Below are 117,461 nucleotides of genomic sequence, written 5' to 3' on the forward strand. Positions count from 1 at the left end.
GTGACAACAGCCACAAGCTGGCACTGGGCACTGCCCACATACTTGTGTGGTCACCAGTGTGATTTGTGACTTTGTGAGGATGTTTTCCAGTGGGCACTGGTGTGGAGCTGGGCCATGGCCCATGCTCCTGGTTTAACCCACCATTTTAATGTGCTGTTCCCCGAGTTTGAACTACCTGAACTCATGTGTGTGTGGGTGGTCTTGAAAACTTACCAGTCTACTTGCAAAAAAAAATAAATTAAAATTTTAATATTTTCCCATTTGTTGCCACAGTGATGCGGGAGTGTGGGACAAAAGAGAGATATTCCAGTTGCCTGGGGCCTGTGAACAAGCAGAATTGGAGACAGTTGGTGAGAATGTGCTGTTAATTGTAACCAGAAATGCAGTAGTCAGCCACCATCACTGCAAAGTGTTCTTCAAGCCCCCTTTCATGTCCTGCCATAGCAAAATGACATCCTCTAAAAGCTGAGTGACAAAGAACACTGACAGCTGGGCTTCCATTGTACCAGGCTAGACTTGGCCCATAAATTAAGCAAACTGAAATCTAGCCTTGTCCCTCAAGGTATTCGTTTTCCCAGCCTTATCGATGACCTGGCATGAGCAGATCTTAAATGAAATGTTATCTGGGGCTGCCAGGACTTGCAGGGAAGCTGGAGGGGGAAGGCAGGGGTGCTGAATCCCAGAGATAACAGGTGGAATGCAACAGTCCCTCCTTTTGTCTGCCACAACTTCTAGTTAAAGCTCTCAAATGCCTCCCAACCCTTTGCTGCCCCAGCCTGCAGACCTGGCTAGACAGAGCACCCTCTTGCCAGTCTGGACAAAGAAATCTTAGGCATTTCCCAACTTCCAGGTTCTGACATCACTGAAAAAAATACTTAAACACCTGGTAAAACCCCTTCCCCCATGCAGTTGTGCTGATAAGGAAGCTCATTGCTGCTTCCTGGGTACAGAATATGGGCTCAGAAATTAAATGCAACTGTTGGTTCTCATTCTGTACATGCACCACATTTGGCCTGAAAAGCATCTGCATCTTCTGTAAATCCCTCTCCAATTATGTGGAAGTGCTGGGTTTAATTTCAACCACGGGTGCTTCTAGCTAGCTTAAAAATAAAATAACTTAAAAATAGAACCACCCAAATCAGTCATAGCATCTTGGCCCTGTTCATGTTCCATACACATTTTAAAATTTGCTGCTATACTGATGGAAATGTGAAGCTCACTGGCAGAACTACCTGCAAGGTTTCAAGAGACTGTTGGATCCACGTGTGCCTGCTGCTTCTGAAAAATGATTTCTCCTGCTGCAACCTATAGTTTTCTATTTGCAAGAAAGCAGAGGATGATACAACTTTCAGATCAAGTCCATAAACATGAAAAAGCTAGTATGCTCAGTGCATGGCCATAAGGACGCCTGACACAGTATTTTTTCAGGCAGTATTAGTTACCTCTTGCTAGGTAAAATGGATTTTTCAAGTGAAAGGGCAGTGGGTTAAAAATGTGTCTTAATTAAATGTAGTCTTGTTGATGTCATTTTAAATACAAGCCTTGACAATACGAGGATCACAGGGTCTAGCTTATAGTCCTCAGAGATGGAAAAAATTCTTATCAGATCAAGGTCTGCAAGGGCAGAATATAGACCCTCCTAACAGAAGATTTGTTCTCATCTTTCATTGTTCTTTCTTCCATTACCTTGATCTTTGGTCTCAGTTCCTGTTAGAAATAACTGTAAACAGTGAGGATGTTCTAGGCCATTAACCAGATGTACAGTATAGCAAGATCCCTGCCACTAACAGACCATCTGAAAAAAAAAGTCAGAAGGGTAATGCCTGAGAATAATAATAATATTTTTCAGGAAAGAAGACACAGCATTTTCATTTCCTGCAGGCTCTGTCTGTCATATCTGAAGCAAATCAGTCTGCTGGAAATGTGGTTCACGACAGCCCTTTCAGAATCAGAGGCACAAGCATCCACAGCCAAGCTGGCATTTTAGTTTAACAAGTGTTCAGCTCCCCTATATTAATAATTTGGTATGCTTTCCCCATGAAGTTCTTGACAGAAAAGATACTTGAACAACAGATATCACAGAAATTGATCTTATAATGGGATATATTCATTACTTTAGTTTAGCTTTGATCTATGCAGTTTGAATCCTCAAACCTTCCAGCCCTGCACAGCTGGGTTGCTCCTGGACCTGGCTGGTACTAACTGTGCAAACTGCATCCTCAGAGCTTCCTAAAAATCCTTCCCAGAAAAGATCAGGCTGAGCCCAGGCTGATGCTGTTCAGGTAAAACTGCCAAGTGCACCTTTTAATGACTAAAGTCTTTGGCTGATCTAACTGATAAATAAACCCATACAGGTAGTTTTTTTCATTGAGGGAGAAACTTTCATAGCCCAGTAATTTTGTACAGCATGATGGGCAATATCTAAAGGTAAGAGGTGTGGAACAATCAGGTTAGAGACTTAAATTGTGTGTATTATTTATCCCTTATTTCTAGGCTTTTGCTAAAGCCTTGTTTAGTCCCATTCACAATCCCAAGTATTTAAAAGTTTAATGTAAAGCCTATTAGTGGAAAAATACTGCAGAGGAAGGAGATCTGCTTTAAATGTACTCTCAAGTACTGCTAGAAAACTTTTATGAATAACAGACTGTAGCACTTCCTATTGTTTTATATTTTGTCCTGTTTTAGAGACTTGAGAGTGATGTCATAACAGGGGGAAACTTGTCATGGGCACACATTAAAACTCAAACACAATAAGACCCTTGATTAAAGCTTTGGATGCATAAATGGGTAATTCAATAAGGGGAGAAAATGGTGAATTAAAGACATTTTTAGAGTTACTTATATGCATGTTTCAGAAATTCTACCTCTGTTCAGAAAGGCACATGCTGACTGCAATCAAATTACTATGTCCAGGTCTGCAGTTTCAATCATTCATCCCATTTATAGGGATCTTTTTGTCTTGAATTAGGCAAAATGTGAGCCCAACAGGAAATTAAGCAACCAAGCAAAATCGGAAAATTCACTGAAGTGGCTCAGTCAGTGGAATGCCACTGCTATCTTCAAACTAAAACTCCAAAGAAAAGAGGTTGAACTGCAGTCAGATTGATTTTCAAAGTGGCTAACGTGCTTTTAATTTGTACAAGGTTGGTAACCAGGAAGAAAACAGGCAGAGCCTTCTTAAATTGCTGTTGTGAAGTTTCCTGTTCATTTTTTTCACGAGGCCTTAGCCTACAGACATACATATTTATATATATTATGAGTTTTATAAGGTAACACTTGTAGAAAAAGTAGTACAGCTATCTTAATGACAAACTTTGAGATGCTCATTATAAATAAAGTATCTGCTGGCTTTAGAGCATTAATAAAGAACTGAAACAGGAAACACACACTCAAAGATTGCAATTCTTCCTCAAAAAACCTATTTGATCACAGCTCTTGGGGCAGGAGAATTCTTTTAGCTGTTTACAGTCGTCTGTCTGCATTTGGGATCTGCAGATCTGTGTGTGGAATATTTTAAGTGATTTTGGGGCGAGAAAACTACAATCTTTGGTTTACAGAAAATATTACGCCCTAGTTCTCAAAGCTATTTCTTGCTTGCAGGCTGCCCTTATTATTTATCTACCCAAAGCACCTACAAACTGTAGTGATGGTCCATGTCCCTGTTACGCTGGGCACTGCACCAACACAGAGTATGCATATGGTCCTTCACAGAATCGCAGAATGGTGGGGGTGGGAAGGGACCTCTGGAGATCATCTAGTCCAACCCCCTGCCAGAGCAGGCTCCCCTAGAGCAGATTACACAGGAACACATCCAGGCAGGTTTTGAATGCCTCCAAGGATGGAGACTCCACAGTCTCCCTGGGCAGCCTGTTCCAGTGCTCGTTACCCTCAGAGTAAAGAAGTGTTTTCCTATATTTAGATTAAATCTCCTGTGCACCAGTTTGTGACCATTACCCCTTGTTACTGGACCCCACTGAGAAGAATCTGGCCCCATCCTCCTGACATCCCCTTTAGATATTTATAATCATTAATGAGATCCCCCCTCAGCCTGCTTTTCTCTAAGCTAAACAGACCCAGCTCATGCAGCCTTTCCTCACGTGGCAGATGCTCGAGTCCCTTAATCATCCCAGTGGCCCTGTGCTGGAGTCTCTCCAGTAGTTCCTTGTCCCTCTTGAACTGGGGAGCCCAAAACTGCACACAGTGCTCCAGATGGGACCTCAACAGGGCAGAGCAGAGGAAGAGAACCTCCCCTGCCCTGCTGGCCACACTCTTCTTAGTGCTCCCCAGGATGGCATTGGCCCTCTTGGCTTCAAGGGCACATTGTTGGCTCACGGTCAACCTCTTGTCTACTATGACTCTCAAGTCTTTTTTTCCCAGAGCTGCTGTCCAGCAGGTCAGCCCCCAACTTGTACTGGTGCATGGGGTTCTTCCTCCCCAGATGGAGTACTCTACACTTGGCCTTGTTGAACTTCATCAGGTTACTCCCCACCCAGCTCTCCAGCCTGTCTAGATCATGTTGGATGGCAGCATAGCCTTATGGCATGTCAGCCAATCCACCTCATTTTGTGTCATCAGCGATTTTTCACTGCCTGTGTCTTAACAGGCAGCCTTTCTGTCAACCTCCTTTTACTCAGTGTATGGCAGAAAAGATGAATTTTATGTCCTTTACTGCTTGAATCAGGATAGGCCCTTCAGAGACCAGAATTTGATTCTCTGAAGCAAGAAAAAAATATTAAAAAATTCTTTCTGGCTTCCATATTAGCAGCGTGTCTGAGGTTTGAGCTTTCCATGAGAAAGGCAGGGTAGCTCAGCGTTCTGGGGCAGGTGAGGTACCTTTTGGAAGGAGCTATGTAAACACATGGTATTCACAGATTGCTTTGAAGCCCTAATACTGAGAAGTCCTTGCCTGAAGAATTGCCAAAGGAAGGATGAGGCAAGAGGAGAGAAGCAGGAAGTCACCAGAGCTAAGGAAATGAGTACTGCCTGGTGATCAGCTTGGTTAGCAGCATCTCCAACACCACAGGCAGGCTTTGTCAAGCTTCTCCAGTTCCCAAAGCAAAGTCAGAACTTGTGAGGGTACATGAGAAGGGATAGTGTTATAACCTCGCAGATATTAGAGGGAGTTTCTCCAAAGCCTGAAGACTGGCATGGGAGGAAGCCAAGAAATATCCATGAGTAGTTTAATAAGAAGACAGGGGTTCCATAGCAGATCTTTATCATGGAATCTGGTGGCCCTCATTGTGTTAGATAACCTGCAGTTTGAAATCACATATATTTTTAAAATTGTGATTGGAAATGTGCATTGCTGGTTACTTTGCAATGCACTGCACTTGCCATTGATTGAAACTAAACCCTGAGATGCTTTATTAGCTTCAAGAAGAAACCATGGAGCCTCTGTGGGTGCTGGGTTTGGGGCTGGAGGGTCTCACCGGGTTCCTCTTGAACGCAGTACCTGCATCATAGTCTTACTGCTCAGTTCTTTCTTTCTGGGTTTAAGGCTTTGTGCACAGCCTCCAACATACTTGTGACAATCCCAGCTCAGTATCAAAATAACAGCTAGAATTGAATCTCCTGTCTTTGGCCAATAGTTTCAGAGATGAGGGAGAAATTACTGCTCCCCCACTTTCCTTTTTCCAACACACAGCCACCAGTGCATGTCACCTGTGCCTGTCCATGCACATCTGCACAGGCTGTAACACCCTTCAAACCAGTTGGACAACTTCAGCTGAATTTGGTAAAGGTTTAGAGGCTACACAAAATTCATGGAAGTAGCCAACTGAATAGAAGACACTCTACAAGTGCTCCCACTGAAGACAAAGCCACTTTATCAGCTCCTGCAGTCTCAGACAACAGAGAACACAGGAAAAAACCCACATTTGTGAGGCTTTGCACCTACCCCAACTGCAGATAAACATCCAGTCAGGACTTGCATCTTAGAGTTGGCCTTGAAACACATCCAAAAGACACCAGGTTTCATTAAAACAGGTTTTAAAAAAATGTATTAGCTCCAGTTTTATCTCTTCCCTTTTTCAGACACATCCTAGGTATCTCATAGCTCAGAACACAGAACAGTTTAAGTGGGTGCTTTGAAGTGATGAGGAAACCCCTCTCTCTACAGGACTGATGGATGTCTCTTGCACAGGGTTGACTGGGGGTCAGAAAGACACTTCCCTCCCCGTCAGGGGAGCAGGGACATGAAGGTTCATTTGTCTTTTTTTATTCCCTTCCTCTACAGCCAATGGCCTGGTTGACCTCCTGAATCATCTGGGCCATCGTAAAAGCCTCAGGCAATGGTGATCACTCTTGTTTTCTGCTTGTGAAACACGGGTTAGCCTCCTGAGAACTTAAATGCTTTAGCTTAATTGAAACCTTTGGGTTTAATATATGAGTATCTTTGTTAAACGTAAAAGCCTGAGGTGAGCAGAGGTCACACCAGGTGATCTTATGGTGCAGTTCACTGTGTCTGGGGGGCTCAAGATGCAGAAGCTGCCTTCATTTAATAAAACCACTTTGTTTTCCAGTAAAGTTTCATGTTTGAATGATCTTTGTTTCCCAGAAACTGGTAAAAGATCTTAACACCTGGTATGATGCCACTGGCCACTGTGCATCTCCCACCAATTCTCAGCAGATTTTGAGGTAGGATAAAAGAAAATAATACCTATGAGGGCATGCACAATTCTTACACTAAGAAAGGACTTATCCAGTGTGTTTCCACTGGAAAAGTAATTTGTTTCTTGTTCCCTCAGATTTCTGGATAAACAGAGAAGTACCAGAATGGTGCTAACAACTATCTCCCTAAAATAATAATAATATTAAAAAAATCCAACCAAAATTAAACAAAACCAACCAAAACAAAAAACCTAACTCATAAAAAAAATGAGAAGCAGATGAAAAGGCTCATACAGAAATTCCATCTTAAAGATGGTGAAACATCACAAGTGTGATATGCTGTGCAGAGCATGCTTGAAGTAACAGTGTTTATTGATCGGATTGCTTTGATGGTGATCTGTCTTCCTTATGTCTTGTACTGGAAATCACTAAAGGAGTTTGCAGGAGCTCTATAAGCCTTGTCCTGGCAGAAAAAAATGGGAACATGAGAACTCAAGAACTACCAGGATGCAGGTACTTGATGCAGCTTTGCTGGCCCTGCCTTTTTTCAAGGAGAGACAAGTTGTGGAAAAATTCTGGGCAGAGCAAATGCTCACTATAAGCCATTTGGTAAGGCAGGCAAGTGCAGGGAAGGTACAGGAAGGCAATACTGCATATTGCAAAAAGAACAAGACACTTGGAAACACATGTAGGAAGGACTAGAAACTTGAGTAGGCAGAAGATGCTTTGGCTGAACTTTCAGCAATTTAGAGTTCTCATGAATGGGACTGTTCCTAGGGGACTGTAGGGAAAAGGAGAACAATGCTGTATTGGCTCAGCATTTGGAGCTTGGTTTGCCCTTTTTGAAATCCTGTGGCTAATTCATACCCTGAAAAAAATGAAGTATATCCTGGCCAGATGGCTCAATTTAAGAAGAAGCAGGCAACTGGGTAGCTGAAATAGCAGGTAATGGAGGTGAAAGGCTGGGTGTATGAAAAGTCAGCTGTGTACAGGGGGCATGAGATGGAATCACCCTTCCATGAAATTCAATAAAACCTGATCTGGTCATGATTAACTCAACATTTTCAAAGTCCTTTTAAGAGTTCACAAAGAACATAATGTCTAGCCAACTCATAGTGGCATATGAGAGACCCCTGGACTCTAATATTCCAGGATGTCAGCCCTCTGCTTGTTTCAGATTTTGATGCTGAACACTTCTTTGCTTCTCAATTCCAGCTTGTTTATTTAGCATTCTTATTGCTTTATCTCATTTATAACAAGCCCTTGAACAAAAGTAAGGAAAAGCAGCTGATACAGAAAAATCATCTGTCTGAGCAGTCTGAGCAAGGTTTACATTAAAACCACCAACTGATAGATATAATTAATGACAGAACTTCCTCTTGTGCCCAAAACCTGTATGCTCAGCTGTGAAACTGCTAACAGAGAGAAAGGAGAAGCGTGAAAAGCATCTTTGATGAAGTTCAGCCATGCTCAAACAGGCCCCCAAAACACACAGGATATCACAGGACCCTTCACTACCTAAGCAGTGTCTCCTGTACCTGTTCTGTGTCTGAGTCCCAAGTGAGCCCAGTTTCTTTCTTCAGCCCTTGTGCAGAGACTCCCTGGGCTGGGAGATGGAATCCACATTGCTCTACTGCTTCTGAGGGCAAGTGCAAAGTGACCCTGAGGGAAACAGGATCAGTGAAGGATTTTATTGGATCTGGAATCTTTCTAACAGGCCTTCATAAATTTGTCTTTTAAAACAGAGGCCCCTTTACCATTTTACATATTTTATGGGGAAACAGATGAATGAGTAATGCTACAAGAGAAATACCATTACTCGGGGTAAATTTACCCGAGACTTGCTATCCCAACTCACTTACTTGTCTTGCTTCTATAATTCATTGTAAGAGGACCCCTATATGTTGCAAATACACTAACTTGTGGCTAAATAATGTTGTGCTAAGTAAAAAGCAATCAGTATACACAGCCAAATACCCTTCAACCAATTTGAAATAGTGTTGGAAATGCTCACCTGAACCTTATGAGCAGCTGTGAATGTTGCAGAGTGTCTGAACTATTTTTGCACTTCATTTCTTTAACTACATCAAATAGCTGCTGGGCTCCTTATCTACAAACAGCATGAAAATAATAATAATAATAGTAATAAAAATAACTGAGTTGCACAGTCTCCTCTGTTTCCCTTCTTAATCTTAGGTGGTAATTTGCCTAGATTGGCAACAGCTTAGTGGTAAAACAGATGTAGTGTTGTCTCTGTTGGTTTTGCATGAGAAGCAAAGCCAGGGTGTCACTCATGCCTATCACATTCTGACTAAGAAGGGGAAAACATTCCCTTTCTTGAATAACTGGATTTAGGAGATGAGACAGGATCTAAGTGTTGAGATGGGACGGAAGAGGAACAGCTATTCCTTTAGGGAAAACAGGAGTCAGGACAGACCAGAATGAATGTATCATTGTGTATGTGAAGCCTGCTCACTGCAGTAATTCAGGTGCATAAAGTAATCCCCAGAAGGGTATCTTAGAGCAATTATGCCATGCACCAGCTCCCCTGGGTGAAAACTTTCTCCTCAGGTTCATTCTCATTGCGCCTATTTCAGCCCATACTTTATTGTAAAGGCAGCTTTGTGTCCCCTTTTAGTTGTTTAGTGGTTGTTGTTTTTTTCCTCTCTAATTTAGAAACCTGCCTACATTCATGTCTCACTGTTTTGCTGGAAACAGATGGTCCTTCCTGGAGACACACAGTTGAGTGAACAGACACCGACCACTTTAACATGTGGTAGCATGTTTGTAATTAGATATTTAAAGTGCTAGACAATGGCTATCGAACCTTGTCAAGAGGGAAAGTTAGGTCTGTGTTTACCAAGATCTGAATTATAAACTGGATCCCTGCCAGAGTTTTACTCTTGGGTATAAAATAAGGCCATGGTTAAATACTGAATGACATTGATTATAGCTGCCACCTGCCTTGTCTCAGACATGATCACTCACTCCTGTCTCCTACCCCAGCCCCTTAGTTTTCCTTGACCATTGGAGGTGATTTGCCCACGTGGTAAGTTTTGGGATACAACCAGCTGATCACAGGAGGTACCCCCTCTGCACCATCACGAGTTTAGGGCTCAGCTTCCCTCCTGTTTTTGGACTACAGACAGTTGAAGGCAGCTCCACCTCAGAAGAAGAGAATATCAGCCATTGTCACAGTGGAAAGCAAGCTGATCAAGTTGGAGAAGAGAATGGAAAGTGATAAATCAGGGCAGAAATCACAGGGGAGCATTACAGAAGAAGAGGAAGAAGATTTAGGAGTCATGTAATCCATAAGATAATTACTGCCGAGTTTTTACTCGAGTTGGAAATACCCAGCCAGTGGAAGCTGAGAGCAGAAGCACTGAGTGCTGGGGGAGCGTGGCTGCAGCTCCTTTCACAGCCTCCCCCATCGCTGCAGCCATGGCTGGAACTCAGCAGCTCCAGTCAAGAGGCAGTACAGCTTCAGAAACACAAAGTTCCCCCTGGTTTTACCTTTCCTTGCAGCAGAAGTAGTGCAGGAGGCTGGAGGAATGTATGGTGGCTTGACTGAGAGGAACATGAATGTTTCAAGCTATGAAAATGGTTGAACTTGTAGGTGAGGGAAAACCAGTTTTACATCAAAATCTCACACCTGAGCTGGTAAACTGCAGTGGAGTAGTTCCATATAATGGTTGTGAAAGACAAAAGCATATTATGACTTCATGTCTTAAAAAACTAGATTGTTAATTCTAACTCTGGATAAGGATTTAGCAATGAAATGCTTCAGGGATAACTTGTTTTCAATGAGGAATTCTGCGTACAAAACTGATTACACGATGTAGCCAAATCCCTGCCAAAGATATGGGTAGGATCATGGAAGCAGATGAACTACAAATTCCCATGCACTAGAATCCACAACAAGGCCAGGAGCAAAATGAGCACAACCAGAAAGTATTTCAAAAGCCAGGACTGAGCTCTGGGAGAAAGCTGTGCACCCTTCTCTGTGTGCCTTTAATCACTTGCAAGATCTTTCTGAAGAGAGGTGGGTGTTGCTCTTACGGAGAATTAGTACTGTAATTTAAATATTCGTTACATAATTTGTGAAGGGTACCTTGGAAAACTATTTGAAAAAACTTCAGCCTCAGGTTTATCAAAATACAATAAGCATGTAAACCTTTTCAAGAAACTGGGTGCTGTAGGGTGTGAAAGAGGAGAGGACATTGATGAACGAGCAACAAAACCCAGTAATGCTGTTTGAAGTAAAATTGGTTTTCAGTCATCCATCTCTTCAGGTTAAAATTGGAAAGCCGAGGAGATGAGCAAGCTGAAGCAAGGATGTCCCAGGAACAGAGCTTTGATTTGGACTCTGCATTGCAACATTAGATCAGATAGCTATTGCTATCTGTGTCTTGTAATTCAGCAGACTCTTACAGGACAATAAGATAAAGTCAATTGAAAACCTTCTGGGTCACAGGAAAGCTGAGGGAGCAGAATACAAACTCCATGTGCAAACACTGAAGAACAGGTTGAAAAAGGTTGAAATAGCAAATGCTTGTTAGAGGGATGAGAAGAGCTTGCTAAGTTACCATTAATAAAAAATACCTGTACCTCAGTAACATTAGGCCTGTAGGCAACAGTAAATCAGGGTTTGGTTTCTCATGATGTTAAGCATTATGCACCCACATAAAGCAGCCTCTGCCCTGACAAGTGCAAATGTAATTGTTGTCCAAACACATCCCACTTCCTCACTACGGCTGACTCATAACTCCTTTTGAAAAAGTCCCATAGGAACACTTCTTGCAGAGTAAGAAGCAGATTTTTTTATTATTATTATTTATTTATTCTAGCCTCCATTTTGAGAGACAAGAGAAGATGGCCCCAGTTCGGGTCCGCGGAGGAGATGAAGCGGAGGTGTTTGCAGCAGCAGGTCGGCCCGGGAGCTGCCGGCCGAGGGGAGCAGGGAGCAGGCAAGCAGAGGGCAGTGTAACCACGCCGTGGCACAGCCCGCGGGGGAAGCCGGCAAGAACCAGCCACGGCGAAGGGAACTCAACCAGCAGCAGCTGGTTGGGGCAAACCGTGCCAACGGCTCGGAGGGGAAGCCCGGGGCGCCAACCCTGCTCCCTCTGGGCCTGCCACAGCCCCCTGGGGGGGGGTGCCCGCAGCTCAGCCCTCCCGGGGCCAGGCTGCGCAGCCCGGGTGCGACCAGCCCGGCCAGGCCAGGCCAGGGCTCAGCTCACCCGCAGACCGGCCAGCCCCGAGCCCGGCGGGGCGCTCCCGAGGGGCCCCAGGGCACCGGCCACAGCTCCTCAGCCCCCAGTCCCCCACACCCCTCAGCCCCCCATCCCCCAGCTCCCCAAACCCCCCCAGCCTCTCAGCTCCCCAACCTCTCAGCTCCCCAGCCCCTCAGCTCCCCCAACTCCCCAACCCCCCAGCCCCTCAGCTCCCCCAGCCCCTCACAGCTGCCCCAGCCCCTCAACCCTCAGCCTCTCACCCCCCCCAGCTCCCCCAGCCCCAGCTCCCCCAGCCCCTCAACCCTCAGCCCCTCACAGCTCCCCAGCCCCTCACAGCTCCCCCAGCCCCTCACAGCTCCCCCAGCCCCTCAGCTCCCCCAGCCCCTCACAGCTCCCCCAGCCCCTCACCCCCCCCAGCCCCTCACAGCTCCCCCAGCCCCTCACCCCCCCCAGCCCCTCACCCCCCCCAGCCCCTCACAGCTCCCCCAGCCCCTCAGCTCCCCCAGCCCCTCAACCCTCAGCCCCTCACGCCCCCAGCCCCTCACAGCTCCCCAGCCCCTCACGCCCCCCCAGCTCCCTCAGCCCCTCACCCCCCCCCAGCTCCCCCAGCCCCTCCAGCCCCTCACCCCCCCCCCCAGCCCCGGAGCACACCCCCCGCCCCCCCAGGGCGCACGCGCCGCCGGGCTCAGCCCCGTTCCCCGCGCACCCGCCTCCTCCTTGCGGCTCCATCCGGGCTCCGCATGACGTCATCTCCTCTCCGGGCGAGGCCCGCGAGCTCCCCGGCTCGCCAATGAGGGAAGGGCGCCGCGCCACCGCAATGCCTGCTGGGGGCTGTAGTCCGGCGCGTCCCCCGCCCCTCCCGGCACCGCAGCGGGGCCATCCTACCAGCAACCGACCCGCCCCCCGCCCCGCCGCCCTATGGCAGCGCGGGTCAAAGTTCAGCGGGCGGGCGGTGCAGCCAATGGGAGCAGGCGGGTGCCGGGAGGGGGCGGGGCCGGCTGTGTTTTGTTCCCTGGCCGTGGGGCAGCGCGGTCCATACGCGCAGGGGAGGCGGCCCGGGCGGGCGCAGGTACCGGTGCCGCGCTGAGGTTGGGAGGGGGGGGCTGGGGGAGCAGCTGGCAGGTAACGGCCGGCAGGTAACGGACGTTGGAGCGGCTCGGAGGCAGCGCCGGGCGGAGGAGAGGCGGCCAGGCCCCGGCGCCCTGCAGGGAGCCCCGGTGGCTGTGGGGACCGGACAGCTCTCTCGGCGGGCGGGGGAGCGAGGGCCGCCCGGGGAAGGGGACCCTGCGGGGTGGAGTGTCACCCCGGAGCTGCCCTTCCCCGCGGCAGTAGCGTCCTGCTGCCCCGGAGCCGCGGGCTGCTCGTCTCCTTCGTGCGGCGTGTAGATGAGTAGGTGCAGGTTTCGTGCTTTCGGTTATTCCCGGTGCCTCGGGGCTGGGGCCCGCGCTCTGGCGGCGCAGCTGGAGGCAGAGGTCAGCTCCCCCGGGCCTCTCCGCCGTTGCACTCGATGTGTGAGCGAGGCGGCGGCTGCCCCGCAGCCTGGCACCCGCGGGGGAACCAGCAACCCACACATGCCAAAAAAAACAAAAGCCACAAAAAAAAACCCCAAAAAATTCAGACAACGAAAAACCCGAACCGTAACTTGCTGGCATCCGTCGTCGCCGATCGGGAGGGGAAGGGGTTCGGCTGCGTCTCCCGGGGCCGCCCCGGGTGCGGGCTCCGGCCTGCGGCCCCCCGGCCTGGGGAGGGTTCGGCCCCCGGGCCCCAGCGGGCCCGACCTGCCTTGGTGCCGCTGCCCGGGGGGACGCGGGTACCCGGGGTTGTGAGGCGATTGCCCCTCAAGGATAGAGTTACGTCAGGGTAGGTGCGTCTTCTTCTACAATAGCTGCTTTTCAGGGTGATTCCTGGGTGGAAACGAGGATTGTTGTCTTCCCTCGGCGATCATGAAGTTGATTTCTGGTTTATGGCATGGAAGTGTAATGACCAGGTGGGCTAAAAAGTCCGAGACTGGCGAATGAACAGGCTCTTTGTCTTATTCTGCCTTTTCGAAGGGCAGTAGCGTGGCTTTGTTCCGATTATTTGGCTTATTAAACACCATCTTGCTTCTGTGAAGGCTACAGAGCAACGTGCTCTTGAAATTTAGGGTGCTGTGTGAGGTGGTCTCTTGGGATGGAGAGGGTGGCTGAGGTAGATCATCCTCTGGTTTAGCCCTGCTTCAGTTATGGGAACTCTGCTGGTAGAGAACTGAAAGTTGAGGCGCTTTCTGTTTAGGTAAATGATGTGTGTCCATCATAGCCCTGCAGAAAACGGCCGTTACGGACATGGGGCTTTGGAGTGACTTCCAGGTTGCAGGGTTGGGACTGGCTTGTTGAGTCAGAGCAGATAAGACACTGGCTGTGAGTGTGTGTGTGGAGTTCTAGGCCTGGGGATGAGTTGAGCCAGCTGGTCAAATCTATTTTCTGGTTCACTGTGCTTACATTAAAATTAGGTCCAGAGAGCAGTTATTACAGCCTTTACTGTTACCTTGCCTCCCATTCATATGCCTGACTGCTAGAAAATATTTTTATCAAAGTGGTTTTTGGCACGAACCAGCAAGTTTGTGTATCTTGTGGCAAGCTGAAATGTTTCTGGTTGTGTTTTATTTATGAATACTCTGTTTGCTTCGAGTTGGGCTTATGAAATCTGGAGTATAATGTTTGCTGAATAGCAAAGACTTTCCTAGTGAAGCGTGTGACTTGATCTGGTTTTATTGGAAATGAAGGGTGTGTGGCCAAGCCCAAAGAGCTTGTGTCCTTACAGTTGTGATTCTAAAAATGCCTGGGAGAGTTGTCCTCTGGGACAGGAGATGAGTGTGTGTAGGGAGCTAAAACACATATTCCAAGTAGTTCTACATAAGCTGGTGGAACTCCTAACTAGAAAATGGGTCTGCTGCTAATTTATTTTTAATTTCTAGGAAATACTGTTCATATTAATGTCAGTTAATGGGGCCAGACATCCCAATTTTGTTGGTCATTAGTAAGATTCTGCTCTTCATTGTATGGCAGTACATTCTGCTTATTAGACATAAACTCAAAATACTGATCTGCATGATCATCCCCCTAATGATATCCTTTCAGGATGGTCCCTGCTGTGGTAATCTGGCTGTGTCCTAGCAGTCCTTACCTGCCAGTATGTAACCCCTGATTATTGTCTCTTAACTGGAGAATGAAAGTTGATTAAATAATTGTAGAAGGGTGTTTTAAATTTTAGTGTAGTTTAACTTCTCTGCTTCCTCTTGTAAAGCTGTTTATTCTGCAGGGTACTATGATTCAGAAGAATGAGGAGACTGAAAGAAGAAATATTTGTATTTGCAAATGTTGTGTTAAGCTTTGGAAGTTTAGTATATGGCATAAAACTGTATAAAAATATGGTGGGCAGATAAACTAAAGGCTTAGTGTTACTGAGGTGACTGCAATTTATTGCATGAGTTGCTTTATTTTAAAGTGGCATGAAGGATTTCTTTTTTCCTATAGGAATTCCTTGAGGGTCTGGTAGCCATTACTGTAGAGCTCTTTTTTTTTTTTTTAGTTCTTTCTCCTTTTCCCTTCCCTTTTCGTTCTCCCCCTTCCTCTGTTGCCTCCCCCCAATCTACATTCCTTTGTGTTAGCAGTGATGATGGCAGTTCTAGTCACCTCCTGTGGTTTGATAGATTATTCCCTTTAGAAACATGGTGTACTTAAAACTTTCCAAACATGATTCTTTCCTTGCTCCTACACTTTTCTGATGCTGATTTTGAGGTTTGTTTTAAAAAATTGTCCTTTCTGGTTCTGCTTTGAGTTCTCTTAAATAGTAGTAAGAAGTCTTGTTAAAACTTTAGTGGAAAATGTAAGTATTTATTTTGCAATTTACATTTCTTTTTGTGTGTTTTGAAGGTCATAATATAAACAGAATTTTTTCCTTTTGGCAACAGTGAATTTCCCTCTTCCCTGCAGGCCTAAAAGTTTTGTGCTTCTTTTAGCTTGCTTTAAACTTTCATTTGTATTTCTATAAAATAAACTTGCTGGACTTTTTTAGGTTACTACATTCTTAAGATCTATTATTCATCTCAGCATGATCTTGCACATAAACCTTCATAGAATGTTGTCTTGCACAATCTACATATAAGCTTAAATTTTGAGATACGTTATGGGAGAACGTGTAAGAGATTCCTGTCCATTACAAAAGTAGCTGTAACTTTTAGGCAGTGTAAGTAACATAAGCTTACTGGGGAGAGGTGTGTGAAGGGCTTTATGAGCAAAGGGTTAGTGAGCAGGAGGTAGTCCTGTTCATTGATTCTAGAAAAGAAACTCAGGGCTAGGAAAACAGTAACTTGAACTTGCTCTACTATAGTGGCTGACATTTTCTTATTGGGTAAATTGTTTTAATCTGTTGACTGTGTATACCTGAGAGGTAGCCATTTATGTTGACAGCTTGTTTTTTGTGATGTCATGAAATTTGTGTGGTTAACAGGATCTTAGCTGACAGTGAGGTATTTCAATCCAGTGATGAAAGAGTCTGTATAAAAAAAAAAACCCTGCACCTTGTTGGTTTCTCATAGCTGTAAAGACACTGCTGGGGGACCCAGACAGTCATAGTTTCAGAGAATGGTTTTCTTTAAGGGTTTTCTTTTCCCCTCAAATGGAGGCATGTAAAAAAAAGCCTATTTTGAACTCCTTTTTAGACTGTTTTACAAATTTCCTGTGATGACCCAACTGGATATTGCAGTGTTAAGTATAGAAAAGCCTGAAACCAAGGTAACTGTCAACACTCTAGTACTGCCATTTATACATTTAGTGCTGTTGTGTTTTTTCTGTTCAATCACTTTGGGATATAATGTCACTAACAAGCTGGTAAGAAACTCCTCAGCTGACATCTAATGTTCTGTAGTGGAAGAAATAACTTCTGGAAGCCCAGTTTCTGCTAATTTTTAGGTTTAGGTGAGGAAGTAGGCAGTGTTGTTACTAAATACATTATCTGGGTTATGGTTCTTGGTTTACTGACAGCAGAATTTTTTTAAGCAAGCAGTTGAATATCATGCTTTGGAAAAGATGAAATGTTTCAGCTGGGAAACTTACTGAGTTATAGAAACAAAACCAATATAATTGGTTTTTCACTGTTTGAGCTTGTTTATTTTTTAGTGAAATGCAGGCCATTGCTTATGTTTTGCTTGCTGAGTGATAACAGTAAGATCAAGGGTTCTGATTACCTAATGTTAGCATAATTACTCTCAATTTGGTTTGAGAAAATGGGTTTAAGTTCCTGTGAAAATTAAACTCCAGTGAAGTTCAGAAGAATATACTGTCAATGTTCTATCAAATTGCAGGCCTACAGCTTTGGACATATGGTGCCAGTAATAGCAATTTCAATGTGTATAGATCTTTACAGATTGAGGTACGAGTGTGAAACCAAACAATATTTTGCCTAGAGGTGTCATTAGAAGTGTCATTTCCAAAACTGATTCAGTACACTAAGGCCTACATGGCATTGTGGGAAAGGCATTTGAGATGGAAGAAAGCTGCTTCTGCAGTTGCTGAGCTTTAAAAGTGGAACCCAACTGGTACAGGAAATAGTTGAAGAAATAGCTGCAGCACCACTGTCTATACCTTTAACTTCTGTGCTTTAGACTGAGATCTGTCACGCTGGAAGATAAGACATGAATTCCTCTTTCTGAAGAATACTTGTTTCTGCTTAACACCTGCCCCCACATCCAGCCAGCCTTGACAGCTGCCTTGTTGATTTGTTAATGCACTAAAGTTTTCTGGGTTTGTGGAAGATCACTTTTATAATTTGGCAGTTTCTACACTGAAGTTAAGCTGGGCTAACTTTAAAAATGAACAAAAACCTTTACTGTCTTACTAAGACCTCATGCAACAGGGCTGTGGCTTCTCTTCTACTGTTGTCTCCCCCTGAGCCATGAATGGGAATAATAGAAACTTCTGTTGGTGTTATATTAACTTTAGATCTCTAATTTGCATCTCAAATAACACTGTGAACAGCATTAATGCCTTTGAGGGGTTTGGGAAGTTTTTTTAATTTGTAGGGTAAATGTGTTTTTTTAACCTAATTGGGCAGTTGAAGTTGTCATAGCAGACTGCTTCATTTTTACTCTGTACAATTCGTGTTGATGTCAGTGGCACAAAATATTCCTTCAGTGCTGGGCACATGTCTTATGTCTCACTTCTGTAATTGTGGCTTTACATTTTGTAGTAGTAAAGTATTCCTCCACTTCATACAGTTATTCCTGGATACTGTGTGATGTTTGTATTCTACTCTCAAAGCTTGTTTATAGGGCAAATTCTTGTTTTAAAGATACTGCTTCTTTTGACTTCCCCTGCTTTCCCAATGAAAAATGCACTTTTCTCTGGTCAAGGTTTCTGTTTGTTCTGGTTTTAGAGGAATGAAAATTTATCATATTTAAGGATACTAGTGACAAAAAGCTGAATGTCTTTTAAGATTTGAGTAATGCTGTTGCTTTATCACCTTCCACAGTCCAGAAGTAGCATGCAGAATATGAAAAAGGTTGAAGTTTGGAGCCTCAGGTGTGATGTAGGTTATGAAACAACATGAAGTTGTGGAATGTGCTCTTTAGGCTGGATGGGTCTGGATCTCCTGGGTTTTGTCTCTTGCAGTTCAGTGTTTCTTGGTCATTGTGTCACAGGTGACTTTTGTATTGTGATACGAACCAGCTTTGTGGTCATAACATAGGAGACTTCTGTTCTATGGGTGGTTTGAGGGTGTGATTTTTTTAAAGTGATGTTCTCTATTTAGATAGCTAGGATCTATTTGTATGACTATGTGTTAACCCTTAATAAACCTATTAGTTTGTGGAGTAAATATTGGCTTTAGAGGCAATTTCTGAGCGTGGGGGGGGTGTGTGTGTGTGCTTTCTAGCTACCACCCTGAAATACGGTCCCGCGGTGGCCGCTCCTCCCTTAAAGGCAGCACCGCGTGTGACCCTCGGGCTCATTCACAAACCCCTCCACATTGAGAGGGGGAGTCGCAAAAGTATCCTGACAGCTGGTAGCCCCCCAGTACTGGCTTGCGACAGACTGTATAGTTTTTATAAGCTTACAGTTAGAATTCTAATCCTAGTTTAAAGAAAAAAGAACCATTTTGCTCGATTATCCCAGTCTAATAGTAGTGGCAAATAATTTTTCTTTATGTCCTATTTGGAATGGAGTGTAGTGGTGTGTAAACATGCCTCAAGACTACTGCTGTGCTCCAGAGTGTAATTTGATGCAGTATTTAGTAAGTGAGGAGGAGAGAGAGAAGTAATGAGAAGAGCATTCAATAACTACTTATTTGAATTGGCTAAAGCATGGTATATATTTCTTCTAGTGGGAAAGGGGAGAGAAGTAGATACCTAGGACCTCATCTCTTCATATTTTGAAAGTGATGAAATGGAACAACAAAGTTGAAACTCACTGAGTTTGGGGAGTGTGGGTAACTGAGGGCTAAACTGAAGTGCTGTTGCCTGCTGGCAGGGGCTACTGAAGGTTAAGATACAGTATCAGAGTTGCTGGTTAGAGGAAGATACTGCTGATGCTGGGACATGCATAAAGCTTAGCTGACTTGCTTCTCAGGATGTGTGGTAGTCTGCTTGAGCTTGGTTATGTGTGTGCTTGCTTAACTTGCCTTCTTCCATTAGTGCCCCATCTTGACTGGGCCTGTCTCATTGTTTTTTTGGATAAGAAATTGTTGATATCCTGTAGGATGAAGATGGGCTGTTGCAGCTCTTGTTTTTTATGTTCCACAAATCAGAAGGATGGCATTTAAACAAAGCAGACATGTACCTGGATACATACTTGTAGTACCAAAAGTATTACAGGGGATGGAAAAGGTTAGTATGTTATCTCTAACTGCTGTATGCTTTGTAGGTGTCTTATTTGTGCTTGAGCTCTTAAGAGTTAATTCTTCCTCTGTTTAGTGACTTCAGATTTTTCAGTTTAAATGGGAACATGTAACTTGTCTCAGGCACAGACTCCCTCTGACTGCTTGTAAGTAGTGCTGTCTGCTTCAACTCCCCTTCTGTAAAATCCTGGGCATATTGGATTATATTCTGGGGCATTTGGTTTCCATGCTGTGTTTTCCATACTCAGGAAGTGCTAACCAAGCCTAAGGCTATAGTTGCATGTGTATGTTTGTGTGACCGTGCTTTGTGACACCACATCAATGAGAGCTATTACATCACTGTTTTAGGTTGTTAGAAGGCCAAGCACACAGGTCTGTCTGAAGCAATCGGCTGCTGATTTCTGTTGGCCAGAGGAGAAAGGTACAAGGGGATACTGTAACACTGCTGAAATTTGCATACTGCCATGGGAGATGACTGGAGTGGATTTTTTTCTGCATGAAGAATGTATGAGTCAGGCATGACTTTCTTTTGTTGTGAAGTAAAATAACCTGAACATGTAAATTCTGAAGTTGTAATTTGAAAAATCAGAAGGATAACTAAACATACACTGTAGGAGGATAAGCAAAGACATGACAGTATCTTCAAGCTGAGATAGTGATTTTAAAAAAGGTAGGGCTGAAAAAGGTGTAGCCTGGTTGTGAGTCCTCTACCCCATGCCACTATTGCACATCTAATGTGATAAAGAGGCTTGAGTAGCTCTACTTTCTCCTCTGTCCTCAGCATTACAGCTTGTTCTGAATGTTGAACTAGACATCTTCCTTACTGCGGGTCAAGCTTGTTGCCTAATTCCCTGGGTGTGAAAGGCAGCTATTCTTTCCTCTCTAGTAAGTAATCTTTTAAAAATATTTGAATTGTTCTGTCTTGTTCCTGTTTCCTTGTGTCTTGCCCTCCACCCTGCAGCCTTGTAATACTTTTGGCCTAAATAAAACTAATGTATTCAGTTCTTCCCAAGAGGTCGTGTATTTTCAGCTCTAATCGTTCTTGTCTTGGCTTAGTTCACATTCATCTTCGAGTGTGGTGCTTAAAGCCCAACTTCGTACTTCTGCTGAGGCTTTCCTGCCTTATGTGGAGTAAAAACACTGTTTCATGTGTCCTGGAGCTGATACTCTTGTTTGTGCGTCCCCATGCGTTTGACTTTCTTACAACAGCTTAACACTTGTTTCAAGGTCAGCTTGTTGATCCAACCTATCCCACAGCTTGCTTCAGAAGAACTTGCCTTCCTGCTTGCTCTGTTAATGCTGCCTGAGCGTACCTTTCAGAATTGAATTGTATCATACTCTTTTCAGAACAGTTTTCCAATTTGTCAGAGTTAAGCAGAATTTAAATGCTGTCTTGCAGTTCTTCCTGCCTTTCTCCTGCTTGTAACAAGCTTACTTTGCCAGCAACAGATGACAGGAAACAAAGAAATGGGTGAGCTGAGCTGGGTTCCTGTGGTGTGTTCTTCCATGCAGCACTCATAACTGCTCTCTGGGGATGGTTATCCACGAAGTATTGCATTCACTATACAGACTTTGCTTGCTGGCCAACAGCAGAAATCTTTAAACCTAAGTGTATGACTTCAACAGGTTCTCCCTTGTCCCTGAATGTGTTACTCTGATGTCAAAGTGAAACTGCTGGGTGCTACTCACCTCCCTGTTGCCTTTAGTGTTTTAGAGTGACACTAAAGTCATCTCTAGCTAGGGTTGTTTTAAGCTATCAGTTCTTGAGGATAAATTTCTCTTGCATTGCAAGCTAGGCATTGAAGAATAAGCCCCACTACTTGTGACTGACTTTTCTTTAGGATACTTGGATTTGTTTTTTGAACGATTTCTTTACATCTCTATGGGTGCAACTTGCTCAGAAATCTTAGTTCTTGTGGTATCTCCCCTGCCTAGCTTGTTTTGCATAATTAATCTTGTGCTTTATAGAAATGGGTTTCTCCAAGTGCTGTCTCTGTTGGGATTGTTTGACACAGTTCTGTATGTACTCTGCATTGTTTCTTCTCCAGCATCTCTCCCTGTAAACTTTCAGGCTACTTTGCATCTTCACCTTCCAGTAGTTTCCTCTTGCTCTGTCATTGCCCTGTTTATTATAGTCACTGCATACATAGCAGTTTATTTGCATCACCCAGATATATTTGAGTGTACTTAAGTTTTGATGTGATTGGCTACAAGCTGGAGTAATTTGTCTTCTAACCAGTCTTTCTCCTGTGTGCTCTAAGGAGACAGGCAGCATCTCCTGATATTGAGACTTTACAGGCCATGTGGATGTTGCAGTGTGTACTGAGAGTGCCTTAGGATGTTAATACTTTATACACAAGATGAACTATAGTTGTTCATTATTAATGTAATGAAAAAGTAAAAAGACTTTTAAACTTGTATTTGCATAGCAGCATGTCTTAAAATATGATAACTACATTTCTTCTTCTAACTTGTAGGATTTAAGTAGCTTTGTGCTCTTATCCCAAAACTTGCTAGGACTGGGAAGTATCCTCCACATTATCCTTGAAGAGGTGGTGGCTGATGTGGACTGGGAGTGTACTACCTGTTGTCTGCAGCATTTGTGCAGTCAAGTTGTACAGCTAGATGTATGCCAGTACCTGTCCTCAGGTTAGATATTGAGGGTGGGATTAACTTGCTTAGCTTCTAACACCTTCAGCTGAATTAACTGTTTCAAGCTCCTTAATAGTCAACAGAAATAGGGATTTTGTTGTTAGGATGCTTTTTTCCAGGCTGGTTTAGTTAGATACATCCTGGTGTCAGTGGTGCTGCTGGGCAAGCTTGGCTGTGGAAACTGCAGCTGAGAGGGTGATACAAGGGGAGCTGTGTTCAGAAAGGCTTTTTTGAGGTGGATAATACTTGGTTGTGGGAGATTTTTCTGTATTAAGTGTGATGCTCAAATTTTAGTAATATGATCAGTTGTGAAATACCATGTATCCTTGAGATTAAGCTTTATAGACCTGTTAAATACATGGTCTTAACGAACTTGGGAACGGGGGGACCATCCCTTCTCCTTTTCCTTTTCTCAGTTGAGCACAAGATCTGAGAGGATCAAATAAAACCAAACTGGCTTCTAATTTTTCAACTAGCTGTTGAACTCAATTGTTAAACTGAACCAAACTGAAGTAAATACTTCTTGCACCTGCAGAAAAGGCTGCAGCTGTCAAAAGCTTGTTTATCATTTCGGTACTTCTTCAGCACAGGTGCTCAGCAAGTGACTTCCTCTAACACAGTGGTTTGATGTTCCAAATCTTTGGCAGAAAAGGTGTTACTGCTTTATGTTGACTCTAGTGTGCTTAACCTTTGCATGAGTGACAATGCCAGAAACCCAGGTGTCATTACAGAGGCTGATTTAAAAGTGTTTAGATAAACCGCACTTTTTAATCAGTATTGAAGTATTGAGTTTTCAGGTGAAGAGCTTTAAGAACATGCTTGCATCTCTCTGACTTTCAGATACATCTTTACTGTTTTGTCCTATAGCTTGGTTACCAGAAACTGATCTTGTCAGAATGCATGTTTTTTTTGCAAAGATAATTGTGCAAGTGGGAGGACACAGATCTCCCTTCCAAACACTTACAGTCCTGTCCTCTCTTGAACTGTTGTCTGCAAATGTCATGTGCTTGACTTGTGCTAATCAAGTGACTTACCTGCCACCATTTAAAGCTGCTAAATTTCTGTTCTGATTAGTGTTGATTAAAACTAAAGGCTATTCCCCTTCCTCTCTTCAATTTGTATTTTTGTGCTCATGTAAAACTGAGTTATTCACTATAATAACTGAGGGGTGGTCCATAATACTTGTGTGCTGATCAGGTTTTACATTAAGGCTTCACAGCCTGTATTGGGTGAGTAAACTTCATGATTTGGTGTCCTAGTGACTTCTATGAATCCACTTTGGCAAATGAATCTTTCCACAGAACCTGCTTGTAGAATTAATGACTCATTCATTAAACATCTGTTAGTGTTGTGGTAGTGCACAATGAAAATACTAAGCTCTTTCATCAAGCAGAACCTTGTCTTTCAGTACTTAAAAACAAAACAAACTCCAACAGAAAAAAAATCACACTCTAGTTATAATGGAGTTCATATAAAACTTTTTTTTTCCCTTAAGTTTTCTTCTCTTACATGGTGCAATTTTGTTTGTCTCTTGGGGTTTCTTTTAGTTCATGCAGTTGTTACAAATGCTTTTTCTAAATAGCAACTGCAATTGTGTACCCTTGGTTTGTGTCTTGACCTCTAGCACAGTGCTTCCTGAATCCAGCTGTTCAGTGCTGCTGAAGGCTGAATGCCTGGACAAAGGAAGTGGTTATCTTGCTTTGGGAATGGTCTGCTGAGCTAGGAAGACTTAAGCTGCATAGCTCAACTGAACTAATTTCTATTAAAGTAATTTAATAAGCACAATATGGAAAAACACCAGTCTTCAAACTAGGATTCAGTTTTGGTATTTGACATAATACCTCAGATGGCATTATATTAAGGATTCTTGCTGCTTGAAGCGGTGTGGTGGTTAGGCTTTTTTTCTGAATTCTGTTGGATTTTGGAACTAGATGGGTGTTGTAAAACTATTGAGGTCTTCCAGTGTTCTGCCTCTTGAGGTGGTGTCTCCTGCCAGATGAATTCAAGTTTCTTGAGTAACAAATTACAGGTGGTCAGCCATGATTGAGAACAAGTTTGGGCCATGAAAAGGAACTTGGCTGTCTGTTACACTCAGTATGTCCTATCTGTTCCATGCACTTCATGCTCTTTTAAGATAGATAATATAGCAGAAAGCTTTAATTACTGTCTACAAGCCTGCATAGAACTGTACTCTTGCATAGCTCTTCCTGTAATTTGCCTTCTTTTTAGATGTTTGGGTTTTGTATGAAAATATATAATAAGTGTATTTATAATAAATGGCTACAATAAGGATATGTACATAGATGTGCTTATTCAGTACAGTTACACAGTGATCTTTTGGGGACTTATAATTTTGAGACAGATGGAAACTTTCCTTACCCCACTAAACTGGGTGTAGTACCTTGTGTCATGAGAGGGAATTACTACTTTTAATAAGAAAAGTTTAGGACAGTAAGGCTTGGAGAAGTGTATTTTGTTATGGTAAGCATTGAAATGTATGAATATGAATATTTGCAGAACACTGCTAAGCACTTCAGTTCTAAATTTAGCAGTATCTGCACTTCACCAGCTGTACTATTTACTGAAAAATATTTGGATTGTTATAGACTCCTTGTTTTTAATTTCCATAGTTGTATGCAAGCATATGTTAAGGAGACTTCCCTGAGTGCAGATTATATATAGCTCATTAGATCCCTGAAATGCCATGAAGTAGCATCTTAACACAAGTGTTTTTCACCTGGCCTGAGGCCTCCAACAAGAGCGTTTCACACTTGGAATCATAAAAACAAACCTACTAGTTGGGCTTTTTATTTTAAATAAGCCAACCAGATGTCTGAGACTCCTCAGAATGAACCTGAAGGCAAATAGGTGGTTTATTAGCTGTGTGTGTTTGGGGAGTAGGATGTATGGGAGAGATTTGCATAATCTCTGAGCTCCAAGCTGATAGGTTTTGGTAATGGAACACAGGTTCAGTACTGATACTATTTCAGTCTATCATGGGGGCATTTGCATGGAATGATCATCATTGTCACAGCCATAGAAGTTAAGGGTCAGTGTTTCATGCTTTTCAGGCCTGTTCCTGTGTGTTTTTAACGCATGTAGATAGATGTGCCTGTTGACTTGTCATTTGTAAGGGCAAACACTAAGAGAAAGTGATATTACTACTTTTTTTTTTTCCCCTTGGCTTTTCTTCTCTCAAGTTGCAGTGAAGTATCTCAGTAGTAAGGCCAGTTAACCTTCATCTATATATATATTTTTTTCACAAGTCTTGCAGTAAAATAAAGTCTTGTGGGTCTTGTATAATCTGGATCACCTGCTTCAGTGGGAGAGTGGTGGGATTAGGTTGGTATGTATACTACTTCAAACACTAATTCCCTGTGTAAATTATTATTTATAATGAATCTGAATTTTATATCTTACTGAAGACTTTGTGTGCTAAGTAAATACTTCAGTTGGTTTTAAATAGAACAATTATAAAAACAGTGCGTCAAGGCAGAAATAATTTGAGTAGGACCTGAGCTCCAAGCTTTCAAAAATACAGACTGGAACTTACAGTAATGCTTCTAAGTGGTGACTGCCCACCAGGTTTTGTTCTGAACTACTTGAATAGGCAATAATTCTTACTTTGAGCTAGCGTATTATTGATATAATGATGGTTAGCACATTTAGTTCATAATTATGGTAAAAGCAAAGGGCTTGGAGTTAATGTAGAAAAGTCTCAGTAGACCAGATTTCCTATTCTTCAACACTGTACCTCAGAGTATTGTGCTTTCTGCAATAATGCTGAGAAAAGGGAGGGAAGAGTCTAAATCACACACTGCAAGGAGATGACCAGTCACAGGCCGATGCTGATGGCTAATACAAATGGAACTCCAAACACAGTAGATGTAAATATCCTTCAGCAAAATTAATTGAATTCTTGCCTGTCATTTAAATAGTGGTAGATTATTTTAGGAAAGAGAATGTAAGTAACAAAAGCATCTTGGTACAGGATCATACACAAGACACCAATTATCTGTTGTCCTGACAAAGATCCTTTAAAAGATGCAGGGTGACTTGTCTGTGATGTGAGTGTTAGGTCTTACTCAAGTCTGAAAGCCAGGTTTAAACTTGAGAGACTGATAAGACTTACTGGTACAAGCTGACAGTAATAAATGTTTTAACCTCTGGCTGGATTGAGTTCTTAGCCCTAATTTTCTGTGGTGATACATTCCTGCTTTAATTGGGTATGACCTGGAAAACATTTCTGGAGTTTACTCCTCCACTGCTTCTGTTGCTTTGAGAAATGTACCTTATAAACTGTGACAAAGGCTTAACATCCCCTGTCTCCCCACTTCCTTTGCCTTTCTGAAAGAACCTTTCTTCTTGGCTTAAAAACAAACCCAAACCACCTGGTAGCAACTTGGAGAAATAAAGGGTAGTATTTATTACAGATAACAATCCATTGTGTAACAGTAAAATATTCTGTTTCTAATTCAAATTTTATGAAACAATTTTAGGTTTTTATTTTGTATGTGTTTCTCAGCCAAGCTGGATGAATTCTGCATCTGAGGAATGAGAAATCTGTACACCAAAGTATTACCTTTCAGTACACCATCTGGCTGTGAGTTTTGCAAGCTGGAAACTGCCCTCTTAAGCCAGGATATTCTCTTTAGTTTGCTTCTGGTGCCTCTGCTTGCAGGTTTCCTCCATTGCACAGGAGGTTTTGAGTAAGGTCTGTTTTCTCAATCAGAAAACTACTTGTTCCTTTTGAGTTCAAGGGGTTTTCAAAAATATAGTGACTTTAAGTAAAATGGAGTCCAAAAGCTCTATGTGGTGGTTGAGGCTTCACTCCCTTCTCATAGGAGCTCTTATATCTGAAGTGTGAGAGATGGAGTAGAAATGGGTGTGCAGGATGCAGCCTTGTTTTAGTAATGGTTTGCATTTTGTTACAGCTGTCTCAGTGACCAATTAGTGTTAGAATGATGATACTTTAGGGTCAAAAGAGCTAAATTCTGAGCTCCATAATGATTTTCTGCATTTGAGACGTGGACCTAATATTTATTGTCATCTCTCTGGGGAGGTGGGAGCAACCCAAACCCAACTTTGGAATAGTGGAATATTCACATTGCACATGAGGTATGTTCTTCAGCAGACAGTTTTGAATGTTGCATTCCTGGTGTTGCTTGTGATACCTGAGCCTGTGAAATAACTTGAGAAACTGGACTCAAGTGGCCATCCTTTAATATAAAGGATGCCCTCTAACTTATTTTTCTTGTCCCTTTTTGCAGTTTTGTGCTGGGAGTTGTGGCAACCTTAATCCAGGTTTGAATGCTTCATAATATTGAGGCTTCCTTCTAATAAAAACCAGCTTATGAAAGCACTGCATGGAGAAAGCTAAGAGATTCTGTAGCTCAAGAAATATCCCTTTAGTATTTAAAAGAAAGTCAGAATTGCAAATGCTGAAAATAACTTCTTTGGCTTCATTTTGAGTTATAGCATGTGTAGAGACTGTAGTTGAGCCCCACCTTATTTTGTGTCACATCTGAACAGAGAGGAACTACTGTTTAAACAAATTGTCTAGATGGTTGTGAAAAAGTCTACAGAATGCAAATTAGGGTTATAAACTCTACTCTTTGTTCTTTTTGGTCAGAAACTTTGTTCTAATACACTATTTTTACACTTTGTAGAGACGCTCAGAAAATAAAGGAGTGTTGTGCATTGAGAGGATCTCTGAAATATAGTATGCTGGAAATGGAGGTGTCTCCCTCTGGTACCTGTGCTCCAAAATATTGATGGATAACTACAGCTGTGGGAAACTTTCTAATTAAAGCTCTTCTTTTTTTTTTTTTAATTGATGTGGAACTTTGGAAGGTTGCAGAATAACCACTCTCCAGATTAATGCTAAAAAGGATAGAGTCCACATCATTCTCTTCAGTTGCCTGCTATCAAGAAACTTCTGGGCTAGAAGTTATTAACACTAGACATATGTTGCAAAGCATGCTTAGCCTACCTGTAAGCTTCTCAGCACTGGGGTAAATAATGTGTAGTTTTAGGAGTAGAATATTCTTTCCATTTGGAAAGTGGAATTTGCATTGCAAGAGACTAGGCATTATGTAGCTTTTTTCAGATGGCATGAAGTATTAGTTTAACAGTTTCTAAAAATCTGGTCACCCAACTTGGTCTTGCTTCAAACATAGCTAGGACCAGACAGACAATGCTCTGTTAAAACAGTTTTGTGTGATGTTTGAACTTTGAAATGCTTCTTTGACACTGCAGAAAGTGCCAGGAGGCAAAAACCCACCACATCTGAGTCTAGTAGCAAAATCATCTAGATCTGGAGTTAGTACTGCTGGGGTGATTAGCTGCTTTGGCTTGCTGGAGCAGAGATAATACTTTAAAGGACCTACTTATCCGAATTGGAATTCTGACTCTAGCTAATCCTTTTCTTCTGCTGGGAGCTGGCTAAGTATGTCTTTATGGGATTGTTGGTAATAAGGGTTCTATGTAGCTCTTAGCAAAGAGTAGGAAATAATGTGAAGGAATAGAAAAGGAATGACCTTGTGTGTTCTCACTGCGTAATTTTTGTCCCATAGGTAGAAAAAATGGAATTGCAATCATTAACAAACACCTACATTTGTGTTATGAGAAAAGAATCTAGAATTTTGTGATCTTCTGTATCAAAGATGGAACTTCCAGAGAAGAATTTAAGTGTTTCAAACAAATGTAAATTTTCCCAGTGAGATGAGCTGTTGCTGGAACATTTTGTCCTGCAGGATGCAGAGGAGGAGGAGTGGGTTGGAAATGAGTCTGACTGCTCTACTCTCTTAGAGCCAAGAAGAGATTTTTGAATTGGCTCGATGTTCTTCATCAGGAATCTTCATTTCTTTGAAAGTAGGTTTTCAAATTGGATGAGCCTCTGACATCCTTTAATTGACTGGGGGGTTGGGTAATCCATATTTTTAGTAGTCTTTCCAAAAAACACCCCACTGACATCACTGACAAGATACAGAATTCGTGACACAAGCACTTCTTTTCTTCTCTCTCTCCACCCTTAATTTTGGCAGAGATTTTACAAGTCATCATTACTTGTGGCTAAACTTCTGAAGAAATAAAGCTTCTTTAGTAATACTATAGCTAGAATAATACTCTTTACTTTTCTCAGACTTCAGAATGTGGCATAGAACAGAACTTTAAATCAGAGATAATGGTGATAACTGCTTCCATCACAGCTCATTTTCCAGCTGTGAGGAATGTTAGCTTTGGCTTACATTTGGAGTTTGGTTTATATTTTTCATTTATTTTATTACTTTTCATTAGTCTACCTTACAGCAATAAAAATATAGCTTCTCTTCCACCCACCTCCCACCTCTACCTTCCAGCTTACCTACCAGATCTTAGTAAGATAAAGTCTGTCCCAGGACAGATACTGACTGACATGTTTTGTGATGCATGTTTACCTTGGATGTCTCACCTTTCTCTTATACCTAATCAGGCTCCATGAAAGGTGGTGTGCTAAGGCAAAGATGGTTGTAATCTTGTAGGACTTCATCCAACTCGGAGCTCCAGTGTTTATTATTATCATTACCTCAAGGCTTAGAGGATCTTAGTGTTTGAACCTGCATGCCTGGCTCAGCTGCTACCTGTAGAGACTTGGTGACAGCAGAGGTGTGTATATTTGGGGTATACTTACAGGTTGGATAGCAAGCAGCACATGTACCTGCAGGGGAACTTGATTGGGTGAATAACTGAGCTGTGAGGCAGCTGAAGGAATGCCAATTCAGCAGGATCCAGTGGCCATAACAAGGATGGTCAAATGGTTCCTATTACTGAAAATCCAATTAGTCTGAAGTGCCAAGCAGTTTGAGAGGGATTTGGCCTGATAAGCATAGAGGGCATGATAAGGAGAGACTGAAAAAGAATGTTAGCTGCCTTTAACCAGCTCTGGAAAGAGAGCATGTTGGAAAAAGCACATCAAGTGAACAGCTTACCATCTCTGTGGGTACATTAAATGCCTACTGCAGTACAGGATGTTGAAACAAATATTGAATTTTGTTGAACAAACAAAATTAAAAAAAAGTGAAAATACTGTGAGGAGTTTTCTGTAATATAAGGAACTTCAGTATTAATTAGCAAAGATGAGGGAAGCAATTCCTGGTAGAACATAAATAGGTCAACTAGAGTGAACCAGACCTTGGTCACTTTGAGCTAAGGTGCTGAGGTTGCAGGGGTGATTTCAGATCACTTTGAGCTGCTAAGTTTGACTAGTTAAAGGTGTATTAATTGGAAAAGGAAAATGGGAGCAAAACATGTTTAAGCCTTGTTTTGGGAGGGAACATCTAGTTTCTAATTGTAGGAGAATCTGTCTGGCTGGGTGTGAAGAATGCTAACGTCAACTGGCTTTCTTGGGTAGCCTTGTTCTTTTTTCCTGATGCTGTAGTTGGACAAGTACCTTGATAAGCAGGGCTGGCATCCCACAGTGAGCTCATTAGCATTTGTGTACAGGTCAAGGCAAACTAGACTGGGGAACTGATCCAACTGGAAAACAACCTTTCCCAGAAACAAAAGGAAGTATTCTGTTTTTTTATCCAACTATAAAAATTCCTTGATCTAATTCTCCGGATAGTAGCAAAAACACTTGAGCTGGCATACTGCCATGGGCAGCAAATAGCCACAGAAGATGTGTTGGCAGTTGTGGTGGCAGCTGAGGTATATCCAGCTGCAACCTAGAATGGCTTTCATTGGTAGGAGTGTGCTGGTGGTAACTTCTATTTCACTTAAACATTCATTAGGTCATTAGCGAGAAGGATAAGATTTGTAGTGTAAACCAGTACTGATGTCCCCAGCATGGGCCTGGTGGCTTGCTTTGGACCAGCATCAGTTTAGCACAGCATGCTGAACTCCTCAAGTGGCTGCAGTGCACCTTCTGGCTTTGTTCCAGAGTGGATTACTGCTTTGCAAGACTGGTCCATAATGTGAGACAAAGCACATTAAGGGAGGATAAAGACGGCGTTCACTTCTAAAGCATGCTTCTGAGCTGAACTAGAACTCCTACTGGTAGGGTTTGTGCTTAGTATTGAGAAATGGACTTTGGTGATGGGAGGAGCAGTAGAAACTGGGAGCTGAACTATGAAGGCTTGTCTGGCTAACACCACTTTTTCACCTCTGCCCCATGTAGCTCTTAAATACATACTTAAAAAAAAAAATTCTCAACAGTGCATGCCTCATTTTAAAAAGTATTGTTAAGCGTGAGTTGCTAAAATGAGAAACCTCTTTTGGAATTTCCCCTTTGCTTGTGTTTTAGAATTAATTGGGTTGCACACACAGGGCCTGAATGGCTGCAACTCTTATGTATTCCTTTCAGTAACTCTTATGTATTCCTTTCAGTAACTCTTATGTATTCCTTTCAGTAACTCTTATGTATTCCTTTCAGTATCATGCAGGATTTAGGAATGTGGGTAGTTAGACAGTTCAGCTTGATTCTGAAAGTGCCACATTTCTATGATTTCATTTGCCTCCCCTTTATCCTTTCATGCATTTGAATATATTGATCCATTAACTAAAGACTAATATCCTTCTGTCTACTTTGTCCTTATTCTATCTTGTATTATGCTGACTCAAAATTTCGGTGAAACTTTTGATGATTAGAAGAACTGGGCAAGCTCTTATTACATTACAGTTAACTGATCACAGATCAAAACCTTTCTCCTGTCCTTGGTAGTTTTATTGGATTTTCCTTTTTTCCTTGAGGAAAAAAAACCACACAAATTAATATATGGCCCTTTGAAACAGAAAACTATTCAAACACCTGCTGAACTTTTCAGCTGCTTCTTAATAGGAGTAGCCTCTTAGTTGTGGAAATCTTAATCCTTAGAATCTGGAAGTCTTTGTGCTGGTTACTAAGCTCCTCAGCTTCAGTATATTTTCAGTCTGTATATGGACAATTTCTGTCCTCAGCATTTCTCTTGACTCATTCTAGATTTCTAGAGCTAGTTTAAACTTCACCAGGTTTTAAAGGGTTGTTAAAATGTTTGATCATGCTACTTTAAATACTCCTCTGTTCATACACTTGCCCTTCAACTTGTGTAGCATTTCATGAACTGCACTTTGCTTTGGCAGATTTTTGACTTTGTAAAGGGTATATGCAACTTTTACCAGTGAGCATATGAACTTGAGTGTGTGATAATTTGACTTGGTGTAGTTTCAGAGCATGATGTGGTAAACATTTCAAGTTGCTGGGTGCTTTCCTGAAAGATAGAATACATTCAGTAAAAAAAGACAAGTAAATCTCCAGGAATCTGGGTAGCATTAATTACAGTTGAGGGATGCTTGTAAGCATCATATGTTAAAACAAATAAAAGTAGATATGAAGGTGAAGCCCTAAGGAAGTTATGATTGTGAGACATCTCAGGCTAAGGAAGGCTGTTACATAGCAGACTTCTGTGAAGGTGAAATAGTGTATGGTTAGCATATGAAAATATTTGGGGATGTACTCAAAGGCAACAGGTTTAAAAGATAATCTAACATTACCACTAATACTATTAATATCTTAGTTTTAGATGGGTTTAACTTGGGTCATGGACTCAAGTGGCTTTTTTCCCTCCTGCTTCTGGTTATTTAACAGCTGATAAGTAGCAGTGTGGAAAATGGACAATATTTAAAATAACTTCCTATTTTTTTTTACTGTAAACTTTAAAACCTAGCAAATACAAGTAAACATTTGTTCATAGCAGCAGCAGTGTTCCTGCCCCAAGGCTCATGTTATTTTGTTTAAATTTGGAAAAGTGTGGATCTCTTACCTTTTTTAATTCCATAAGCAGTTGCTGAATAGGCTTGACCAACTTAAAGCATAAGCCAAGAGTGGTTGATGCCTGTCACTAATGGATCATCAGTGTGAGCTGAGGAAAGATGTTTTTGTTAACACAGGAAGGCAAAGTTATGGGGAGAGAAGTTCATTGAAGATGCTGTGAAGAAATGACAATTAATTAATGTAGACTTGGTTTTGAAACCTGGAAGTGAATTTGAGAACTGTGGTGAGCCTGAAAGACTTGATGATAGAAGAAGGAAAATGAAGAAGCTGAAGTCCTGTGGTTTTCTTCCAGTTCTTGAGAACCGGAAGAATGAGGTGGAGTTGAGGAAAGTACAGAGATTTGTTTGCTGTAGTAAAAATAACCAGCTAATAAAGACTTTTGAAATACAACAAGGAGTGACACTGCAGCAGTTCAGGGTAACTAATGCTGTGGGGAGAGAGGGGGGGAAGAAATTATGTAGAGGTTGTTTAAGGATAGAAGGAGGCAGCTGGTGAACCTAGTGCTTTTGATTTAGATGACTGCTCACAGAATAAAGACATCTCAGCATTTGTCAGTGATGCTTTTACGTGTATGGTAATCTGTCCTGCTTACAAGTTTAAGATCTGATGTTTGCTGACAGGTAGCAATTACATAACCTTTAAAAAAGAAAAGCACAGGGAATGTATTAAAAGCAGCTGAGGGTTTGGAAAATGTATATAACATTTGTGATACCTGCTGCTCTGTTCTTTTAAAGTGTTTAGCTATGAAACAGTATCGTAGAAGGTTTTAAAATGCAAATAGTGTTAAACATAGAGAACAGTATGGTACATATTTGCATGTTTCATATGCTGTTCTAATATACCTGGCTATGATTTCAGCAGTAGTTTAAAGGATGGAAAGAAAGCTTAAGTCTTTCCTTCTGCCTCGGTTAAAAATTCTAGGTAGCATCAGTTTAGTAGGAAATGGCCAAATAATATCCTGGTCTTTACTCTGTATGAGTCTTGTCTCCCTTGTTGTAATTGGTGAAGTCTCAATAGAAATATTCTTTAATAGAGACTTATCCTGCCAGGCAGGAGCACTGGTTGCAGGTTGTTCTGCTTGCACGAAGGAGTGGTCCAAACATGAGTCCTCTTATGTACAACACTTAAAATGTACAAAAGAACTGTTCTGACTTTTTCCTTTTTCTGCCCCACTTTTACAGAAAATCAGACATGATACACTGACAGCAGTTGGAAGTAAACATTGGCAATAAGATGGAAGGATAAATCTAAAGACTTAATACCAAAACAGAAATGGCTCAAGAGTATTGAAACAAGGAACCGAAGAGCTTCCAACACTTCTGTGTGAGCAGTGGAAAAGGAGCAACTACCATGGTAACACTAATAACAGAAAAGCTGCAGAACCAGAGCTTGGATGATCTGACATGTAAAACGTACAATATTAATCTGGTAAGGATCTAACAAAATCATGTGATAAATGTGAAATGCAAAAGAGGTTAAAAGTAATTCAAAACTACATAACAAATGCAAGAGTGTAGATCAGCCAGAATTCAGCTGTTTACATCAGGACTGGTTTGCAAGGTGGATGAAAGTTGTAAGGGGAAAAGGTGAAAATTCAGTGTATGAGCCTTCTTGAAATTGTTTTCTGATTTTAATGATATTTTTAACTTTACAGCTTTTTATGTAATAAGCAAAAAGCCTTCTCTCAACAAAATAGTGTTTTAATGACTGAAAAGAATTATAAAAACTTATCAGCATTCCCATTTCTATAACAAAAAACATAATTACTGGGATGTAGTGAAGATTTCTTCATACAGCCAAGTGTTTGGTATCTGGCAACAGTATTTACTTAGAAAAATCAGTGACCACTATGTAGGTAATTATCAGCACACTGATCAGTCATCAAGTAAATATACAGTTGAACTGGAAGTCAAGTGTCTGACTGCCAGGCTGTTGTTGATGCTTTATCTGTGTGTCAGATGCCTGATGCTCTGAAAAGTTGGGTAATATTTATTGGGTCATTTTCTGCTAGTTTAATGTGTGTCCATGGCGTGGTTCAGGCATGCTATTCAGACACTAAGGAATGTATTCTCTTCACATCTCACTTGTGAAGCTGTTATCTACTGCAGTGAGAGTAATGCAAAATAGTCTCCTGTCAATTTTGGGTGGCGACCTGCAAGCTGAGACAATACTTTTCATTTGTCATCTTGTTTCACTGACTTAACTTGCAGTGGCACCCTTCTGTAGGTTAAATTGAGGGTACCAATGGCAGAGAAAAAACCCCAAATTTGACTAAATGTCTATGTATTGTTCAACTCTATTTCTGTTGTTTAAAAAAAAAAAATAATGCAAGCATTGAACCTGAAGCATGATCAGTTACTTTACCAGTAAGATTCTGCCTCTCTTGTACTTTAGTGGCTGACCTGCTTTCCTATTTCACAAGCCTAAACCAGGTGAAGCATATCCTGAATGCAGTGGAGCTTGTGCACAAGCACCTGTAATTCTTAATGCGTGAAGTGCTTGACCCTTAGTCCAATACTTTGTCCAGTAAGAATGTCTACTAGTAGATCTTAATTAAATGGTTTTATTTTTTTAAACTGTAACAGGTCCATTTAGAGTTCTTCTGTTAACTTCCATGTTCTTATTGTCTTCACCTTAAATAGGTGCTGTTCGTAGAAGGCATCTATAAGGTGTTGGAATTATGTTAACCCTCTTAGAAGTGCTTACTCAGCTTGCATTTGTTTCAGCTAGCTTGATGAAGCACTTGGGAGGTGCAATTTGTGGGAGAATCTGTTGTCCTTGAACTGGTGAACTCATCACTTGTAACTGAACTCTAGACCTAGGTGTGAGCCAGTGGTGACTTGGAACCAGTAGCAGTGCTTGTCCCTAAACTTGTAGTGGCATCTTGTAATTTCTAGGTTTTGAGACACTAAAGTTTGCATGAATTTGGAAACTGAGCTCTCCTTTTACTGATAGTCACTGTAGATTTTGGACCAGAGACTTGAAAGAACAAAGATGTATTACTGGTTTTACACTGTGTGGAGTCTATACAGAGTGTTTTGGCATGCTGAAAGGTGTTGTAGGTTGTTTTTTATTCCTGTCCTTACCTGTTTCTACAATAAAGCATGAAAAAAATGGCTAGAGTGGAAAATGCCTCACCAGTAGTTTCATCCTCACCCTTCTGCTCCTTTCCTTGTTTAATCTATCAAGTAATTTGTTTTGTAAATGCTTTAGTTCTTGCAGAAGTTGGTTTCTGAGGCCAGGAACAGGTTCTGTTTGTACGCTTTAGCAGCTTCAATAAGTGTGGGAATGGCAAAGTGAAGAGTGAAAATGCAAAGCAAGTGTGAATAAGTGTGGAACTAGGTTGCTCCCTACTAAAAACAGTTCTTTGGGCAAGTGATGCCTGCTTCACTAACACGTGAACCTCAGAGAATCAAAAGTAGGCTTTTTTTGCTAGTAATGATAACAGCTAAATTTTAATAAGGAACAAAGAAACTGCTAATGGGGGTCTTGGATCAGCTGTAGAACACCTTGCCAAAAAGTCTAGATGTTCAGGTTTAGTTTCTTCTAATAGCAACAACACTTTAGAGCAGTTCTGAAATGGTTTTGCCTGGACCTTTCATTATTTCTGCTGGCACCAAGTTCCATGCAACCATGTGGTCAGGATTAAGAGTAACTTTTCTTGCCTGGGTTAATGTTAACCCTTATCAGTTTCATGATACCTTTTGCAGTGCATCTGCACAAGTGCTCGTCTGGGCACAAGTAGATAAAATAGCTGGGGAAAAGCTGTTCTATAATACAGCTCATAAATGAAGGTTATAAAAGAAAGAATAGTTCTTTTCAAAGCTGTTTGCCTTCCAGTTAGCCAAGCTGGGCATAAAGACAACACGCATAGGACATAGTACGCTTTTTGTTTGTGTAAGCTGAATGATGAACGAGTACCTTTTTCACCTGGTGCCCAAGGATGTTGTAAAATGCTGGCTGTAGCTAATTCTACTGCTCTGTTAAATGACATGCTCATTTTCCAGGCTGGTGTAGTTCATTTGGCCAGTGCATGCTCAGTTATGTTGTACAGTCTTGTGCTGCCCAAGTCTTCAGAAAAAAGCCCAAACAAATTGGTCTCTTGCTGTAGAAGCAGGAAGGTTGTCCCAAGTGGGCACAGTAGCTCACAAGGTAGAATAGCGTCCCTGGCAGGTTGGCTCTACCTTGCAACAGTGAGATGTTCTGTGAGTATATTATGATTTTCAGGAGTTGAAAAATTGATTATAATTATGATTGATTTTCAGTCTCACTTGTGTGCCTCTTCCATTTACTCAGTTCAAGACTAGGTGTCCTTAAGTGAATATTTTAATGAAAGAGCAGCTGCTAAGATAAACTGACTGAAACTTGCAATGCTGTCCTAAATGTTGTACCTCACCATTCCTTTCCTTTTAAGCATAATCCCACCAAATGCACAAAAGACATTCTACTTCTAAGCAAGCTTTTCAAAATAGATAAACTTCCTTGCATGAAGCAAACAATTCCAACCTTAGGTGAAACTTACAGGTCATTATTATATATGTCTCTATCTTAAAATGTTGCAGTTTTTCCCCTGGAAAGGTCTCAAGAGACATCAGACATTCATGGGGTCTTTTTAACATCTGTTCAAAAATTAGTAGTTGGAAGATGGACCTGCATGACCTCTTGAGTTTCCTCATCAAGAAAATTACTTTGAATAATTTGGCCTTATTCTGAGAAAGATTTCCTTCACACGACGTGTAGCAGACCTTCCTGTCAATGTTCTTAGCAATTGCAATCTCTTCTAGAGCATAAGAAGAAAAAGAGCTCTTCATTCAGGAAGCTTCAGGTTGATCATAGCGCAGAGGGAATGAATGGGGGAGGGTAGCTAACCCAGGAGAGCTGATAAACTGGTTCAGTGCCCTGTTACAGTAATATCTAGAGAGACTTCTGCCATGTGCTGTTTAGATAAAAAGATCCTCCCTCCAATAAACAATTTACAGCCTGATAGTCTACCAGATAATGTTTCCAAGTATTTTTAGTTGCAGTTATAGAAAGCCAAGTAAGTACCATAAAGTAGATTCTTTACTTATTTATCCCAGTCACCCGTTATTTCAGTGCTTTGAACTTTTACTGAAAATAGTGCAGGTTACTGTCCCGTTTCTGCCTATGATGTCTCATGTGACATTCCTAGTGAGGGTTTTCGTTTGAGTCTCCAAAAAAATTAGCACATTTTAGTACCTTAAGATTCTGTATGAAGGATCACTTAAGAGAGCAAGTTGCAGTTTTAACATGCCTGCTTTCTTGTAAAGCTGAGCACTGATTTCACTAGAAGCTGCTCAGAAGTGGCTTCACACTGGAGTTGTTCTGTGTACTACAGACAGTCTGTGTGTAGGTGATCCCACTTTTTCCATGCCCCCCTTGAAAATTGCTTTCAGTGCTTTGTAGCTGTCAGATGAAGTAGTTAAGCCACCTTAAAAAGCCTTGTCAATCGGGTAGACACTGAAGTGTAGGTAATCAAATGATTCAGGCGTTTGTGATGAGAACCTTGATGAAGTTACATTTGGCTGAAAACTGTTTGTAAAAATTAAATATGAATCTAATAATCGTCACATAGGATTGTTCTTGAGGTACTTTTCCTTTGAAGCATTGAAGGTCTCAGCCTGTGTGAATAGTCTTTTAAATCTCCCTAGTTATGTTAGGATTAAGTCATTCTTGTTGCTGTTTTCTATGTGCTTGAAGATTGTAGCTGTAAGACTTTCTGACAGAGAATTCGGTTCCAAAAATGTATTTTCCTTAGCTACTATCAGATAGTTGAGTAAGTTGGTATTGCCTTTGATTAAGTTGATATTGCTTTGGAATAAGCTGGTGTTGCCTTTCATTTGGGGAAGACTGGAGAGGGAGGAGGAATCTGCTGGAAAAATCTTACCTTTAAGTGGCTTTAATTTGTTTGTTTCCCCTTCAGGGACAGCTGAAATGTGGCTGTTCCTGTTCCCTTACTGCGTGCTTTTGTGCTCTACATGATACCCCGTTCAGAGTAAACGGTTGATGCTAGCTTTTAAAATGTGTCTACTATGTAACTGGCAACTGCAGTTATGAAAAGCTAACAAGTGACTGCTGTTTTTGCTGTCAAGTTGCAGACTTCTCATGGTTTGAATAGGGCTGATTAATTTCTAATGAAGAGTCAAACTTGGGGTTCTGCTGTTTACTTCAAGTAGCCTTCTGTAAAAGGAAGCTTAAATGCATCCTCAGGTGCAAGTGTAAAGTCTGTTTGTCTCATGCAGACATTGATAAAGTAAGATGAAAAATCTGACTGCTGTACTATCCTTTCATCTTTTCTGTTATTTCCTACCTCTATAACAATGACACCAAGGGAATATTAACCTAGCTTAGCGTTTGCATGTTATGTGTGAGGCTCAAGGGTATAAAGTTGTCATTAGCACTCTGTGTGCTGCTATATAGCAAGAAAGAAAAGCTTTGTAGCCCAAGGATGTTTGTTTTAAAATTGACTTGCTATCTGGAAAGGAAGCGTTTGTACAATGCTATCTTCTTTGGTTATACACAAAACACAGTGTTCACATGAAGTGTTGTTCTTTAAAGCAATCTTCCTCTCCATCCTGAGGTGGTGATGGGGGAATAATGACCCTTGGGCCCTGATCGAGCCTTAAGCCGTTTATTTATAACTCCTGCTTAGGAGGTTGGATAACAAGCTCTGTTTTTTGAGAAATCTAGTAGTAATATTTTCTAGGTAAAATCAGTTAAAAAACCGGAGAATGTTCTGCACAGAAACTTGTGTTTGCAGATGCTACTGATGAAGCTTAATCATAAAATTGAAAGCCCTTTACACAAACATCTTGTTTTAAGCATATCTTCTACATTCTTTGAGTAGTGAACCATCTCTATTAAACTGTGATTTCAAAAACACTGTCTGCAAAAGTGTTTTTTGGACAGGAAAGATTTTTTTAATTGCTCTTGTACTTTTAAGAAATAAGAAAATATTTTGCTACACTAATAGGAAATGTAAAATACTAGTAAAGCCTGATCGGGTAAAGTTCATCATGGTGACCCTTATGGGCTTGTATAATTAATTAAGATAAAGCTATTCCTGTCTCTTAGTTTAAGATTAAGTGTTTTGCTTTTTAGCCTTAAGATTGTAAATGGAAACCCAATTGTCAGACTGTAATTTCCTCTCCACTGAAATGAGAATTGCATCAAAGCTTTTTCATTAAGGGTGAATTATCACTCTTAATTTTGCAGTTTATTACATGGGCTAATGTTGCAACTCTTGAAACAGTTTGATACTTTGCAATGTATCAGAAAACATTACAAACAGCTAGATGCTGGAGGTTTTATTTATAAAGATCAGCTGTTCAGGAATTTCTTCAAGATACTCAGCAAAATCTGTCCTTTTAAAGACGTTGTTAAATGCACATAGAGGGAAACTGCAAACTGCAGGTTTTCAGTTTTAGGTGTGTGCTGACTCTTTCACATGGTTGAAACTTTTTTTCTGATTTCAGTACTCATCTGAGAAGCTGAATAAGAGTGGCAGCTTGTTCCCTTTCGAAATCAACGGTAAGTTCTTCAGAAACCTTAGCTGTGTTTTACTGAGGTAATTGGTATAGCGGCAGCCTTTCTTTTGTAAATAAGGTGAGGGGATGGAGCATGCTGTTGTAGAGCCTGCTGGTTTAAGCTGGTCTTTGAACAATACTGGGAATAGCTGGTTGTTAGTTTTGTACTTGTGATCTGCTTTGCATAGTAAAAGCCCTTGTAACACGTTTTTTTTTTTGTTCAATATCTGCTTTGGTGTACAGAAGCACAGCAGTGCTGTTTTTTCATGCTAAACATTTCTTCAGGTTCCTCAGCTAGCAGAAAGCTCTCACATCTTTACACACCTTCTTACATGTTTTGCCACATAAAATATCCATCATGATGCAAACCTTAAGTTCAAGTCTGGTGCCTTCATGCAAGTATAGTTTGCTTTTTCCTCCTTATTCCTATTGGAATAAGAGTAAGATGTATCTAGGAAAAATGAAAGTGCCACTTATTGGTTTGTAAACTTTGTACATTTTATTGAGGGACTTGAAATTTGGCATGTTCTGTCTTGTCTTTAGGCATGGAAGTTTTTTATTTGCTCAGTGGGATTCCCTGTAAAATGTTTATCTTGGTTTGTGTGGTTTCAAAGGGAAATGGCATTTTATCTTAAATACCATTGCCATGTAAACAATTAGAGCACATGTGCAACTCTCAAATTTTTTTTTTGGTAAAGTAAACTTAAACCAGCCTCCCAGCCTGGGAGAAAGCTTCCTAAGGTTTTATTTTAAATCAGGCCAGTCCAAGCTAGTAAATTGTCCTACAGTAGATGCTAGGAGTTTCAAACATTATCTGGATCCCATTGTGTTGGCTATTTTACTTGCATTGAATTATGGATGGTCCCTGCCTTGAAGAGCTTACATGCTTAAGGCAAAGCACAGTATGTGGTTGTACCCATCTGAAAGAATGGAGGAGGAAGGACAGAGGAATTCTAATAAAACATCTTGTTTGAATAGGCCAGCTGTCTGCACAGTTAAATGATTTTGAGACAATAGGGTGTTCTTTAAATAAGATCCAAATAAACAGGATAATCCATGACATACTTTGGGCATGGAATATGTACAACTATTTGGGTTTGCAACTTTTAAAGCTACTCAGCAAATCTTTTATCCGTTGATTAGTCTAAAACTTGTATATTCTTATAGTTGGCTGTCTAAAACAAGTATTTAATGTTTAGGCTATATCTAAGATTTTAAAATAGGTGTGAGGGGAAAACTTACTGTTTAAAATATCTTTCTTTAAAGCTGGGATAAGTGAAACTTGGCTAATTGATTTAAATTTTCTTACTGAGCATGAAGCACGGTTAACTGGCTAACGGTTTTGCTGCTTTTTAATTTGCAAATCCAAAGTCTGCTGTAGTTCTTCTTACACTTCATTGTATACTGTGGAGGAACAGCTGTAAAATGTGCAGAATGTTCTCAAAGAAGCTCTTTACAAAAGAGTGAGAGGCTTCGCTGGCAGACTGCTTTTAACCCAGCATTGCCGCTTGAGATGAGAAGTTGTGCACTATGGGTTATGTCTGTATTCACAGTAAAACTTGCAGGAGGGTCTTAAGGGATACTCACTTCATTTTATGCATTGAATTAAGACTTTTTTTCCCCCCTACACTTTGAATATGAGCAAAAAAGGAAACAATCTGCAGTCTGATTCAACTTCATATTGTTTCTAATTTAAAATAAAGCTTTTTACACCACAGAATGGGAACGTCTATCTCTCTGAAACCTTTCTTTAAGATATTCTTAAGTGAAAAGTTTAACAGCTAAATCAAGGACAGCAGTGTATGAAGAGATTATCCTGCTCTTAAATAAAAGAATATATTTATTCCCTGGTAGATTCTTACAACCAAAATGGATGAACAAGTTAGGTTGTTCACTGTTACAGGTTTTAATTGTGGTATATGCTGTGTACTGGGAAGCAGGTAAGGCAGCTGTCCCTGATGCTTGCTAAGAAACACAGTGCTGTAAGTCTTCAGTGAGCATGAAGAAGTATGAACAAGGGACAGACATACTGGAATGCCTGCACTGGCTCCTGAAATACTTTGGTCTTCACTTTTTTGGAATTTTCTACCTTTTAAAAAATGACTGTGTAACTACAGTGTGAAATTTTGATTAAGAGCTGGCTGTTTGTGGCTTATCCTTCTAAACTTGAGCTTGAGTCATGGTTTTATATTAAACTAGGTTTAAAATTAATTGTTTTTCCTTTGCATCTTTCACCTGTATCTTTCTTTTCTTTTCAGAAGAGAGTCCTTGGAAAGCTTTAAATGGGGGTTGCCCAATCCAGACTGACACAACAAGGAGTTCAGCTTACACTTTCCCACTGTGCCCGTTCAGCACCGGCACTGCTAGCAATGGCAGTCTGCAGTGGCAGCAGGAATCTTCAGGCACATCTATGGTGTCAGGATGGATAAGTGAATTAAACCTTAACGAAAACTCGGGTCAGCCCTTGGCACCACCAACGAAACGTCACTGTAGGTCCCTCTCTGAGCCTGATGAGCTGGCTCGCTGTCGGTCACCCTGGAAGCCTGGCAATTCAAAGGTTTGGACTCCTGTGTCAAAGAGACGGTGCAACAGTGGCGGTAGCGCTACCTTGCAGCGCTGCAACAGTCATGGAAGTGCGACCTTACAGAGAAGCACAAGTATCAGTCTGCCACAAAACATACTGTCCCTAAATAACGTCTTCACTATCACCAGCTTCAACACGTCACCAGTACCCAGACCTTCCTCTGCCAGCAGCGGGTTTGTGGACAGTAGTGAGGGCAGCACGAGCTCGAGTACCCGCTGGAATTCTGGAGGCCCTTGTGACTTTAACCCAAGGCGCCGCCTCTCCCTCTCCCAGGAGCACATCACCGAGACAGGAAATCTCTTGCCTTCAGCCAACAGCACTCCCACCTCCACACCCGAGCTCAGCCGGCGTCAAGGCCTGTTGAGATGCCGCTCTCAGCCTTGTGTCCTGAATGAGAAGAAAAGCCGGCTAAAGCGCAGACGGGAGGAGGATGTACGATGGAACAGGCCATCGTTAGACTTTTTTAAAATGACACGGGTGAGATTTTACTTTCCTCAATGTGGGAAGGGAGCTATTGCAGAAAGGCTATTTCTAGATAAACTGAACCAATGGGTAGTTGTTAGATTGACTTTAGTACTGGTTAATTAACTTGAGCAGTACAGCAGGCTTATGCTTGCCTGTGCTGTACACTATATTAACTTACTCTTTCCTCTCAGCCCAGTTCTTGAAGTCCAGTCCACTTGATGAGGATACAAGGAGCTTTATAAAGTACAAAAATGTGCTTGAAGCAGAGGTCAAAGAAAAGTGGCTTGTTTTTAAGATGCAAGGAAGTAGTGGGGAAGGTGGATAGACAGGGTAGCAAAAAAGTTACACAACTGAGTTCCCTGAGAACAATGTGCAGGGATTTCTGAGTCATCTTGGTGTAAATCTGTTGGGTTGAGCCTGCCCTTACAGTTTGAGTCATTCCATAAAGTTAAGTAAGAGCAGCAAAGCCCTCTATAAATGAATTAACTAAATAAACTGCTAATAAGCAGTCAAAAATTAAAAAAGTGTTTTAATACGGCAATTACAAATGCTCCAGCTCAATGGAAGGGTGTTTTACTCAAGTTATTCTGGATTCTTCTTTCTTTCTTGTATGAGAGTAAAGGTGCCAATTTAAAAACTAGAGAACTTAAGCTGTTTCCTGTACTTTGTGTGATAGAAATGCATGCACACAGCCCATTTTTCAAAGCTTCTCTGTCCACAGGGGCAGCTGCTACAGTTTAAAACTGAAGATGCTAATTTAGTTTCAATAAATGTAAAATTGACTATTACATTATGGTCACGGAACATTTTACCCTTGTGAGAATATGTCTACTGCCTTCAGTAGATACCAGGCTTGGGACGTTTGTCTGAGGAGATCTCTGAAGAGTAGTGGGGAGGAGGCAGTTTGCAGAAGTAGCAATAAAAACATAAGGAAAGGAAATAGTTCTTCACCAGTGTCCCTGCATTTGATGCAATATGCAAAAGGAAAGCTGGATAGGATGGGATGCTGGCTAAAATGTCCAGTCTGTGGTACCTGGGTATTAGTGAGCTTTACATAGAAATTTATGGGAGAAACACTTGTAAAATATGGGAACCAAGCTGTCTGCTCCGGGATATTCACTGAATTAACTGGTTTATGTCCTTGTAACTTAGCTACAAGTCTGTATGATGGCATCTGTCCTCTTAGACCTTTGTAAGACAAATTACTCACAGCTTAAAGGATTTTCTTTTTTAAAAAAAATATGGCTTTTTTGGTCAAGCTGTGAGATGGTTTACTGGGTGGTAGGCCATACAGAGTGACTTGCTTCCTGACAAGGTTGGTAACCAGCTGTATTCTAGAATGACTTGACGATGTTTTGAATTTTAGTTAAGATGCAAGTTTACTAGTTAGCAAATCGGATCTTACTTGTTTCTCTGTGTTAAACACTCCTGAGATTAGTTTGCTAATCTACTCCAGAAATATTAGTGGATTTGCCTTTCAGCTCCCCATGTAGTCTAATGCAAATTTCTTTATTTAAACAGAATGTAAAATTTAAAATCTATTCCTTTCTTGGCTATGCTTGCTGCTGGCATTCTTCAAGCTCTACAGGAGAGATGCAGTATATTGGACTGTCAAAATAGTTTCAGTTGCTCAGATGTTGTACCTTCTAAGCAATCCATATAATAGTGTATATGGAGAACACCTGATACAGCCATGTCTATAGGAAGTGCTTTTGGCTATTGAGATTTGCTGCTGAGTTTAAGAGTACATGAAACTAATATACAGTCTTGAGTACTTTTTCCTGTAAGACCTATTTTGAAACGATGTTTTCTCAATAAGCTGAGTAGTTTATGCAACAAAGTTCATTCTGCAGTGTCAAGGCCTGATTTTTTTTTTCAGCTGTTTGGCTGATCAGTAGAATCTTCCTATAAAGATATTACTGGGTATTTAATCAAAGACAGAGTACAGTTTGAAAATACATCAGCTTTCAAACATGATAAACTTTAATTATTAAAAACAAGGCAAGCACTGAAAACATCTGAAGTAAAAATTGAAAGAGGTTTCCAAGAAATGTTGGGGATTTTTAGAATGGCAACTTGCTTACCCATTGCATTGTTGGAAGTTCTGTATTTCTTCATAGCCCACTGTCTCCCCATGCCACAAATCCTGGCAAATAAATATGCTCTGAAACTTGTGGTCTTAAACATTTCTCCCTAAATTTAAACAAAATTACTGTTTTGCAATATATTATAAGCTAATACTACGGAAGACTTGTTTTGAAGTGTCATACAAGGAGATGTGGATGTGTCCTATATCTGCATACATCTCTGAAGATCAGGACTAAGATAAGGGAAGTTCAGTAAGGCCTTTTTTCTTGTATTTTGATGCCTCCTTATTGTTTCCAAAAATACTTTTTCTGTGATTTCAAATTCACTTCTAAGTCAGTTTATGAAAGAGTCTGTGTTGAAAACAAGGATTTATTTTGTTCCAAGCTTTATTGCAAATGTCTTGATGTCCTCAAATCTTCCTAAAAAGCTAAACTTACCGAATAGCTTACCAAGACCAGATCAGGCTAGGTAATTAGTCTTACTTGTGGAGAACTTAAATTATAGTTGACCCATGTTATGATAGGTCTGAAGGTGCTTCCTTTGGTGTATTGAAGCCACAGCTGCTTAAAGAGAGGAGTTTTGGGTCTGCAGCCGTTTCTGCCAATACTCTGTGGAGTCCTGAGAGGTCAGCATTGAAACACCTGCCAAAGTTGCTTAAGGCTTTGCAGCTAGGAATCCTCTCAAATCAATATTTATCAGAACTAAATTATTTATTTACTTTAACCTGAAGCAAATGCTGTTACATGTGAATGGAGTTCTCCAATACCTGTGTTTGGGTGAAGCATTAGTGGGAGAAAGGGGTGAAAGGCCATTTCAGGTTGGCTGGTATTTTTTAGGGGTTTTGGTAGTTGGGTTTTTTGCATTACTGAGTTGGGTTTTTGCCACCTTGAATTCTGGAAAATGTACTTGTAGGGACTGAAGTGGCATCAACCAATTTTGCTAAATAAAAGTGCTAGAAAATCAAAAGTCCAATCTAAAAGCAGCTTTCCCATTGTTACTGTTTTTAAGCTTAGAGTTCATAGGTGAGTAAATTCAGATTAATAATCTATCCTTACAATCTGTCCGTAGTTTTGGTACTACTTCATGGCTTGCTCCTTCCACTTTTGCCTCTTCAATATTCTAATTTGTGCCTTTATTTACAAAAGGAAAGAAATTGAGTAGCTCTTAAAATGACAAAACTCTCTATGTACCTGGATTTTCTTCCACAGACCTCTACACTTTTAGTTTACTGTACTTCCCCTCTGGTTTAGATTTTGTGCCCTCTTGGAAAAGAATATGCCATGTCTTCGATTTGGATGGAAAACACATTAATTTTCAGTAAAATGAGCAATTAGTGTATGTAGAAATAGATTGAAGTGATCAGCCAACCTGCTCTTACATAGTGCTGAATTCTGGAAGGATCTTTTTCTGGACTTGAAGCTGAAAATACAAACTTGGGAAACTTCAGGCTTTCTAGAACATGAAGACAGCTGTAAAAACGAATGGAAAAGACTGTAGGAAATGGTAACAAAATATGATAGCTGTTTGCAGCCCCATGGGACTCAAAATAACCTTTTCTGGTCAGTTATCTACACAAGAATAGCTGTATGGGTTACAGAATGGCAAAACACAGTAGTTAGTGTTTGTTCTCAATTGCCCAAATAAGAAGCTGGCTCCAGTGAGGAGTGTGGGTCCTCCCCTGCAGCAGGATCTCATCTCCCTGGTATTGCAGGATGTCTGTTCATGGCAAAGAGCCTCTTTGGACTTGTGTTCTTCAGCAGCTAGTAAGTCGTATCACAGAGGCTGCTGCAGAGTACGTAAAGGTGGCATTTAGACTGGTAACTGTGGTAGGAGGTTAGCAATGTTTCTTTACTGAAAAGAAACTGCTGAGCTTTCTTAGATGTTCTGCTTCATGAATTATGTCGGTCGATCCTGAGGTGCAACAAGTAAACATCATCCAAGAGGTTGCACATGTTTTTCAGTGTGTAAGCAAGTTTTGTTGTGACACTGAGGTTTAATTCTGTTTCAGATCAAACAACACACTGTAGTTTGAAGTATTTCTGGTGTTTAACATTCCTGTGCTGCTCCTCAGCCAGTGCTGTGGTGTGGAATTGTCAATTTTTTTTTTTTTAAATCTTGGTAACATACTTAAACCCCAAGCTTCTTTAACATGTTCTCTGAAGTGTTCTTTAATCTGTTTAAGTAGTTAAAACAAAATATCTGACTTTATCTAAGAAAGGAATAGTTTCAACTATTCAGTGCTATGGCACATCATGCATTAACATTAGACTAGGTAAGACAACTCAATGAAAAGTTTTCAGGATCTCCAAAGACTGAAGGAACTTGGGGACTGAAGTTGTGATTTCCTAGCACAGGGTGCTTCTGTGTTTTTAGAAATGCTTTAAAGTCATCTGGATTCTATACTAGTGAGTTTTCTTGGTGCTGGGAAAGATCCAAAGTACCACACCAGGTCAGGCCAAACTGTGGAGCCTGGCACCCTGCTTGATGGAGAACAGCTGCTTAGCGTGGCATGCAGGAACAATGAATGTGCAATGTAATACTTCCTGCAGCACCATGGCCTGGCTTTGGCCTGTGTGCATTTTGGGGGCTTTGAACTGTACATCAGTGGTTCAAACTCTGACAACTATTCACAGGTGTATTTTCAGTTGATAATCTATTTTTTAACCCTTTATCGTGGACCTCCATAATATTCCATAACAGATTCACTTTTGTAAGCTTGGTTCATCATCACCTTCACTAAACACCTAGGTGCTTGATTTATTTTATTCTTTTGGAGTTGAAGGTCTTGAATCGGCAAAACACTTGGACAACTTCGATCCTTAAAGTAAATTGAGCTTAAATTATCCCTGCTTTATGATTATGATTATTGACTTTAATGCTTCAGGTCAGAATAATGTAGTGGCTTTGAGTCTACACAGCAAAGAGGACTTCTCACAGAGATAGTATCTGAGTCATAAAGACTTGTCAACTCTGGCCAAAAGAGCAAGGCAAGTGTCACTATGAGGATAAGCAGAGGGACTTGGTGGTCATTTCCACTGCAGTTTAAAATTGCACTCAAGGTAGAGATGGTCAGTGAGTGTGAATGTGTTTTGCTGAAGGGTGTGATGAGGCAGGAGTTCATGAATAGCAGAACACATAGGAGTGCTGGTGCTGATCTGAGATCAGATGACTGCTATTTCTCCTGCAGAGACTTTCTTAGTGACTCCTGGTTTCCCTTGTGGAATCCCTGCATCTGTTTACTTGAATTTTACTGTGTGTCAACCAGTTTTTAGAAAACAATGTGAATAGATAGATGGGTGAGATGTGATACTAATCGTTAAGTATCTGAACCAGGGTACAAACTTGTGGTTGCAATTGGAGAACTATCAAACATACATCTTAGTTTGTTGCTCTTTGTGTTCATTGTAATAGTGAACAGGTAAATGAATTGGCCATACTGTGGCCTCACCACATTTAAGCAAAATAAACTCTGAAGTGTTCTCCTTGATTCTTTTGAATTCTTGTTGTCTAGAAGATGTCCAGATATGTCCCATTAGTTGTAGTTACAATAGATTTGTTCATGTTGATTATGCTACAGCAAAGTGGATTAACCTTCCTGAGCTGCACAAACAGTGTCACTGCTGAATAGAGCTTAAATGTGGGCATAGAAGAGATGGTATCATGCACGTGGTTAGTGTAGTCAAGTAGGTGCTCACTTGTGTTAGGTTTTCTCCAAAGCTGTTGTTTTAGCATGTGCAAGATAAAGAAGTGATATCAAGAGGCCCTTACAGTTCTAGCAGGGTAACCCATGAGTCAAGCCTGGACTGGCTAAAGTAGGTTAAGTACTGGCTCATGAAACTCATTCAGATTGTGTTCTCTAAATAGTAAGCTTGTTGCTTTAAATAGTTTGAGATGCTTATGTAAAGCTTATCTGTTAGAGCCTCCTGTCAAAATGGGAACAAACAGGTTATTTTGGGGTAGATGTATTTTCTGCTAGTGGATCCAGTTAAGTCAGCATAGGCTCTTCCCTGTCTAGGACACTACACTGTGTGGTGTAATTTGGGGAAGTTGCTTAACACAACTGCAAGTCTTAATCACTTAAGGTCTTGTGGTGCTCTTGCAAGGAGATGTAGGGTGGCATCTCTTTGTCAGAATAAAGGTCTGATAGTTTTTTCTGCCTGTGGCTGACACTTTGCAATTCAGTGATGGGTTGATGTGCACTGCTGCTTCTCAGATCAAATAGGTGATAGATTTCAGATGTCCTGTATGGAGGTATATTCTGCTTCAGAGTGCTCTCAATGCTCTTGTCTTTTGGAATGTGGTTTATGGAAAATACAATAATTTTGGGCTATATATAGTGGAGGATTGGACTGGGGTTGATTTGGATCAATAAAATGGTACTAAATATAAATACATAATGTTAATTTACTAGTAGTTTCTCTTTGTATAAGATTAAGGTTCCAAGAGAATAGCTGTGAATGAAGCAATTGAGCCAGGCACAGAATTTTGGTTCATGTTTGAAAACTTAATACCTGTTCCTAGGAGAGCCCTTAATTTCACATTTGGAAAATAATCCTGACCTTCCTCTGCTTTAAAAATGTTCTGGAGCCTTTTTTCTTTTTTCTCTTTTTGATCCCACGGTAGTAATTTCTATAAGTGATCATAAACCAAGAAAGCAAAAGATAACATGATTTAAATTTCAAAAGCCATGAAATAATTTAAGCCCTGTGGTCTTGTTTAGAGGAAGGGAGCTGGGTATCAGAATTGTCTGGCTGAGTGAATCAGTGGTTTAAATCCACTTTGTGAAATTCTAGATATAAACTTAATTTATGACTGAAAAGAAATAGTGGACCTCAAGGAAAATTCTTGTTTAGGCAAACAGTAGATGTATCCCTAGATGCAAGAGGACAAAGACTTAATTTCCAAAGTGTTGCTTTTATTTAAGGTTAACCTTATGACTGGCATGGATACAATAAGGCACTTGTAAGTTTTCTAAGCATAAGCAGAGTGAAAATAAACTATTCCTGTGCCTGCATGGTTTGAAATAGTGAAATGCAAGGCAACTTTGATCTGCTAAAGGTTGGTCAAGCTATTTATTCATTGCAAATTAGTTTAGAAGCTAGAGAATTGCTATGATCAGGAAGAAATTATCTTCAGGGAGAAATAAGTATATGGAAAACTGGGGTAGTTTCTTGATGCCTACTGTCCTGTGACACTTATGAAATGGAGAGACTTTTTCAGCAAGCTTCAGTGATAGCCAGTGACAGTCCCAGCCCCACTGTCATAGGTGAAACAGCACAGATATTCTTGAATTCTTTGCACCTGTCCCCAGATAGCAGATGTCTGGTAAATTTCCAAGTATTTTTACTTGAATTGTAGGTTAAACTGGCTTCTTCAAAGTTGAGCAGTATGCACCTACTGTGTGATTATAGCTCCTTCGTCCTCTTAATTTGAGGATATTTTTAAAATGAAAAATGATGTACAGCAGTTGGAGTTGAAGTTTGTGCTGGTGACTGTTTACGTGTGGTTTGCTATCAATTTGTAAAAACCAGTTGTGGAAATTATGGGCATGGAAGGCTATTTTAAATTGTCCTGTTTAATTCTCTGATGCAAGATTACTTTCCACAATATGTATTTTTCTATTTGGTCCACTGTAGCCTTTTGAATGTCTCCAGGGATATGGTTTTCTTAAGAGATAAAGAGCTTTTTGTGGGAAGCAAAGGCAGTTTTGCTTAAGCTATAAAACTCATTCAGACTCACTTAAGATAATGGTATGTGTTCTTTTCTACTATCATGATAACAGGTAATATTTCATGGAAATAAAACTTAAATTTAAACTTCCTGGTCCTCCATTTAATGAAAACATATGAGCTCTCTTAGGCTCTCCTTGAAAGCAACTTCTGCAGGAGTGGAAGGATGGATAGCAGGTATTAATGTGCTGTCTTAGAGACTAGGAGTCTGTGTCTGGTTATTTCTTTCTGTTTTGTGAAAATGTTAGGAATGATTGTTCTTTTTGCCTGGAATATGTTTTCATGGGTGTAAGGGAAATTACATGTGAGCAGTAGTTTTTATTATAAGAGAGAAGACAAGGACTTGTGGCTTCTTGCAGAGCTTTCTGAAGTCTTGAGTAGGACCAGCTAGTGTTCAGGTAGTTCCTAATTTCCAGTGAAACATTTTGGCTATTCCTTTCACTAATAGCTATGACTTAATAATTTAAAGCTCTTCAAAGTACTCCAGTAAAATAATCAAAATAAGTAGCTTGTAGAAAGTGATTAACCTTTTCAGTCATCTTAGGTTTTATTTACTCCTCTTTCCTAAGTGTTGCACAGATGCTGCTTCCTATGTTGTTCTTATGCAAAAACCCCCACATTGCTATTTTGAAAAGTTTAAAAAGCAAAAAACTTATTCCTTAACCTGTATTGCACCAAGAAAAAAGCCTGTATTCTTGTAGTCTGCAGTGAAGATGTATATAACTAACAAAGTGGACTTAAACTCCAAACATAATTTAATAAACCCCACCCCAGCGCAACTTTATTTCGTTATAAATCAACAATAAATCCAGAGAAGTCTTCAAATGGTGATTTCCTTTTCAAACAAGGTTCCCCGAGTGAAATGAACAGCAACTTGGTGCAGAAGCCAGTGCTGATTTATGAGTTGAGGAAAAAGTGAGCCATTCCCTTGCCTGGCTCTGTGCTTCCCTGTGGGGTGTGGCATGTTGGGTCTGTTGAACTAGGAATTTGTTCCTGTGTTTGAATCCAGGTTACTTAAATTACCTGTACTTGTTAGCAAGTATTCTAAACTTATTCATTGTGTAGCATCTAGTTCTTGTCTCTTGCTATGTCCATAATTTGAGCAGTAACTTGCTTAAATAGCAATAGTATTTTCAGGGAGGTATTAAACTGTTTTTATAGAGCATGCATTTGTGGCTTTAAGTAGTTCACTTCAAATTTAAACAGGTTTCTAGCCTTGTTAGAAGGTTTTTCCACTGGACTTAATGCTACTATCTGACAGTCAGTTGGGAGTTTGGATTTTATCACTTCAGGCATGCTTGTATGGCTCTTTTTCATTCTTCTACACCTAAAGAGTGAACTGCACATCTGTTACGTGAAAGTCATGTAGAAAGTAAATTTTTCTATTTCATTAGTGACTTTGTTAACATCAGTTAAAAGGCTTATCTAGAATTACATATTTCTTATTAAACTGATGTTTGGTTTCTAAAGGCAAGTTACCCCCATCCCTTTGCAGGTGGTTTTTTAGTATGAAGTGCTCAAAAATCTTGATTTATTTTTTTCACATCTAGGTGGCCTGTTTAATAGTCAAGCTACATAACACTTAAGTTTTAACTTCTAATAAATGTAGATGCTGTACCAGGTGGAATAAGAATTACTCTTGTACAAAGAGTCTTTAACCAAAGTGTGTAGCAGCATTGTTCAAGGACAGCCTTTGTGCTGTGACTAACTTTAAAGGGTGGGTTTTGGAGCAAATGGAAGCTTTTACTTTTGATAGGGAGGTGCAGAGCCTTACGTGTAGTTCTTTGCTGTGATTAATTCCTGTGGAAGTGAGAGTATAGGTTCCTAAGATGAAGATACTGGATTATAGCATATTTTCAGAGGGAGGTAAACATTGTCTAAGCCTTTCCAAAACTTGGCTATGGGAAAGGCAAGTTGAGTTCTAACTGAACTTGACAATGAATCTCATCAGGCTTAGGATACCAGATGATGGTATGGTGTGTAGCTACTGAACTGACTTCTCTGAGCTTTATTCAGATGCATTTAAGTAACCTGTAACTCAGCTAAAAATGTGGAATTAACTTTCCTCTTGAACAGTCTATTTGAACCTTTGTGCTTGCAATAGATGGAGTTGATTGTGCAAGCTGTAAGGGTTTCCTGGCAGAACAATGCCAACTTACAGTGCAGTTATTACAAAAAGCAAGATGTAAGAGACTTTGTTTAGCAGCAGACCGGGTCGATGAGTTTTGATCCTCTTTGCTTGATGATACATGTGTTGAATCCAACAAATTAAAATGGGAAGGATGCCCACTTTTTTCCATTCAGTATTTCTATTTTTTTCTTTGTTAAAAACTGAATTTTTTTAAAGTTAAATCTCTGATAACAATTACTGTTTGTTATATCAATTTCCTGAACTTTCTATTTCAGTTGGTTATACAGTTCAATACAGCTGAAAAAAGTGTGTGCTAAAATGTAAAATGAGATTTTGAAACTGTACTTCTCTTCAGCTTTATCCACGTAATTTTTCAATCTGGGATATAAGTGAGAATGTTGAACAGGGCAGAAGACTGAAAGTGCTTACTAGAAACTTGTATTTATTTTTTCCAAAAAGTTACATAGAGAAAAGCTGTTTAACTGTGTTTTTCCTTATTCTGAATTACAGCCTGTTTCATAACTAGTTTTTCTTATCTGCTTTATTTAGATGAAGATGTACTAACTTCATTCTTTTCACATCCAGTCTTGTGTGATTTAAAGTTTGGTTTCTCCAAACACTTGAGTTCTTGTGGTGTTATTTTATGATGTTCTTAATGTCAGTGTGGAGGGCATTGGTCATAATGTATTCTCTGAAGCTGTGTTTTCCTGTGGTCATCCAGGAGCATGTTAGTGTTGTGCACTTACTTAATCTGCTTTGAAACTATGGGTGTTTTGGCTACAGAACCACTTTTGTTTTTGTTTTTCCTCTTCCTCACTCCCCTCACCACCCCTGTGGTTTGAGTTTTGTATGAGGCAGACTCAGAGGAAGGGAAGCTGAATTCCTTTTCCTTGTTTTCCTCTTTCAAATACAATGGTGATTAGTGTCTGTATGAAACAGCATTATATTTTGGTACTAGTGTTATGTCTCAAAGCAAGTGAGTCATCTTCTAACTGCCAAGCTTCAGAATATGGCAGTCCCTAAGAACTTTCCATATGAGGAAGCAATAACAGATGGGTGGGATGGCTAATGAGTACTAGATAATTATCATCTTGCTCCTGCTAACCTTCAGTATCTGATAGGTATTTTGCCTTTTTTGAGATGTTTTAGAGAAACATTTTCTACCCAGTAAAGAACTTAATCTAATATATGAAGCCTTAAATGCCACCTTTTTGTATTGTTGTACAAAAACAATGTGAATTGCTCTCCCAGTTACTTGTTGGGTTTTTTGTTTGCTTCTTATGGGTTTATTCTAGGGCAGTGCACATTAAAGTTTAATCTCTGAAAAGTAATTTGTGAGGCAAGTTGTAGATTTTGCCTCTATTAGAGTGCATGTAACACTAACTTAATATTTGTGTTAGATGATCAAGAGAACTCTGCTTAATATCTTAAATATTATTTTAAACTTAAAGTAGTTAGGGTCACCCAATTTTTTGAGATAATTAACTTTATGCAGCTTTAGATTAATTTAAAAGTATTGCAAATAATTACTTGGGCAAGGGAGAAGTTTCCAGTTGGCAGTATTGGGCTGCTTTTGAATAGCCTGGTGTGCTTAATCATCAGAACTCATACTTTCCATTAAATGGGAGAGCTTTTTCCATAGCACTTAATGGCTATACTGAGCATGAGTGGTTGACTTGACTCCATGCTATTTCAGTGTATCTGCTGCTGCTTGTGTATAGCTCTGTGGTTGGCATAAAATTACTAAAAAGTCCTTTATAGTGTTCTGTTACTGATGAAGATGCTTCAGTGCCAAATCTGTCCATTTGGGTAACTTTTCCAAGGAACAACCATTTTGAGAAGGAAGGCCTTTCAAAATAGGTGTCTAGGTGTCATAGAGCAGGAAGGCTTTTCCTGAGAGAGATCTTAGGCACATCTGAAGCTTGTTGTGTAGGCTTAGAATTTTGGGAACAAGTGTTGATGCCAATGATAGAACCTTCAGGCAGGACCAGCAGATGCTGGTCCTGTACCTTCTGCTTCTTCCAGGCTTGTATTTGTATCCTATTTATTAATAAATGGTCCCAGTTAACTGAGGCTTCTACTGTGATGTCAGTACAAATACCTGAGGATGAATCTGCAGTTTGCCAAGCTGTTGGAGATAATGCAAGTCTTAAATCTGGTATTTTCACATCTTCCTGCCACAAGTAAGATTAATTATCTAGATAACTTCAGTTTAACAGGGGGTGGGGAGGAAAGGATTGCTGTCCATCTAGGGTTCCATTTCAGATGCTTTGGAGTTTGGATAATCCAAATCTTGTGTATTTTTCCCCTTCCTTATGAGAAAAAGCTCCTTTACCTATAGCTCTCATTACTAAAAGTCCTTAATTTAGTTAGACATAACTTTTTAGATTGAGCAATATTAAAGGGAAACTTTTTTCCAATCTTGTACCTTAAGTGATCTTGCTGTCAGGAATAGATTTCAGTTTTCTGTACTGAAGCATAGCTGATAACTGCATTCCAAAGCAGAGTTGTACAGGTCATAAAGATTGTTAAGAAGTGGCCTTGTGGTTTTTTCTCACCACAGAGTATTTTCGTGACCTAGTTATTTTTTAAAGACAGATTGTTTTTCTTACCTTGAACATTGTTGCTTGCAGGGGTTAGTCTGATGGTTTGACACATGGTTTGGAAAGTCTCTAGTCACTGCCTCTTACCATTGAATCTGGTTGCTTTTCTGCCCAGTGGTGTTCTAAAAAAAATAAATGCAGGCACTTGGACTTGAAAAACTCCTTCAGGAACAGGCCTTGAGAAAGGAAATCTATCTGTAGGCACATACGGCTTTTTCTTCTAGGATGAATTTAACATGGTACCAACAAAGTATGGAGCTGTTCTATTGTAAATCAACATTTTTGTCAAGTGGGAGTTAAGCGTCCTTACAAAATACATGTCTCTGTTTCTTGAAAGTCGGCAAGCCAGCATGATGTCTTGACTAATTCCACATGGTCTAAACTTTCCCTCCCAAGTGTTGTCAGCTTTTCCCACCCTGTTACTGGATATGTGTGTGCCTTCATGTGCTTATGTTATATAAGTAAGTTATGGACTATTACTTATTGCTTCAAGTTCTCTTTCCTTTGGAGAGAGGACAAAGAAAGGGAATATTGGAAGCAGGAGTTCTTATATTACTGTGTGAGACCAGGACATGTGCTGAATTAAGTAGTTTACACAGCTTGCCACTCTTCAGGCTCTGTTTTTTGTGTCCTTACTGTTCTGCAAGTCCCTGTTGGCTTTGCTCTGGGTGATCTGTGCTGCTCTGCCTTGCTTTGCTGCTTTCTGTTAAGGGATTTTTCAAGTTCTTTGAACTTTGAAAATCCTGTTTAGATTCCCTTGTAGAGAATAACTGTCCAGAAAACCAGCTGTACCTCCTGGTGTTGAGCATTGCTAAATCCTGCTCCACTTTCACCATGACAGTAAGAGATATCCTATACCTTCTCCCAGAAAGATCCAGTGGTATTGAGTTCTCTTTGATCCTTTTGTGTGGTGGCATGACCAACTGATGCTGATGCTACTATCTGCAGTTTCTGTGTGAACAGACTGAGCTCATCTTTGGCTACCACAGAAGTTGCCTTATTCAAGTTCCTGAAATGTTCCCTGACTAGTTAGGGTTGGGATCTAGTGACCCTGACACTTGCTGGATATCTCAACTGTGATGGTAACATGTTTAAGGGCCGGATCTGAAAGTAACAAGCATCTGTAAAGTCATGCAAGCTTCCTTAACCTCCTCACCCACGTTATTTTTTTTTAATTTTGTTGTAAATTTCTCCCTTCCTGAACACTACTCCTGTAACAACAGGGTCATCCTTCTGGTATCCAGTTTAGCCCAAATGTGATGATCTATATCATTTATTGAGACAGTGCTGATTTTTCACAATGACTATGGCTCTTCACCTTTAACATTACTGTATTAAATTGTAGTCTGGTTTTGTCTGTCTTGATGCATATTCTGAAAAAGATGAGGATCTCTGGGAAGCCAGAATGCAAGTCTCACAAGTAGGATGTACGGCACAGTCAGCAACCAGATGATGGTGGTAAAAGGATACAAGAACTTCCCAAAAGTTTTATTGCCAAACAGCATTTGCAGATTTTTTTTTTACCGCTGTCAGGAGTTTGACAATCTAGAAGTCTGTGCCCTAAAGCTACGGGTTAAAAAAAGCATACTTTTGTACTTCAGGAGGGGGTGCTGGTGTTGAAGGGGGGAAGGAAGGAATGAGTCCTCTGCAGCCCTTTTAGTTTATGCTCTAGGTCTATTAATAGCTCTCAATGCCTGTCTCTTCCAGTTATTATTTCCCCAGACTCCACTGTTTGCATAACTGATGTTATTGAGATGATCTTTGGTTTCTTATGTCTTTGAAAGCATAAATATTTCTTTAGGAATATGTTTACTGGTATGTGCTGGAACTTCTGCATTGGGAGTTCCTCATGCACCTGTGAAGTAACTTTGGTTCAGGCTCTTCTCCTGAGTGGTGGCGAAAGGAGTTGTTGCTGATACAAAGCAAAAATCAATGAACTGCCAAGCTCACTCCAACTATTAGTGTCACAGGGCTCCAAAGTAACTTGTGGGACCAGCATGATCTGTGATCTAAATAGGAAAGACTGAAAATAGTGCTACACTATATTGTTTTCAGAGCCTGACGGGTTTAGGATGCCTTGAATTTCTTTTATGTTTATTAACAAAATGACTTTTTTTCTTTGATATCTTACAGAGAAATATTACAAACAGTACTTCTTGGCTGCTTTAGCTGCAGCCATACTGAGTGGTTTTTTCCTCTTTGGTTAAGTCCTTGCCTTACAAAACAGTCTTCATATCATGCCTTCCACTGGGGATCATTTGTTCTATATCCATGCAGAGTGGGGATCAAGTCCAGTTGTGTGATTATAGTATAGCTTGCTACACATACTATAGTTTTACCGTTAAGTTACAATAGAATTAACTTGACCCTTGAATTTCATGCTTGGAAGCCATAAGACTGAAGATTAGAGAAGGAAATGAAGAGGAATGGCAGGATATTGAAATGCGTTTTCACTGAACATTTGTATATGTAATAACCTTTAATCTGTAAGAACAAACCTCAGTGGAACTGTTAGCAAACTATGAATGAAGGACAGTCATTTTGGATGTTGCTTAGGTCTCACTTCTGAATGAGTTCTTGGCAGTGCTGCACTATATCTGGGAGAACTAAGGTGTGATGTTTTAGCTGGTCCATGAGGTAGATAGCATAACAGTTGAGAGCAGGTTTGTGTGCCACACTTGAGGTAAAAATGCCAGTGCTGTTAAGTGCATAGAACTGGAAGAGCTATAGGTCTTATAAAATTATCTGATTATGAAGACTACTGGTTAGATGATGAGGAGGATATTTAAGAAGCAATTCTTCTTTGGACTTCTTTTTTACATATTTTTGTAGAGTAAGCAATTGAGGCTTGAGGCTTAAGGCTTAGTTTATTTTTTTTTTGTAAGCAGCTCAAGTTTGTTGCTGTTGGGTTTTTTCATACAGACTATATAGTGACTTCTAATGCCAAGTGCTGTGTCATAGAGTGGTTTTGAAGAACCTTTTCCTTTTGGGATAAGGCGTAACTTCCAAGACTAGTTGTGTCATGTTGCTGTTATGGGCTCCCTTGGGCTAAAATCTGGTGGTTTAGCAGCCTTGCCTATCTTGCTTATGGAAAAGTGTTTTAATCTGTTTTGATTATGTTAACAAGGGTAAGCTGAGTATGTGAAGAATTGCAATTCATTGTTGTGCTGTGAGGGGTGTGTTATGTTTTCAGCTCTAAGAGGCTGATTGTGTCAGGGCTGAGGTTTTTCTCTGGAACCAGATTCTGGTTTATGTCTGTTTCTTTGGCCAGCAGAAATGGGCATTTGCAAGAAAACTGAACTAAGACTAGTAATTCAGATAGAACTTAGAGACTTTTAAAAACTTTTTCAAGTCTCCACCCAAGAAACTTCCTGTGAGGTCAGTACACGCAGAAAGAAGATAAGGAGGTCCTAGATTTTAGGTGGATTAGTGCAGGAAACTAATCTTTTGTGGGGTTTTTGATGCTCAAAGACTTTCTGAATTCAGTGTGGTATACACACATATAGAGAAAATAGCTTCCTTCAGACTTGTACATTTGTAAGATTGCTTTAGTATGAATTCTGTGGATTTTTTGGGAAAACACAAAAAATGGTTTTCAACAAATGCAGCTGCAGTCCTCATAGGAAAGGAGGTTTTTTCTAAGATGACAAGTGTGAAGATGTGTGTGTGGGGGGGGGGAGGAAATTGTATATTTAAATAAGAATGGTTTAAGTTTGCAAAAAGCAAGGTGTATTGTTTCAGTATTCTAGAAGACTTACCTGAGAGTAGACAGCATCCAGACAGTCTTCGAAGTTTGGGGGCTTTTTTGATATGGTCAAAGGGACAGAGTGGCAAGAAGGACACCTGATGGTAAAGTGTAGTCCGTGGGATAGGATCTTGAGCATTTCTGGAGTCCCTGTGGGGATTTCTCAGTAATCAAGTGGCCAGAGGAATGTGGTTTTTTTTCAAAGCAAAGGATGAAGTAATTCTTGTAACAGAAAAAAAGTTCTTTATGGCAGAAGTCAATATGGTCATTTCCAGGCAAGTCCATATAAAAGAGAATTAAAAGTAAATAAGACTAAAGTTCTTTCAAATGTTTCAAGTTGCCTTCCATCTAGGTGTTGGAAATTGTCCATCTTTCTGTGTAAGTAGAGACCAGAAGACTTTTTTTAACATGCGTGTCTTTGTCTTGTTATGTTCTTAGTTCTTGAATATTTTTCTAATCTGATTCCTTCTTAAGTGACTAGCTGTTGTCATGGTTATAGTTTCTCTGCATTGTTCCAGGTGTTGGAGATTGCACCATAGATTTTGAGGTTGCTTTGCCATGTGAGCACATCTGCTGTGTTGTGTATCTGAGTTTCAGGAAAATACTTTGATCAGGCATCACCTGTCTATTTTAAATATGCAATTAAGTAGTTCAAGTAAATATTTGCATTGACTAGCAAACAGGCTGGTACCTTTGAGATTAGGTCTGTTGTAATATTGGAGTGATGGAGGAAAAATTGCAGCTCTTGAACAGAAGTTCTTAACTCTGAACTGCAATAGAAGGTAGTCTGAGATGAAATGCAATTTCCAGGTACAAGTCAATGGGTTAAGAAGTAGTAGGTTTATTTTGTCTTAAGCTTAATTTTGCTGAGTCAAAAGTTACATCTTTCTGACAGTGTATTGTTGATGACTTAACAGTAATAAAACTGCAAAGATATGAAAATCTTGTATTAGCCCAGACTTTTTGGTGGCTCAGGTGTTGCACCCTTCATGAGACAAAAGACTGTAGCTTTCCATTAGTTTAAGCTGCAATACTGGTATGACACACTCCATCCACCTAACAGTCTTTTTTTGTAAGAATCTGGAACTTGCAGTTATTTTTTAAAATGTAACTCATTCAGCGGCCTTTGAAATTAATGTTCCATCAGTCCGGTTGTTTGCGTAATACTACTTCTGATTTTTCTAACTGCCTTCACCTAGCTTTGAGAAAACAGTAAAACACAGTCAGATCTTAAGAAAGGAACTGTTTCTGTTTGCTTCACCAGCATACTACACAGCCAACATTTCAACATTGCAGTTCTCTGTGCTGATAACTTGAAATATTAATGTGACCAGTTTATAAGCTTCAAGCAAATGTCAAAGCACTGAAGTGCTCACAGTATGTATTGAAACTGGGAAACTGATCTAAGTGAAAACATAATTTACTGAATGTTTTGTTAAATGTAACTAAAACATTTTAGACCTAATCTTCATTTTATTTTTTTTGATGCAAAATCATCTGGGCACAATGGAGAAGGATGAAGGGGAAACAAAAGCAAAATGCCTCAAAAACTGGCATTTCTGAGAAAGGAGCAAGGATCAATTTAATTCACTTTTTGTAAATTGTAAATTCACTTTTTGACAAATTGGTCTTTCTCCTTGGACTGCAGACCATTACTTCCAGCTGCATGAAAGCCAGCAAACTCATCTGAACTGAACTTGTATTCAATTGAATTGCTCTTAAACATTGCAAGGGATACAGGACTGTTTGACAAAGGGCATCTTTAGACAGCCAAATATCTTTTTTTATGTAGTAGGAAAACATCAGGGGTTGCACAAGTTAAGCCCTGCAAGGGTACTGTCTTTCTGGGAAAGGGAAGGGTTCTGGGTTTTGCAGATTCCGGATATTCTTGAGGCTGGATGGTTGCTACTGTATGAAGCTGTTTGGTTTTTTTTTTCCCCCTCCTGCTTTCTCATATTTTGACTATCTCAGCTTTCAGTTCTGTTTTAAGCTGACCAGTATGCACTTTGACTGTTTTCTGGACTAATGCACACTGGCAGTAAGAAGCAGGAGAACTTTGTGAACTTTGCAGTATTTGAATAAGAATACTGTGGTGTGAATTGTTTAGCAGGAGTGCATTTTTTCTGAACTTCATCTAGTGCTGGACAACTCCATGTCAGCTAGTGTGTTAAAACTTGTCCTTTTAAAAAGAGAGCATTTCAATTGAAGTAGGATGTTAAAAATTAAGTGATATGAAGTAGTGTGATGATGTGTAAGTAGTATGAAAGATCTTAAATAAGATCTTAAAAGGCATATAACAGGTGCCTTGTGGCTTAACTGTCATGTCCTCTTTTACAGAGTTTCAAGGTTACATTTAACTGCTGTAGTGTGTGCTTAGAGTGGCAGAAATGGGATGTTTGAAACATAGTTAAATCTAGAGCCTCACTGGAAATTCTTCATTGCTGCACAAAAATAAAATTGGTCCAAAGGCTGAGACTCCTGATGTGATCTGAATCATTAAAACGTAAACTTAGTGTGTGGTTTTTTCTCTTCCCTCCCTTCAGCTTTTAATTAGAGTTTACTTTTGCATAGTAGCTTGCCTAAGCAGGTTTTTTTGAGAATGTTATTCACCGTACTTGTTTAAAGACTACTTACCTGAATCAAAATGTGAACTTCAAGATTTCAAAGTGATTGTATAAAGCTGTAAGTGCACAATGCATAGTGTTCACTGTGTTAAGCCTTTAAGTAAATTACTTGGATAGGGTAGCCCTTGTAACTTTCATGTGTTACTGTAGAACCAGAAATAATTTTTAAGTTGAATTTCCAAGTCTTGTTATAATTGCATGTCCCAGAGCAAGAGCCTTGCTTGGTTTAATCTTGTAAAGCTCACGTAGTTGGCACAGGAGGGTGTTTTCAGGGCATGGAAGCATGCAGTAGGGTTGGTAAATGGCTCCTAAGCTTGTTAAGTACTTTGTACTTGTGTTGTGCGCTAAATCAGGTGAATGGGAATGATTAATGGGATTTATTATGATAAAGAAATACTTAACTTTGCAGTGGAGTATATTTAACTTGTAGACTCACCTCAAATTTATAAAGAATATAGACTGTGTTGAAAAATACTATCTTCTGCTATTCATATGCTAAAACAACCAAATTCCTTCTGCTGTCCCCTCTCCTAGGGAGCGGATATACCTCCTAGAGAGTTCAAATAACCATTTAAAGAAGCAAGAATTTTCTGTCCTCTGTTACTAAGCTCAAGCTACTTTAACAGCAGAAAGGGTAGACTTGAGGGAGTTAAGTAATGATTAATGATCTTAAGTGGCTTGAGTATAATGGCAGTAACTTAGCTTCTCCATAGATGGGAATCAATTATTTCATTCTTTGTTGAGATCCAAACTATTTGATTGCTATCTTATCCCTGAAAAAAAACAGCTGTCCCAAGTTCAGGTTAGCTTATCTCTTTGCTGTGGTATTTCAGCTCAGTGGAAAGTGTCCTCCCTGGAAGAGTGGAGAGCAGAAACAATTCATTTGTTTTAGGATCAATTAACTCCTCATGCCACCAGGGTACCTGGATGTCCAGTGTAATGTTTTTGATATGTCTTGTGGTGATACAGTCTGGTTATACAATCTGATTAAACTTTAGGGTACATTTAGATCTAGTAAGAATGTCATACTCTTGACTGTTCAAGGGAGGGTGGTAAGGAAGAATCCTTATGTAAATGCATACTTGAAATACCTGAAGTATGCATCCATTTCTTAAATCTTTACAACTAAAATACTTCAAATACCACCTCTAGTTTGGGTAAAGTATAGTGCACAGTTGTTCAAATGGGCTCCAAACATTTGTAGTGGACATAAGCCAGCATGTTCTTGTGAAAATACAACAGTTGGAGAAAACTATGAGCTACTGGAAATGGTCAAGGAAGTTTGTGTATGTGTCATGTTCCTAGCAGAAGCATCTTATCAAGGGCAATACTGCTCCAAATTCGGAGGGGTTAACAGTGAACAAGTTAATGGAAGTGACCTTGTAGGCTGGTATTGATGTGTTTATTCTAACTGGCTTCAGGAGACAGTGACTTGTTTGTGGCTGTTTAGAGAGTGCATATATATATAGATAGATAAATAAATGTAAAAAGGCTTTTCTGTACCTTTTACCCTGTGCTGTGCTTTTAGAGGACTTGATACAGAAGCATGTTGCTGAATGGTGATAATCATGAGGACTTAATACTGTTCAAAATGCTAAGCAGTCATAACAAGCTTATTGAGGTTTAAAAAAATAGCTTCTATTGTATGACCTTTTTTCAAAGGTCACATTCTTACTTAAAACTACCTTGATGCTTTTGGACCCTTATTTTTAAAACCAAAGGTAGGAAGGTAAACTTAGACTTCACCTTGAGTTTATTAGCTATTTAAGTAGGTTAAATTTTAAATCTAATGGCTTCTAGTTTTTGCCAGTATGTGATCTGATACAGTTAGAACCAGATGTAGGTCGCTTCAACATAGACCTGCCATGTAAGAATATTGGCCAAGAAAGTTTCAGTGTTGGAGCTGTGGATCACTGTTGCTTAGGCTCCTTTGAGGCACTGGGGTGGAGGGGAGAGAACACAGTATGGATCAAGATATAAATGGAGTTTGTACAGACTTTTGTGACAGTTCCCTTCTCTGGCATCCAGCTATCTCAAATGGATCTGGACTTGAGAGTAAATCACCAAGTCCCTTCTTGGTGATCACTGCTGTTTAGGGACAGATAACTTGCCTTTCCATTGCCATCTGGTCTGTAAGGGAAAGGTGGATGTGCAGATCCTAACAAGCCTTATCCTGGCTGTCTTAGCTATTGTCTTAACCAGTTACTTTCTGAGACTGATCCATGTGTCTCTATAGTCCTGCTTTAATGCAGGATCATACTGAAGCATATGTGCTAGCTTTTAAGGTGTGAACTTTGTACAAGGGGTAAAGTAGGTCACACCTTCCAAATCTGGGAAAATGCATGGTTGTATATGACTGATACTGAGTGTGCACAAGTGAGAATCCTTGCCCACATGGAAGTCTGATGTTTTGGGACAGCACTAGCAACAAGCTGCATTTTGAAGACTTCTAGATCCTCCAATTACATTCCTGGTTAATCACCAGTATTAATTTGTTCTTGTGTTGTACTGTATTTGTAGGTTGTGCAACAGCCTTAGGGAACTGAACTGCAAGTTGCAAGTTTAGTTTTTACTCTTAAACATACTTGGCAATAGCTCTTAAATATACTGTGACAGTTGCTGTATATGTTGGCTTTTGTCCACTTGCTTTATATAGCAATGGAAAGTACTGCAGACTTTGATTCTCTCCTTTGAACAGTTTTTATTGAACTCCTCTTGGTTGAGGCAGACTATTCTTTGAAATGTGTCCTGTCAAAGTAGCCCAGATTTGGAGCTTTTTTCCCCCTGAGAGGGACAGACCACTTGGCAAGTTGGTTAGTGGCAGCCACCAAGCTTTGACTGGCAGATGGGGCACAGCAGTGGCTGCCCAGGCATGTGGACATGTTTCTCACCAGGAGCAGACTTCAGCATCCTGGCTCTGATCCTGGGAATGGCCAGACTCTCACACAGCTAAGTAGCCCTTCGTCTACCTGGCAGTTTGTTGTACTTGCTCTTCAAATGCTCTGCACTGTTTTTTCCACTGGAAAAGGTGGTAGAGTGGAAGGAAGCATCCCAAGAGCTGCTAGTTCCTTTACATTCTAAAAATGTCACATAATGCCAGTGCCAGACAAATGTTAGAATAATCAATATTATCAATTGCTTGGAAGTTTCAAAGGTCTCCAGGACTGTGGTGTAACCCATTCTAGTGGCTTTGTTTCTGTTATACATTTATAGAATTTAATTTTGACTTGTGTTATATGCTGGGATTTTTTTCCCCTGCTTGTCTTCAACTTTCCAGGAATGCTCAACTTGTGCTGCAAGCCCTAGTAAAACAGCTTGCAACCCTTACTGCTACTGCCCTTTGCTGAGGGTAAGAGCTCCATGGGCTCATATTTTAGATTAGTTTTCTGCTTTGTTCTAAAGTAAATGTCTTAATCTGACACAATTAACAGTAAAGCTTTGAAATGTTTGTGCTAATGTTTGGGTAAAAAGGGAACTTTTGTGAGTAATGAGAATAAGATGAATATATTGCTGCTATCAAGTGCATTTCTGAGAACTTAATCAGTATGCAAGTACCCAAAGCCTTGCTTCACTTGGAATTCAAGGAACCAGCAACCCCTTCACTCAGTTTCTCTTGTCAGGCTGCAGAGGCCACCAGAGTTGTGTCCCATACTGAAAGCAGAATGTAAATGTAAGCTTGAAGGGGTAATTTGAGGTTTGGGGGAGCTTTTGTCTTGAGTGGCAGCTGCAGCTTGAAACACCTCATCTTGCAGAGGCAAGGTGCCTGCGGCAGCTGTGCATGATTCGTGTCTCCCCCTCTAACAGCATCCTGGCTTGGCAGAACGTATATGTGACAAAATATCTATGGGTTTAATGAGGGTGAAACTTGGCAACTCTTGCCCAGGAAAGCACTGCCAGGAGTGTTAACACTTTTCAGATGGCTTAATACAGTTAATGATCAGTTGTTTCTTTCCACGTAGTAATCTTTTGTAAAACATGTTGCCCTTTGCATTAAAAAAAAAAAATCTGAGTTTTCTAACTGAACACAACATACATGGCTGTATCAGCCCAAGACTGTCCTTAGTCAGCAATTTGATTTCCAAGACTTGCTTGGGAGGATTGCTGCACCATAGATATTAGAGTGATTCTTACTTGCACTTTGATTTAGGCTATGAGGATTCTTTTAAAGGGACAAGGAAGAAGGAGCTGTGTAAAAGTATGTTCTTGCCTAAGCAAGAGAACAAACTAGAAAAACAGATGGTGCTAAAAATAGTTTATTACCAAGGTCTAAATATGGCTGTGATTTTTTCCTTATAAATAATGCAGCTATAAATCCTGTTAGCTATCAATAAGTATTGAATTAACTCCAAACTGCTGAGTGTTACAAAGCCTTTTGGCAGCTTTCCAAGCTTGGTGTTGCCCTTCATTCATAGGATCAACATTTAATTCCTTAACAGGGAGAGAACCTGAAGAATTCTTCCTCTCTGAATGGAAACATAGATGCAGGGAGCTTGAATGAGTAGCTACAGGCTAAGGCATCCCATTGCCATGGAAGGGGAGTTGTGCTTGATGAGTTCTTGCTAGGTCTCAGCCAGGATGAATCTCCTCCTTTCTTTTCCTCAATGCATGAACAATCAAAGGCTCCTTTTTTATCTATTGTTGCCATGGAGGCCATCCATTTAAAGTTCAAATTCCAGCAGGCTTGGGAAGAAGGAAAGGAGATAGGAGTAGGCTGGGCTGGGAGATGATAGGCAAGCATCAAAAGTGAGCTGAAGACAAGCAAGCACTTTGTCCTGTGACGGGACAGACCAGGCTGGGGGTACTTGGATTTGAATGGATGCCTGGAAGTTTTTTGGAGTAGTGAATGAAATGCTGCTGAGGTAGCAGGCACAGAGAGCATCTGGCGTTTTGCTTTCTTTGCATCAGCAGAGTGGGGCACAATGTGAAATTAGGTCTGAAATGGCATTTAATGAAGTGAGCCCTTGTGCTGGAGTTCCCGGTGCTCCGACAGTGAGGGGAGTGCAAGCCTTGAGGATAGTGAAGGAAAGGAAATCTCATTAAGGACAGAAGTTTTTCTCCTCTCTTTAAGTGATGCTCTAACAAATGTCTTGCAAATAGCTGAAGCTTCTCAGAACTGTTCAGCACTGTCGCTTTGTCAGACCCAAAACTACCTTTGTATTTTTATGGTACTTTTCTGTAAGCAGTGTGCTAATAAGGGGAGGAGGCAGCTTAATATCTGCTGCAGATTTGCTTTTCTGTTCTGGCAAGTTCCTGTATGTACAAGTAAGTATTCATTGTTGAAAGAGCTAATGAGTACCAGACCAGCTGCATTTGACATTATGAGAAAAGGGGCCATCTATTAACTCACAAGCCAGGTTTCAGCCAGCTGTAGATATTTTAGTTTTTAATTATTACTTAGCCTGTCATAAAATTGGATTATGCTAAAATTATTGATGTTTGGAACACAATACAGTATTGAGTTAAGAGCTTTGGTTCAGTGTTATATATAGGATACTTACAGTTAATGTGCCTAAGCTGGACCAGAGGGTTTAGAGAGAGGTGAGAGCACTTTTCTCAGGTTTTACCATCTGGGTTTTGGCAGGTGGCAGGGATTTAAGATTTTTTTTTTCTTGTTCTAAATTGCTGGAGATTGTAACTACCAGAAAAGTTGAGTAGTGTTTAATCATTGATATCAGAACTTGGTTCTGATCCCTTCGCAAAAAAAATGAAACACCAGTTTCACTTAAGAAAATCAGAAAAGGAACTTGCTTCTGAATTTAGCTTGGGGTAACTTGGGGAGAAGGGTTGAAAGACTTTTAATTCTGAAATTAGGCTTTTTGTCTTCCATGCTATTAGTATTACACATTATGAAATTTCCCTTGCTTTTTTTTTTGACAGTCACTTTCTGACTTGATGCATCATCTTCTGAAAGAGACCTGAACCAAATTGATTCACCTGAGGTTTTTCTCCACAGATAGGTTTATTAAAATCACTTTGGAAAGTCTCAAGTTTAACTGTCACTTTCTTTTGCTAGCCTTGCATTGTGGGGATGGGTTCCTGACTATTTGTACTAGTATATAGTGTGCTAAAAGCAAAACAGATCTTTCAAGCACGTGAAAATGAACTGATTTGAATTGATCTATTTCAATTAGTGTTGTCAATTTGCTCTTCCCTTAGGATGGGAAATATTTACTTGTTTACATCTTCTTTTCAAGTTTATGCAAACTGAAGAGAAATTTGTGTGGATTTCTTTAAGTTGCAGTTAGATGTAACTTTTACTGGAATACAGTTAAAAGCAGATGTTTTCTGCAAGGTGATAGTTTGGTGTTAAAAGTTAGTTGCAGATAATCAGATAGCTGATCTGCTCATATTTGAAAGTACTCTGATCTTTATATGCCTACAATGACATGTGCTTTTGCAATAAAACTTAAATATTACCAGAAATTTAATTTTAGATGAGACTTCTGACAAGTTTCCTGATTTCAGTTTTCATTAAGGTTGTAACCATGTGATTAAAACTTAACTGGCTTTTGTGGTGTGCTGCAAGGCTTGCAAGTTGTGGGGGTATTAACAAATATGAGTCTTTAAAACAAGGTGCATGCAATACCTGAATATATACCTCTTCAAATGTTCCAGCTTTTTTTATGCAAAGTCAGATTTTCTTAAAAAATAGAGGAAGACTGAAACTGGCCATATTGTGAGAAATGGAGATCAGTTTTAGTGTTAGCACAATGCTTTAGGATTTTGAGTGTTGACTGTTTTACACAAGTTGCACATATTTTGCTTCTTTTCTGACTTGGCATGATCTATTTTAAAGCATGTATTGTTGTTTCTTCAATGCAGTCAAAGGATAAAGAACCATCTGTGTGGCTTCCTGACTTTTTTTAAAAAAAAAACAACTTACTGAGCATCAACTAAGTGTTGTCAGCTTTGGTATTTGGACCAAGAAACAAACTTGTCCGGATCACATGTACAAAACAGAAGTTTTAGCACAAATTGACTCAGTGTTAAGTAAACACCTATATATAGCAGGCTTGCTGCTTGATCTAGAGAGCATTTCCTGAGCCACCCAATTTCAGATGTGTTCAGAATGGTTCAAAATCAGATATTAAACTAGAAAAATGCAGTACATGTATTAGAGATTGAAGGTGAACATGGCTAATTCTGTTCTTTCTAAACAAATGTGTTCAACTTTACTTGTCTCTGGAAATAATTAGTGGTGAGAGTCCACCTATAGTTTGAATTAGTGCTCCTACAACAATTTATTATTAAATTTTGAGTTTTACATTGAGTAGAGGAAAAGATTCCTCACAGCACTTGTTGCATGTGTATATACTCATGCATGCCTGCCTCCACTTGTATAACACGATCTTAAGATCGTGTTGAACAAGTATTTCTGTAGTGGAAAAGTGGTTCAAAGAAGGGGGAACTGCTCCCAAGCTGAGGTTGTGTTTCCCTTCCTCTCCCTTCCCCCCTCCCTGGCAGAAGTGAACTTTATGGCCCAATTATAGAATCCCTTAAAATGCTGGTTATGATGGAGTGCCAGCATAACACAATAATATAGGTGAGGCTGACAAGTGTCAGTAACTAATGAAGGTAGTCTTAGAATCAGGATTTGGAGTTTACTTCTCTAATTTCTTATAAATTTAACTCATCATATCAACTTAAGATTTCCCCTGAGGATAAAAAGAAGTGAATTTTAGAATTTTAAGAGAAGTTGGTACATGAGTGTACTTTGCAAAACTCAGTTTGTGATTCAGTTGTGCAGTGAATTGTTTGCAGCTCATAGCAAAGCCTTGAAGGACTTAAGATCTTGGCTAAACTGCTCAGGAATAGAAGTTCTCTATAAAAAATAGATGACACATAAATGGCAGGAAATGAAGCCAATATGGTGATGTTTTGAAGCCGCAAGGGTCAAATCCTGTCCTGTGTTACTCTGTTGCATAGTCACCTTAAACCCTGTTACTTGAGACAGAGTTTGGCATGGTAAAGTGATCTTCAAAATGTGACTGAACATTAGGGGTTTTGTGGAAGCACAGCTACAGCTTTTTATTTTCTTGTTGGAATGCATTTAGTTAAATCTAGAAACCTAGTATAACTCCTAGGTTTGGAGGTAATGTTTGTGGTTTTATTGTAGTATGCAAGTCTGTTAATTCCTCTGTTAGAGGAATAATACATGAGAAGGCTTTAGCCACCTAGGGTGGTATCTGGTTTTGGATCCTGAATGCTGAGAGATTATACTGCAAGCAATTCTATTCTTAAGCAGTTTTCTTGGACTGTTCAGGAGTATCAACATTTTGAGCAACTGAAGTATGTCAGTACATGTCTACTATGTGTGTGGCTCATGTTAATGGTGTGAGCATGCTTTCCTATTTCCTCATTTAAAATTCAGAAAACTAGATGCATCCCCCTAAAAACTGTATGAATTAGACATTGCTTAAACTAAGTACCTATAAAATTTTTCATATTAATTAAGCTGGTAATATGCACTTTGAATTGTTTCTTGTTTCCAGAGCCTGCATTTATTTTATAAGAGGAAAGGTAAAGGTTCTTGACTGAGAAAAGATGGAACAAGTCTGGCAAAACATGAATCCTTTCTGCTGGGAGAGAACATGTGCTTACATTGTTTCCCTCTGTGCCCTTCTACTACAAAACCAGATGTGTTCATCAACCGTGTATGAACACAAACAGTGCAGCTGTTTGTTCATCACACCATTGCTCATTAATGCAGTTGGCTGATGAAGATTAAAGCCTCTTGAGCTTGTGCAACTCAAGCACAGTAGAGGCCTCATTCCACATTGTCCAGCTTATCCAGAAGGTAGATAAATCCACTGTCCATATTGGTGATATACTTAAGGTCAAGCAGGGAGTAGGGAAATAACTAAATTACCATGTATAAAGACGCTTGTTTCCCTTAATTGCTTTGGTCTTGCAAGAGACCCCTGACTTCAGCTGCTGCCTAAGCAAGAACAGAGCTGGAACCAGTCTTCCTGGCTACTATTCCTGCTATTTCAATGTCCTTTTGAGACTTTTTTCTGTGGTGCTTCTTTGCATTTGTGGAAGCCTCCCTTCTAATGCATAAGTGCATTTCAGATGAACACTGCTGCTGTACCTAGTATCTAGTTGTCTTGTTTGGCTTAACCTTCTTTCTCCCTGGCCAAAGTCTTGTGCTGTAGTATTCAGCTGCACAAACCAAATGTCATTATGTTCCACTTTGTTTGACTCTATTGATTATTAGCCAGTTCAGAGCTGTTAAACCTACTGTCTGAGCCTCCTCTGTTTTAGTTAATGGAATAATTCCTAACATCTGTAGGTATTCATGTTTGCTGGACTGGTATTAAGAATAGTTGAAGCTTTTTTATTTAACTATGTGCAGATGAAATAGGTAAGTCTGTTCATAGAATGTAATTCCACATTCCCATAATAGATTGTATGGTTTATACTTACTAAAACAGGAAAGGTAAAAGGTTGCAGTTCAAATTCAACAAATTAGAAAATTATGTCAAAGTCAATTAAAATTCTGTATTGTAGACTTTTAAAAAATGCAGTTTAATGCTGGTCTGGGTTTTATATAAGGGGAAAATTACCATCTATATTTGCCCCCTTCATGTTAGTGTGCTGTTCAATAATATTCTTTCTTGACTGTATTTTAGACTATTGCATTAACTCACCTTTCAATTTGTCTTAAAGTTAACCCCTCTGATGAATGGTCCTGGACTTGTAGAACCTACTAAACCCCAGCACCTGAGTTTCCTTTAAGTGTATGTTAGCTTTGTACTAAGCTACCCCTGTCTGACTAAAATTTAGTTTAGAAAGTAATGATTTAAAAGCAGCAGTAGTGTTTTGTCTGCTTCCATTTAGTTTAGAGAAACACCTTTAGACTGATGCTTTAATTTGCAAAGACCACCTAAACAACTGAGGAGAAAATTCACAGGCCCCCTCAGTTGTTTAGGTGCTCTTTGCAAACCACAACAAGGAGAAGGTGTGTGGAGGATACTTAGTTTGGATGTGAAATTTTATTTCATGTGTGGGGTGCCTATCATGAATAATTTTTGTCTGACTTTGGAGCAAGGGAGAAGCAGGTTTTCAGGTTGAGCTTAATCCATGGTCGTTGTAATCCCTGCTGGTCTGGGCTTCTGCCACACCTGTGACTTCACATGGTTGTCTGGAATTTGGTGTGATAGCAATGATTTTAGTTGGGTTTAACAGCACCTCCTAGATGAATGAATAGGCCAGTGCGTACCAGTGAGTACGGCAGTGCATGAATCTCCCAAAATGTGTGTGGATTGCTGTGATGCTCAGGCAGAGAACTGGACCCCCAACCCCTCAAGTCTTGGTGCGTTTTCCTTTTCTCATTTATAGACCTTGAACTCTCCCAGTGGTTTCTATCCGTTATCTTGTGTGATGAACAGCTTTGTTTTTGCATATGTGAGTGTAATTAGACAAATTCAGCACTTGATTTAAATCTTTGTTTCATTAAGCCAAAATATTTTTCAACTAGTGGCACTCAGTAAGAAGCCAAATTAAATCACAAGTTTTTACAGCTCATAAACAAAACTTATAAAGATACTGTGGCATAATTTAGAATATAAACATAAAAATCTAGGCCAATAAATAGATCAACATTCATGGTAGACTACACCAGAAAACTGCATGCTTAAATCTAGAACAGTCTGAGTAGTGGAAGATGAAAGCCTGTTACTTCATGCTGCTGTTCAGCATCTGATGTGAAATGAGTTGATGTCAGTTTACTTCTCTTCCTGGGCACCTACATATAAAAAAATTAAAATAAACTTTGAAGATACACAGAGACAAAGTACTGAACAACTTTCAGGTCATAGCCAGATTGCTGCTTGTCAGCTTGTGTTGATTTTTAACTGGGTCTTTGGCTTTGCAAATAGCATTTACCTCATTTAACTATAAGAATGGCAGCAGTAATTTTATCTCTGATGTTAGGAATGGTTATTATAGTTAAGTGCCTAATTAGATGACAAAATGGTAAAAATGGTTTGCTTTTTTTCATTCTTACCCAGTATTTGGTGTTTTTTCTTCTGTTTAGTAATAGATGATGAAATAAGCATTGCTTTTTTTAGTATAAAAATACATATCAAATTTCCAGCAATAGAGGGTAAAGGCAGAGCTACAAAAAGTAAACAGGATGTTTGGTTTCCATAGTTCATTTGATCAGGTTTTGCCTATGAAGGTGTCAGGAATTTTCTAGGTATTTAATTCAGTTTCCATGAAATACATAAGTAGAAACATTTTTTTAACTGCTTTGCTTGTAGCTCAATACAATAATAATAAACCCTCCTCTTTTGGTTAATTCAAATGCATAGTTTAAAAATCTGCAATGGTTTTTGACCTGAAGTTTGTTTTAGACACTTGAATTTAAAAACTTATATTTCTGCACCTTTGATTTCTCAATTAAGCAGGAAGAAATTCTTTCCCAGTTAACTTTCGCTTTTAGAGTGTATTAGCAAGCTTCAAGCATACACCATGATGAAGAATACTGTATTCTTTTCCTCCTGTCAGCACTGCTTCATACCAGTGAAGCAGTATTTCTTCTCAACTACAAGCTAAGGTTGTATGTGAAGTGTTCAGAAAATGTGCAGAGCTACTCAAGACAGGAGTCGGAGTCAAACATCAAGGGCTTTACAGAAAGGTTAATTGTTTCCTAAGTACAGCATTTTTCTCACTGTTTTTCACTTATGCATAGTAGATTTGAATAATAGAAGATGCAGGGGTTAGGACTGTGGTGGGATATTCTGAGATTTCTGGTGGTTTTACAATAAACACTGTACATGTCTCCAGCTTGATTTGTCACCTGTGATGATACAACTGCAAGTAGATGCATGAAGTGAAAATTCAGTTTATAGGGAGGGACCCTGCACAACTGTTTATGGTAGGATGTGCTGCCAGTCAGGTGATGGTACGTTCAGAAGAAAGTTTTCAATATGATTTAATGTTTAGGACTGGTCTTTTGTGACAGTTTGTTCTTTAAAGTCCTTCCTTCAGTCTCCCTCTTAAAGTCCCTCTAATGTAATGAATTTGTACCACACTTGGACTTCATTATCTCCTCAGGCAGGTGGTTAGACTGACAGAGGAGGTTGAAAGACTGAGAATTATCAGAGAATGTGAGAACGAAATAGATTGGTGGAGTCAAACCCTGAGGCAAGGGCAGGAGGAAGAGATGCTAGAACAAGTGATGGATCCCCTCCCCTCCTGTTCTCAGACAGAAGGAGAGAACTTTAGGAACATGGAGGAATGGAGGGAGGTCCGTCCTCGGAGAGGCAAGAAAAAACCCTCCCAACTCCGTCCATCCTCCGAATTGCCCTTGAAGAATAGGTACGAGGTCTTGGAACTTCAGGGAAAGGAAAATGAAGCTGGAGTGACAGATTTGTCTAGTGAACCGCCTATGACTTGTCGCTCAGCTCCACGACTTAGGACTTCTTCAACTAAGAAGGAAAGGAGGGTAGTTGTGGTGGGTGACTCCCTTCTGAGGGGAACAGAGGGGCCCATCTGTAGACCTGACCCATCCCACAGGGAGGTCTGCTGCCTCCCTGGGGCTCGCATTAGAGATGTTAAAAGGAAACTCTCTAGTATGGTAAATCCATCTGATTACTACCCACTGCTGATTTTTCAGGTTGGCAGTGACGAAATTACTACAAGAAATGTAAGGGCAATGAAGAGAGACTTCAGGGCCCTAGGACGGCTAGTTAGGGGGTCTGGAGCACAAGTCGTGTTTGCCTCCATACCTCCTGCAAGAATGGGTGGAGAGATAAGCAGGAAGAGTTTAATGATGAACGAATGGCTAAGAGACTGGTGCCAAAGGCAGGGCTTTGGCTTTTTTGATCATGGGCTGCTCTATGAGACACCTGGCCTGATGGTGGCGGGTGGGATGCACCTGTCCCAGAGGGGGAAAAGGCTTTTGGGGCAGGACTTAGCAGGGCTCATTGAGAGAGCTTTAAACTAGATGTGAAGGGGGAAGGGGAGAAAACTGGGTCTGTTAGGGACAAGCCCAAGAGGAACATACCAGGGCCTGTAGGAGGATGGGCTAAGGAGGATTTAGTCCCACCGATGTGCTCTACTTGCTTCCTGAAATGCCTGTACACCAATGCACACAGCATGGGGAATAAGCAGGAAGAGTTAGAGGTCTGTGTGCGGTCTAAGGGTTATGATCTGGTAGCAATAACAGAGACATGGTGGGACAGCTCACACGACTGGAATGTGGCCATGGATGGCTATGTGCTTTTTAGGAAAGATCGGTCAGTGAAGCGAGGTGGTGGAGTTGCTCTTTATGTGAGAGAGCAACTAGAATGTATTGAGTTTTGTACAGGGGCTGATGAGGGGCGAGTTGAAATTCTGTGGGTAAGAATTAAAGGACAGGGTAGTATGGGTGACACAGTTGTGGGGGTCTACTACAGACCTCCTGATCAAGATGAGGAAGTTGATGAGGCTTTCTACAGGCAGCTGAAAGCAGCCTCACAACTGCAGTCCTTGGTCCTCATGGGAGATTTTAACTATCCCGATATCTGCTGGAAGACTTATACAGCCAGCCTTTCACAGTCTAGGAGGTTCCTCCAATGCATTGATGACAACTTCTTAATGCAAATGGTGGATGAGCCGACTAGAAGAGGAGCGCTGCTGGATCTTGTGCTCACCAACAAGGAGGGCCTTATTGAAGCAGTGGTGGTCAATGGCAACCTTGGCTGCAGCGACCATGAGATGGTGGAGTTCAGGATCCTGTGTGGGAGGAACAGAATTTCCAGCAGGACCAGAACCCTGGACTTCTACAGAGCAAACTTCAGCCTCCTCAACCAATTGTTAAGGGAAGTCCCATGGGACAGTGTGCTAGAAGGTAAAGGGGCTCAAGATAGCTGGACAATATTCAAGGACCACTTCTTGCAAGCACAGCATCAGTGTGTCCCAATGGGTAGAAAATCTAGTAAGGGAGCTAGGAGACCAGCGTGGTTAAAAAAGGAACTGCTGGGGAAACTCAAGTGGAAGAGGAAAATCTATAGATCATGGAAGGAGGGGCTGGTCACTTGGGAGGAATATAGGAATGTTGTCAGGGAATGTAGGGAGGCAACTAGGAAAGCTAAGGCCTCCTTGGAACTTAACCTTGCAAGTCGGGTTAAGGACAGTAGAAAGGGCTTTTTCAGATACATAGCCAACAAAGCTAATACCAGAGGCAATATAGGCCCACTGCTGAATGAGGTGGGTGCCCTGGTGACAGAGGATATGAAAAAGGCAGAGGTGCTGAATGCCTTCTTTGCCTCTGTCTTTACTCCTGCAGGCTTTTCCCATGAGCCCCAGATTCATATAACCCCAGAAGTAGTCAAGATAGGTGAGGACATAGTAGATGAGGATTGGGTTAGGGATCAGTTGCATAATCTGGACATCCATAAATCGATGGGTCCGGATGAAATGCATCCAAGGGTGCTGAGGGAGCTGGCGGAGGTCATTGCTAGTCCACTCTCCATCATCTTCGGTAAGTCATGGGTAACTGGAGAGGTGCCTGAGGACTGGAGGATAGCAAATGTCACTCCAGTCTACAAGAAGGGCAAGAAGGAGGACCCGGGTAACTATAGACCGGTCAGCCTCACCTCCATCCCTGGAAAGGTAATGGAACAACTTGTCCTTGGCACTATCTCTAGACATATCAAGGAGATGGGGGTCATCAAGAGCAGTCAACATGGTTTTACCAAGGGTAAGTCATGTTTGACTAACCTCATAGCCTTCTATGAGGAAATTACTAGGTGGATAGATGATGGTAGAGCGGTAGATGTGGTCTATCTTGATTTCAGTAAAGCATTTGACACCGTCTCCCACAGCATCCTTGTAGATAAGTTGATCAAGTATGGGTTTGATGATCAGGCAGTGAGGTGGATCAAGAACTGGTTGAAAGGAAGAAGTCAGAGAGTTGTAGTCAATGGGGCAGAATCTAGTTGGAGGCCTGTGACTAGTGGAGTCCCTCAGGGGTCGGTACTGGGACCGGTGTTGTTCAATATCTTCATCAACGACCTGGATGAGGGTACAGAATGTACCCTCAGCAAGTTTGCTGATGACACCAAGCTGGGAGGAGTGGCTGACACACCAGAAGGCTGTGCTGCCATTCAGAGAGACTTAGACAGGCTGGAGACTTGGGCGGGGAAAAACCTGATGAAGTTTAACAAGAGCAAGTGTAGAGTTTTGCATTTGGGGAAGAAAAATGCCATGCACCAGTACAGGTTGGGGGCTGACCTGCTGGAGAGCAGTGTAGGTGAAAGGGACCTGGGGGTCATGGTAGACAGGAGGATGACCATGAGTCAGCAGTGTGCCCTTGTGGCTAAGAAGGCCAATGGCATCCTGGGGTGTATTAGAAAGGGTGTGGTTAGTAGGTCAAGAGAGGTTCTCCTCCCCCTCTATTCTGCATTGGTGAGGCCACATCTGGAATATTGTGTCCAGTTCTGGGCCCCTCAGTTCAAGAAGGACAGGGAAGTGCTTGAAAGAGTCCAGCGCAGAGCCACAAGGATGATTAAGGGAGTGGAACATCTCCCTTATGAGGAAAGGCTGAGGGAGCTGGGTCTCTTTAGTTTGGAGAAAAGGAGACTGAGGGGGGACCTCATCAATGTTTACAAATATGTAAAGGGTGAGTGTCAAGACGATGGAGTTAAGCTTTTTTCAGTGAAGACCAGTGATAGGACAAGGGGTAATGGATACAAGTTGGAGCATAGGAGGTTTAAGATGAATATCAGGAAAAATTTTTTTACTGTAAGAGTGACAGAGCACTGGAACAGGCTGCCCAGAGAGGTTGTGGAGTCTCCTTCGCTGGAGACATTCAAAACCCGCCTGGATGCCTTCCTGTGTGATGTACTCTAGGTGACCCTGCTCTGGCAGGGGGGTTGGACTAGATGATCTTTCGAGGTCCCTTCCAACCCCTAGGATTCTATGATTCTATGATTCTATGATTCTATGATTATTGCTGAGGCTGAATTGTAACCTCTTTGGTGGTCATGCTGTATGTGGTCCTTCTGATCTGAATCTTAACTGTGGTACAAGTTACCAACAGGAAAGGCTTTTGGTTTTGAGCCAGTCTGACTGATCTGTTGAAAACTTAAGTCCAGGAAGTGAAATAAGGACCTGTGAAGCCTTCAAAGGGAAATGCAGCCTATCTGACTGGCTCCTTCCCCATCTCTATCACTGGCTAGGTACGGGGAAGCAACAGAACAAGCCACATGTTGCTCTCTATGCTGGCTGCCTCTTCAGTGTTTTACACTTGGATTTGTTGCACTGCATTTATATCTCTTAAAGCAGCATCTCTTGTGTTGTGCAGTCATAGGCAAAAGTCTCAGGGTAGGATGGAAAGCAAGCCAGTTAACTAGTCTAATTAGTCTGAATTCCCTCTCTTCCTAAGCCTGTGGCTTCAGGGAGCAGCCTGCTGTGATGACTAGTGCTGAGAAGCAGTAGGATGGACTTGGGGCTTCTGGTGGATTCAGGCTTCCTCTGCTCCTTGTTTAGTGCCAGCTGCTGCAGCTGCACCTCCTCAGAGCAGCTGTATCTTCCACCCCCATTCAAAACCAAGGGGGGAAGAACAAGTGGATTGAGTGTATGATGGGGGCATGGGGAAGAAGCATGAGAACTGCTGCTGCCATTGTACACTGGATTTTCATGCACATAAGTGACTTTTTTTCCCTTGACTACTGTGGCAAATGCTCTAGTTTTGTCAGTAAAACAAAAACAACCTTTTTATTGCTTTTTATATTTGGAAAGTGATGTATTATGGGTTTCTGAACTGGAGGTTAGTAAAGAGTACAGACATTAGCTTCCTTTCAAGTTACTCTGGGCCTTTCTTGTTTGTTTTGTAGGCAAAGGTCTAGAGAGATTTCTTTTATTTCCTACCCTACCATTGTTTTCAATAGTTTTTTTTTCTTAATATTCAGACATTTTATCGCCTCACTTCTTTTAAAACTCAGTTTCTTTTTTCTTTTTTTTCCCATCACACAAAAGGATACTTTTAGCTGATTGAGTTCTATCCATTGCCAACTGTGGACTCTTTTGTCTTGCTAGTCCAGCATCCTTTATAAAACTAGGACCATTGAGCAAGTACTCGCAGGCTCCCCACTGAGCACAATTGTGCTTGAAAGGTGTGGTACTGTACCAGTGTAACATGTAAAGCTGCAGTTTAGAGGGCTTGAATGCATTGCAATTTCTACCTTTTGCTTTGTGAAAGAAGTGGGATTGTGCTGTGAGATAATAAATCCACCTATTTTTAGTTTGGTGGGGTTGTGACAAGTGGGTGAACAAAGAACCAGTTGAATGCACTTGCTGTTGTGTTGAAATGGGCTAAAAGTTCCCATTCAAGTGGTTTCAGCACAGTACAGCTAACAGGCAGTTTTTCATTTATGTACACAAACCTTCTAGAAAGACAGCTGTGATGTTGCATTAATTTCTAGCAGTAAATTGAATAAAAGATATTTTGAAGGGGGACTCAGGAATTCCTTTCTAAAACAGTGAAAGCAGAACTTTCAAAACTTTCCTTTATTTGATCCCTTTCCTTCCCAGTGCCTACTGTAAGATTTAAAGAACTGAAAATATTGTCCCCTATATGGAGATACACAACAGGAAACATGATCTTTTTTCAAAGCAATGAAATAGGATTAAAATATCCTTTAACACTTTCCATTTAAAAAAAATTTTGCTTTCAAGAAAATACGAAAGAAATTCACACCTCTTAGTCATAAAAAGGAGCTCAAATGTTTGTAGTTGAATAAGCTGTGAGCTATATAGAAATGTTTTGAAAACAGGAATATATCTTATACCAAAACTGTTTACATAGGGGAGTAAAACTTGGAAATAAAACTCTTTGATTATGCAAGGTTATCAGTTTTGTTGATCTAGTCACATGCACAATTGGATGTGGATTTTAACCACAGCTAACAATGACTGACTTCCTTCTGACAGAACAAACTATGGTCAACAGTAATTTTTTTCTGAAAATTGATCTTAAGATGCAGGTCTTGGATAGATCAGCTCCTACATGAAGTCTTGTTTGTGTCTGTCTAAGCAAACTACATTTGTTTCAGGCCTTTGGGCCTGAAGCCTAGGCCTTATTAACTAATCACCTAATTTATAAGATATGAAAGCTGTTTGAGCAAGAGAAGAGCTGTGTGTAATAGAGGCTCATCAAACCTCTGATTAATAGTGAGGAATATCACACTGAAGTTTCCATGTGGCTTGGGAGACACTGCTGCACTGTCTTACCTATGCAGATACCAGAGATGGCCAACTACCATCCCATGCCTGTGCTGCTGTTCATTCCTCAGCCTAGCTGTGCTGTGATCGAACTTGAGTTTTAGTGCCTTGTTTTTTACCTTTACCTGAGTTTTCTCTCAAATTTCTGTGTAGATTTGGTATATGGATATTGAAGGAACTGTATTGAACCCACAGACTGGCGGTGGGCTTGTCTGTAAGATGTTCCATGTGTAACATCAACCCTGAGGGGTCAGGTAAATCACTTCAGTGAGATTTCCTCACTCTCCTTCTCCTGTATACAGGCAAGGCTGACAAATTCAGATCTCTTCTGAATTTTTCAATTGTTTAAAATCCCCCGGAAGAGCATGGGAACTGCTCATGTGGCTGCTGACACGCAGTGGTGGAGTAGGAAGATTATCCAGTGTTCTGGAAGAGCATCTGAAATACAGTATAGTGGGAATGTTGCAATGTTCCTATTTCATCCGAATATATAAACAAATATAAAATACTAAAGAAATTACAAACTGGGGGAAGAAGCTGAAAATGGGTGTGAAAGTTGGTCCTGTTCCCTGTGGATCAACTTGTAATAAAAAAATTGCTGTGCATGTGAGACTGGAGTCATTTAATCAGTAAGATATTGAAACCCACCACAACTTTATTCTCCTGGCTCTTGCCACCTCTGAGAGGAGCCCTGAGTCTTTCACCCTTCTCTCACTGCATGTTTGTATGGGGCAGAATTTTGAAGTTTCTCACTTACTAAAATCTAACTTCAGCTGCCTGCATAGTTCTGTTTTTCCTTAAATGCTGCTTCTGGATTCTAGTCCAGGATCCCTAAAAGTTACATGAGAAGCTTACAGATTTTATTCCTTTATCTGGGAGACAGAAGTAGCACATTTACTGAGGTTTTTTTTCCTTTGTCTAAAAAGGTAGTTGCCCTCTAGTTTTAATGTACTTTTCAAACAGAATTGCTCAAATTCCTGAGGTCTCGTTCAAGTGGTATCCAAATGTGAGACAAACTAAGCTGACTTCGGAGCAAGACCCTTCCAGTCGAAGCTTAGTTTTCTCCTGTTTTGAGGTTACCCAAATGTACCAGTTGCTTTGTGAACTCTCACTCTCTCTGAGGTGAGGCCTGAGGGCCCACTGTCTGCACACTTGAGAACTTTGAGAAATTAATTGTTGAGTAGGCTGCAGTGCAGCTGTCTGACCTAAGCGCTGATGTTACCAAATGCTGTGCTCTGGCTTTGCCAGAAGGCTAATACATCAAGCTGGGCATCTCCTGTTCCTCATTACAGAATCACAGAATCCTAGGGGTTGGAAGGGACCTCAAAAGATCATCTAGTCCAACCCCCCCACCAGAGCAGGATCACCCAGAGCACATCACACAGGAACGTGTCCAGGCGGGTTTTGAATGTCTCCAGTGAAGGAGACTCCACAACCTCTCTGGGCAGCCTGTTCCAGTGCTCTGTCACTCATTTAGTTGGCTAAAGCTAGGGGTTTGGATCTTCCTGCATAAAAAAGGGGACTGGTCGTTTTTCTCACTAAGGAGAATCTACATGGGCAACATACCTGTGCAAAACCAGATTGCATAGCAAATAAATACAATTTTTCCTTTTTTTTCCACATGTGGCACTCTGAATTTTGAGTATTTACTCTCAATCCATTTGTGGAGGGAATTTAGTATGTTCTTCCTGTATAGTCATGATTAATATGGTAATGTATTTTTTAATTGCAGACTTTAAAAAATTCCAAAAGTCTTTGCTCCCTTGACTATGAAGATGATGATAATGACACACAAATGAAGACAATTGTGTCATCCCCATGTGACTCAAATGATCTTATGAACATCATCACCCCTGGTTCCAGTCCGATGAAAGAACAGCTGGATGAAGTAAGACATCATGGGTCATGCCAAGGTAGCTTCCAAACAAGGGATTACAAGAAAGCAGCTGCGGTGTGTGAGAGCGACGAGGACACAAGTGATTGTGAGAGCACTGAAGAAGGCATCTTTCCTCTAGACTGTGGGGACTTGGACCTAGAGCAGATTGAAAACAACTGAGACTCCAAGTTGTGTGCTAGAATCAGAGTTGTTCTAAATTAAAATGATAGAGGATTATCTTTGCCATGCATAATCCATGTCCCTGAATATCTCTGTATTGCCTATCTTGGGCCTGTGTTAGAAGAAATGTTTCAGGTGGGGGAAAAACGTGAACCATTGTTACCTGTTTAGTCTATTGATCAATATGTGGATGACAACAAGAAAAAAGTAGGAGGTTAAATGTTATTTTGAACATTAAGGAATAATTTTGATTAAAAAATTTCCTAACAGATATTTTGCATTTTTATGGCTTTTACAGTTCTGGAGAAAAAGCATCTCTATTTTGAAATGAATTTTCAGAAGGGCATTCTATAAAACTAAATCTGTCTACAGTGATTCTGGTGCGGGTATATGTTGCTTTTGTTAAAGAGCTTAATGTGAAAAGTGAATTGCATAACAAAATTGGTAATAAACCTTCAGATGGAATTCTTAAATATCTGGTTGACAACTGGTCCAAAATCCTTAACTGCCATCTTTGACAGTGTCTGGTTAAAAAAACCTTCATAATGTGTACAAATGTTCTTTTCATACATTCAGGACTTTTTGATCAAAATATGGTAGTGACCTTAAAGGTTAACATTTTCCATTATTTTACTACTTGAATTGTTTTCTAGCCTGAAGCAATGCTAATTGAGGTGGGATAAAACTGCAAGTAGCTGCCCACCTACTTGGTCATTATGTTTTCTGTGGTTCAAAAGAATGTACAAGAGCACTTGAACTTTTAGACAGGGACTTTGTAATGATCAATTCCCCAGGAGGTGATCCCTTCAGCAATACTAGAAGGAAAATAGTCCTTGAATTAAATAAAATGACATTTTGCTTTGCACTTTTTGTCTGGTTGTGAATTTTACTAGTGGAAAATGTGAAGTCTGTGGCAGATTCTTTAAATATGGTGCATGTGCAGAACTGGGTGGAGGGGGAGCACAGATTTCCGGTCATCTGAAAAGAAAGTGAAGTCAAGTTATTCTGGAGAGCAGGGAGTAACTCATGCTGGATCCCAGAAGTGTCTCAGTGATTACACACACTGTAATAATCTCAAATATTTAACTGTATTAATTGCAGACTGTTGCAAAACATCCTTTGCTAGTTCAGCTACAGTAAGGGTTTTCCTGAACAAGGGGGATATTAATCTTTAAATGGTTTTAAATTGGATAGAAAGGGAAAAGCTTAGATTATGGTGTTTTAGTGTGTTGTTAGTCTGCTAAAGTGAGCCAACTCCTACTGTAACTTGTGCCATAAAACCAAAACACAGCAACTTATTTTAAGTCAACTAATGGAATGTGATTCATAGAATCATAAAAAAGATTAAAAAATAAATACTTGAGGCATTTGTCAAAGGCTGCAGCAAGGTATGACATGGGCTCCAGCCTTGTGATTAGGATCAGCCTTTGACCATGAAGAGAACTGGCCTTTAATTACTGAATCAGCTTACATAACTCAGTATCTATACAGGATTTTAAGTTTGGGTAGGCAGCAAGAAGGTCTAAACTTTTTTCTTGCTTTGGTGACTCCTGCTGCATGTACAGCTATGAGCAGCAGTGATCTGTGACACTGGTACATGTGTGTAATAAGATGCAAGAGCACTGCAAAGGCTTGTTGGGTTCTTTCTGTTTTAACATATAATGTGTGGGAGAAAATGAAGCTGCTCACTGTTGACAAAAATAATTCAACTTTTTCTAGATAAGTCAATAAAGGGATTGCTGCTGGAGCAAACTTTGGTTCCTTCAGGAGTTCTGTTAACAGAGTGTGTGTCACACCACAGATACTTGCTCTGGTGTAGCACAGACCATACACTTACACAAAGCTATCTGAAATAATCTCATGCAACGGGGGATTGTGACAGTTGCTACTTCAAGAAATAGCTACTCCAAGAAGTAGCAAGTGAGGTGCAGCCAGTTCCCCTCATGGGTAAATGGGAAATGTGCTATAGTGTGGTAATTAGTCATCATGGGTTGTGGAACAACCGTGCTCCTTCCCAGACTGCAATTACTAGTTGCAGAACTACACTTCTTTGTGTATTCTTAATTGAGCAATAGAGGTAAGTAAAATTGAATCAGCGTTAATGCAGGATTGTAGGAAAGGCCAATAGTACTACTGGGATCACTTAAAAGCTAATTTACCTATTTGAAAGCACTCTAGTTAAAAGTGTAATGGTATGGAATGAGAAAGCTAATGTTGCAATCCATTTGGCTCTTCCTCCCCCAAGGAAGACAAGCTCCTGGAAGAAGTAAAAGAAGAAAATACCCCAGAGGGCTTGAATAAAAGGAGGTAAGATGTGCTTTGTCAAGGAAAAAGAAAACAATAAGAACTGAAGCTATTAATAAGAAAGTAATAAAGCAAGAAGACCAGATAATATTTATTCTAGCTCTGAAATATGGCCTGGCTGTGATCTCAATGAATTAATCTCTCTAGCCTCAAAAGCAAGCTGCTCCAGTTCTCTTCTGAAGGTGCACTGCCTTTGGTCAGCACAAAGCCACATTCCTTCAGACAAGCTTAGGGGGGAAGGGGTTTCCCAAGTGGGGGAACATTTGCTTATGGTAACACAGGACTCGGTCTCCTGGTAAACCAGCTGTTAAAACTGAATAGCCCTTTTGTGGAAAAAGCAGAAAGGAGTGGTTTTAGATACTGAAGAACAAGTTTTGTGAAAGTAGGAAGTAGTAATTATCTAGTTTAGGCTCTTATTAGTAGGTGACAGGGAAATAAGCAGTTGAACAGCTGTGCAGTAACACTGGCAGATGAAGAAATCTGCTGGAAGGAATCTGTGCACTTTGTCTGCAGATGCTAATGTAATCCCCCCTGAGAACCAAGAGTAAAAGGAATTACTGGTTAAAACTTGGTTCAGACAGGGCAGGCTTTGGCTTTATGTCCCCAACAAGATCTGAAGTCCTACTCCTAGAGAATTTGGCACATTTATTGCACTTGATCATGGGATAAAATCTGGTGGCTGTTGGGCAAATGCAGAAGGTGGTTTGCAAAAAGGGAAAGTGTGGTTTCAGAGATTGAATTGTATTTGGAAGTGGGCTGAGCTGGGCTGAAAGCAGCTCTGCTCTGGGAGGGGTTTCCTTCCATCTTGCAGCCTGTGTCAGAACAGGAGACTGTATTGCATGGGGTTGTGGGAGTTGCTCTAGGTCAATTATCTTTCATTTTTATTAGCAACCTGGATAACAAAGTAGTGTGCATGTTAAATTTGCAGTCAACAGGAAGCTGGACAGATGTGAAAGATAAGATAGCATGAATTCAAAGTAGTTTTGGCAATGTGTAGAAATGGTTTCAACAGAGGAGATGGTGGGGAAAGACAAGATCCTTTTCAGCAAGACACTAAAATTAGATTGGGTTAAACAAAGCACAAATTCAGAGTGGGGCCAACTAGTAGGCATTATTTCAGATAAGCAATCTGGCAGTTTATCCTGCTGATGGTAGAAAAGCAAGCTTCAGGCTAAGGTTCACAAATGGCATGTTGGTGAGACTCAAGATAATCCTGTGCTTGACGAGTGCCTGTAAGTATGCAACTTGAGACCTGTGCTTAGAACTAGAGAGTGGCGTGACTGAGATCTTGGAAAATGTGGGAAAATGCATGTGGGAGGAAGCACTAAAAGAGTTGAGCTTGAAATCCTATGGTAGGCTGGGCTTAAGTTGCAACTAGGATGAATGATAGTTTCTTCTAAGTCTGAATATATATATATTAAAAAAAGGATAGGGAATCACTGAGCAGATGTGTGGGGAGCTGATAGCTCTCCACAAATGGAGATCGGTTAGGAGCAAGCATCTGTCAGGGGCAGTAGCTATATTTCAGCTTGGATAAGGGGAAGGTTGGCTTTCTTCCCACAGTCCTTTCTTGTCCTGTTTTCCTTTGGATCTCTGCAACTTGTCTTTCTAAACAAGCCTAAAACTGACAAGGTAAGTAACTGGAGGGAGAGCAGCAGAGAGCAACCTGGCAAGGAAAGTGCTCTGGAACAGAGAGAGGTAGGACCTCCCAGTGCATAGCTCAACTGTGATCTGTAGATTTATTTGGAGATGCCATTTGCCAGAATACAGGGCCCTGTATTGTAAACTTGGGCTAAATAATGTTTCTGAAAAACATAAATATGTATTTGACTCTACCCAGGCCCATTCTTGCAGGGTTGTGCCTAGTGAATGTACATTTACTTTCAAATTGCAGGTAAAGGTGCTGATGATCTGTTGGTATAAAACAAGCCTCTGCAGAACCTCTCAAAGCACATGGGTTTGTTGGAAAGTCCTTGGTGGGGGTTGGCAGATGCCAAAGTAATTTTTCTGTATCTGTTCCATGTGTGTAATTTGCAAACTATATTGTGTTCATTTTTAAAAGTACCAGGGTACAGGTCAAAGAGCTTGCATTGTGGGCTCTCATGGTGGGGCTCATCCTCTTGTTAGAGATCATCCAATGCAGCTCAGCAGATCAACTGGGATGTTTCTTTCAAATCTTCTGTCTTGTCCTTAAAAGAGGTGAGCTGGCTTGGTGGCACATGTTAGGTGTGCTCACCCTGCAAACGTCCTGGTCCAGCAGCTTAAGGTGCCACTTCCACCATATCTGTTCCTTTTCCTCAATGTTAAATGGGACCAGCATCAGAAAATTGGGATCTGGGACCCTGCTGCTACAGCTGCTTCTCCTTGGAGCTTGCTAGCTGTTTAATGCACACAAAACAGTTTCAGAGGAGCATTGCTACCATATGCTTAGCAGACCATTCTGATGTGTTTTCCACATGAGTTTTGACATCAGTTGTTTTGGAGTTTGTGTGTAATTAACAAATCCAGGTTTTTACTCCCACCAGCAGCAGGTCAGCACAGTAGTCACGGGTGTGCTGAAAGGGGTAAATGAGGCTGCTTTTGCTTCTTGGACTTGCCCAGCAGTACTGCTTGGATGGATTTTTGCTATTGCAAAGTGACTTAGAGATCTGTGCTGGGGAAGTGTGCCATGAACTCTCTGGACACAAGTTTAAAACTTGTAAAAGCCAACATTTCACTTCCTAAACTCTTAAAAAGCAAAAACTGTAAGATTAAATGTTTTATGATGTCTCAGTGGGGACAAATTACTGTGTTGTCATGATTCAGGTAAGCTTGTCTGATGTAAGTGATGATGTGAATTTGAAGTGAGGGCTGCTCTGTTGAGTACTCAAAACTTGTGTCTCACTTTCCGAAACAGACTTGGCTGAACTCCTCCTTGCAACAGTGTGGAGTGAGATCGTGTTCCCAGAGCACTCAGTTGTGGGCTGGGGTGATGTTCAACTGCCCCAGCTGTCTTTTTTGCTTTGGTTTTCATCTTACAGCTGCTTAACATCAGGCTGGTGGGTGACACCCCATCTGAACAGGTTTCTGAAGTAACAGAGCTGTGGCTCATGGCTACGGAGCTACAGCCAGAGAAAGGTTAGTGCTGTCACCCTCACTTGTGATGTGCACATGAGCAATGGGATTGTTTGTCCAAATGCAGGGGAAGCAGGTATTATTCAAAATCCATGCTTGTGTAATTCTCAGGCAAGAGAAGAGGAAGAGTTTGGAAAAAAAAGAGACAGGATGGCCCTACACTGTCTGCAGCTTTTGCTTGTTTGCAGGTAATGAAGCTTCAGGCCAGCATGCAGTGACCTGATCTTGCTGCTTGACCCTGCTTCATCCTCCCGAGGGCTCTTCCTTTGCTCTGAGCGAGATGTGGAAGACAGAGCATGTTGTTACATGAATGGAGAATTTTGCATGATGCAGAAAAAGGTGCATGTGCATGGGAGTGCATTAGGAGTCTGTAGGCAGCCTTGTGTCTGCTGTTTCCAACTTTCATCTCCTTCTGGCACACGGTTTTAAAAACATTGCATGATACAACTCCTTCACTGAAAAAATGCATGAAAACATACTAATTCTCCAGATTTGGTCATCAGCATTGTCATGATCTGAAGGCTCACAACCAAGTCACTCTCTATGTCATCTAACAACCTGCTACTTTGGTTATTCTCTGATAACATGGATCCACCAGAGGGGTAATAAGATGCCTGTTTTGCAGATGTCTTCATAGCTTTTTACTTTCCAAGAAGGCCATGTCCATGCCTAGGGAGCACAGGTTTTACTCTGGATTTTTTAAGTCTGAATATTACAAGATAATCTAGTTCTGTTTTTCCCCTCAGGCTCACTAGTATCCCTAATGTCTCTCCAACACCATCAAGCCATTCTGTGCCTCATACTCTTCAGCTCCATCCATCATCTCTCTGTTTCAAAAATCATGTCCAGAGCTGAACTGTGGGAGGGGTTTGGGTGGTGTGTGGGCTCTCTAGGCAGCAGCAGGGAGCTGGGATGGCAGGTGCAAATCCAGCACCTAAGAAATGTTTAGAGAGTTGAGCTGCTGAAGTCTCAAATCTCAAATGAGAGCTTACAAACCTGCATGTTTTTCCAGCCCTTAAAGCAAGGTCAAAATTGAATGAAATTTTACAGGAGTCTCAAATGCTGGTTTGTGACATTAACTTTATGGCAATCACAGTAACCCTGACAAAGTCCCTATAAATTTCAAGGCTTCTTAGCTACATGATTGGTGGTTTGTTTTATTTAATTGAGCAAAAGCAAAATTAAGTTTGCTTATCTTTGTATGGAGAGTGTTGAACCGTTTTGTCTTTATTTTTGGCAAATGGAAGGAATCAACCCAAAGCAAGTACCTGGTGTGGAAGAACTTCAACCTGAACACCTTTGAGCTATAGAAAATAAGTCTAAAATCAGGATCTTACAATGAAAAATGTTGGGCAACCTGTCCTAGAGCACTCTCTATCATCTAGGACAGAGTGAGTGATTCTGACTTGTATGGCTAATGTGAATGTTCTGCTTTCAAAGGTCTTTATGTTGGTGCCTGTCTAAGGCAAATGGGAACAGAAACAAAGAAGGCAAAAACATGAAAATCAACAGAAAGTGAAAAATTTGAATAGGAAAAAAAATCTAATATAGGAGATAATTATTTAAAAGCATTTGTATCAATCTACCTTAGTCAGAGCTAGTGGGAGTGGCTGGGATAGTTTTTAGGTACCAGCATCTGAGTTCTCACCAAGAAGTTTCCTAAACCATTGCTTTTCAGGAAAAGAGTGTGATTTTAGCCCATGAACGGGACAGTACTGGGGCTGTAAGCCTTGTTTGTGCACACACAAGGCTACCTAGACCTTGAACTCCTGAAGGTGTGTGTATCCGGCCTAGTAAGAGCTGTTCAGAATGTTCAGTGACACTAGAGACACTTAGGGACAGCAAAGAAGCAACTCCTAAATGTATTTTTTCCCTTAGCTAATTTGCCTAATGTTGTTTTCACACACTCCAGAATTCAGTGTTACAGCTGTCCCTAAATCCATTTGCAAATGGGAACATCCAACCTCATTTCCCCACGTTCCTTTAAACTTCCCTTGCACTGAGGTCTCTGCCCTGGTTGATCTATTTCCATTTTCTTTTTTTCAGGCACTTCTATACCGGAGTGAACTGAATTGATGGAGAGGGGCTGAGCTGGGAGCGCGTCCCCAGCAGAGGAGGGATGTTGGCTCCCATGTTGTTGTCCCCATTTTAACCTCTCTGACAGCGTGCTGGGTTTTGTGGGCTGGTGTGCTCATCTTATTGCCCTGCTGCTCCGGTGGTGGATTTGTTGGGGTAAAAAGTTCCATGTTCTCACCTTGTTTGGGAGGGAACTGGGTGGGTTGTGATGCAGCCAGTGCTGGCTGACCCCAGCCCAGCTCCCACGGGGGGTATAGGGCTCTCCAGCATCAGGCAGCTGCATCCTACTGCTGTGTTATGAAATGGGGTCTCTGGTTTGGAGGTGCACACTGGGGAGTGAGGACTGGGTGCTCCCAGCCAGAGAGACAGGCAGCCCTGGGCATCAGGCACCTTTGTGGGGAGGGGATGAGACATCAGACTGCTTGTGCTCTGGGGTGCTGAGACACTGGAAAAAGTTACCCAGAGAAGCTGTGGATGCCCCATCCCTGCAAGTGTTCAGGGTCAGGTTGGACGGGGCTTGGAGCAACCTGTTCTAGTGGGAGGTGTCCCCCAGGACTGATGGCCCTGGGCTGAAACAGGGTCAGGATGCCACAGCAACCTTTTATGAAGGGTATTTGCCCCTTCCCTCCTCCTGTCCTGGTCCCAGAGCTTTCTCAGCCATGCAGGGCTGAAAGGCGGGACTGCAGCAGAAGGGACCCCTATGAAATGCAGGTGCAAGGGGGGAGCACAGGGTGCTGCAGTAGAAAACTGGGCAAGAGTGAGGTGCCACTGTGTGCTGGCCTGGGTGCCTGCAGGAGCAGCACCTGTAACCCAGCAATCATTCTGGTCTCCCTGTAACCATGTCCACTGGGTTCTGGCCTTGCTGGGGCCTTGCTGGATCCCCTCTGGTCATTGCTGAGATGTCAGCTGAGTTTCTCATCCTTTGCCAAACAGGCTCAGTGCCCAGGAGCATTCTCTTTTGAAGCCAATGGCAGAAGTTCCCTGGAGCTGTGTGCGGTGGGTGGATGTGCTGCACCAGCTCCTCTCACCTCACCATTGCACCTGCCTGCTTGCAAAACATGTGGCTCCTGTAAAGCTGTTCCTGGAAAGCAGGCAGTGTGTCTCTGCTGCCATCAAAGAACCCGGTGCTGGGTGGTCCAAGATGGGATGCCAGGATGCTCTGCACTTGGAGCAGCCAAGGCACTGGTCATATAGATTCCCTGCATCCTTCTTTCAGACAGAAGTGGGAACAGGGCTGGAAAACCATGAATGGCAATTCACCTGGGTGAAGGCTGAGCACAATTTCAGGGGCTGGGAGTTCAGGCAGTGTTGAAATCCACCCTTGAAAACTTTGAACTGCAATTAGTCATGTAAATTGTTGTGTTTTTGAATGTTTGCCTGTGTTGTTCAGAGTGGGGAAGTCAGGAGGGACCAACAGGCAGTGCTCATCGTGTTGAGATGTTTGTGGGGGAGGAAGGTTGTCCTGGATGGGCAGGTGGCTAGGTGGGTTTCCAAAGCCAAAGAAAAAGAAGCAGAGCATGGATGAAGTTAATGGAAGAGAGCTTTAAGACTTTGGTCCAAGTTTGAGTGGTGTAACCCACTGAGGTATTTACTTCACTTGGCAGCAGTACCAGCTGTGAGTATCAACGCTTGTAAGTGTGCAGCGGATGTTATTCTCCTGTGTTCTTCCCATCCTAAATGCTTGAGTAACTTGATCTGTATTTCAGGTCCCCTCAGCCCTCTCCTGTCTATGCCCTGGAGCTGCTGCTAGGGAGAAACCCCATCATCATCTGCAGGGGGCAGGTCTTTTCCCCAGAAAGACCCTTTTTTCAACTTGTCAGGTGTTTGAAACCTGACTTAGTCTCCATTTATCACTCTCTGACCAGAAAATCCATGCTTTTCTAGGTGTTAATTCTTGTAAATAGCTTTACTGTCTAACTGTAATGCCTTTTGCAAGTGGCCTATCTAAATATTTAGCTGTTTCCTATGGAGATAGTCCAGGCTATTGGGAAAATAATGTGCCTTCCTAGCGTGTCTTTACTGTCTGGTAGAAGTTGTTCAATGTTTTCAGTAGAATGCATTTAGAATCACAATTAGGTCTCTCTCTCTTTTTTTTTTTTTTTTTTTTTTCCCCCCCTCTCCTTTGTTAGTGATTAAGCAATTATATGAAGGAAATTCATGACCATAATGTCCTGGCCTAGACACTCCATGCAGCAATCTGCAGTTTCCAGGCTGGGAGCAATTCAGCCTCCTGGCTATCAATTTTTTTTTAAAAAAAATTCTTTTTATTTTTTTGCAGCAGGAATAGAATTAGCTTTATTTTACCAATGATGGGACTGCCAGGATTGCTCTAGGCTATGGAAGGCTTCCTCCAAGAAGCTGTGCCTTCCTGATTGCACCTGCTTGGACATGATGATACCAGTACACACCATTTCCATTTCTTTCTTGAATGCTCTGTGGTCACTGCTCAGGTCCTGTGCTTGATCTAATCATTGGGGTGTACCTTAAAAGTGATGATAAAGCCTGTGATGGAGCTGGGGATGGACACAAGGATGCTGCAGTCTCCCTCTTGCATTGTACCTCTGCTGTGGGGTCTTGGAGAGCTGGTCCTCAGGGCTGTTAACACCGGACATGTTCTCTCACCTGGTTTTCCCAGCAGGACCCAATGTGCTAAAGCACCCTCTGTACCACAATGCACCCCAAGGGGAGTTGCTGTATGGTTTTGTGGCCTGGTTAAATTTTTTTTTTTTCAGTTTCCCCACTCTGTCTGGAGGCTGACAAGGGCTGTCTCCTTTATTCCTGCTCAGCTTCAGTCGGGCACGGGTTTCGGTTGGAGCAGTTTAACGAACGTCAGGGCTGGCCTCATTGTGCTGCTTTTTTTTGTGGGTGTCTGCACCTTTCAAGTAGGCTCCAATTAGAAGAGGCGAGGGGGGGTGAGGGGGTGGGGAGGGGTGGGGGGCAGGAGGAGAAGAGAAGGAAAGAAAGGAAGCAAATAGAGGCAAAATGATTCCGCTTCCAGCAAATCTGCAGCCTGTTTATCAGACAGATGGAGCCACGTAGTGGATGGCTTTGCTGCAGCCTGGCCCCTGAGCAGGTGGGTATTTTGGAAAGGATGAGCCGTTTGTCCCTCTAATTCACAGCCAAGCAGCTCACACTGGACATATGTTGATTACAACTTGACTGGGCTCCTGCTGTTGCAGGAATCGGAACCTGTTCGCTCTTCCCCCACCGGCTTCAGAAAGAAATTGCTGGAATAAAAACAAGGGGGAAAAAGTTACAGACACTTGTTGCATTGGAGTGAGAAGGACAAATGAGGGTTCAGAACCACCCGGGCATGATTTCACTTAAATACTAATTGCTGAGTGCCTTTCATTAAGAGGCCATCGTGGTTGTCTCAGCAGCATTTTGAACGTATATGCAGATGGGCAGATGGCCCTTTGCCGTGGTACAGACAGACGCATCTAGGGTTGCAGATGGATTATTATGTTGATTCACTGCTAGAAGAAAAACTCATCTCACAATAGGGCATTCGTTTGAGCATGGTTTCTCCTTGGTATTGCCAGCTTTCGCTCCGTGAAACAAAGTTTTCAATCAGCCAGGCTAGTGTTTGCCTTCTGTGCTGCAAAAAGAGAAGGGGGAAACAAGTTAAAGAGCCTGTCTGAGAGTAAAATGGTGCTTTTAGGAACCTAGAAAGTACTTTAGAACTTCAACTGCTGCAGGGCAGGGAGGGCACCTTGGGTGAGTTGTTTACCCTGTCTTTCTAACTCATTGTGAACTGTGATAGTGCTTAGGTCAAGTCCTCCTACATCGCTGGGTTAGAAGGAAGATCTGGGACAGAACCATCATGTTGTCCTCATGGAAGAGGGATTGGTTTGAAGCTCAAGGTAACTTGCTCAGAAGATATTTTAGCCTCAAGCACTGGGCATAACTATTGTATTGGTAAATATGGGTCAAAATTCATGCTCCACACTTACGCTGGGATGAACATGGTACTTCCAGAATGGATACTAAGCAGATGTGTTTGTAAAGCCTGTTGGTGTCTTGTCTAGTTATTTGAAAGGATACCTTGTGCAATGTGGAGGTAGAGGCAACGTGAGGCCTGACCTGTCCCAGGTCCAAGAGGACGAAGGCAAGGAAAGTAGGTGGGTGGTTGGATTCTGGTAGATCATGGCTGTACTTGAGCTGATGCCAAAACCACTTTCCCATGGTGATCTTCCTGGGCTTTACGTTTTGCCACAGTCTTGTCAAAGGCAGTTATTTTCCCTGGGACATCCTCCATGGGAGACTGGGGCCGTGTGTGATGAAGAATGAAGTAACAGCCTCTTGAGTCACTTTTAACCAGTTATGTTGCAGTTGTGACAAGAAAGGCACTCTTGTTTCACCCTGTTTCCAAAAAAAAAGGAGGGAGGAAAAAGAATTCTCATTTTCTGCTTGACCATGAGATCTTGAAACTGAGCTTGTATCCATTAGAGAAACTCATCTCCTAGTCCTTATATCCCCAGCCTTTGCAACTCAGTCTTGTCATCCTGAGCAGAGCTCTACCAGAGGTTTGGCCAACAAGAAAAAGGTAAACAGAAGATGAACTTGGGAGTTATAAAATCTGGGGCTACATCTGCTGCAGACAAGGTTATTCTAAAGCTGGCTGGCATTGCACACTTTAATAATGAAGCAGCAGCAGAAGGTCCCAACAATAAGAGCAGAAATTGCCCCACAGCTGTGGTTCTGCAGTTGTGTCACTTACCAGTAAGTCTGTCCTGATACCATACCTTTTCTCTACCTCTTTACAAGGTGTGGTTTAACACGCTCATTGCTCCAGGGAGGTTTGGGGAGTTAAAAACCCTCTGGTCATTGGCTTTTCTCCAAATAAAGGGAGGATATTTGTGCCAAATGCTGAAAATGACCCTCACATGATGGCTTAGGTTTTCCAGTTGTTGCCTGGGCAGATGTGCCTTCCACCCAGGCTTGATGCAGGATTTTTTTCTGGGTTCCAGATGGGTCTGGACAGTCATTAAACACCCGAGTATCTGGTTCACAGGCTGCTCCAGTGATACCTGCTCAAAGTTTGGGTCCAGAAAGTCCCCTTCAATGCATGGGGCTTGGTGGTGCTCCATAGGGATAGGAGCTGCTGGGGACTCCACCATGTGAGGAAAGCCTGCAGATATTGCCAATAGATAAGCAGAATGCTTATCTGTGGTTGTAGAACAGACAGCCATGGAAGCTAGCAGGATTTAGGACAGACTCATAAAATACTGGGAAAAATTGGTTACATAATATTACACCACACAGGGAATGGCACACAGTGCTTAAAACAGAGACTGACCTTTTGGTTTTAGTTTCTGAACGAGATCAGCTGGCATTGTGCAACAGTTGACCTGTCTGTAAAACAGGGGAGTTGATATTTACCTACATCTTCAGGATGTGAATCATCAATTAATCTTTGCAAGGTGGTTGGAGGACTTTGGATGAGTGGCTCTGCAGGTACAAAGATACAGGTTACAGCCACTCACCATCAGACAGTACAGCAGCGAGTGCCTCCACATGTCTGTGCACAACCACACCTGCCCACAAACAGCTTTCCTGAAGGAACAATGTGGTTTCAAATAGGGCAAGAAACTTAATTCATTGTTAATTTGTTGACCTTAGGCTAAAATGCCTTATGCCTTGGTGGTCAAGCTATGGATGTATTTGTCATATTGAAAGAAGGAAATGGTTTCTGTACTGAATGGATGGATGGATGGATGGATGGATGGATGGATGGATGGATGGATGGATGAAGCCAGGCTGGATGCCTGCTGTGGTTTCAGTGAATCTGTGCATCCTACCAGAGCATGAAAATGTATTTGCTGAAATATGCCCAGCTCTATCTAACCACACTAACTGCAGCAAGTCCCCACTTCCTCCAGCTGTCTGATGCTACCAGTGTGATGTTATTTCCCAAGCTCTGTGGGAGGCTGCAAAGAGGAGTGGTTCTGTAGACAACAGAAGCTCTTTGAGGGACATTTGGTAGGTCTCTTGCTTTCAGCAGCTCCAGCTGTGACTTTCATGACCTGATTTTTCAAAGACTCTCTAAGTTCTAGGGTGAAAAGCAGGCCATTTATTTGCTGTGTCTAAATGGGATTTGAACTAACGTTTGAAAATCTGGCCCAAATATTTCTTCTATAATTAAAAAAAAAAAAAAAAAAGGAAAAATTCTGGTTCTTAGAGCTATAATTGTCAAGGAAAATCTAGTGTCTTCGTTATCTGAGGCATAGCCCTTGAGAATTCTCATGTCTAGATTTTGCTGAGAGGCACTTTCTTCCCATATGGCTCAGGAAAACAAGGCAAAGCAAAGACTGAGGGATTCATAGAACTCCAGTGATAACATTTTCTGCAGAGTGTATAGTGATCTCATTGCTTTGTGCTGTCATTTAGTTGACTGGTTTTTGAGAAAAGATGGAGTGACTAAATCAGGATTTAAGGGGGGAAGCAAGGAGCCTGTCAGTTTGAGGAAAAAGGCAGGAAAACCAGCTCTTGCTAGGATCTTGTTCAGTGCTGCTTCTGTGGGAAGGGGGCCCTCAGCTCTCTGCAAAGGACAGGCTTGAGTTGACAACAAGCTAGGACCTCTCTGTGAAGGTGGGAGAGAACATGGGCCTTGGGGCTCCACTGCCTTTGAAGCTACCTTTGTGTGAGCAAGAACCAGAGCTTTCCTGCACAAAAGGCAGGTCAGTGTTTCACAGAGAGAGTTGATGAGAACAAGTGGTTTGCAGCTAAACTAGGAGATGAGTAGGTGTCTAAATTGCCTTCTAGCTATTCAGGTCAGGATGTGGAAGGGGAGATATTTTTCTCCTCTGCTGCCTCTAGGATCCAGAAGCAGCAGCTGCAAAGCAGCAGTGGTTATGTTTATGTTTGGTGGGATCCCATCCACCCTGGCTTAGGTCTCATTTTTCTTTAGGTGATTCACATCATCTACAGCCTCCATCCTCCTTTCCACTTGCAGAATCCCAGTTTCCAAGCTGTTGGCCCCACTGCATAAAGGAAGGGGCCTGGCTCAGTGTGTTAAGTCCATGCCCAACATTTATAGTATAGAATAAAAAAAGTAAAGGTGAAATGTGCAGCCCAGGGCTCCTGGTTCTTTCTTGTGTGCTCCTGGGAATGGAATTTTTGTCCGTTGGAGTCGAGCTGCTCTAAAAACCACAGAACAAAAGCTGATCTTAAAAGTGATCCGCAAAGGAATAAATGGCAGGCTTGCTCTTTGTTATTCATGCATGGTGCTCAAAGAGCACTTGAAATGGTTGGGATTTTCTCCGGACATTTTCTTTCTTTAATTCTGCTCGGGTTTTGGGGGGCTTGGGTGTTTGTTTTAGCAGTGGCCCAGGCATATGCCCCTCCTGAAAAACATTATGGTTGGCTGGGAAACCCATGTGTTAATGACGTCAGGGGACACATGTGAATGAAACAGGCAGAAATGGGAAAAGCTGGGTGGTTGGGGGGCGATATTTTCCAAGAGGCAGCCTGGCCCTTTGTCTCTTACTTAATTTTATTCCTGCCTGCCCTGTGCTGTGTGCCACACGATTTGAACACTGAATCATGCTCAGCAGAATCAGGCGAGCAGCCGTATTCACAAGCTGGCATGAATTTATTTTCGTCTGCTGGCCAATTACACCAACTGCCTCAACTGTTGTTTATTTTCTTCTGTTGCATCCTCTTGAGTTACTGTTAACAGTATCCCTTTTGAGTAGACATGGGCTTTTTGGCACAGAGGCCTGTCGGCCTGCCAAACTAATGGACCATATCTGTTATCTAACTAGTTGTCAAGGCTCCAGTTTCAGGACAGCCTGCAGTTGCTCTGGCCACCTGTAGCGAGTGCATTGGCAAGGGTGGAGATCACTGCCCATGTGGGGTATGTCACCCCATCTCAGGAGTGTCTTTTGGCCACAGTCTGCCCTTGGAGGGACACTTAAGAGTTGCCTCGGAGAACAACTACTTTTCAGTGGCTGAGACTCTCACCTCCCAGGGCTGGGTGGCACAAGACTGGCTGTGCTAGGTAACCCTGGCTGCCCACGGAAGGGGACAGGAGGTCCCCAGCACACAGCTGCTGTTCAGGCTGCTCATCTGGCCAGAGAGGGACCTCATCAGGGGGAGGCTGCTAGAGGGAAGAGCCCTGCAAGCTGACAGGCCCTGAACTCACAGGATTTGGGAAGAGATTGAATTAAATGTAAAATTAAACAGCCTGCAAAGCAAATAAGGTTAAGGACGTCTTTCATGTGGTGCAACTATAATTCTCTCCTGTTTTGAGTAGCACCTTTTTGTACCAGTGGTGCCAGCAGTGTGGGTTCTAACCTTTGAAGGATGCTCTGGGCACGTAGCACTTGCACCCTGCAGGATCTCCTCCAATTCCTTCTTTCAGCTTTGTAGGACATGCTGGGTTTTGTCCAACAAAGGCTGTTTGTGCCTTGCCTACATGTAAACCTGGGGCCAATCCCACTCAAATCACCCCTGGCTTGTGAAATACTGCAGCCGTCTGGAAACGGCTCAGTTGTTTTACTGGCTCTCTGGTCCCTTTGGCTCTGTTTGCTGTGGGTTGTTTACTGCCTGCCTTGGAGACTCCTCTGGGAATTGGAAAGCTGAGCCCTCTCTCCTTTCTTTCCCGATAGCCAGGGTGTCCCTGTGCCAGCAGACATAGCAGGAGGACTGGGGCCTCCCCAACCACAGCTACAGCTGAAGGTGCACTGCTCTGAGACTTGGGTAAAATATTTTTTTTTTTTTTTTTAACCTTTTTCCTCCCACCCAAGATATTTGACCTTTGTTCATTGCCCTGAGGGCCCCATCAAGAGCTCTGGTGCACTGATGCATGTTGTCTGTGCATCATCCTCTGCAGCATTGTTGTTGGATCTAACCTTGACCTGTCCCTGTAGAGGAGAAGCTTTGCACTTTCTCCCAGATTTCCTCCCATACACAGATTGAGAGGGAAGAAAGACACAAGGCTTGGTGGCCAGGTCCTCTTTTTTCTGTAGGCTCTTGGCTTTTCTCTCCCAGTGGGCAGCCCAGATAGGTCACTGATGACAGTCATGGCTGTTTCCCCACCACCTGTGCCCAGTGTCTGGAGTTACAGAGCTGTCCCCAAAGGGTTTCCTTGCTGGAAGGTGATGCTGTGGCCCCATACTCCATGGGGGGATACAGTCCAGCCTGAGGGGGGAAATGTTATTCAAGCCCTGAGTCTTCCATGGGACAGTGCTGCTGGCATGGTGAGGATGTGGATCTTGGTGGCTTCTTGGGCTGGTACCTCCTGCACTGAATCAGGGGGAGACCATGTTCCGCAAAGAACTTCACTGTGCCAGAGGTGGAGGGGAAGGTGGGGAGACACCATGGTGAGTGATGTGGTTAATGTGGATCTCCTTGCAGAACCACCAGATCCTTACATGTGCTCCGAAGTCTGCACTTGTGCTCGTAAGTCAAGCCACCACGAGCAGATTTGCCTGTTTTGAGGGCAGAGTGGCTCTTAGGTTTGCAAACCAAGGTCTGGATCATATAAAAAAAAAATAAAATCCAAACTTAGAAGCCTACACGTGTAGCTTTACTGCAGGAACAAGGGCTCTGTGAGCGCTGCTGCAAATGTTACCTCCTTGTAAATGCAATTTGGACAGGGGAAAGTCTTCCCATAAGTATTTGGCAGCCTGCCTGAGGTTTGTAGGCCAGAAGAGTTCACATATGAGCACGACAAGCAAACTCAGCAGCCTGGAGGTGTGAGATCTTTGTTCCCTTTGAGTCACTTTAATGAGAAACCCTGTGCAGTCCCATGGCAAAGCAGCCTCATTTCTAGGTGTGCTGTTGACTCCACGACATCCATGGCTCTGCCAAACCAGTGGGTTACCCGCATCCTTTTAAGTGCCACAATTTTAGTGTGCATGCACCTTCACTTTGAGGGCTGTGGCAAAAAACAACGTTCCACAGCCCTCCTCTGGGAGGTGTTGGTTTCTGTTTCAGTAAGTGGCAGGACATGCAGGCAAAGATGGGCCCTGGGATGTCGAGTTTGGAGTAATTTCCTCCTCCAAAGTGCTGGCTGAAGCAGAGGTTGTACTTCAGACTCATCTGCAGCTCTCAGCAAATCTTTCATAAACAGGAAAGAGCCCCGGGGAGAACGACAAGACAGAAATCAGCACTGCTCTGATCTTTTGTTCTCCTCCCTCCCCTTTTGTCTTAAAACTAACAATGCATTGCTTGATTTGTTGCACTGAGAGCTGCCAGATGGAAGTAAAACTCCTTCCTCCAGGAGCATGTGGGTCCTCAGCGAGGCCTGCAGCACACAGCTGGCTGCCCCACTGCAGCCAGGCCCTCTTTGTGGTGGAGGAGATGCCACCTCCCGGGCCTGCACCCTGATGGCAGCCGACGTGCTTGTGAAACTACTGTGTGTGAGAGAGGAAAGTCAGTGCAACCACAACTGCTGCCTGCAGGAGGGCTTCAGGGTGCAGGGGTGGTACTGTGACGATCAAGACCTGACCACAGCAAGTTCAGCAGAAATTAGTTAGGAGTGAGAGTCCTGAAGATGTGCGCAAGTGACAAGGACTTTGGGCTCTACAGCTGGGACGTGTTCTCTTTCCCAGGCTTTCCAGTCTGGAAGGGCAGAGGAAACCCTACCAGAGGCTTAGCCAGCGTGCAAGGCGCTATCTCAGCCCTGTGTCTCTTTTTGTTTTGTTTCTTTCTGTAATGTCACTGCTGCAAAGGGGAGGAAAACCTTTTGTTTGTCAGCTGGGCTCCTAAGTTTTTCACTGCTGCACCCCCTGCCCCACCACACTTGCTGGCAGCTTCCTTCAAGTGCCAGAAAGTGGTTGCGAAATCCTCCCTTCTGCTAACAAGGCTTGTCCTGCTCTGAGGGGGCAGTGGGCCATGGGCTCCATGGCAGAAGGCCACTCTCTAAGTAGATCCTTTCAGAATTGAAGAAAAAAGCTGGTCCCCTTCTGGGTCATCTCTTCATTGCCTTCAAGATCTAGTGGACCACTTCAAAATATTGATGGATGAGGAAATGAGTTTGCAGATTTTGTCCTGTAGACAGGAGGCATGGTCTAATGATAAGATTACTCAGCTGGAGCAACAAGTAGGAGCAAGGTATCTGCTGAATGCCCAAGTGATCAGGTCTTGTTTCTCCACACCTGGCATCTTTCCAGCCTCGTGCATCTTTCCTGAGTGGCTACCCCTTGGGCCAACTTCAGCAGGACATGCCTTGTTCTAGTAGTGCCTGTACCCCTGTGTTTTAGTCCCCTTCCAAAGGACATGGGGGTTTGAGCCTCTCCACACTGCAGCTCCCAGCAGTTGTTTTCAGGCACTATAAAGACTTGGCTGACTTTTTGTAACTTGGCTTCAGTTCTTGGGGCTGCACCTACAGGGAATCATGACTCTTCTTTGGCAGCTCAAGTACCATTGAAACCATCATGGGAGTTTTCTTCTGAGGTGCCTTCTTTCCACTGCCCCCTCAAGACCCTAAAGAGATGTGTGAGGGTTTGGACCCATTACAGGTCTGAAAGGCACTTGGCTGTAGGCAGCCCCACCATGAGGTTATTAGACACTGTGTGCTCCTCAGCGGAGCTGAGGTGGTTAATGACTAACTTGTAAAACTGCTCAGTGCATGGGTGAGCCGAGTAGGTGTTTTCAGAAACAGTTTTGCCAGTTTCCCCTGTCAGAACGGGCTCGGGTGCTGGCCAGCTTACCTGTCACACTCGCTGTTTGCAAAGCTTTGTGGGGCTGAGTTTTGGTTTCTGAAACCTGTGAGGCACAACTGAAAGTCAAAAGTGGCATTGCTTGGTTTTGCAGGACTCCGTGCCAGTGCTTTCTTATTCCATAGGATGCTGAAGTCAAAATACTGCTGCCAAGAAGAGCTACTGCCTGTGGCTTGCACGCCAGGTGGAGAAACCCAGATCCTTTTGATGATGCTCTACCAGCAAGAGCTCAGTACTCAAGGGTCTGTACATAGTGTCTAGAAAGGTGGATATGAGTGTGGGTGGGAGGTACTATCTTGACCATTTTGGCATCCTAGCTTTTAACATCCTACATCACAAAACTTCCTGGTATTTAGAACTTTGTATGAATGTCTTTCCAGAAAAGACTGTCAGCCAAATATTAATTTATTCAGCTGTCACCAAAATGTCTGGCAGTTCAGGTGCCTGCCTCTTCCAGCATCGTGTGGTCAAGACCTGAAGAAAGCTCCCAATCCCAATCTGCTCTCACTGGACTCATTACCTGGGAACAGTAACAGACCAGTCAGACTTTGTGCACCAGCCCCAAATTGGCATATGCAACCTAGTGTCCTGTCCATCTCTCTTGCTGTCCAGACCTTGTCCTCCAGGCTGTTGAACCTGTCACGTCCCCTGATGCTCGTATTTCTGAAGAGCGTAGAGACTTCTAGAATGATTTGTTCCCTTACAAAACTGGAAATAGGAGTTTCCACCCACTGACACTATTTATAAGTGAATAGTAACAGCGCTGAACTGGAATCCCTGCCACCCCTGACACCATTCAAAGACTATGTGGTTGTTACAATCCCATCATGGGGCCTGCGGGTGTGAATGACACAGATTGTTTTGGACCATTTCTTGTTTATTCTTATTGCACCCAAACACCTGTGAGTCAGAAGTCTGTCTCTTGCTTTCTTTCCTTCTCTCAGTCTACCTCTGCAGGCTGAAATGGGGGGTTTCTGGCAGACCGTGTCATGTAATTTGGCCATCACAGACTGAAATACCCAAATGGCCTCAGGCTGCTAATTGGCCTGTTCTCTGCACACATAATGGGTGGCATCTGGGTCTGAATTGTGCATAGTTGTGCTTTTTGCAAGGAACCAGGGGAAATCAAACCTAGAGATGGAGCAGCATGTATCTGTGTCATCACATCTGGGGCCCCATCTCTCCATCGGCTCTTTCCAAGCTGAAGAGCTGATGCTCTTCCTTGGCATGCAGGTGCCACCCCAGGTCTCTGATCAGTGTTGCCCTCGTTGCTACCTTTGGTCATTTTACCATTGAGAAACACTGACCAGGACTGTTTAAAACTTCCAAAACCTGAGAGTGTGCAATAGACTTTCTATTTTGTTCTCTGCCCTTTTCTACTAAATCCTATCACTCTCAGTTTCAAAGGTACTGAGTTGGAATTTTCAGACAATTATTCAGTTACTTCAGTCCTTTTGAATTTTATTTCTCCCACATACATTAATCTGTGCTTATTGACACTGAGTTTTAGTTGTGGATTCACTGCCTGGTTACTCAGTGTCATGAGATCCTCTCACAATTACTCACATTCAGGTTTAACTCTGAAAATCCTGGATAACTTTTAGTACTTGATCATTGACCATTTCATCACTTATCCTTTTTCCCACTATGATTGCATTAAACAGCTGAGATTCCAGCACAAGTTAGGAGGTCTTGGGGGACTTTCCAGAAACTCTTCTTCTATTACTTATGTCAGAATGTGGATGTATAGACACATATGTACACACAAACATGTATGTGTGCATGTATATAATTATGTACCCTTACTTTTAACTTCCTGCATTTTTGTCTAAAAGGAGTTTAGGAAAATCCATGACAACAGTTTCTTTAGAGCCTTTGCCATCAGTGAATGCTTTTTGAAACCCAAGTGCAGTGAATCAACCAAAGTGCTCTGGCTCTCATGTCTGGCAAGCCTTCCAAAAAATATCAAATAGATTTTTGAGGCATGACTTATCTTTGCCAAAGCTCTGTTGACTTCCATCAATAGATTGATCCATTGATCTATCGTTTTACAGTCATAGACACACTTTTTGAAAGGGACCTCTGGAAGGTCTCTAGTACAACCTGCCATGCAAAATGAGGTTATTGCCAACAGTAAGTCAGGCCAGCTCAACCACACTCTGGCTAAGTCTTGAAAACCACCAAGGGTGGAATTTCTACTCCTATCCAGTTACAAGTCCTAGAACTGCCAACCTGAGTCTTCTGAGCTGCAACTTGGGAGCCTCTTCTGCTACACTTTGTTACTGTCCCTTGCTCTATCCTCTACCACTGCCTTTAAGAGTTTGATTCCATTATTTATTGCTGCTCTTCCAGTACTTTGAGTCTGGGGACTCTCCATCCTTGAAGATACTCAAAACTGGAACAGACAGCTCTGAAGGTGACCCTATTTCAAGCAGAATTTTGGGTAAGGGTCTCCAGAGGTCCCTTCCAACCTAAATTATCCCATGAGTTCTCAATTAGGCTGGACTCTAATAGTAGGCTTCTCCTCAAGGGACATCAGTCCAAGATGACATACTAGGAGGTATCATCTACTGAATCACAATTCTGGCATTCCAGGTATTGTCTGGAAATTTTCCAGGCAGGTATACCTGAGAATCCTTGACATGTTGGAGCAATGTGAACAAAACAGCACAGGAACTGATTTTCAAGCATTTCTGCTGTGTGTTCAGCTGGTGTTTCTGGGATTGAAAAAGCCTGTCTTGAGAAAGAGGCTGTAAATTGTGCTGTTCTCTTATCTTGGGTTGTCAGTCTATTTTTTGATCCAGTGCTTGTTATAATAAAATGTTGATGGGAAAACAAAGCTTGTGTCAGCCCCTACCAGCAGGACATTCTCTTGAAGATAAAGAGCTGGAAGGCAGCATGGTAGGAGCAGTGAATTCTATCAGAGCCAGCAGCAAAATACTTAAATGCTGAAATAATTCAGCATCTGCTCAGAACAAGAACTATCCATATGAAAGACACTAATCTGTCACAGACTGTAAGGTTGGAAGGGATTATGATGATCTTTCAGTCTGACCTCCTGCTTGTTTCAGACCATAAGATCATTCTGCATCAAGCTCATAGCTTCCAAATGAGCTTGAAAAAGGCATCCACTCTTGACTGAAGGACCCCATTTTGGGGGGATCACGGTAAGGTTATCCTCACAGCTGGGAAAAAAAAATTCAGTGCTCAATTTCAGGTTTCACCCACTGGGATTTGTGCTGGTGGCTTTTTTCCTTCTGGATTAAGCATTCTTCTACTGTCAGGGGAAGTTTATCTTCCAGTAATAATTTTGATCAACTTTCTTACCTTTTTCAATCTCTTCAGTAGGACCCAGAAGAACTATTTCTGCCTGGGTTCCTGACATTTCAGATAACCTTGACCTTAGCTTGTTTCTGCTAATAGTGTTCCTCTGTAAAACAAAGATAATAATCCTTCCCTCCCTCTCACAGGTGTTGGCTGGGAAAAAATAAAAAAGACAATTAACATTTCTTGAATGCTATAGTGGGAGGCAAATACTAAGTTAGTCAGAGAACAGAGGCTGGATATTGCATTCCAAAATATGGTTCAGTGCAGGAATCTTATCTACTGGAAATCAAGTCCTCTGATATAGCTAAAAGATAATGGACTGCATTTTCATATATGGGTATTGGTGTTCTGGATCAAAAGACATCACCTGAAAACATTTGTGTACAGCAATAATCGGATGCACGTGAAAGAGAGAAGGTATTTGAGGACAGTAGGGATTAATTGTTTCCCTTGAAGGGACCTTGGGATAAGCCAATATAGGCCCTGTTAAGAGTATTTCCCATAGGAGAAGACTTCTAAAGATGTAAAATTGGTCTATTCGAGTCAGTTCATCTGTTTACTCTAGATGGGGCTTTTGCTTGTAGTGGAGCCAGTGGTCTCAGCTATCAGCCACACCATTTACAGTCAAAGGCTGGACCAAAATAGCTCCCAGGTCCTTCTGATTTTCTATTTTTGTCCATGATCTACTTAAACGCTGACTCCATCCCATTTAGGACACTCAGATCAGTCTAATTGGCTAAGTGTCAGTGAGCTGCACAGTGGTGGAAGAGTGGATCACCTCTATATTTATAATGAATGTCTACGTGATGTCCTTGTGGTGGATGGCGATGGGCAGGCCTGGCATGGCCAAGTGCAGAGTCATGGCTGAGGACTGAGGAAGGTGCTCCACCTCAGTACAAGGCTGGTATCTCCTTCACTTCTGCTCTGTGGTGCTCAAGATACAAAGTGTTATGTAGGGATAAGTCAAGAAAATGGGTGCTTTTCCACTGTTGTCCCTGTGCTGGGATCAGCTGTCTGCTGAGAGGCCACCAGGGGTGGATTCAGCTTTCCTGGTAATGGGAAATGACTCAGTGGTGTGGGAGCACTCTCAGTCACATGTCAGAGAACAGATCTCTGCTCTCAGCTTAGTAATGACCCTCTCCCAAGGAAGTTCTCCCTGTTGTCCACGGTGTTCTGTTTTTCTTAAGTGATGTAGGCATCTTTATTTAGCCAGGGCCCTTAGCATGCAGGGTGCTGAGCTGGTATTTGGCCTTGAGCAACAGCCCAGAAATCCATCCACATTTTCATACCCAGGGATTGCAAGTCTAATGCATTTGTCTATCTCTGCTGCCCTGTTGACAAGTTATCATAAGCAGAGCTGTCTCCAAGTCTGTAGGACAGAAGCAATTTATCCTCCATGGAAAAAAAAAAGATATTGAGTCAGAAATCTGAGCCATCTTCTAGATTATTCTGGAGTGAAGGTTTCAGTCATACACCTTGTGTGTGACTCTAGATCATTTACAGGTTCACAAAGAGTGATTCAGTATTGATCTGCCTCACAGAAATGCAGAAGAGGTTGGGTCCACCTGTCAGAGTGGTCACCTGCCTGTGGAGTGCCAGAGTCTCACCTTTCAATACCATACAGCTCCTTCTTGTTGTTCATTAGGCTAGGTAGACTCTATAAAAAAATAATAATAAAAAATAATAAAAAAGGCAATTTCCTCTCTTCTCTCTCTACTTTTAAATGTAAGCAGCTATAACAGCTAGATGAGTCCTGGCATAGAGTAATAATCCATGGGGAAAGGACTGGGCCAGACAGGTGCTCACAGCCTGAGCTCTGTTTAGAGGGCATGTGCAGTCTGTATGGGGTTACTTACAAAGAAACAAAACCAAAACTCAGCATTACAGGACAAGACTCAAGAGAGTCCTAGTAATTTGGCCACAGCTTCTAGGTAAGGCTATAATTTACCATGAGAAAACCAAGAAATTCTTTAATGTTAAGTATTTCTTTAATTAGTTGAACACTGGGAAACTGAAGTAACAGCCTAAGTCTCTTCTAGGGTACTGATTACAAAACCTGCTTTGGCAGGGTCATATGTAGCTAGAATTGATTGTTGCTGGTTTTTCTTTCTTTTTTATCCCATCCTTTTCCCTTTTCTAATACTTTTTTTCCCCACTGAGAAAGATCTCACAAATTACTATTTCCTTTCAGAAATTTTTTTAGAGAAAAAATAAAAGGCCCTGGCATTTTCCTACCCACTCGTCTTGGATTTCATTCAGAAATGCTGTGATCTTGACAATATTTTGGCTTTGACAAATGGGAAACTTTGGGATGCCAGTGTGGAATACAGGTGAGTTTTGTCTCCTCCTTCTGCTGAGGACATGCCCTAGGTTGTTTTGGGGTTTTTTTGCTAATGGTGTTGTTCCTGTTTTGGGCTTTTCTGCTATCTTATTAGCAATATCCCACAGAATGTTTTAACTAACAGTCTCAGGCAGTATGCAAACATAATGTTTCTCAGGCTAATAAAAGCTCTGCTGCTAATACATGACAAAAGAAATACATTAAATGGATAATAACCCCCAGTACAGGCAGTATGCAGAGTAAACCCCAGGTGCTTCTTTTACAGCAGTAACTTTCCTGGTGTTACTCTCCACACCGTTCCAAAGGCATTGGTGAAGTTGAAAATGAATGGAAATTTCAGTTTTATTTGATTATATGACCTGGGGAAAACTCGTGTGGCATCACTAGTTTGAATTTACTAACACAGGCTTGGTTGATGGGGTGTTCCATTGCTCTTTACTGACCTGCCCTGCAGGTCAGGACACAGGAGCTCTGAGCAGGCATTTCTTCCATCTCTTCTCTCTCAGAGAAAGGAAAAATATTTGCCAAGGTGACCTGCTCTCAGAAAAAAATTGCGTTTGTGAATTTGGCCTCTCTTTGGGAACAGCTTTGGTAGAAATGCAGCCCTAATTTTTAGTGGAGAAGGTACGTTGCCCCATGTCAGATGAGAGCTGGACAGCACGTAGATCCTTCCTTCTCCTGGGGCTGCGGGGTGCACCACATCAGCAACTGCATTAAGTTTTCTGTCCTTTCCCGTGTAGTGGTGGTAGGGTGCCCCTGACACCCTGCCTGCCCCTGAGGTCCTGGGATGTCCTGGAGGGATGAGTGGTCACCAGGTGAACAAGCTACAAGTAAATAAATAAAGGCCTGGAGAGAGTATCAGGTTCAGATCTTATGTGACAGGGAAGAGTGCGGCGTGCGGAACGGACGGGAACAGATTGTGTTTAAATTTAGCAGCAGTGTTGTGGTTGGAAAAGGCTGATGAGAACTTGGCACCTAACTCCTCACCTCGTACTGCTCCCCCCAGGAGGGCTGAGGGCCTCCAAACAGCATTGCTGGTGTGTAGTCTGGGCAAACACCCTTTAAATAACCTATTCCTTTCTATGGGCTGTTTTCCTGAACCATTCTGGTTTCTTAGCATCCACAACAGCCTCTATGTGCCAGTTCTCCAGCTCATGGGGGGTTCTCAGCCCCACACCATGAGCAGGTAGACCATAAACTGGTGTGAATCTTCTTGTCAGACCACCATTACCTGCACTTCTGGATCAGTGCTGTGACCTCTCTTCCACTGTGTGGTCCAGGTAGCAAATGCATCTGGTTGGGCTGATTTGCCATCTCTTCAAACCAATACCTTCATTTGCCATGAGGTCACTTGGCAGTGCACAGGAGCCAGTCCTCCCTTTCTGTTCTCCCTCTCTCTCTGTCTTCTCCTCGCATGGGGCAGTGAGACTTGTCATCAGTTGTTCATCATCTCAGCAGCACTTCGAGGATTGTCCCTCCCATGCCAACCCTCAACATTCATCTTCTGGGATGTGATGCCTCCAAGCTACCTTAGTGCAACCTTAGGTCAGAGATGCTGACACGAGTTTTAGGCATCTGCCAACCCCAGGTCCCCCATGACTACCTCTTTAGATGGATCCCACACAGGTCTGTGAACTTTCTTAACTCTGAGTAAGTAAGGGAGCTCACTGGAAAGAGTGCTGCCATCAGCTTCCTATCCACAGGGAAACTGGATTCCTCCAAACAAGTATTTTGCCAGAAAGTTCCAGGGAGAATGATATTCCCTTCCCCAAAACTAGGAAAGTGCCATGCTCATTTACAGGTCCTGCTAGGCAGCTAGGAAGCCAGCAAAGAGAAAAAAATTATGCCCTATCCCTGCTTCCCAACCCAAAGGAAATAGTCCTGTGCATTTTTTATGCTGGCACATCACAGACACGGATGGCATCATGTTTTCTAGTTGCATCTTGAGCCTCTGACTTCCCACCATGAAGGCACCAACCAATGCTATCCCTCTCCCTGCCTTCTGGTGCTGTGAACCTGCTGAGCATGGCTGGTGCCTCCATTTCTGGGTTGAGGACAGGGCTATGAAATTTGTGTAGCCCTACAGAAAACACATGCTGGCTCCAGTGGAAATGAGCAGTGGATGTCATTGGGGACGAATGCTCCAGACTCCATCAGCTCATCACTCTCCTTCCAGTGCTGCTACCTTTGCTTTACTTTAGGCAGCAGAGTTAATGACCTCTTGAGCAAGTATTTACAGCTGCCTTTTTTCAGCTTAATTAAAAAAAAAAAGGTCCTTTCAAAAAGTGGAGAGTTCCTGCTTCCTGAGGGAACAACCTGGCTTTCCCCCCTGCCCTTCCAGGATACATCCACCAGGCTCAGTGTTTTCTTTCTGCCTTGGGATTCAATTGCAGTGGGTGTTAAGCACCCTGAAGACAGAACCCCACCCTCAGTGTCCATGCTGCTCAGCTCAGGTCAGCAAGATTTGTAGCAGAGATGGACTTTGAATGCCCCTAGTGCTGCAGGTATCTTTGGACCTGCTTCCAAGGAAGAAAGGAGAAAGTCTGGCATCTCCTTTTTGTGGTAAGATGAAATCACAATGGTGGACTGAAAAGTCCAGAGGAACTTCTGGACAGAAGTTTTCAGAAGTCTAATGCTGAAAATATGAAGGTTTAGGGCAGTGTTTTTCCTCAAGCTGCAATGTCCAGGAACCATGTCCTCATTGAGGCTTAACACCAGTAAACTGTGTATTGTAGGGGCTGGGGGGTAGCTGGGGGTGTTACTACACTCACATTTTAAGATGCTTTTCCTTGTTCTCCTCCCAGCACAAGAGACTAGCCCAGACTGCCTGGGGAGAAGACTTCTGTCAAAGCACACTTTGTTGACAAACGAAAGTCCTCTACATTGAGATTAGGAGGAACTTTCTGGTTGTGGGAGCCTTTAGACAAGGATATATGAGCCTTCCCCTCCTGCCCTGGCAGTGCCCCCAGCTCCAGTCTCAGTCCTGCAGCATGCAGCCATGACCGGGGCAGCTCGTGACTCCTCTTGGCCATGAACCTCAGAGCCCATAAAGGTGAAGTGTGAGGATGGAGCTCCAGAGGCAACCTTGCCTTGTGTGGTGGCCCTGATGAACATAAGGTGGACAAAGCTGCTGGAGCATTCTCATGCCATGTGTCTGTCAAGGAGCAGCATCATGGTGCAGTGCTTTGGCACTGTGTGGAAGGGTGTTGGAGCTGTTGGCCACCAGGAAAGAGACAAAGAGAAGGTGACCATCTTTCCCAAATGGAGCACGTTGCAGCTGGCTGTGGAGCTGCCTTGGAAAGCGATGGGGTACGTGTGTGTGGGGAGGAAAAAACTACAGAAAATAAGAGTATAATTGTCTGGCAGGCAGGCTAAAACTTCAGCAGAGTCTATGATTATACTTGTCACTATCTGTTAACCTTCAAAACAGGTGCTGTGTGTTTGAAGTGCCAAAATGGTGCTCAGGCTGCAATCCCTGTGTGCAGACAACTCAGAGCATGGGCTGGGGGAAGGGCACAGGGGCAGAAAAGGGATGATCCTGGGCAGACAGTGTGTGTGTGACAGGGACTTGGCTGGCTTAGAAAGGGAGGGCACTTCCTACAGTGCTGGGACCCAGCAGGACATGTCCTCAGTGGATGGCAAACAGCGGTCCAGTGAGCACCCTGGGGAAGGGACCCCTCTTTTGTAGGCCAGTTTAACTATTGAAGGGTTTGGGCCAGGTTTATGAAAGTTCTCAGGTTACTGAAATTCAGCTGGAGGAACCTTAACTCCTGCCAAGATCCTAAATTCTTACTTGTTTTTAGGAATTAACACTATAATGCTTTGTTGCACTCTCAGCTCAGCGACTTTCTTTAATATATTTGGGGTTTGTTTCCTTTTTATAAAATCCATAAAAGCTGTTCAACTTTTGGTTTTAATAATTTTTTAGGAAAAAAATTAGAATGCACTATTACAGTGAAAATTTACAAAAGTCCCTTGTTTTTTTTTTTCTGCCTTCCAGGGAGTTTTTACATGATCAAACATTTGACGAGAAGTGCCTTGAGATGTTGCAAGGCTGCTGTGTTGTTAAGTCAGTCCACAAGCAATATATTGCTTGGCACATGTGGAAGGTGAGTGAACAACATCCAAATGGGAAGATTAGGTAGGGCTCTGAAGAATACCTAAGGAATCTGAAATAAAAGGCTCCACAGAAATATGTCAGGGGTGAAGATCAGAAGATTGCAAGGTGCTAACAATTGGCAGGTGGCATGGCTTGCAAAGCTAAAAGACTGTCAATGTTCTTAAAAAAATTCTCCTAATCTTGTTTAATTAAACGTAATTAGCTCTAAAATCCAACCTCAAACTGGGATGAAAATGTGCTTGTACCATATGTATGAAAAATATAATCTCATGTCTGAGTCCCACCACGAGACTCCTTCTAACGCAATCTACAAGTCAGGTTATCTGTTTGCTTTTTAAAATTAGTAGACACATGTATCATGCCCTTGTCCCAAATGAGAACAGCTGAGAAACATGTCTCATCCAGACCTGTGTGACAGTCATCAAGCAGAAACAGCTGATTATTGACACACTAACATTTTCTCTAATTGTTGATGAAACTTCGGAGTTGTTTTTTTTTTTCTCCCTATAGCTTTTGTTAAACAGATGTTGGTCTGGGTGGGAAGTTGGCAGGTGCAGAAAACATGTTTCTATCATCAGAGCTGGTGCTGCAGGGCATTGTCTCAGTTTGGGGTCTTTTTTTGAAATAATATTTGGGAATATTGTAAATCATGATGTGATAACCAGGAACCTATAAACAGTCTATATGCAGCATATCTTGATTATCAGAGGTGTGATGCAAATGTGTCTTCATACCTTAGGTGCACTCATACTGTGCACCTTCCACCCTGTTCCTGCAAGCAGGGGAGTTCACACCAGATGTTTTGGCTTAGGATGACCTGAGCAAAATTGCTGGACATTTCCTAGTTCTGCTGCAAGACAGAAATGGCTCTAGTTTGGGTGACTGGGGAGGACAGTCTAGGTCCAAGGGATATATGCATGTCCTGCAAGCCTGGCTTGGATGCAGAGTAATTTCCTGGCTGGAGCTGGAAGGGCACACAGCACGTGGGAGAACACTGTCATTTTCCTTCCTTTGAAAGAGTCAACAGGCACACCCAGAAGTGTGGAAGCATAAATTCTTAAGGCTAACAGCAGAGATAAATCGGTGCATGGATTTTGATTTGTACTTATTTTTGAAAACAAGCATGGTACTCGGAAAAATCTGGGGGTAGCTGCACCCTTCAGACATTTTGCACTGAGACAACAGAGACATGAAACAGAGAAGTTTCTATAAAGTTGAGGAACAATGAGGTCCTTGAAAGAACATTTGCTTGAAAGCCATAAGCAATGTCTTCTGTACAGTCCTGAGGAGAAACTGAATTACAGAGAGAAATGTATCTTGCAATATCTCCTTGGAAAAGAGAGCTCTGTTTTCCTGCTGCAAAGCATTGGATCATTTTCTCTGAAAGATTAAATGTTAAAAGAGTTTGTGTGTGATTTAAGCTGCTGATCAAAGCTGGTGTCTTCTTCAGGCAAATAACTTTCCAGTTTTCACTAAGCACGTTGACTACGTCTCCTCTGACCGCTGAAGGAAATCGGACACCTCACTGTGTTCTTGTGTCCTAATCTGGGATTTTGGTCCTCAAGTTACAGATAGTTTTAAAGCTGGTGTGATGGTTTGGAGATTGAAACTGAGTTTAGTCTCCATATGGTAAAAGGGCTGTTGGAAAATGCAGACATTACTGCACAAAGCAACTGGCAACACAAACCCCACTCCTTCCCTGAACTCAGTAACCTGCCATCACATGCTCCATCTGCAAGTGGTGAGCATGTGCTGGGATTATTTCTGAAAGTTCATAACAAAAAGGGAATTTGCCTCTTCACCTCAAGGAATTCCAGGTGCTTTATTGCAGCAAAAAAGGGAAGAATTTTAAAAACACGTTTCAGTTCTTTACAGAGCCCCTGCTTCATGCCTCTTTCTGTCCTGGGTAGAAATTAGATGAGGTTGGCTGTTTCTTTTCTACTTTTTGCACTATTACTTTATTTCTTTATATTGGAGGTTAATTACTGAAGTGTGTGTAAAAATAGGAGAGAAGAGTATCTCAGAGCAGTGATGGGTTTCTGCAGCTGTTCTGGATCACACTGCTTCAAAGCTTTATACCATTGCTAAAATATGATACTAGCAAAAAGCTATTACTGCATCACCATAACTAGCAAAAAAATTTAGAGATTACAGCTGGTAATTTTCAATGAAAAATTATATCAAGTTCCACCAGCCTTAATTAAGACCTCCTCTAACCTTCTAAGTTTAAGAAAGGTTTTTTCAAGGAACATAAGCCTGAATTTTGTGTCACTTTTTCCTAACCACCAAATGTTTCTTACCTGGGGGATAAAATGAATATTTTGCATCTTTTCTGGAGATGAGAACAAGTGAAGCAATAGATCCTGTCTGTCTGTGTCTTTCACAGTGGTTATGTTAGCAACTTTTAGAAGTTCCATTTTCTGTAAATGTCTGCAAAATGTTATTATTGCTTGAGTTCTTTAGCAGTTAAATCTTATATAAAATTTTCTGTTATTACTACCCTCAGCAAGTGTCAGGCTGACAGACTTACACTTGTTTGGTCATTTCCTTTATTGTGTCCAAACATTGCCATAATTTTTGCTTTCTCTCAAATTTCTGCCACTTCTGGACCTGAGTTGCATCCAGAGGAGCTTCCTAACCTGCTCCTTTAGTAATTCAGGTGCAAGGTACCTGCTTGTACTGATATTTAAAAGTTACTGTAGTAGTGACTATTTTACTTCAGGGTTGATTATGTCTAGAGTGGAAGATACTAATCCTTTCCTTATTATATAAACACAGCTGGTTTTCTCCTGGGCAAGGAATGGATGTATTTGTTCAACACTTCTGACAATCTGCATTATTACTATTTTTTATATTTTTACTATTGGTGGGCTTAGAGTATTGGTGGAGTCTTTTGGTCCCAATGGACTCCAACATCTGCCTCTTACTGCCTTTTTCTCTGGCCATATGCATTTCCTTGCTTCCTTTTCCTTCCTTATTAATTTTATATAGCTCCAGGATGTATTTTCAGTGTTTACAAGATCCATCTTCTAAACATCCGTCCATTCATCTTTATTATTGCTCATTATGCATTCTTTTCAAATCTAGTTCTTGAACCATGCTTTTTTCCTTACACTTTCAGTGTTTTTGTTGTTGGTTGGTTCTTTTAACTTCTAATTGAAAAAAATTTCAACTATTCACTACAGGTATCATGTTTATCCTTCCATCCGTCCTTACAGCCAGTGTGTACTTGATCCAGTTTTGTGGAACTGACTGTTTTTACCATGTGTTTTTAACTGGCTAAGACAGGAATCAGACATTATTGCTTCCCCCTTGGTTACCCTTGACTTTTACTTCTTGGTCAGAAAATTGTCATCCATGATTTGTAGAAATTTCAGAGATGTTAGTACTGCTAGCAGGAGATTTTGCAATGTATCACCCAGGGTCAAGTTTCCCATGACATTCCTGCACCCATGGTAGATAAATGGCTTTGGAACTGCCCCACTTCATTTTGAGGATGGTTTAGCATTTGGGGGCAGGCATCTGTTATAACCTCATTTTATACTTTACCCATTTGCACATGATCCAGTCAAAATCAGGTGCTCCTGAGCTATCACTGTTCCAGAAGAAATTACTACCAGCATTGGTCTCCTTTGCACACCTGATCCTCCTCTGGAAGATTATGGTCACTGTCTCCACCCCATTCATGAAAATAAATGTTTTCTCTGGGTTTCATTGGCATAAATAAATAAAAAATAGCAACATGACAATGGATTTTCAGAAATATTTTATGAATGTTGATGAGCATTTTAAATTGTTCTTTGAAAGTTACAGTTTTGAACCTAAAATTTGAGTTTTGTTATCCCCAAAATGCCATTTTGTTCTCTCAGCAGCTTTAGTTAGAACACCTAGAAAATGCCTTATCTTTTAATTTGAATTTTCTTTTTAAAGTAGTAAATGAGGGAAACAAAAGACCATTGCTTTCAGAAGGCTATTGTCTGAACTGTGCTCTTGCAGACCTCAAAGAAAACACATGGTAAAGAAGGAAACAATGACAAGGATGTCAGAGGCCAAGTCATTGATCATGTGACATCTGTGCTCTTCAGCAAAGGCAAGAAAAATCTCTCTCTGAAATCAGAAATATTGTTTTAAGAAATCTGAGTGATCCAAAACAGGATACATCCTTTTATATTCTGCTTATAGCTATTCATAAACCCAGGATCTCACCATCCCTTTGTATCCAGCAGACCTCACATGGAAGAATTCCTAGTGTTTTGGAGTCAATTTTCAGCATTCCAAACTGCTGCTCCAGAAGGGGATACACAAGGGGCAGAGACATCCCTGGGCCCCATGGAGAATTCGTTGCCTTCAAGGTGGCATCTCCCAAGGAGCATGCCCAGCACAGGGTTTTAATGTGCCTGAAAGACAAATATTGACCTCTGATAGAGTTTGAAGACTTTCATGTGGGTGTTTCCAAGGGTTTATGAAATAACAAGAAATGAAGGTAAGTCCCAGGCTGTTTCATCTGCTAAGAAACTGTTGACTGAAGTCTGTGTGAGCCAAGTACCTACATGCACAGTGTTTCAAAGAATTAATAGTGTCTTCAGATGTGGAGCCTTCTAGTTAGTTTAATTACTGCCCTGTTGTGTTTTTTTTTTTTCTTTCAGAAGCTAAGTGGATCCAGTGACAATGAATCTTATTTCATTTTTTAATAGATGAAAGAGAAGCAGGCTTCAAAACAGGTAATGAATTTCTTCTAACTCGTCTGGAGACTGGAGAGCCATAATTCTGATTGATCAGATATGGCCTGCTTCAGAGAGGGACCAGATGTGATCCAGATTTTAAATAGATGCTGCTACTGTCAAAATGCATTCGCTTCCTCCTGGTATAACAAAGTGAAGTCCATCTGTCTGGGGCTATGCTCTTTTTTAGTGGTAATAACAGTTAACATCAACAATAAGCTTTGTCTAATTAGTATCACATAATCCCTACTACCAAGTCCCCAGTTTCTGGTCCCCATATTATCTCCCATGGAAAAAATAAAGACCACAGCAGGAGCTAAGAAGGTCAGTGCATTCTCAGGGTAATCAGCTGTAGTAAATTCAATTCTGACAAGACAAGGCTTGCAAATGTCTAGGGAATTAAGGGATCATCTATAATTTCATTTGTTGAGTGGGAAAGTGTCCTTCCAAACATTTATTAATTACAGATGAAGATGCATATGGTGGTCATTCTTGGAGAGATTTCTCTGAAGCAAAACAAGAAAAATAGATTTAACTGTTTGCTTCTTCTAAAGAAAAACTACTGGTCTTCACAACGGGCCCTGCAATAGTTTCAGTCAGTATTCTTTATCTCCCAGTTTCTATTGCTCTGTCTTAGTAACTGATGCCTGTCACCCTTTATGAAACTTTTTGCATAGAAATTTCCCAGTCTGATCAACGGGGAAGCCTTTCCTTGGCTTTATTGTGGCTCAGTGCCATCTCTCCAGGGTTTGTAGTCCTTAAGAAGTAACAACAGATAAAAGAGCTTCGCATTTAGAATTGAACCTTTCACTTCAAGATCTCACGCACTTTAGAAACTAATTATTACCCTTTGAGGC

At 41.6% G+C, this 117,461-nt stretch overlaps 1 protein-coding gene across 2 annotated transcripts; it reads left to right on the plus strand.

The window, feature by feature from the left end:
- Window positions 1-12,860: 12,860 nt before the first annotated feature.
- Window positions 12,861-83,797, plus strand: FAM53A (family with sequence similarity 53 member A). Of its 2 annotated transcripts, none has more exons than XM_051617824.1 (5): window positions 12,861-12,909; window positions 34,332-34,578; window positions 40,644-40,698; window positions 42,953-43,755; window positions 82,609-83,797. In XM_051617824.1, the coding sequence occupies exons 2-5, from the start codon at window positions 34,501-34,503 to the stop codon at window positions 82,930-82,932; spliced, it is 1,260 nt and encodes a 419-aa protein (XP_051473784.1). In that variant the 5' UTR covers window positions 12,861-12,909; window positions 34,332-34,500; the 3' UTR covers window positions 82,933-83,797. The 2 variants fall into 2 exon arrangements, with proteins under 2 accessions (XP_051473784.1, XP_051473783.1); XM_051617823.1 differs by lacking the exon at window positions 12,861-12,909 and adding an exon at window positions 20,500-20,594.
- Window positions 83,798-117,461: the final 33,664 nt, after the last annotated feature.

This window comes from Apus apus, chromosome 4, assembly GCF_020740795.1.
Source record: "Apus apus isolate bApuApu2 chromosome 4, bApuApu2.pri.cur, whole genome shotgun sequence".
Classification (NCBI taxonomy): Eukaryota; Metazoa; Chordata; class Aves; order Apodiformes; family Apodidae; genus Apus; species Apus apus.

What these genes read in the sequence shown, in the direction of transcription:
- FAM53A (XM_051617824.1), top strand. Translation starts at nt 34,501, where the DNA reads ATGGTAACACTAATAACAGAAAAGCTGCAGAACCAGAGCTTGGATGAT. An exon ending in AAACGTACAATATTAATCTG is followed by an intron (nt 34,579 to 40,643) that starts GTAAGGATCTAA and finishes TTCTGATTTCAG; the next exon opens with TACTCATCTGAGAAGCTGAA. An exon ending in ACTTTTTTAAAATGACACGG is followed by an intron (nt 43,756 to 82,608) that starts GTGAGATTTTAC and finishes TTTTAATTGCAG; the next exon opens with ACTTTAAAAAATTCCAAAAG.